The 118,383-nt window shown below is 35.8% G+C and overlaps 2 protein-coding genes, 1 long non-coding RNA gene and 1 pseudogene across 4 annotated transcripts; all 4 read right to left on the bottom strand.

Moving 5' to 3' along the window:
* Positions 1–13,422: 13,422 nt before the first annotated feature.
* LOC129924805 (uncharacterized) lies at positions 13,423–35,150 on the bottom strand. Of its 2 annotated transcripts, XM_056022002.1 has the most exons (7): positions 35,046–35,150; positions 32,911–33,013; positions 32,523–32,630; positions 26,140–26,269; positions 24,721–25,621; positions 18,116–18,427; positions 13,423–16,390 (listed from the first exon to the last, which is right to left on the bottom strand). In XM_056022002.1, the coding sequence occupies exons 5-7, from the start codon at positions 24,913–24,915 to the stop codon at positions 16,286–16,288; spliced, it is 612 nt and encodes a 203-aa protein (XP_055877977.1). In that variant the 5' UTR covers positions 24,916–25,621; positions 26,140–26,269; positions 32,523–32,630; positions 32,911–33,013; positions 35,046–35,150; the 3' UTR covers positions 13,423–16,285. The 2 variants fall into 2 exon arrangements, with proteins under 2 accessions (XP_055877977.1, XP_055877978.1); XM_056022003.1 differs by lacking the exons at positions 26,140–26,269; positions 32,523–32,630; positions 32,911–33,013; positions 35,046–35,150 and adding an exon at positions 25,926–26,130.
* Positions 35,151–37,021: 1,871 nt separating this feature from the next.
* LOC129924750 (peptidyl-glycine alpha-amidating monooxygenase B-like) lies at positions 37,022–57,669 on the bottom strand (annotated as a pseudogene).
* LOC129924749 (uncharacterized) lies at positions 56,498–63,827 on the bottom strand. The gene is made up of 8 exons (XM_056021262.1): positions 63,822–63,827; positions 63,551–63,697; positions 62,066–62,120; positions 61,264–61,315; positions 61,094–61,161; positions 58,252–58,527; positions 57,624–57,709; positions 56,498–56,752 (listed from the first exon to the last, which is right to left on the bottom strand). The coding sequence occupies exons 1-7, from the start codon at positions 63,825–63,827 to the stop codon at positions 57,696–57,698; spliced, it is 618 nt and encodes a 205-aa protein (XP_055877237.1). The 3' UTR covers positions 56,498–56,752; positions 57,624–57,695.
* Positions 63,828–79,997: 16,170 nt separating this feature from the next.
* Positions 79,998–87,325, bottom strand: LOC129924803 (uncharacterized). The gene is made up of 4 exons (XR_008776736.1): positions 86,064–87,325; positions 85,499–85,571; positions 85,273–85,384; positions 79,998–80,127 (listed from the first exon to the last, which is right to left on the bottom strand). It is a non-coding gene; the product is annotated as an uncharacterized LOC129924803 (long non-coding RNA).
* Between the last annotated feature and the right edge of the window lie 31,058 nt (positions 87,326–118,383).

Below are 118,383 nucleotides of genomic sequence, written 5' to 3'. Positions count from 1 at the left end.
CGACCATTAGGCAGTTTGTAGCACACAGCGCTACACTATATCAAACCTCTTAATGTTGATCCCAAGCTGTATAGGCCTACCAGTGGTTTGGACTTCTTTGGTGTGAGGAAATATTTCAATCAGGTTTTTCGTAATAGTGGCTAGCCCTAATCACACTGCACACGTGCGTCGGTTTGACTTCCCCCTCCCCTGCATTTTGATAAAATAATTGATGGTATTATCGCAATTGGGGGGAGGGGGGGGGTTCTTGTAGTCTCCTTTGTTCAAATGTTCAGTGTCTTCACGTGTTATTAGTGTGTTGGCAATCTTCTGTTAGTTTTTTTTCTCTTCTTGTTCATGTTAATAAAATGGAATTGTATCTTAAACATTTTTGGTTGTAATGGGGTTGTTCCGAATCTCGATCTACTTTTCAAAAAGTCACGCTGTGGCGTGTTTACAGAGGCTAGGCCTTGTTATTTCCATTACTTTTCAACTGCTAATATCATAATATATAACATGCTAAAGTCAACTGAATAAATGTATGAATAGTTCAATTATTTTAAGCGTATTAAAGAAGGAACAACTGCTGCTACAATTAGTTGTTTTTTTTGTGGTATATCTCAATGTCACTTTACCATTGAGATGTAGGCAGTATAAGCCAACTAGCCTCTGTCAAAAGTACTGATGCAACAAACGATAGCATATTTGGTCTAAACCCAGTTAATCTATTTGAATGGAAGTTCTTTTTTTTTTAATTTAATTTTATTTATTTAAATTTTTTGTGAAATCTATATCCAATAAATCCAGAAATACGATGTTTACAAACGATCTTGCAAGATAAAAAAAAAGGCTGGTTGTAAACTACACACACACAAAACACACAATATATATATATATATATATATATATATATATATATATATATATATATATATATATATATATATATATATTCGCGTGTGTGTGTGTGTTTTTCCGGTCCTATCCCCTTTTTTTTATAAACTTCAGCTATTAGTTCAACTTATGTATTTCATATACCGATAGTTCCTGATATATTATGCATATCAATGACATAATAAGAATTATTAAAATGTGTGTTGTATAGGCCTACATGTATTAGGCCCTATTATGTTTTTTTTAAGAAATTCAGTAAGTTACTTTATACGAAATGTTACAGCAAAGTTTAAAAAATGCGTAGACGAAATAGATCTCAAGACATTGTAGGCCTACTTGGCAAGTAACAATGAAAGGATGGGGTAAGACAAATTTGGCCTGTGTTGTAGTCGATCTATAATTATCCTTGACCTTCAGATGTGCTATTTATTCGCTAGACAATCAACCCTATTACGCACAAGGAGACGGCAGTCTTTTCATCATTACAGCAACTAGTCGACATATCGAGACACCGACTACACGATAGACTAGGCCTATCTGACCAATCCAACACAAACTAATGGTCAACTCTCCACCGTTTAGCGATCTAGCCTGTTTATTTTAAGGCAGAAAGGGATGGGTGTGGGTGAAAGTGTTACTGTTTTTTTTTCTAGGTTTGATCACCTGAATGCTCTGAGCATATAGCTTTAGTAATGTCAGTGTATGACCTATATGACCTATAGACCAACGCTTCCGAACCATCTGTCAATTGTTTAACTATCTTTTTAAGTGAAATTATAAAAAGATGTATATCTTAGATTTTCCTATTATTAAAATATTAACAAATTATAGTTTGGCGCTAATTAATTAATTAAAAATTAAAACCACTAAATATTGTCATAAAACGCTTCATATTCCCACTATAAACAAACAAAAACTAAGTACGGGGTGAGATGTAAACACACAACGACGTGACTAGGAAGAAACACCCCATTAGATCATAAGTGATACTATGGTCTATCATCATTATTATCTTTCCTTTGCGTTCCTCATGGAACCTAGGGCCTCAGTAAAAGCACACCACATCCACGGTCTCTTGCTAGTTTTTTAATGGCTTCCCAGCTCTTCCCTGTCCTCTCGGCTTCATCTAGTACACTGCGTCGCCACGTCTTTTTTGGTCTCCCTCTACGTCTTATGCCTTGGGGGTTCCACTCTTAAAGCCTGTCTAGCTCTGATGTTGGTATCTTTTGTAAGGGTGTGACCAATCCATCTCCACTTTATTTCTAAGATCTACATATCTTAATTTCTCTGTCAACCAATCTCACACAGGTGTTTTTTTTTTAATTTTGTCGTACAGGTATATTTTAAAGATATTTCTCAGACATCTGTTGATGAAGATCTGTAATTTTTTTTTTTGTTGATGCTTCAGTTGTTCCCCAAACATGGTCTATAGACTATACTACTTATATACCATATATACGCGTTTTGTGTTTTCCAAACACTGTCAAAGCCTGTTACCGTTTGTTCAGAAGAGTGGTCATTCCGACGTGACAACTAGCTATTGATCTGCACTGTCCACAGGTTGTGACGTTGCAGGTCAGTGTTGAGGCTTTTTATAACGAATGGTCTCGGTCATTCTCGAAGTTGAGAGAAGTAAAAAAGTATATAACAAGTTCTAGGACACAGAGCAGGTTGACTTCACTTGCTGTTCTATCCATGAGCGATGTTCTGTTGTCACAGATAAATAAATAAAATACTGTAGACATTAATTATAACAATAATACTAACAGAGACTTTGTGTTTATACAAGTAGACATAGAAGACTTTCCTTTTTTTTTTATTTCGTAATATCCTTTCCAGTACTTTCTCACAATAACATTCACAACAAACATTGACGTAATATAAACATATTAGCACAAGCGAAAAACAGCAAACGTTTAGAAATAGATTCACTGGTTTCTGAATTATTTCATTAGAAGACCAAAAGAAAAAAAAGTAAATAAATGTTAGATTGGTCTAATATTAATTGATAGACATTAAAATAAACATCGCTAATTATCAATGTAAACTAGTTTTAATTAACTAGATTGGTTAGATTTATTATTACACACAAGATAGATGGCTGCTCGGTCATGTTCTATGCGGTCCACACTGTCGTCTAGACTAGCGGTTCTCAACCTTTTAAGCTCGGTGACCCCTTTTTACAATTCCTCACTTTGCCGCGACCCCTCCCCCCTTACACACACACAGCTATAGAAGAGTAGACAATAACAATCCATATTTTCGATGGTCTTAGGCGACCCCTGGCAAGTCGTCAATCGACCCCCAAAGGGGTCGCGATCCACAGGTTGAGAACCCCTGGTCTAGACGATCTTGGTCTCGAATCCTGAGACCACCAATCCCCCAGCCGTCACGCGTGAGACCGTGACCTCCGTGACTCCATATCGAAGGTGCGGGGAGACAGAATTCCAGTAGTGAAGTTTCAACTTGATCAGAAAATAGGTGCTGGAGTAATAACGTGTTCAGATTTTTTTCCAGACGGACAGAGTCAATTTAAGTTTTGTAAAAAGCCTCTCCACTAGTACAGTATGTCAGGAGAGAGGGGTGTAAGATGTGAGACTGTGTGCAAGTTGTTTTTTATTGTGAGACATGAGAATTGTGTTGTTAACTATGTGTGTTGGGCCAGAAGTTCGAGTGCTAAGCTTGTCTTTGTTAGGAGCGGGATTCTGTTTGTTTATAAAGAAGTGGTTCTCAAACTGGTTTTTTTTTTGTTAGGAGCGGGATTCTGTTTGTTTATAAAGAAGTGGTTCTCAAACTGTGGTCCACATACAACCGTGGGGAGGTCCGAAAAAAAAAAAAAGAAAATAGTTTACAATTAAAATAATTTCTTCGCTGATAGCCAGTTAATTCGATCGGATAATTCGAATAATAATCGACTCGCCCATCTCTATTGTTTATTGTCTTTTACGAACTATTTTATGACGACCTAGGCAACAGATTTGAAGACACTCTTCACCTGATATACCCTATTGGACTCTACTGAACTCTTTAGCGCGTAGACAAACTCTAGATCCCAATAACAGATTGTAGTGTAACTGAGTTGATTTTCTGCGTGCGTCCAGCGTGTCTGAAGGTCATGGCCATTGTGTATGTGTGTATAGACTGCATCAGTGGTATGCTAGACGTGCTGGTGTCATTCACTGTTTACTGTAGTCTAATTTTGTCGAATAAAGCCATGTTATTGGTATTCTAGTCGTTATCATTTCATTACACAGATCAATCCATACTAATGCAGGAGCAGCTAATTGAGATATCAACACACGCACACAATAAAAACACACACACAAAAAGAGGAACTTACAACCAATGTTTGAAAAATGATATGAAAGATTCTGGTTTCAAAAATAATTCCAATTTTATACCCTGCATTATGGATCATTGTACAAAGTTGTTGGCTGATTTCCCGTCTTTTATTTGGATACATTGCCGCCAAGAATCTCATGACATTTAAAAAAAAAAGGACTTGAAATTTGCGGTTGCTATTTATAAAAACATTGACCCGGACACAAATACACTCCTAAAATCTCGTGACAGTTATCCAAGTATTTATTTTAAAACTTACTTTTAACAAAAGTTACAATTTCATAAATCAATCCTTCCCCTTTACTTTTTTTTCTACATTTTAAAAATTATCTACTATGTAGAATCTGGAGTGGCTGATCAAGCCAATTCTGGATCGGCAGAGTTTGCCACAGTTCGAGCATTTATATTCATCTGTCCTAGGGCTCACTGACAGGGCAGCTTTCTTTTTCTTTCTATTGACCGATGCAGCTTCATTTCTTGTGCATTCAGCAAAGTTCGTACCAGCACGTACACTCTGTTTCCATGCTGTCCGGTCTTGGGCTATCTCTTCCCACATACTTTGGTCGATGCCCATGGCTCTCATGTCTCGCTTGCAGACATCTCTGTAAGTTAGTCTTGGGCTATCTCTTCCCACATACTTTGGTCGATGCCCATGGCTCTCATGTCTCGCTTGCAGACATCTCTGTAAGTTAGTATTGGGCTATCTCTTCCACATACTTTGGTCGATGACCATGGCTCTCATGTCTCGCTTGCAGACATCTCTGTAAGTTAGTCTTGGGCTATCTCTTCCCACATACTTTGGTCGATGCCCATGGCTCTCATGTCTCGCTTGCAGACATCTCTGTGAGCTAGTCTTGGGCTATCTCTTCCCACATACTTTGGTCGATGCCCATGGCTCTCATGTCTCGCTTGCAGACATCTCTGTAAGTTAGTCTTGTGCTATCTCTTCCCACATACTTTGGTCGATGCCCATGGCTCTCATGTCTCGCTTGCAGACATCTCTGTAAGTTAGTCTTGGGCTATCTCTTCCACATACTTTGGTCGATGACCATGGCTCTCATGTCTCGCTTGCAGACATCTCTGTAAGTTAGTCTTGGGCTATCTCTTCCCACATACTTTGGTCGATGCCCATGGCTCTCATGTCTCGCTTGCAGACATCTCTGTGAGCTAGTCTTGGGCTATCTCTTCCCACATACTTTGGTCGATGCCCATGGCTCTCATGTCTCGCTTGCAGACATCTCTGTAAGTTAGTCTTGGGCTATCTCTTCCCACATACTTTGGTCGATGCCCATGGCTCTCATGTCTCGCTTGCAGACATCTCTGTAAGTTAGTCTTGGGCGGCCCTTGGGTCTGGCTCCCTCTGCTAGCTCAGCGTACAGGATGTCTTTAGGGATTTTTCCATCTGGCATGCGAGTGGATCTGGCATGGATTGATAACTATACAAAAATATTACGTTTTTTTTTCTTCACTTGAAAAAGAAAATGACTTGCTCCACCTCCCCCATTTAGTCAAGAGCTCGCACCCCCTATCGCGAGCTCCGAATTTACGGCTGTGCTACACAAACTCACAAATATGTATATATTTTTTTTAAAACTAAAATTACACATTGAATCAATATCTCTTCTGTAGAGGTCTAGTAGCAAGGTAATGTAGGTGTTATCCCCTGGAGTTACACATGAACAGGGCTAACGTAACACTAACGATTAACATGGCCAGGGGAAATGTCCCTTTAATGGGTGTGTGTGTGTGTGGACAATGAAAACTCTGGTTGGACCGTTATAATTTTTAAAAATATAATAATCTTACAATTAAACATTGCTTTTGAAGTTTTATTTTTAATACATGTTGTGGGAAATTACCGCAAGTATTCAAGAGTTGTATACATAAGAAACCATAAACATAATCTTTTGAGGAAATATAATTTACAGTGAAATCACAGATTTAATTACAAAATAATATTTGGACCGTTAAATTGAAGCATTTAACAAATAACCCTTATATTTTAATGTTTCCAGTGATATATAAATAAAATATAAATACAATTTTTAAGTAAATAATTTTATGTTAAGTCAAATTTTCGAGAAATTCTTGCTGTCATCCAATGGTCTGTAAAGAGAAAATAGCAATGTTAAATTAGTCTAGTTCTTGAAATATTGATAGTAAAATTACGTTTATTTTATAGTTAAGTTGTTTTCAGTTCGTTTACATCGGTTATAAACTGAACAGCTTGCCAGTAGAGATCACAATAAAATAAGAAGACGTGTATTTCTATTGTAGACTGTGTGACTTAGAAGTAGTCATACACACCGCTTAGTTAAGCAGCTCGAGGTCATTCTTAATATGCACCAGGAAATTGTTTTTTCGAAGGATTTAAAATTTGAGTCGAATAGAATGGACCTCACTTACCAATCGTAAACAAACAACATTTAGCCACGTGATAATATTGATAAAATATTGAAAAAACTGTCAGCCTGTGTGTATTACGTAATTTGTATAGAAGAGATAGAGAATCACGTGGCTAAATATTGTTTGTTTACGATTGGCGAATAAGGTCCATTCCTTTAACTGAGCGCCCTAAGTTAGTTTGGAAACATTCTTACACACATGTATTCCCTTTGCCCATTCCATTATTCTATAAATGAGATTGGACCCTAGTGCACTAAGCATGTTATAACATTAAAAACGCGCAATGCAAAATTTTTTGTGAAGGTCTTTATAGAATAGTAATAGACATACTAAACAGTAGTAAGGGACGAGTCGATTATTTTTGAAGTTATCCTATTGTATAAACTGGTTTTTAGAGAAGAATTTATTTTAATTGTATAGTTTTCATCTTTGTGTGGAACTTCTTTCGTCACGTGGAACCTTGAGATCCTGGGATACAGTATGAAAAACACTGAGTTAAGTGTTATGTGAAATAACAATGCTTGACTAGTCACCTTTTTTGAAGTTTAATGTACAGCAACACAGCTAGTTTCTAAATGCTAGCCACGCGAGCGAAACTCGTGCACTAAAATCCTAGCCTATAGCACATAATAATAAAAACACGACCCAAAATACACGTGTCGACATGGCGACTTGAAACATTTGACCGTATAGAATCATCACACACATGCGCATAAACACAAATACAAACACACACACAGATACGAACAAATGAAATTATTTCTTATGAACAAAATCATGTTTTGGTTCTATGATGAACTAAGAGAGACAGAACAAAAATTGATAATTGAAGAGACCAAGCAGTACACGTGCCCTAGACTGTTGAACCGCTGGGATACAACACATGATCTGTCGACCATCTTTCTCCATTCCTCTCTATCTTTTGCCTTGGCTAGAATCTTTTTCAATTACAGGCCCGTCCATTCATTTACGTTGTCTTCCCAGAGTCCCATTGCTTTCTCTATCTGCTTTTTTCTTTTTTCCTGGTACTGTTTAATAAAGGAAGGTCTTTGCAAGAAATGGGACCTTGTGATATGGCCATAAAGTTTAGTTTGAGTTGTTGTTTTTTTTACAGTTGTAAGCAGGTTGTCTTGGGGTCCAATCGCCGTTGTGATCCTAATTCTTATCGGTTCTTTTGTGATGCTGTCTTTGTATGAGATGCCTAGGATCCTTGTATATTAAATGTTTACCATCTCAATTTCATTGATAGGATCTTCCTCTCTAGTTCCGCAGTCAGCGTCCAAGATTCACACACATAAGAATGTGGCAGTGACCAGGGAGCGTGTCGGTCTGAATTTTTTTTGTTGAGGGCTATGCCTTTGTCTTTTTAAGTTGTTTCGCGTTTTTCAGATGCAGCTGCCATTTTTCTCCACATTTCTTCACATTCCCATATTAACATTCTTATCTTCACAATTTCATTTCCACATTCTTATATTCACATTCTCATATTAACATTCTTGTCTCCATTTTTTCATCTCTACATTCTTATCTTTGCTTTCTAGTCTTCACTCTACATTCGATGTTTTAGTTTTTAATACATGTAATAAAATGTGATTGAAAAGTTATTAACTTTTAATTTAATGTATTAACTGAACAAAATAAATAAGTATTTTAAAATCATTAATAATGCAATGCAATGCAACGCGCACTCTATTCAAACTCTTTCAGCATCCCTTGGGATTCGCGTAGGCTACCAGACTTTGGAAAAACTGTTAGAAGAGACAATTTGCTGGTCGAGTCTAAATGAAACATTGAGGAATGTGTATGACCATTTCAAAAAGTGTAACAATTACAAAGTTGTTTTTTTTTTTTTAGGGAGAGATCGTTGACCTTAATACCCTGTAGACTAGACACGTTAGTCACGTGATTTAACTTTTATTACACTGTGCTAAACGAGGGAAATAGGGAAGATGATGACATTGACCTAATTCGTGTTGGGGTGGGAAAGTATCACATAACAAGAAAAAAGAGAAAAAATCACTTTAAAAAAAATAAAGCTTATATTTAGAATAATTGTATCAATTGTTTTGTATTAGTCATGTAATCCAATTTGTAATAGATCTAGATTTTTTTCCAGACTAATAATAATTCTAAGCGATTAGAAATATATGTGAGAATTATCAGCATTTAAGAAGGCCTTTTGTGTGTGTATGACATTCGACAAATATAATATAATAATACAATAGATCTATAATTTTCATTTGGGGAAAGTTCTATTTTTAGAGTTCGAACCAAGTTTCTTAATTTTTTTTAAACAGAGTATGACGTGGATAAATCAAAAGAGACTCGATCGGATAGGGAATTATCTAATTGGGAACAAGAAAAGGCGCTAAAAATGGCATGTTAAATGAAAAGGCTTTTGTTTGACTTATCGTTACAAAACTTTTTTTGCTGTTGGTGTACTTGGTGATGGTCTTGGCTACCACACTGACAGCGTGCTTGGCCAACTCACCAGGAAGGAGGAGACGGGCCGCAGTCTGGATCTCATAGATGTGATGGTGATGTGTTTGTTGTGGTGCGCCAAAGAGGTCATTGAGTTCATGAGGAGATATCATTTTTTATTGCTTCACTCTTACGGTGTCTGTTTAGCTTTGACACGGCCTAGTCCATAACTATATGACAGTCACTGGTACAGTTATATTTGTAAGGTGGTCCTTTCGAAGTAAGCCTATTAAAGAACGGAGGCCCCTTTGATTGAAGAACTATTCAAAATAGTGGTGACAACCACTGCTTGATAGACGTCATTTATTTGTAGGCAGCATGAGTGAAAGAGGTACTTGCAAGACGATTATCAACTTCTTTAATGCATTGGTTCAGCAGTTACCTTCACATTTGTATTTAGCTTATTTATGGGCGACATGTAGCTTCTTTAATGCTAAAAAGGAATACAAGACCTAGCTACCCCACCTAAATGTCTTTGAATTACTTCCTAAAACATGGGGTCTATTTTATTTTTAGAATGCACATTTCTTAAATGAAACGAAAAAAAGACATCACAACTAAATTCAATCATTTCTAGTTTATTAGCTTACAGGCCTATTAGTTTATAACAAGTCAAGTTCAATGCCTAGAAACCCATCATTTATTAATGATTGTCTTTAGAATAATCATAAAAGATTTTAAAACCATATACACACAATATATAATAACCATTTGCAGCACTAATTGACAACAATAACAACTGAATCATAGTCCTACAAATAACAAGAAATAAAATGATTGTAGGAATCAGGAGAACACAAAAGAGTTCTACTGTCAATGTACAAGTGTTTGAATGGATTAGTAACAATTATGAATAATAATGTAATATAATATATACAAAACTGTTTTTTGTTTGTTTTAATGTACTAATCACACAGCAAATTTAAAACTTACTCAACAAGAAAGGCTTTAGCAAAAAAAAAAAAAAAGCCAAAGAGTGCTACCAAATATAATTTGTAAAAAATAAGTATTAAGCAGATGTTTACTCAGCTTGTTTGGTTTCTTCTGACTTATAAAATGAGAAGCAAGACAAACTAAATGTAAATAAAACAAACCAAAAAGCAAACATTAAAAAAAAATTAATTTGAGGTCCACAGAGGACATTTTTGCCCCCCCCCCTTTTTCCCCTAAAATTTTAACAACAGTAGTAGACATGGCAAAAAAAACAACAATTGTTTCATGATTTTCCTATGATTAATGTTTTGTATATTTGAGAATGCAAAAGTCAAACAAAAGCATAAATAACATGAACTCTTTTCAATAAGAGGTAAAATCAAGGTGATAGTCCTGCCAGCGAAACCAATGTTTTGATGAAGCGCAAGTTTTATCCAGCAAAACTTGAGTTTGTCTAATGAATGGAATAGTGACAAAACTATGTGGCCAAATTAAACAATTATAATCTGGACATGTAATACAAATGTCACTGGTAAACTTTAAGACAAACGAAGCAATGTGTGTGTTAAAATAAATAAAAGAATCTATACAAAGAAATAAACACTTACAAATGTATGGAAGAAGAGTAATAAGACACAGAAAAACTGAAATAAAAAATTCATTAGTAAAAATCAATAAGATATTGTAATATACAATATTTAACTTTTTTTTTTTTCAGGTTATGTAGTAATAAATGTTTCTATGACAACATTTTTTTTTTCAGATTGAGAATAGTTCAATTTAGAGATGATGACAATGAAAATTGATCTATTAAAAAAAACAAAACAAATTTAAGTCTCAACAAAAATTTTTTTTTTGTAGGACCGAATGCTGTATTTCTAATAACTAGAGGACCCCCCCCCCCCCCTGAAAAGAAAACTTAAATCTATTTTTTTCTTTCTGTTCTATCAACATTTTAAAAAGCCTACAAGTTTTTTTTTTTTTTGGCCTATGAAAAGTTGGACAGGAAATAAAATCATGCATTGCTTAAGAAAAATGTGGACAAAACTCTCAAGGAATGATTTAGATCAGCGCTGCCCAACCTTTTCCAGCCTGAAGGCTGAATTTCTAATACAGGTCATGGGCCACATTTAAAAACAAAATGATATTTGCCTCTGCAGTTTGATTATGCACTATGAGCAGAAGCTTCAAAAGCCAAACAGCACTGCACCATGGGCCAGATATGGCCTGCAGGCCCTATGCTGGGTATCACTATTTTGGATGCATACATGCTTTTAGGAATGCCAAAATAGACTTGAAAAAATGTGCATCTATTTTTATTCTTGTCTCGGAATGACAATAGTGGTTACCATGTTATAAGATACATAAAAAAACAACTTTTTAAAAAACGTGATATGTTAATTTTAAATTATTTTTGAAATTTTAAAGATTTGATAAAATATTGTCATTAAATAAATAAACTTGAGCTAAACAAATAAATGTATCATTAGCAAAGATGAAAATGAGGAGAAAAGAAGCAAAGAAAACTGCCAATGAAATCATTGTTTGTAGTTATTTAAGAAGACTTTTCCCCTCTTGAAAACATGCACTGGCTGAAAATCCTTTTCATATTGGCTGTTAGCAATAGTCATCAATAAATACTATTTTCCTGTGCTTTAGCTTATTACCAATATGCAATAGTTCCTTGTACATTGGCTAAGCCAATATAGCTACACTAAGTGCAGCAATCGGCCACGCAAACCTTGAATGCAATCAGGTTTTGAAAATGAGTCATCTTAAAGTTCAAAGGAAATTAAAGGAAATGCTCATTTTTTTTTAAAGAGACAAAAGTTCCTAGTGGCTGGCTAATCAAACAGAGCTCCCAATAAGCAAACAATGCCCAAGTGGACTTATTAGATATTTGAAATACAAACTACTGCACCTGGTTAAAATTCATACTGATGAATTCACTCAGTTTAATTTTTATTGTGTGTTTTGAGATCAAACACACACACATAAAAAGTTGACTATTTTCAATAAAAAGAAAACAACCATAAAAAACAAACAAACAAGCAGATCTATAATCACAATTGAAACTTGTAACCAACTTTTGAAGAAGCCTATCACTAACTTCATCTTTTAACATACAGTATTTATGATTAACAGGTTACCTTTGTAAAGAGTTTAAGAAAGTAGGCCTCAATTTTGATAGACATTTATGTTTTTAAAATACAATAATAACAAACTGTCTGTTTGTTATGTCAGCATTGAAATAAAGGTCATTCCAACTGCTACATATGCATGTGAGAAGTGGAAGTCATCTGTCAAAATTGAGAAAAGACTAAATGTGGCTCATCAGAGATGGCTGAGACGGATTTTGGGAGTCAGTTACACAGATCGGGTCTCAAACAAGGAAATCCTATGCCGAACTGGGAGTCAAACACTTATTGAGGTTGTGACTGAGCGTCACATGAGGTTTGCGGGACATGTTCTACGTCAAAATGAATTACGCACACCAAGAGTTGCGATAACATGGAAGCCAAAACGTGGAAAGCGCAAACAGGGACGTCCTCGTATTACTTGGCGACATACCTTCATGGAGAACCTCAGAACAGTGGACACCAGGTGGGAGGAGGCTTCAGACATTGCCAGTGACAGATCTTTATGGAGACAGCTTGCCGCCCAATGCGCCGAACGGCGCGGGAGGACCTAAGTCTAAGTAAGTAAGTAAAGAACTCTCTCAAGTCTAATCAATAAAGGTTAGGCTTCAGTGATACTTTGTTGACACTCTTTCAAGTCCAATGGCTACTTGACATCTGAAGGGACATAGCAGCTAGAAGCAGAAACTTTTGAATTCACTCAAGAACCTGAAGCTACAACAAATGGCTTTTATTTCTCCAAGGAAAATCTGATGCCCATTTGAACTAAGTTTAATACTGATAGATAAAAATATGTATAATTGTCTTTTTATTTATAATAGAAGAGGGAAAAAAAATCAAGATTTTACTAACATCCTACAAGATTGGCTAACATCTCATTCTACCAAGAAGCAATTATTTCATACAATTTGACTATTAGTTTTTGATAATCTTCTTAGCATTTCAAACTGTTCTCAGGCCTAGATGTACATGTGGATGGTAACTTCTTCGCTGTGTCTTGAGTATTCTAACAACTAATTTCAACTAACCAAATGAACACAGAGGCAATGCCAACAATATAATGAGACAATCAAGTGTGTAGGCGGTTCAAACATTTAATCTAATAATGAAGGGAATCTGTCTGTCATCGCTGTCACTAACCAAATAATTAAGTCCAAAACTTCTTGATAAACAAAACTTGACTGTCTCCAAAGACACTAGCATTATGAACTGTTTTCATTTCATATCGAACTCTTTTATTTTTACTATGACATTATTGTCATTATATAAAAACTTACTCAAAATACACAAAACAAAAACAAAACTTAACTTTTATCTGCCTAATTTGATATTGTAAACTAGTGAAGCCTAACAAATTCCTTTGACATATCACTACAGAAGTAGTGAATCCAGCACTAAATGTTAAGACACAACAAAGAGGTTAGCAATAAAATACTCATAAGGGGAGAATGTCCTAAAATTTGTGCTGATGTCAGAAATAGATGATTCTAAATCAAAGGAAAATATAACATTCCATAGCTTAAATGTAAACAAGAAAAGGAAGATAATCCAAAAGTAAAGAAAGAGAAAAAAAAGTGAACAAAGAGAGAAAATAAATATCTTTGTTTAGAAGTATCAGTCAATGCCTTTAGACAATAGAAGGAAGTTAGTGTATAAAAAAAGTTTGGTCTCATTGGAGAGTCTGGTACAAAAACTTTTAAAACAAAGTGCAATGAGAGACAAAAACACTCATGCAATTTCAGACAGCCAGGCACACCACTGTTGAATGTATAATTTGTGACATCTTGCCAATGTTATAAGACTTGATACAACTAACAATTTGTGTTATTTAAAACAAAATGACTAGTATTAAAATGTTGTTTATGGTATAATCTATTTCTGCTGTTGGAGCTGATCTCTGAAGATTTGGTATTAATAATTACCAGACATATCAAGAAATTATTTCAGAAGTGAAGCCATTTAATAAATGACATATTGAATAGGATTCCCTAAGATGAAAGAAGTAATAAAACTACATAGTGGTGAAAGTGACTACAGAGATGGCCTACTTATAGATAGGTCAATCACAATGAATTGAAGCTAGACTGGGTTTAGCATAAGGAAATAAGTCATTAGTGCAAAAGTTAGTTCACTTTAAAAATAATTTAAAATATACAGCAAGCATCATACACTTAGATGCCCTTCTTCACAGGCCCACTTAGTTTTATTTCCAAATGTTCCCACAAACATCTGATGATTCTATCATTGGCTCTATCCCCATATGAAGTGCCACCATTCAAAATGATCATATCCCCACAGATGTAGTGGATCCAGTACTAATTATAAAACTGATCTACAACGATTTTGGTAACTCATTGAAGTTTAAATATTATTGACTCCCCTGATAAAACTAAAAAAAAAGGGAGGGGGTTGAGAGAGGATTTTGGAAGGTAAATTTCATATGCACAAGATTCACATTGACTTGTTCAAATTGATTATTTATACTAGAAACAAAAAAATAGGTCTATGTCATAAGTGTACATTATCTAAGAAGCAAAAATCAGAGAAATGGAAAAATGTGTGAAAATCACTAATATTTGGAGCAGAATTTAACTAAATACATTTCAAAATTAGAATCTAAAGGTACTAATGTCCTTTGATCAAATCTCATTTAGATCAAAATAATTAACAATGCAATTTTAAAAAAAAATCTATTAACCAGTAAGCAGTTAGTTCAATTGAAACAGCTGGTAGTTTTAGAAAGGATGAGTTCACACAACTGTTAGAATGGACATAAAACAACAAAAATTAAAAAAATACTGCTCATCCTCCTCAAGACAATGCATCAATGGCCCAGGGTTAGCTTTGAAAAGTTATTCTAGACTTGTATAAACCATTGACAAATCTGATATAAAATGACAATTTTTCATTCATTGATTTAGTGCATGCTTTTATTTAGTTTAGATCAAGTTTCTATTGGCAGAAAATGCACAAATTTGCCATCATTTTAATATGATTTTCCCTAATAGCAATCATTTTACTTTTTCTATATGTGACAAGCATAATACAATCAGGATATGGTGAGGTGATGCTTACATAAACATTTAAAGTTTTACTATTAGTGTAAGATAATTAGAATCATGCCACAAAAAAAAAATTACATATTCACATCAATGCAAAGAAGATGAGCATAAGTAGGGAAAATCAAAACTCTTTAGTCTTGATGTATCAGTAGCAATGACAGACAGTTTGTGTATGGTAGCCAAACTAACTAAATAGCTTATTCTAAGTGTAAAAATATACAATTAAAGTTTATTCTAAGTGGGAAGCGTGGTCCAGAGGCTAAGTACGCTTGAACTTGGCTTGGCTACCTATGAAGGGGGGCTCGAGGTTCGACACTTGACTCAGGCATAGTTGTGTTTACTGAGCACCTAAAGGCAGCACGGAAAACCTCACAGATACCCCCTCACTGGTCCATGAATGAGATTGGACCATAGCATTATAAGCATGCTATAGGCATGAAAGTAGCACTATATTAAAGCAATAATTTATTTATTTATTTAAGTGTAAACATATAAAATTAAGACATTTTCACAGAAATTCTGTTTCTCCTGACTTGCTGTAGTGGCGACATGTCAATTGTTGAGTTTTTTTTAAATTGAGATTGTTACATGACTTCAATTCAGATTTAAACTGAATGCATTCCATGAAGGTCCTCATTTCTAAAGATGGTGCACAATGATAAATGAATCCTTTTATGTGCAATTGATGGTGGTCTCAGACCAAGAGCAGTGAAAACATTGGTTTGATGCACTGTTACATCCACCAAGTAATGCAATTCAAAGATGCTGTCTTTGTGTTATAAGATGTTTTTGTTATAGCGAAATTTTGAATCCATGACGTCACAGGACTAGTTTACTGCTTGATTTAAACAAATGGCAAAACAGTGTAAATGGTAGTCTATCCAACTTGATGGATGTCCAAACAAAACATTGTAAATGGTTGTCTAACCATCTGTATCGATGTCCGAATGATGTTTATCTAGCACAGTTCACTAACAACTGAACACACTAATTGTAAGTGATAGAACTGAAGACTTCTGTCTGGAGGAAATAGAACTAAGAGAAAAACTACTACCAGTGTGCACTAGTTTCTAGAGATCTTGTTTTGTGCATAGTTGATGAGACAGTCATGTCAGAGCATTCATCAGAACTTGAACTAGTTTCTGTATCACATTTCTAAAATGAAATAAAAATATAGTTAGTAAGTGAAGCAGAATTAGAGTTACTTAGAGCTAAAAGTGAATAATAAAAAATATTTGACATTATTCATACTTTTTATACACAGCTATTTGACTGCAGAATTACTTAAATTTTTCCAAGTTTACAGAGACAGCAGCTCCTACATTATAGACCTCCCCCACTCCGCTGCTGATGGGGCAGATAATGAAAAAAAAAAACTACACTTGAATTGACTGGCAGAAGAGACAGATGTGATTAAATATCCACTGTTGAATCTGCATAACATGTAGTTCACAATCTCAGAGTTTTCTTGAATCAACTGTATCTTTTGACCCACACATAATTCAGTTCTGTAAGCATCTCTGTCTGCAGCTGCACATATTGGGCAAGATTCTACCATATTTGACAAGTGTGTCAACAAAAAAACTTGCTTAGGCATTCATACTCTTCTGGCTCAACTAATAAAATGCAATGCAAGCATGTAAAACTGATAAGCTGCAGTGAATTCAGAAACAAAACAACATGAGATTCTGTAGACTCTAGCATACACTTGATTGGCTTTCTGTGAGTACAAGATCAACTACAGGGTGGCCTTACTTTGTCATTTTTGCATTTAGAACAAAGATATGCTCTTGAACCTTAGTGAACTGATCACTCCATGTGACCCTCTAAGAGCCTTGCTTTGGGCTAAACACTTCTAGTTTTGCCAAGTTTCTTCCTCAAAAGTTGAGGGGTTTTTTTTCAGTACATGCAAGCATTGACCTTAGACAAGCAACATGCTTCATTACACTCAAAAAGAAAATTTTGACTTGTCTGCTCAAACCTTTTAAAAAATTGGTTTGTCATTTTAACTTTTTTCTTTAAGCCATGTTATCACAGCACCTTGAGCCTACATTATGTGTGTTAACAGCGCTATAGAAATTGAAGATTTTTTTTTCAAATGATTTTGTTCTACTAGATGCGCGTCTTTCATGCAATAGATAAACCTTGGAGGTGTGAGGCCCCTAAAACCACAAGGCCCTTGGCAGTCACCCACACTTTGAACCATGCTGGGGCAGATGATATAAAGGTCGCCTTGTTTCTATGACAGATGGTTAACAAGTGTGTTAAGTGGCCAGCACAATGACCAACTGTCTTCTGTTTAGAAGCCAACCACTCACTCTGCCACCATGCCCCCCCCCCCAATCTATACTCTAGCCCTCTTAATTTTCTTTTCTATAACCTGAGGCAGTGTTTGCTTTTAAACTCTCTAATTAGCTGCATGAATGTCTTCCTTCTTTTCCCCCACATTTCTTCTATTTTCTTTTGAGCAGTACGCTACAACAGACATAGCTGTACATCTCTTTAAGGAAAGTTTTCATGAAAGAGAAGTAGAGATGGCACAAGTTAGTATACCCCAACCTTTCACATTTTAACATGTGCTTTTACTTGAGGAAAAATATGCAGTATATGTTCCAGGCCATTTCAGTGTAGCCTCTTGATGTTCAGAGTTAATGCCTCTTTCTATTTTATTTAGTTTTTCAAATTTATTTATCAACAACTGGTTGGAGTGGAAAGCAGGGCTGCCTGGTCATGTGGTATGTGCCCTGGACAGTTATTCCAATAATCCCTGGTTCAAACTTTGCCCGGTGCCATACCCCATCATCCTGCAGGAGGTTTGGAAAATAATCTTCAAATCTGAAGGTACATCCGAAACAAACAAAACTAATAGTTTCTACTTACTTCAAATATTCTGTCAGGGGAGTTGACTTTATTCTTCATCTTCCTGACAGTCTTCTCCCTGTCAGACAACCCATCAGGTATATTTGTAAACTTTGTCAACTCTGCTTGTAAATTTTCTGCACTACCCGTAGACAACAAGCCATTATCACCACTGCCATCTTGATGACCAGAGCGATCGCTAGTCATGTCCTCCTCAGACAACACACCTTCAGAACTGAGAGTTGAGAGAGACTGACGACAGGGAGGGTGGCTACTTGATTCATCATCCTCACTAACGTCTCCTACTTCTTCAGAGCATGAATCTTCAGAGTGCTGTGGGGACAGTTCAAAATGGTGTGATTAAAACATATAGTTGTCATTTAGTTTGAAGTTATAATCACTGTGGATGAACTTATTTTTTTAACATTTGTCTTTAAACCTAATCTAAATTTGTCTTTAAACCTAATCTAAATTTGTCTTTAAACCTAAAATCTCATCAGTTTTCTTCACAGATTTTATCTAAAGAGAAGAACTGACTCTCGTGTGGAGATTTTGATCTCCCATCGAGCGCCTCCCCAGGTGGCGGATAGGGGAATGCCCTCCAGATATGGTGGGTACCGGGGAAATAAAATACCCGGGGTGGACCAAAATCAAACCTGCTGCCTTGCAGGAAGTGGAGGGATCCACAAAGGCTAGGGCACCTTACCCGAAAATAAAGTCAGCTATCCAGAGAGCTGAAAGGGGCAGCCCCCCAGATGGTTATGCACAGGGCTAACAACTCTGTCATATAAAAAATACTGTTACGAAAGCTAATACACACAAGAAAACCCGGACAGATCTCAACGGAAAACGACCTAGGCCTGGAAAAGGACATGATTTTTGTTTTGCGACATGGAACATGCTAAGCCTTTATAGAGCAGGTGCGCTAGCCCAACTTACTGAAGTGTTAAAGAAATATAGGATACCCCTTGTAGCCCTACAGGAAATCAGGTGGAAAGACTCGGACATTCTCAGAACCAAGGAGTATACTATATTTTATAGTGGTGGAAGCATTAACTTAGGTACAGGTTTTACTGTAAAAAGAAAATGGCAGGTAATGTCATTGGATTTAAACCTGTAAGTGATAGACTCTGCTCAGTACGTTTGAAAGGAAAATTCTTCAACATATCATTTATCAATGTTCATGCCCCTACTGAAGATGCAGATGATAACACAAAGAAGCCTTCTATGATGGACTGGAAAGAATTTATGATGAAGCACCAAAGCATGACATCAAAATAGTCCTAGGAGATTTGAATGCAAAAATTGGAAAGGAACCAGCATTCATAACAATAATTGGCAAAGAAAGCTTACATGAAGAGACCAACAATAATGGCATAAGATTAGTGGATTTTGCATCAGGAAAAGGAATGTCTATCAGCAACACAAAATTCCAACATAAGAATATTCACAAGGTAACCTGGATCTCACCTGATGGCAACACCCAGAATCAAATAGATCATATACTCATAGATAAGAGACATGGATCAGACATACTAGATGTTAGAAGTTTCAGAGGAGCTAATGCTGACTCAGACCACCTACTAGTAAAAGCTAAACTTAGACAAAGAATAAGTACAGTACACAATTACCAAAGAAAGAGAGCACAGCAATATGATAGTCAAAAACTCACAAAGGATCCACTTGTTGCAGAGACTTATAGAATGGCACTCCAAACGCAACTGACAACATTAGAAAAGGACAGCGAAAATAACATAAATGAGCATTGGGAAATAATAAAGCATGCTATCAAAAGAACAGCAGAAGAGGTAGTTGAATTTAAACAAAAGAACGAGAGAATAGGGTGGTATGATGATGAATGCAGACAAACTATAGAAGAGAAGAACAATGCCCGAATGATAATGCTACAGAGAGAAACCAGAAACACTAGACAGCAATACAATGAAGCAAGAAGAAGGGCCACAAAAGTTGTAAGAAAGAAAAAACGGGAATGGGAAAAGTCCAAGATTACTCAAATAGAGGAACTAGCAAAGGAGGGAGACATGAGAGGAATGTATATGAAAATTAAAGATGAAAAGAACGGATTTCAAGCTAGATCATACATGTGTGAGAACAAAGATGGTCAGCTTATTACAGAAAACAGCAGGGTCATTGAGAGATGGGCTGAATACTTTGAGGAGATCCTAAATACCACTGAAGATGGAGACAATGGAGAATATGAACTGCCACATGGGGGACCAGATCCCTTAGTGAACCCTCCAACACTCATTGAAACATCAGAAATAATTAGGACCATGAAGAATCACAAAGCACCAGGAGAGGACCAAATCACAGCAGAACTAATTAAATATGGAGGGAAAGACTTAGATTCCCAAATACACAGACTAATATCAAGAATTTGGGAAGAAGAAGTAATACCAACAGAATGGGAAACGGCTCTTATAACCCCAATACACAAAAAAGGATCCAAGTTAAAGTGCTGTAATTACAGAGGAATCTCTCTACTAAATGTGACTTATAAGATGCTGTCTAGGCTTATAACTAAGAGACTTGGAAAATATTCAGAAGAAATCTTAAGTGACTACCAATGTGGTTTCAGACCCAACAAATCCACAACCGACCACATCTTCACACTAAGATGTATACTAGAAAAATGCCATGAATACAACATACCAATCCACCAACTCTTTATAGACTATAAAATGGCTTATGACAGTATCAGAAGGAAATACCTATATGACACTCTACAGGATTTTGGAATACCCAACAAGCTGACAAGACTTATACATATGACATTAAACAACTCAAAAAGCAAAGTCATAATACAAGGAGAACACTCACTGGAATTTAGGATTAAACGAGGATTAAGACAATGAGACGCACTTTCCTGCATGCTTTTCAATTTAACACTGGAGAGAGTTATAAGAAATATACACATAAACACAAGGGGAACTATTACTAACTACTTCAGGAGAGAAAACATGGGTCCACAACCAACAGGGACGATATACAGCCAACCTCTACAATACCTTGCTTATGCCGATGACATTGCCTTATTGGGTAAAGAAACCTCTGACATTGCTAGTTTTTTCACACAACTAGAAGAAGCATCTCAACCAGCAGGACTTGAGGTCAATGACAGTAAACCCAAGTACATCACAATGACAAGAGACAATCAAACAGAGGGACAAAATATCAAAATCAAAGACCACGAATTTGAAAACGTCCAAACTTTCAAATATCTAGGAAGTACTATTAATTTCAAAAATGACCTACTAACAGAAATAAAGGAAAGAATAGCAGCAGGCAACAGGGCATTTTATAGCACCCACCATTTACTTAAGAGCAAAACGATTTCAAGGAAAACCAAGAAAATAATATACAAAACCATAATAAGACCAGCAGCAATGTCTGGAAGTGAGACCTGGACATTGACAAAGACATCTGAAAATTTACTTAACACTTGGGAAAGAAAAATTCTTAGGAAAATCTATGGTGCCATACAGGATGAAACAGGGTGGAGGACAGCACTAACCATGAGTTATATCAATTATATGAAGACCCATCAATAGTGAACGAAATAAAAAAGAACAGACTACGTTGGGCAGGTCACCTTGAAAGAATGTCAGATAACAGAGGGGGGAAAATCGTATACAGGCAGAAACCAAAAGGCAGGCGACCCAAAGGCATACCCTGAATGCGATGGATAGATGACGTGGAAGCAGATCTGAAGCAGCTTGGGGTTAGGGCGTGGAGACGAAAGGCCCAGGAGAGATCTGAATGGAAGGATGTGTTAAAGCAGGCCAGAGCCCTCCATGGGCTATAGCGCCACTGGGATAGATGGATGGAAGAACTGACTACTAAGTAAGTATGGCTTCTTAGCAGTGTGGTCTGTGCTTTGGTTGTCATTACAATGGCCCTGGGTTCAAACCTGTCATCCTGCAGGATGTTTGAACTAGGAGGTAATATGCTAAATTTCTGAAGAAAATATATATAAAACAAAACTAACCCAAGACTTATAATTTATCTAAAATATGTTAAAGATTTTAAAAATATTTCATCAAATAATTTCCTGGCTCAGAAAGTGGTCAAAACATTTTCTAAGTTGGCCCAGATTGTTAACAATTTGTCTATTGCAATCCCAAGCTAGAGCTTATAAAAATAATGAATGATGATAACTAGAACAAAGTATTATGTGAATGAAATCTTACTTCACAGAAACTATCTGATATAAACTTTTCACAGGTAAATTATAAGTGAGTCTGGTGTGAATGTACATTTTGGTTTTCTATAGTTATAATGTTTTTTTTTAAGTAATGCACAAATTGTAAGACAAGTGTCTTTACAGATAACAAAGATTATTATTATTATTTCATATCCACTGTACATTGAACACTAAAACATTTGGCAAGAAAATATAGAATGTTTCATTTCTGACAATTTTTCTCACATAGCCAAATAATTGTGAAGTGGAAGGAAGCATCATCTTTAGGGTTTAATCCACAAAAGTGAAGGGGGGCAAGAGATCCTTTTTGATACCACCAGTTTGGAACCAACACATATGAGAAAGGCTCGACCCTTCAAAAGTCTTCAGAACAGGCAGCAGATCAACTCCAGCAGTAGCTCTAAATTCTGACAATCACAGCCCTTAAACCAGACAAGCATGCAAGAACCATGTAAGCCACAGCTCATTGCTATCCCCAAACACTAGCATATCACCAGTTAGCCTGCAGAGGCCAGCGACTGTCAGATGTTTCACAATGTTAGCTCTTTTCAAAACATTCAAGAGGGTAAACTCCCTCAAGTTACCAGAAGGCACCAACTGGAGTTTGGCAGGCAATGTCCCCCATAGAGGAAGAAAGTAAATTTGCATACATTGCAAATACAATAATTATTCAAAGGAAGTATGTAATCGTTTAGATTTGTCATGTTCAAATGAAAGTTTCTAGATACATGTCTTATAAAGACTGCTTCTCCTCTTGTTTGTTGGGTGGTGAGGGGCAAAGCCTACATACATTTGCACTAATTTGCCTTGATATCCCTGCTACAATTGAAAAGACATGGCAATGGATTTAATATTTAACAAATTAATCTTGATTTCATATTTTCATAACTCATGAGGAGCATTTTCACCTTCAGTTTTTTTTTTATTTCAAGTATTGTTTTTTACAAACCAGATGAAATAAGAAAAATGATACAAACATACAAATCTATCATCTGTGATTTTATAAGTATCCCACTAACAAACCATATAGGCTGAAGATAAAAATTCATACAAGGCTGTATAACCTTACAGACTTGTGTTTAATCTGACCGCACCAGGAAATGATCATTTTGGTGCTAATAACTGGCTGGTCCAATTACACTGTGACTGGTTATTTCATCCCTCTTACTTTTGGTCAGAACATTCCCAATTAAAAATGTTTTTAGTCATTGTATAATTGTTTTGTTAAGGGTTTGCCTTTAAGCACTCATTGCATATAATATATAAATATTCTTATTTAGAATATTTTTTTTTAATGTTTTGAACATGTTATTATAGTGTTTATAGTGTTCCCCCAATATATTGTAATGCAGGGTTTGTATTTAGTTATATAGTTTCTGTTTGTTGTAGGGATGTCAATATTATCCTGTGCATATTGCGTGATGTAATGACAAAAGGCCAAGGCGTGGTGGAAGTGGGGAAAATCTTTTTAGAAATAGAAGTACAATTTGAATAATTATGATCATGCCACTCTGCTCTCATAATTTTATCATCAAAGGCCAAGGTGTGGTGGAAGTAGTGTAAATCTTTTGAGAGATGAGAATAGTTAGAATACTTATGACCATATCGCAGATAAAGTATCACCTGACTGCCATCTTTCACTTTATCTTTCTTTGTCAAACTTTTTTTCTTAAATATGTGCGTGTCATTTCAAACCCTAATATATAACATTTTATTTATTCTAATAAACGCTGACTTTAAGACATATGCAACACTGGCCGAGAAATTAGGAACAATGTACAGCAATAGAAATCAAAAGATTTTCTTCTGTACCTACTATCAATAGCCTATCTTATTGATTTCAATTAACAAGCAAAAGCAATTTTTATATTGACATTATACTTTATTCTTATTTATTAATGTGTAATTATTATATTTATTATTATTATACTTATTATAATTATTATATTATAATGTGTAATAATAAAAATAAATATATGAAATATTGTTAATTTTATACTTTTTACAATTATAATTTGATGGATTAGAGAATGAAATGACCATGGGATGAAGTGACCATTGGATGAAGTGACCTGGAACCAATTAAATGATTATTCTATGTGATACAAGAACACTTTGGCACTTCAGTCCTGATTAGTGGACTGGTGTTTAACCTTCGGTTCAATGAAATTTATATGGTTATGTCTTTTATTATCAAGATGGGGATTATCACCGCTGACACTGTGTGGAATAAATAATTGAGTCATGATCAAACTACAACTTTGGAAGACTCCCACTGACACAGTGTGGATCAAAGTAACAGGGAAGTCAGGATTTTACTAAGATCAGTATAGATAAGACCTACATAACTACACAACAAAAATGGTCATTTAACATTGATACAATATTTTACTATACTAACCTTTGTATTTCTAAACTTCTTCGGAGCATTGGTCTTCTCTGGTGACTCATTTCTTTTTTCTATTCCACTTCGGAAACAGTTGGTCTCTAAATTTCCTAGAGTATTGTATCCTCTAATGTTTTCATTAACTCCTTTCTTCATCAAATCAGATTCAAGAATCCTTCTGGAGGGGCTTCTATTCTTCTGTCCCCTCATATCCTGACTGCTATGTACAAGTTTAAAGCCAGAGTTGACCCAGTTTCAGGTCGGGATGAGAGGTCAATATCCGGAGAGGATTTTTCACTCATAGTTTCAAAGTTCTGTTTTGGGCTGGGCAGAGGGGATAGGTCACATGTGCACTACACATCTGCACTGACTGGGATGAGCATTTCTGCTACAAGTAGCATCACTGCAGCCACCATCACAGCCAAAGCAGACATCATTAATGTTATTGTCTTGATAGGATGAAGAGTTCTGTTTTGATGCTGGTGTTTACTTACAGGTGAGTGTTTTGAGATTGGCAAGTGCCTGGTGGCAGAAGTGGATGAGTTTCTGCTACAACACTCCTGACGTTTCTTCATGTTGTTTTCCATATGAGTTAACCTTGTCTCTTGGCCATCAGCTTCATCTTCACTTCGATACTCCCCGATTGCAGTGGCAGGTCCCAAAAATTTAAATGTCCCAGGATAGGGTGCATGGTCAGTAGGATGAAGCCCTGCAGGGTTAAGTTTGTCTGATGTTTGGGTGTCCAGTGATGCTTCATAAGTAGATTGAGATTTGAGCAGAGGTAATGTCTTTCATAGACCCTCTGCTGTTATTCCGACGATGACGAGACTTCCTGGTGCGCAATTTCGTAGGAGACGGTGGTACCAGCTCAGAGTTAGTTGTCATGCTCCCTTCTGTGTTTTTCATAGAGTCTGGCCTAAAGTCAGAAGAGAAATAAAAAGTCTTTATTTTTATTATCTCATCTCCATCTCTTGTTATTCATCTTTTAAAAACCACATATATATTCTAAAATTAATTTCTTTTTTTCTTTTTCTAAATACCATTTTCATATAGGTCTAATGGCAGGTCATTTATCTGTACATAACTCAGCCTGTGCATCTTAATACCATTTGGTGAAGATATTCTTTATGATTGCTAGTTAATATTTACTTAACAGTGTTATAGATTACAAGTCTTTCCAGTTCCTCAATTAATGACCCTGACTTTGACATTATGTCTACCTTGTCATTTCCCTCTGTAAGACTGTGCCTTGTCATTTCCCTTTTTGTCCATAAATCTGTCTCTTTATTTCATTCTATACCTAAATTCTATCTTTTCATTTCTCTTTATGCTTTATGTCTACATGGCCAAGGATCCCTTGCAGTATGATAGTGGAGTGTGAGCTATAGATTGTGGATATAAAGATACACTCACACAACAAGAAAATTTACTTACGTCCGTGACTTCAGACCCTGACCTACGTGTACATTTTTTACCAAGTCGATCTAACTTTTCTTGAGCTTTTATGATTGGTCGAACGGTACTCTTTCTATGTTTATTGTACAAAGTCAGTTGTTGTTCTCGTCTGATAAAAAAAATATTTCATGATTAAAATTGAATGTTTGCCATGCCCATGATACAAAATAATCATACAGAAAATATCAACATCATGCATAAGTAATAAGAGATAGTCTCAAAAAAAAAAAAAAAATGAATGAAGAGCTGAAAATGATCCAAAATTATTTTATATAACTTTAAATCAATCTTGGGTTCAAAATTCATTTTTAGCATTGAACTTACCGATACTGGGCCTGATTTAAATAAGATATGCACTTCAAGAACCCAAAATCATGTAGTCATTTTTTTTTCTCATATTTTAACCCAATAGCTTCTATTTCCAGTTAGAAAAAAAAACCTTTCAAGGCCCTAAGCAAAGAGGGATAACCCTGAATCCTAAAAAATAAATATTTTGAAAAAGTAATCAAACTTAAGATCTAATACTAAATAAACAAACAACTTTAAAAAATAGAACAATATGTCTAGTTAAAAAAAATATATACTTTTAATACCTTTAGAATATAAAAAAGCTTCAAAAATACTCATTTTCTCTAGGGGGAGCTACCACCTTCTACCAAGCGCATCCCCAGGTGGCGGATAGGGGAAAGACCCTTAGATATAAGGGTTAGCTGTGAATAGCAAATAAACAGCTGAGGACCAACTGGTTTGCAGTCATGGAGGATGAGGTGAAGTATTCCAGTGGTTAGAATATTTACTAAAAACATCTGAGAAATCCAGGGAAATGATTGCAATAAGTGAGTATAGGGCGCTCTAACTCTAAACCCGGGTAGATGAAACCCGTTAGCTAGGGATAGCAGTTCATTTAGGAGAGAAAACTCAGAAAATAAACACCTGCTACCTTGCAGATGATCTTGGATGATCAAAGGCTATGGGAGCACACCCAGAAAGAAAAGCAGGCTGAAGTCGGAGTCAATGGGCCTCCTGGCGCATAACACATTGACACGCAACTTCATCTATGTTGGAGTTCAGTAACGATTCTAATAGATGTGGCGTCCTGCCTGTGGAATCCCGCCGCGCAGGTAGGGGGCCGGGCTCTCCCCCTCGAAGGAGCCCACACAAGCGAGCTGGTGGTTCTTCTATCTCTGCCTGTGGAGCCAGGAGCAGGGACAAGAAAGTAAATACTACTGGCCAACACTCCAAGACCAAAAGTCTAAAAATCTTACAATGGAACGCAGAGGGCATCCAAAAGAAAAAACAAGCTCTAAAAATATTTCTGCATGAGAAAGAAATTGATGTAGCTTGCATCCAAGAAACTCATTTGAACAGTAATCTTCGTTTCTCCATTAGAGGCTACACCTGCATCAGACAAGATAGAGAAATCAGACCCAAAGGAGGAATCCCCACCCTCATTAAAAATGATATTCCTACCACAGACATAACTATGCCCAACTCCTCAGAATCAGAAATAATGGGAACTAAGCTAATTCTCCCAGATGGAAATATTTATCTATTTAACTGCTACTTCCCACCAGACAAGGAAATCGAGATTGACCACATACAAATACCTGACCAAGAAGACTGTCTAATCTTAGGAGATATGAATAGTCACTCTCAGAGCTGGGGATACCCAGACCTAAATGCCAGGGGAGAAGAAATTGAAGAATGGCAAGCAGAGAACAGACTTATCTTGCTTAATAAACCTGAGGATAAACCAACCTTTTTCTCAAGAGCCTGGCTAACATCAACCACTCCAGATCTAGCCTTTGCAACTGACAACTTATCCAAAAAGTGCACCAGAGAAGTTGCAGACCAGCTAGCCACCAGTGACCACAGACCCATATTGATCAGTATCGATACCTTCTTCAAAATATCAGAAAACTCCACCATCCCCAGATGGAACTACAAAAAAGCCAACTGGCACCTATTCTCAAAGCTCACAGACCTATACACAACTTCAATAAACTGCAAATCAAATCAGGTTAATAAGTCATTCTCAGCTTTCTCCAAAGCAATCCTCCTAGCAGCTAAGGAATCAATTCCTAGAGGAGCAAGAAAAGATTATATCCCCAACTGGTCTGATCACCTTCAACAACTCCACAATGACACTATTGAAGCCAGAAACAGTAGAAAATAACCCTAGTATAGAAAATAACATAAATCTAAAAGCAGCTAACACAGTTTTCAGGAAAAATTACCTTTCTGCCTTGAGGAAAAGTTGGCATGAAAAAAAGAGAACAACTAAACGTATATAGAGATGGCCACAAACTCTGACGTATAGCCAAATGTCTCAACCAGGAAGAAAACAGAACAACTCCTATAGTAATAGAAAAGGACAACAAACCCCTGAAAGGCCAAGAAGCAGCAAATGAATTCATTAAGTTTTTCCAAAGCGTAGGACAAATACAAATTAATGAAAGTAGAAATAAAGATGTAAACTCAGAAATCCCAGATAAAATTAAAGAAAACAATCCAGCTTACTCCTTGGGAATGACCACTAATCTTAAAATGAAGGAACTAGATGAATCCCTAAAAGTCCTCAAACCAAAACAAGCCTCGGGCTCGGACAAAATATCAAAAGACATGCTTCTTCACTTGGGTCCTCAAGCCAAAAGAAAACTGCTACAAATATTCAATGCTAGCTGGAAATCTGGCAGAATTCCAAACATCTGAAAAAAGCCATTATGATCCCTATACTAAAGCAAAGCAAACCAAGAAATAAACTGGATAGCTACCATCCCATCAGCCTCACTAGCTGTAATTGCAAACTGATGGAAAGAGTGATAAATAGAAGGCTGACATGGATCCTTGAGTCAAATAACCTACTCACTGAAGCCCAGGCTGGCTTTAGAAAAGGCAGATCAACAGAAGATCAAATTGCCTTCATCACACAAGAAATAGAAGACGGCTTTCAAGAAAAGAAACCAACAACAATTGTGTGGGTTGACTTAGAAAAAGCATTTGACAAAGTCTGAGAACAAGGTCTCTTGCTCAAGCTAATCCAGCATCACATATCCCACAGAATGTACAACTGGATAAAGGAATATCTAAATAATAGAAAAGCCTTAGTTTGCATGCAAGGACAAAGAAGCCACACAGTGGGTATAAAAAATGGCGTCCCCCAAGGAGGAGTCCTATCCCCAACACTTTTCCTAGTATTCATAAACGATCTAAATCAAAACCTACCAAGAAAAGTTAAAAGCAGCATGTATGCAGAAGACCTTGCCATAATTAGCACAGAAGAATATGTAGGAACATCGAAATTTCGATTACAAGATGCTCTTGATAAACTCAATAATTGGTCCAAAGACTGGAGCATGTCCATCAACACAAAAAAGACCACATATACCATATTCTCACTGTCAACAAAACAATAAACAATAAAATTAACATTAGATAAGGAAGCTTTAGAAAAAAATGACAGCCCTACTTATCTTGGAGTCATCTATGACCCAAGACTAACCTGGAAAAACCAAATAGATAAAACACAGAGTAAAGGCATCCAGAGACTATCCCTCTTGAAAAAATTAGCTGGCACAGATTGAGGAGCTAATCACAACATCCTGAAAAAGACCTATACCAGTTATGTAAGACCTGTACTAGAATATGGTGCCACAGCATGGGGCTCAGCAGCCCAAACCAGCCTAAGAAAAATAGACAAGGTTCAAAATATTGGTCAAAGGAAAATGACAGGAGCAATCAAAACAACACCCATAAGAGCTATGGAGGAAACCGCTGCCCTGATCTCTCTAAATGAAAGAAGAGAAATAAAAATCCTTTCCCAATTCACTAAATTGGAAACCTTGAAGAAGCACCCACTCAGAACAAAAATCCACAAAACTGGCACAAAAAACCGTCTCAAAAGAACCAATTTCATACAGGAATCTCTAAGCCTAAAAAAGAAACACCAACTTGAAAAAATTACTCTGGAATCCTCGATACACTATAATGAATCTCCACCCTGGGACGAAGGCCCTCTTCCCTATAAGGGACCATATTGAAAACAAAAAGAAAATCTGATTACAGACCAACAGAGCTCAAGGAAATAGTGAACTGTTTTCTACATACCAATTACCCTAGCAATCAGTGGATCAGAGTTTACACGGATGGCTCATCCCATAAAGCCACCACAAATGGAGGAGCTGGAATACTTATCGAATGGCCAGATGGAGGAAAACTAGAAAAATCCATTGCAACTGGAAAGCTCTCTGACAGTCACAGAGCAGAAAGGGAAGCACTAGCACTAGCTGCTACCATGCTAGCAAATCATCCAAGTTCTCCTCACAGTCAGATTGTCTTTCTAACAGACGCGAAAACAACCCTCCAAAGCTTGCAAAACTCTGATTCCCCTTATATTAAAAACCTCAGAACAGCACTTACAAAGCTCAACAACAACAGCAAAAAAAAACTGTTATTCAATGGATACCAGCTCACATACAACTAGCAGGAAATGAGAAGGCTGACACACTCGCCAAGAGTGGGAGAACAAACTCACAAGTAAACTCTGCACTCTATCCAGAAGAAATGAAGAAATTAATTGTAGATAAAATAGATGAGAAATGGACGAGCTCCCATCCAAATCACAAGAAAGATGACGCTTACTATAAGCTATCCTGACAAGACCAATGTCTAATCTTTCGACTCAGGACCGGACACAACAGAATACAACAACAAATGTACCGGAAGCTCAAAATTGGAACCAGTGAAATCTGCCCATGTGGAGTATCACCAGAAAATTATTATTATAGCTTTTATACAGCGCTACTTTCATGCTTATAGCATGCTCAGAGCGCTCTGGTCCAATCTCATTTGTGGACTGGTGGGGGGGAGGGGGTATCTAGGAGTTGGTTTTCCGTGCTGCCTTTAGGCGCTCAGTAAACGCAACTCTGCCCGAGTCGGGTGTCGAACCTCGAGCCCCCTTCTAGGTAGCCGAGACAAGCCAAGTTCAAGCGCACTTAGCCCCTCGACCACGCTTCCCACAAAATGCCGACCATGTCCTCCAAAACTGCTCTCTCTACCAAGAGGCCAGTATAAGACATTGACCCCAAATCACCCCAATAGAAAGAAAATTATATGGAAACCACTGCGCAGTTCATCTCTAGTCATATGAACACTACAACATAACAATGAGAACGAAGAAGAAGAACTCATTTTCTCAGGTGGGGGCTTATACACTGGGGTTTATGGGCCATTTCATTTGAAAAATTATTTAAACAATAAAACGCTTCCAGATTTTACTAAAAATAGAATCGATAATCTTCACAATGATTTATAGTCATGCTTGCATCGAGACTAGGAGAAATCTTCTATTTAAAAAAGTTTTAAGCAAGTAGGCCTATGTTGAAAAGGGGATTTTAGAAACGTTCTACAACAGTTTATGACAACAATGACAGGAGAAAACGTTTCAGATTGCAGAAGGAGCTAATGGGTTAATTATAATAACAGTTTATCTTAGCTTAAATTCTAATACAAAACAGAAAGTGTTTTACAAATTATATATTTTACATGTAAGGAATATTCTACCTTAAAAATAAGATAAATATTCAGCTAAATTTTTTTTCCAATGTGCAATATTTATATTCCAATATTTGGGAAACACTTATTTAGATACATCTATAATAGAATATACTGTGCTTATGCTGTGGTTCATACAAAACATCTATATCAATAGTAAAATAGTAAGGCTTTCCAAAGTGGTAGTATACGCAACATTAAAGTTACTTTACTTGTATCTAAATGTGTATCCATTGAAAAAGAACATTTACAACAAAAATTAACATAAATATAATATAAATAAATATAACTGATATATAATCTTAGTAAAATTTAATTGTACAATATAAAGTAATTATATTAATACAGCTATAAGAAAGTTTTTTAAAAAAAAAAAGGGCCAGATATGTGACTGCTCCTTGTCAGCAATTTGTGGGAGAGAATTAGACTAAAGCCCATAGCCCAAGTCATTACAAAGCCAAAGTGGAGCTGGATAGGACACACCCTGCAAAAACCAGCTACCGATGTTGTAAGGTACTCACTTGATTGGAATCCGCAAGGAAAGAGGAAAGTGGGCAGACCCACGCAAACCTGGAAGAGGTCAGTCATCAGTGAAGCTGAGGGTACTTGAATGACAAGTGAAGAAAGCTGCTCAGAACCGAGTTTGGTGGAGAGGTGTGATTGTGTCCCTATGCTCCCCTGGGAATGCACAGGAATAAGTCAAGTCCTTGTCAGCGGGTCCTTTTGTGATATGGCCCACAGGTTGAGAAAAGCACCCCTAAAACATTGTAAAGCATGACTAACATTAACACCAAAGAACATGTCCTTACTTGATGAGCTACCGTTCCCTCTTTTCCAGTTGCAGCATACAAGCTGTTAATTCTATATACAAATTGTTCAACTTGCTTTCATAATGCTCTCTGACATCCTGTGCATGTCTAAACAAAATAATTAACATATTGAAACATAACAGTTAACACTTCATAGCAACAAATAATGGAAATATCCAAATTTACTATATGTTTAGTCAAAGTCTATATAGATACAAGTCAGGACATGAGATAATTAAAAATATAATTGTCAATCTATTATGTTTTACTTAAAAATAAAACAAAGTACTTAAAAGTCAAATGAAAAAAAAAAAATTCAGTTGCATAAATAAATGATCTTAATTTCATGAGAAAGAAAAAAAACCCAAATCTTCTCCATACAAAATACCTTAATTCTTCTTTTTATAAGCTCTTCTTCCAGCTGGAGTAAGTTGGAACCTTCAGCTTTCATTTTTTTGGAAATTTTCACGAATCTCTTTCCTCCAAATTTCCTAAGCAAAAAAAGGTTTAAATATTTTCTTAACATTTTTTAATATATATAGTAGAAAAAAAAATGTATCATGAAAAAATATTTAGATAGGAATTGGTTCACTTTAAGAACTAATGACATTAGAAGATAAGCCAGAGCTGGAACAGAAAGGAGTTAAATTTGCTTTATTTCTGCATCAGGTCAAATTATTTCAACGTCATTCTTGGTCAGAATAAGAAGTTTGAATAGAGTCTGAAAGATGGTCACCATTACTACCATATAGCAGCAGGGATACTAGCAGTGTAAAAGCTTTTCTCTCTCAGAGTGTAAAAGAAGGCTAGAAAATAAGAGGCTGTCTCTTTTTTTTTGTATGAAGAAAGCTTAGAAGTTTTTTTTAATCATTCAAAGCACAAGTTCACTTCTGGCTCTAGCACTGCTATCACACAGCTACATTAAGTACAAAGCCAACTTCTGATGACAAACCAAGATGCTGATACTAGAGTAATATCAATTCTTTGTACCCACCTAGGAGAAGGAAACTTCTGAATTGAAACCTCTGCTGCCTTGCAGCTATACCCAATCATGGGAAAGGTTTCGAGAGTTGACCCTGAGAAAAAAATCAGGAGACTGCAGCTGTGTGCGAATTATCTTCATTGAATATACTGTAGATCTAGAGTCTAGATCTAAGTCACTAAAATTTGCTGACTTTTCGCGGCAGTATGCGAATTATCTTCACTGGATATACCGTAGATCTAGAGTCTAGATCTAAGTCACTAAATTTGCGGGCTTTTCACTTCTTTGTGCTAATTATCTTCACTAGACTCTAAGTGATTTAGCGTAAATCTAGAATCTAGCATATTTCTAGAGTAATCTAGAACATTAGATGTATCCATCCATCCCAGTGGCGCTACAGCCCATGGAGGGCTCTGGCCAGCTTTAACACATCCTTCCATTCAGATCTCTCCTGGGCCTTTCGTCTCCATGCCCTAACCCCAAGCTGCTTCAGATCTGCTTCCATGTCATCTATCCATCGCATTCGGGGTCTGCCTTTGGGTCGCCTGCCTTTTGGTTTTTGCCTGTATACGATTTTCGCCCCTCTGTTGTCTGACATTCTTTCAAGGTGACCTGCCCAATGTAGTCTGTTCTTTTTTATTTCGTTCACTATTGGTGGGTCTTCATATAATTGATATAACTCATGGTTAGTGCCATTAGATGTATCAAGATCAATAAATTGACTAAAATTCACTGATTTTTCATGTTAGGTGCAAATTATCTTCACTAGATCTAACTTAGATCTGAATCTAAATACTATTACTAGATACTAGCTAGATCTAGAAGATTAACCGACTTTCCATGCGAAGTCACTCTTACACTTACAAGAAGATTTTAGGTGAGGGAGGGCCCGGAGGGGTGTAGCCTACAAATTAGTCTGGTAATTGCTCTAATTATAGACAATAGTCACTACAGACTAGATCTAACGCGTCTTTAGTGGTAACAATAAATTGGGTAAAAATTTTAGGAGAGTGGACAAAATTTTAGGAGACTTTCAGCAATTTTTAGGAGAATTTTAGGATTTTTTGAGACTTCATTTTTTAGGAGTTTTTAGGAGTGCTATGAACCCTGATTTCTACAACTAGACTAGACTTGAGACTAGTTACAGACTAGTAATATTTAATATGATTATGAGGCTAGTAGTAGTACTACTAGTACTACTCACTCACAGTACTAGATCTAGTCAAGTTAACGTCTTGAGTCTCTTGAGCTCTAGAGTGACTAGAGCCTACTAGAGGGCTAGTCCTAGTACTCCGAGTAGTACTCAGTGTGTAGTAGTACTATTAGTAGCACTCTTAGACTCTAGTCCTAGTAGTAGTAACTAGATTCTAGATCTAATCTAAATAAACTAAATACTAAGTAGTAAACTGTAAGTAGATCTAGATCTAGTAGTACTTACTACTACTACGGTCAAGACTCAAGAGTTAGTCTAGAACTTAGAAATAATAATAAAGAATACTAGAGACTAGAGATGTCTAGAACTTAGAAGATGATAGATCTACCTGGAATCTACCAGATTCATTTAAAATTTAGATCTAAATATTAGAATCTGTTTACTAATTTCAATTGCAAGAGAATCAACAGAATCATCTAGACTTGATATATAGATCTAGATCTATATAGATCTATGGGAATTTGAAATCTATCAATTTTCCCTCAATTTCTACGTCAAACATTGAGTGTTGCCATTTCCGTGATTTCAAAACAAATGAGTTGACTGTACGTAAGCTTAAAAAAGTTTTTTTTGAAAAGCCACGAAATCAAATAAAATAAATTATCAGTTACCAAGGATATTTTTCAGTTTTCTGTAGCTCTATTCTTCTTACATAGATTCTAGATTTATGGCGCAACTAAATCTAAATCCTCCCCACCCCCATTTTTTCCCCCGCGGAAACGCTTCAAAGACCAGCTTAGGCGTCAACTTTCCTTGGCTGACAGATGAGAGCACCTGGTTGCATGCGGCCTCAGAACGAGACAGCTGGAGGTCACTTACGAAGGCCGCGGGATACACATTTTAAAACCAAAAGAAAATCTGCTGTCGAGAACAGATGGCGAAAAGAAAATCTAAATCGACCACCTGCGGACAATGGTTATGCTTGCCCTGGATGTGGCAAAATATGTAGGTCACAGCTGGGACTGCGCAGCCACGTGAAATACTGCATTCCTCACTGATCTTCGGACTCGAAGACTAGCCTTATTATTATTAGCAGGATCTCTAAAGAGTGGCCTTTTTTCGTTGTGCAGCCAGCTTTGCTTTGGACGACAATTTCTTTGTGCTCCTTTCAGTGCCTCTCGACTTTCGACCCATAAAAAATGTTTTGGATCTGCCTTTGAGCTGCTTACAAAATTAGTGCTGAATGTAAAGTAAGGATCCTGTTTTGAAAATTTCGATTTCAGCAATGCCCATTGTCCTTTTCTTTTTAAAGCTATATTATAGGCAGCATTACTTAGGGAATTTAGGTGCCCTTACTACCAAGGCATCAGCATGCCTACTTTTCAATGTTTACCTGCAAGTGTTTTATATGCTTGTGAGTCTTGGACGCTGACTGCAGAGCTAGAGAGGAGGATCCTAGCAATGGAATTGAGCTGCTACAGAAGGATCCTAGGTATCACATTTTAAACCACATCACAAAGATATTAGAGGCAGGGCTACTGCAGCGATTAGACCCCATGATGACCTACTATCATAAAAAAACTTGAGCTAAAAATCTATGGCCATATTACAAAGTCTTCGAGGCTCGCTAAGACCTTCCTTCAGGGAACAGTACCAGGAAAAAGAAGAGGCAGACAGAAAGCGATGGAAAGATAAAGTACATAAAAGAATGGATGGCCCTGCAATTGAAAGAGGTTCTAACTAAGGTAAAAGACTAGTGGAATGGAGAAAGATGATGAATAAATCTTGCGTGGTGCCCCAATGGTCCAACAGACTAAGGGATAGGTAAAGAGTTTTTTCAGCAGCAGGTATCAAAACTCTCATGTTTCAAATTAAATCTCTTTTTACATGTTTTACAACTAAGAAATGAAAATGAAGATTTATCATTCCTTTTTGTAAAATAAATCTAAAAAATTACTTGATATTTGTCTGCATTTAAAGATTCCTTGCTTTGTGGTTCAAATATTTAATTGGTAAAATGAGAATATTACTTTCTCATTATGATGTAGGTATGAAATTTCAAAACATAAGTCCACTCAGGTCTAAGAGCTATTTGATCTTGATTATTCACACTGCACTGTCAACATAACCTACCCTGACATTCATTAACTATTAACCAGGTATTAATTTCTTAACCTCAAGAGAAGCATGGTATTATTTTTTTTTTAAAGCTAAATTATCAAGTTTTGTTTTATCTCAAGATTAGCTTTAATAAAGTCAGTCTGAGGGAACTTAAATTGTGTCTAAGCAGGTATGATTGACAGTTTCATAATGGTGGATCTATTCAAGTCTGGTCATCTATTTTAGAAAAATGAAACAACATAATGAGTTTAATATTTTGTATTTTATTCTCTATACCCATAACTGTTACATATGATCCCTTACAATACATCAAACATGTCCACGTTTTCTATGCTACTAACATTTGAGAAACAAATGACATCACTATTTTGAAAGTCATTGTTAGTCCCATTTTATTTCAGAGATTAAATATACATTGACTCTGCACCAGGTGTTTTTAGCAATGAACTTGTAAACATGTTTCTTGAATCTTAGCCACATTAAAATCAAATTAAGCATTATGCTCAGTCATTAAATAAAACATTATGTAGCACTGTCAGATGTTGATTACAATTAAGAACATACACAATAAAAAAAGAGCAAAGTAAAAATGAAATGCTCTAAATGTGGTTAGTTTAAAAAATCTATAAATTTCTATTATGACTGGGATACTTTTTAGATTTCTAGCACTCCATAAAACACTCTAAGTGCAAGGTGGAGTACAATGGAAGTCAATGAAGGATGAGAAATGTTTACCAACAGCATAGAACCAATGTCTTGCATACCCCACCAACAAGAGACAATGTTGATATAGATATCACAAAACAACATCAACATGTTAAGACAAACACTAACACACAAAAATGTTTTACATGTTTCGGATGTTCCTTCAGAGTTGAAGATAGTTTACTTCCTAGTCCAAACCTCCCGCAGGACGACGGGGGATGGGAGCGGGCAGGATTTGAACCCTCGACCATCGATAAATCCGAACGACAGTCCAGCGAGCAAACCGCACGACCAGGCAGCCATCCACAAATATTATGTGAGTACATGACATAAATAAAGTAGTACAAATATTTTGAACTTTCAAAGACTAGGTGATCATTCACTTTTGATTTCATTTTTCACAACAGACAAGTTGAATTTTTTTTTGTGTCAAAAACAAAATTGTTAAATGTCTCCACCAGATAAAAAAAAAAAAATTGATAAACCTTCAACAGCCTAAAAAATATAAGTAAAAAATAAAGGCTAGGGCTTAATGAAACTGTACATAAGTAAGTTTTGAAGTACTAATACAATACTTTAGGGGGACCATCACCAGTTGAAACAAATATCAAACCCATTTAATCTTACATTCTGATTAGTATAAGCAAATAGTATTTGAAAGAGATTAATAGAACTGCTTTAAAAAGTTAAGTTATTGACACAGTGCAGCATAGAAATCAAGAACAAAAGACTAAAGCAAAGGCAGACAATGGATTGATGCACTGAACTAGCAGTAAACAGCTTGTTTATCAATGTTTTTGATTTATTTAAAATTTTAGTTTGAATTCCAAAACTCTGCCTTTAAAGTCTAGCTGTGTCTACCATGCTATCATTTCCTCTGAGTGTCTATAAATCTTTGCAGAAGTAACATCAAATGGGTTTGAGTATAAATATAACTATTACAAGGAAAAAAATTCTGATCAACAGATTTAACTTGTGCTAATTTAAAACAAAAATTGGTTCAAATATATAAAGATCACACAAAAAATGATTAAGTTGTAATTTCACACAAACAGTGTATAATCCAAAAAAAAAAAATTTTTTAAACTTTTATCACAGCCCTTGAGCTGAAACTAAAATATTCAAACAGCAGATCATTTCCAGAAAGAAATCAAACAATTACATAAATTAAATGCAGTTGCCAAAGATCAGGTGGAATATTTCATGATACAAATGATTTTAATAAAAAAAAGACATTAGTTCTTAGTACATGTATGTAAATACATAAATACATAAGTAAGAACTAAAAAAATGTGGGTTGAAATCTACATATGTATGCACTAGAACTTAATACCCTAAACATGTAGAAAATAAAAACAAAAACAACTCATAACATAACAAAAAGATTGTATGTCATAAATATAAATATCTGATAACCTCTTAAAATGTAATCAATTCATCTGAGGTGAAACAACAGTCAACAATCTTTAATTGAAATGATTTTCAGTTTCTGTGTTAAATTAAAATTATGTGATGCATTCAAAAGTTGCTAACATAAATAATTCTATTCAATATAACTGTAACTAAATTTAAAAAAAATACAATTTTTTTCATTCATAACATTTTTACTTTGTAAAAGTTGAAAAAGAATAAATAAATAAAACATAACTTTGATAAATTATGATACAATGAAAGAGAGAGAGATTAGCTATTTGTAGTTAAACCAAGCTGAGTTTTGTTGTCACATGAAATAGAACCTTACATCTGGTACATTCCACATTTCCAACAAATCTCAAAAGCAGGACCATTCACAGCATACAGTAAACCTCCTATAGAACAAAAAATGAGCTGTTTGACAATGCAGCAAACTACTGACCAAAATCTACAATAAAATATTGATGGTGATATTGTAACATTTTTCTTTGTTTACAAAATAATGAAGAAACAGTAGAAACATAGTTTGAACTTTATAAAACGCTGATAAGGGGAAAAACCTACCAAGCTAAGCACATTTATATAACCTAATTTATTTTAGCTTAAAATCTTTATTTTGCTTTTTTTTTTAAGTTCTGGATGTTCCTTCAGAACTAAACATAACTATGTTCTAACCCAAACCTCCTGCAGGATAACAGGGGATGGCAGTGTTCAAACTCAAAACAATCCTGATGAGTTCGAAGTGCATACCACAAAATGTGGCTATTGAATACAATTCATATGGTATCTGGTTTTATAGTTTTATATCTAGTGGTATAGTTAGTGGAAAGAGTATTTGAGCTTTATATAAATGTCACAGTCTTAGCTGACATTGCATGATCTAAAGTTCACGTCATGTTAAGAGTTTAAAAGACACGTGGAATTCCTGATGTAGAAAACAGGAAGTAGAATGAATAAAGTTGACTTTGAAGTCAGTCAGTGAAGTCAAGCAGACAATTGAAGTCAAGTTAGAAGTCAAGTGTTATTCTTTGGACTGGGTGGTCAAGTAATATTTTAGTCCGGGATGGACAGTAGCGACTTAGAAAAGTCTGTAGTAATTTCAGTTAGAAAGTAACTTGTGGGCAGTTGTTGCCAGTGGTCTTTTGAGACATGTGTATTAGTTAATCTATATTTCTACACAGTGTTGCCCGCTGAGATGCGGACGTGATTTGTTGTTAACGTATTGGATACTTTTGATACCGCTGCTATGCGGATAGGATTGTTATTATTTCTTGACTTGTAGCACTAACAAGGAGTGCAGTATATTATTATTATTTTTGTAAAATAAACTTCATGTTGTCTGCTGAACGGACTTGAGTCAGTCGTATAGTGTTTGTCTTGTCACGTGTCTAGAGTACTTCAGGAAGTAAGAACTCAGTATTACATCATTCAACGTTCATTGACAATAAAATAAACAAAGCTAATCTAGCTGTTCATATACAAAGCACAGATAATGAACAGAAGGTAACCAAACCTATTTCTACAGACACATAGCCCATACATACCATGTGCAGGACAATATTCTAAAGCGAACAGTCGTGGACCAAATTCTGGGCGTTTGATGACCTGCTTGAAATTTCCATCCAGATCAAAACATTGTATGCGATTATTCTCTCTGTCAGCCACACAAACCAAATGATGCTCCTCTGACACAGTGATGCTATGAGGGATGTCAAATGTCACAACAGGAGGAGCTAAAGACAAAAGAGTTTTTAAAATTGTTATAACAAAACATGACTTGAGAATTAGGCACATCAAACTAAGAACTCATATATTATTTTAAATTGTTATCATGAAACATGACTTGAAAATCATGCCCATCAAACTAAGAATCAGATATATATTTAGGAAGTTACCTGCCACCAAACTGAACATTTCTTTTCCCAAAGGACATCAAAAAAGTTCCATCTTTCAGAACTCTGCTATTACAGTACCTGTTGTACAAAAAGTAGGTTTGTAATAAAACAATCAAGATTTTTTTTTATTTTTGCATAATTCAAAATACAAATGTAAAATATATTTTTCTAATGCCTAATTAGTATCAATGGACTCATTTATTTAAAGCAATATTTGCTGACACAATATATAATAACAATTAATTGCAAAGCCTAGTATTACCCATCAGATACAAAAAAACTCTCCAGACATAAGAACAGCTACATCAGTAGGTTTACAAAAAAGATTTGTATCTTCACCATGCTGGAACTTCTGTCCTAGTGTCATTTTTGGTTCAGTCTGACCTGGTGATGTTTTAAAAACCTAAAGAGAAACAAAATTATATTAATCACAATTTGAAAAGGTCACCAAGTAATTTTTTTTAGTTTCCCATGACAATGGTTTCAATTAAAACTAACTGCAAGAAATAGTTAATTTTTACAAACTATTACAAATTTACAGGGACACATTGAATGAAGTATTTAGATAAGTGAATGGACTAGTACTGACCTGTGGCCACTGAGGGTGTCTTTTGTCAATCTCATGGTAGGATCCATTATATTGGTAGCCTGCGATGTCTCGGCCTAACAAAATATGACAGTTAAACAAGAACAAGTATATTTAGAATTGTCATTTTAAAGATAACAAAATTTGACATGACTAAAAAAACTTAACACCATTGTGTCATTAGTACACACTGAAAACCTAAACCATGGGAATGTATTGTACACTAAAAACCAAGATATTCTCCTCTAAAACCATGGGCACATATTTTACACTAAAATCATAACTATATTTTTGCCTAAACTATTTATATTAGACTAAAAAACAAAGATATTCTCACCTAAACCATGTCATGTGGCTTGTAGGCAAATGGAAAAATACTTTTTTCTTTTGAAAATCTACAGCCCGACATCCACAGGGAAGGCTGTTAATAAATTTAATACAAATGTTACAGCCTTTTTTTCTATAAAAAATCTTAAATATTATTAAATTATTATTAAATATTAAATATTTAAAAAAAAGAATAAAAGTTAACTGCAGGTCTCTGAGGGTTAAATGTTAACTGTAGGTCTCTTGTCATTTACTGTGGAGAACTGTGGGTAATTGTAATTGACTGAGTAAAGTAATTGTTGGGTCAAGGTTGTTTGAACTTCAACCATGTGGATAGCCTTGTAGAAATGTCAAAAATGACTAACAGAGCCTAAGAAATGGTATAAAACAGTGATCCTTCACTTTTATTTTTCAGCCGGGGGGGGGGGGGGGGAGGGAGGGAGGATTTACATTTCTTACAGAGGCTGATTAGCCTAAAAAATGGCATAAAACAATGATGAAGTACATTTCTGAGTCTTGTTTAATGCTGATATTCTACATTATGGGAGAAGTTTAAAGTGACCAGATAAAACCATGCCACTAGCGAGATATATTGATAGAGACACAACAAACTAGGCTTGTACTTACAGGAATGTCCTTGAGGTATCGTAAACGATGCAGATGCCAAGAAAAAAACTCCTGCAACATATGGCTGCCTGTGAAAACACAAAATGAAGTTTACAGCCAAGTTAGCTCTAAAAAAAAGTTCTAATTACAACAGCCTATAATTAATTATTTTTATCAGATTGACTTACTTTTTGTGTGTGACATAAATCTTCAAACCTGAGTGGTCTTCATCTTCAGCATCTGTTCAATTAATAAGAAAGACATTTTGGTTTTTGTTTTCAGTTATTTAACTAAGAAACAGAGAGTTGATAAAATCTCTTTACACCAAACAAAACAGTATAACTATACAAAATAAAAAGTATAGACAATACATGTTACAAAGTTTTCTATAGTGAAGTATATGGTTACATTCTCTTTCCTCACCAGTAAATATCCTAGCATAGTGAACTTGCAGTACTAATGTTTAGTAATGTTTTTAATGAATGTTCTGTTGCCAAATCTCAAACCAACATCTAAGATAATACAAAGAACATTAAGTAACCAAAAAAAGTTTCAATTGAATGTATTTCTCTCAATACCAATAACTAATAATTAAAATAACAATGAGTTTATTAATGTACCTTTAGGCAAGATAGTTGGAGGAGCATTTTTAGCCCGAGCAAATAAAATCACAGGATGACTATTCTTGCACATTGAAGGACAGTTCCTAAAAGAAACATTTAAAAAAATCTTAATGAATAATGAACAGATATAACAGAACACCATTTCACCACCGTATCACAACCAATACACCACTACACCAACACACTACAATGACTATCCTTGCATTACCTATCATGCACAAATGAAAATATTTACCAAACTGGCTACTGATAATAGGCTTCACTTTCACATCCATACAACAGCATGTGATGAGCTCTGTTGGCATCAGCTACAGCTTCAAACTTATCTGAAATAAAAAGCACCAAACTCATAACAGTAACTACAGAGTTCCCAGAGTTAAAATAGGTCTTCAAAACTAACTTGAGGTATCAGCAAAAAAAAGGCCTATGACATAATGTACATAAGATCCTATATTAAGTATATACTTGTTTCAATTTTCGCTAAGAAAGATGTTTCCATTATACTTAAAAAAATAAGCCAGCAGTAGGTTTTGTCTGGACAAACAGCAACTTCAGGGCAAGCGATGATTTAAGCTCTTTACTATACAGAATACCAATAAATGTTTGTAAGAGAAGTTTTATCTTCTTGTTGAAGAAATGGGAATGATGGGGAGAAGGCTGGCTTCAGAGCAAAGATAAAAACTTAGGCACCCAAAAGTTAATGCAAAACAAGGAAAAAAGAAACATATACTTTGAACTCTATTTCAACAACAAATCAGACTTTATGCCTTCATCAATAATAAAAGTCAATTGCTTTCATCATGATTTTTTTTTAAATAACATTTTCTGTACTTAATAACCTTTCAGTCACTTGTTTGCTGTATTGCTTAACATACAATTTAGCCTATACTGTATTATATTAAATTAGTGAAATCTTCTAAAGAATAGAAAGAGGCTATGTTTATCATAAAAAAAAATGTGGATTATACACTCACAAATATATGATTCCAAATCCTGTGCATGGTAAGCTGTGCATAAATAAGAATCCGGCTGAAAACACAATAAAGATTGTTAATTATGATCTAGGTTCACAGTCAGCAATAAACAAACAACAACCATTAGTGTCATGGCGGAGAATGATACTTTATTATATTGAACGCGTGCACCTTTGCGCACCATATCAACATCCCCTTTTCTTTAAAAAAAAATAAAAAAATTTAAAACATTTCGGGGAGTATCATAGAAAAAAAATAAAACAACAACAACATAAACAACTAAACGTAACATACATGTATATGCTTCAATCAATATGAAACATATCACATTTAAAAATCAACATTCAATAGTCCATTAAGATACATAGTCATTGAATCTTGTCGGTTTCTTCAACTGATCCCTTGGTCGCAGGGAATGATGAGTTGATGAGTGGCGAATGTGTTGATCCTGAGTTCTATTGTCCTGTATGTTGTTATCAGTATCGGGAAATATATCTTCTTCTGTTTCTCTGTTCGGGTTAATATGCACTCTGTTTCTTTGGTACACTGCACCATTGTCACCTCGAATAATGTAAGCTCTCTGATTGACTTGAGACTGGATTCTTCCACGTCTCCATGTAGGGTCATTAGGAGATTGGAAATAGACCATCTGTCCAGTTTTCAGCTGACTTAAATTTCTTGACCTCTTATCATAAAATGTTTTTACACTCATCTGACGTTTTTCTTTCCTTCTCATAATGTTCTCTTGACATGTAGAAATCTTAATGTTACTCCTTTTGTTTGGTATCAGTGTTCGAGTCATCCGACCAAAAAACATCTGAACTGGGCTTAGATTTGTGTCTTGCCTTGGAGTATTTCTAAATTCCAGAAGAGCTTCATAAGCATCTGACTTTGATTCTCTAGATTTCTTCATTATGTTCTTCAAAATTTTAACTGCTGACTCAGCTTTTCCATTGGATTGATGGTGTCCTGGAGAAGATTTCAAATGAGTCACTCCCCATTCCATCATAAATTTGGAAAAATATTCCGATGTGAACTGAGGTCCGCTATCAGATATACAAACTTTGGGCACCCCATATCTTGCAAATAAAACTTTCAGTTTCTTTATAATTGCGTGTGTTGTTGTCAACTGCATATTTTCTACCTCTATGAAATTTGAATAATAGTCCACTATGGCTAGATATTGTTGGTCACACATTTGAAATAAATCAATTCCAATCTTGTCCCACGGATTAGAACCTATTTCGTGATGTATTAATTCTTCTCTCTGGTTTGCTGGTTTATTTTTCTGACAAATGTAGCATGAGTTGGCTATTTCCTGTATTCGAGCTGATAATCCAGGCCAGAAAACTGTTTCTTTTGCTCTTCTTTTCATTGAGTCTACTCCCAGATGTGCTGCATGGAGTTTTTCTTCTATTTCCTTGCGAAGTGATATCGGTATGATTATTTGTTCTCCTTTCAACAGGAGTCCGTCTTCGTATGTTAACATGTCTCTTAGTGAAAAATATTGTTTGAGTTCAGGTAAACTATTATGTTTGTCTGGCCATCCATTTAGGATATACTGAATAAGTGTTTGCATTGTTCTATCTTTCTCTGTCTCGATTCTGACTTTCTCCAGCACTGCATCTGGTATTGCCAGTCCGACTGTATTGACACAAACATCAGGGATATCACTCTTTTCCTCTGATGGGTCTCTACTCAAAGTATCAGCTATGAACAAATTTTTGCCTTTGACATATTGAAACTGGATATCGTAACGATAAAGACGCATCATTAGACTTTGTAGCCTTCTCGGAGCAGAACTGAGTGGTTTTTGAAGGATGTTTTCCAGTGGTTTATGGTCATTCTGAACTATAACTGTCCTGCCATACGTATACTGGTCAAAACGTTCCAAACCAACAACCACTGCTAACAATTCTTTTTCAATCTGTGCCCATCTTTTCTGAGTATCAGTTAATGATCTAGAAGCATATGCTATTGGACTGCCATCTTGTAATAACGCTGCTCCTAACCCATTTTGGCTACTATCTGCTTGTAATGTAAGCTCTTTGTTAGGGTCAAAATATATCAATGTGCCATGAGTCGATATTTTCTGTTTTATCTTGTTGAAAGCTCGTGTGCATTGATCAGACCAAACAAATGGTGTGTTCTTTCTGATCAACTCTGTTATGGGCTGTAAATCTGTCGACAAATCTGGAACAAATCTTGCAAGATATTGAACCATGCCACAGAATCTTCGGACTGATGAAATATCTTTTGGAGCATTCAAACTCAAAATCGCAGATACTTTGTTCGGGTCTGGTTTTATTCCTGCTTCTGTAATAATATGACCCAAAAAATTAATCTCAGCTGTTCTAAAAACAGACTTTTCATGGTTCAGTTTAATCTTCTTTTCTTGACATCTCTTCATCAGCTCTCTTAGGTTAATATCATGATTTCTGAGTGCTTCTTCTTTCGTTCTTCCTCTTCCTACCACTATAATATCATCAACGTAATTGAAACATCCTTTCAGTCCTTCTAGTGATAGATTTAATCGTCTCTGAAAAATTTCTGAACTCACTTTCAGTCCAAATGGTAATCGTTTCCATTTGTATCTACCAAAAGGGGTTATCATTGCTGTCAAATTAGATGACGCTGTGTCTAGTCTGACATGCCAGAAAGCTTCTTGCACATCCAATTTGCTGAATATTTTGGCATCGTTCAAATCTGCCAATATGTCATCTAAAGTAGCAAGATTATAGAATTCCCTTAGTAAAACTTTATTCAGGGCTTGTGGATCTATGCAGATCCTAATTTTTCCATTAGCTTTTTCCACAATTGCCATCTGACTCACCCACTCTGTAGGCTCTATCACTGGTTCTATGATTCCTCTCTGCACTAGGGTCTTTAACTCCTCCTTAACTCTTTCTTGTAAAGCAATAGGGATCTTTCTACACGGCAGAACCTTGGGCTTAATGCTGCTATCAATCTTTAAAGACACTTCTCCTAAGTCACCCAAATCACCAGTAAACTTTGGACTATAGTCTTCTTCTTGGTTATTCACTACTGATGCTATGAACCTATCTTTATTGACTTTGATTAACTTCATTCTTGTTAAAGTTTCATGACCTAGAAGGCATGCTAGATTATTTGGTACAACTATATATTCCACCTCAAATGTTTCGTTAGTTTTCTCATTTCTCGTCGTTAGAGTGGCTTTCCCTATGGGTCTCATTTCAGTCTTATTCCACATTAGTAATCTTTGCGTTGCCTTTTCTATCTGATTCTTATTTACGTATTTTTCCTGGATGGTATTTACATCAGCTCCACTATCCATTTGAAACCTTACACGGTGACCATTTACTGTCATAACTGCTGTCATCCTTTTCGTTTTGTGGTTCTCCAAAGACATCACCCATTCATTTTTTACCATCATGACATCATCTCTTGTGTCCGACTGTAGCTGTCTTTCATCGTTAGACATATCATCTGACACCTGCTGAATTTTCTTTTTGCACATCACAGCAAAATGATGTCTCCCCTTGCATGCTAGGCACATTTTACCCCATGCAGGGCACTTTTCTTTAATGTATTCGTGAATCCTTCCACAATACCTGCATTTACCTTTCTGAATGTTTGTTCTTGAAGGTGTTGATACTTTCTCAATGATTGGAGGGTCGGTTTGTATTTGTCTCAAATGTTTGTTGGCGGTCTCGTATGATCTGCAAATATCTCTGCACCTTTCCAATGTGAGACTACTATCTTGTAGCAATTTCATTTTGAGGCATTCATGTCTAATACCAAGAACTACTCTGTCTCTAATCAAGCTATCTTCCAGGCGTTCAAAACTACACGTTTTTGCTAGTCTTCTCAGATTTGTTATGTACTTTTCAATGTCCTCGCCTTCTTGCTGTTCACGCGTATTGAACACATACCGCTCATAAGTTTCATTCGTTTTTCCAATGCAAAAACTTTCAAATTTGTTCACTATTTCTTCCATCTTTCTTTCTTTTCCCTTCTCAATTTCAAGACCATCATATATGTCCATCGCTTTTGTTCCTATAATTGTTAGAAAGGTGGCCACTCTGACCTCCTCTGATTCTTCCGACAATTTAATGGCTAACTCATAGTTTCGCCAGCTCCGGTGAAACTTTTGCCAATTAGCGGCCATGTTTCCTTCTACCTCGAGCGGCTCGGGTACAGGAAGGAAATTTCTAGCTGCCATTGCACGGCGTAGCCTTGAATTGTTGTCTATTTATTATTGCAAACAATTAACCTTTATATACTGATTAATGATTACCTCTGATCATTAATATACCGCTGCCACCATGTTAATTATGATCTAGGTTCACAGTCAGCAATAAACAAACAACAACCATTAGTGTCATGGCGGAGAATGATACTTTATTATATTGAACGCGTGCACCTTTGCGCACCATATCAACAAAGATTTTGTAGAAATATTTGTTTATTTATAAAGGCAGAAACTAAAAGTATGAAAATAGAAACTAAATTTGTTAAGATATTCAACTATTTCTCTTTTGTTGACAACTCCTAACTCAGTTGTGAAATTACACATTTTGATTTCCTTATTCAATTTCTTAGTACTTTAGAGAAATATGACTAAATTGATCCAAAAGGTTATTAAAATAGAATCCTTGTAAGCATCTTCACTCTCTTCTTATGTCCATGAACAATTACAAAGAGTTTACCTTTCTAGGGCTTGCTCCCAGCATCAATATCTTTAATATCTGTGTGTCTTCAAAGTCAGCTACAGATAAAAAAGAATCAGAAATAGTGAACAACATTTTAAAATTTGCTCTGTTCATGTACAACACAAGCCAACAAACAATAGACTGAAAACATTACAAGACTATGCAATCTTATTGGAAATATTGTGTCTAAAGCTTTTGAGAAAAAATTTACCATTGGCTTCACCTGGATGATTCATGCCAGCATGATTATGGGATCCTATAGCTGCTTCTTCAAGGGCTGGATTGGGTGGAAGAGTAACACTGACATCTATGGGAAAGTTTTTTCCAGTCAGCTGTGTAAGTTCATTGAAAGCACATTCTCCTGATGGGTCAGCCACAGAACTGCGTAGAGCATGATGTAATAATTGCACATCTCATCATTGCCTGTTGACCTGCATCAGAAACTATCATCAGTAAGTGAACAATTATTTATTAGGTGTCCATATTACAGATGAATGTTTTATTAAAAAAAATAAATTATGTAGCTGATGACAGAATTTGTAAACAGAAATCACATTTCAGCAATTTTGACTACTTTTAGTTAGTTTGTTTAAATTTTAGAGTTAAAAGCTAAACCTTCAAGAAACTCACCCAACACCAACAGGATGATCCATCAAGCTTGAGTTATAAGTGCATCTAACAGCCTGGAACATAAGTTACATTTCAAATTTAGACAAAAAATACCATAAGAGCTTTAATAATAATTCAGAAAAAGAAAAGCTGACATTACAGTTGGTATATATTTATATCAGACTTACTAAAGCATCTCCTGGTTTGACTTCAATTACTTCCTTCACTGGATAGAAGGCCTTTAGATTTGTTTAAAAAAAAATAAATTGAAAGAACATTTCATATCATAAACATGTGGCACTTTAAGTGTAAGTTTGTATGAGATCATATAATGTTAGAATAATTTAATATCAAATATGGTAACTTTAAGACTTACTTGTGGCCATTGTGGATTTCCTTTACCGATTTCATGATACGTTCCATTGTATTGATAACCAGTTATGACTGTACCTGAAGAACATTACAATTAATAAAAATTAGAAGAGATATGATGTTTGTAAAATGTTTTACATGTTTCGGATGTTCCTTCAGAGTTGAAGATAGTTTACTTTTTTTTTTCAGATTATTTTTGTTATGGTTAGAAATGAATTTGGCAATGTTCATAGTAATCTATTGGCCATCATCATACATAAAGGTTTAACATAATTTACACACACACACACTATCTTCTAATACAATTCAAAGTAGTAAACTAGTTGTTAAGCAGACAATGTAATATTTTTAAAAAATTATGAAAACTTACAATAACCCCCAAGTCCCCAGAATCTAATAAAAATATACCAGCAACATACTGAGGCCTAGTGAAGATGACAAATACAAGGTGTCAAAACATGCAGTTTTTTTTTTGTTTTTCCAGGGGGGGGGGGTGAGGAGGGGCAAATCTATCAATAATAATCTAATACAAGAGAATTATTTCAAGATGAACTACTTACTTTTGGTGGGTTGTGTAAAGTTTAAGTCCAGAGTGATCTGCAGGTTCTGAGTCTGAAATATATTGGTAGTTACTAAAGAAAATAGATTGAAGTGTTACATAAAACATTATGGAATAACATCACTGAATGAAATATTGTTTAAGATAAACATAATGAAATAAAATGTTAGCAGAAGGAGAAATAATAAAAATTTAGTTGACAAAATGACATCTAATCAATTTCTATGACTAAGTTCATATAAGGAAAAAAATCTGAATTTGAGTTTTCAAATCATTTCAATGATGCATTCTAATAAAGAAAAGTTTCCCTTTCAGACCTTGTGGTCTATAGAGCAGATGACATAAAGGTCATCTGTTTCTTTGGCCAATGGTTAATGGGCAGCACAACGACCAACTGCCTTTACTTTCCCCAACTAAAGTCAGATACCCATTAGAGTTGGGTGGACTCAGGGGCGCCCTAAAAATCCTGAAATTAAAAATCACAGTCTTCACTGAGATTCGAACCCAGGACGCCAGGTTTGGAAGCCAAGCACTTAACAACTCAGCCACCTCACCCCCATAATGCATTCTAATACATTGTCTAAATTTTTTTCCAATAATTATATAGAATACAATTTTATAGGTTCATCTACATTTATATATTAGTAAATAAAACTAACCTTAAAAATCTTTGCGTAGTGTACCTGGAGTACAATAGTCTTAATTGATGTTTTCCTGCCGACCCTGAGACCTACACCTTTAAAGAAAGAACATGACATTCTTGATAACATTTTAATTCCTACATGTTGTGTGTGTGAGTATTGACAAGTAATGGTAGAGACAGGAGAAATCTGATCTTCAATGACTTTTTTTACTGACTTTAAAGTCTAGATTTTTTTTTTTTAGCAATAGTAAGGAATAGGTGAAAAGGAACCTTTTGTAAAGGTGATTCAAGCAACATGATGGATTATTAATAGAAAGAATTGCAGAATAAGTTCTCCCTACTTAAACGTTCCCAATGAAACACTCAGTGTATCTTGTTGAGGTGTTCTATTTCTTTTGTCAATGTTAACCCAGATGTTCTTAATGCATTACTGCCAAACTATTTTGTTCACTGCACTGCATATGTTAATGAACCTCCTTTCAATGTTTTACCACTAAGTTGGTCAGGTGTTCCTAAGAACACAACTCAGAACTTTATCACAGATCATGCAGCTTATATCTTGGAAATTACATTTGCTACCTTGAGCCCTTACTTGTGTTAAAATACTTTCAATGGAGAGCAGGTGGGCATAGTCTGATCTGTAAAGTTTCAGTAATCTTCTCATTTCAACAATAGTATGCCTAACTCAATTTCTTCACAGATAAATCCCTCTGACCTGTCATCATGTGATGATGATAATATAAAAGGACTACTGAGAGCTTATATCTGAGTTTCAGCATGCTTGTAATGTTCTTAGCCTAACATAGTTCTTGACAGGTCATTAACCTATTGTTAAACCTTTCCAGCTGGTTTTCACCAATTGCATTTATGCTTAGTACATGCCTCAGTGGCAGTGAGAGAGATATACAAAAGAATACATGTCTTAAATGCCACATTAAAAGTGTCTGTCTCAGGTATTTGTGCAAGACTCTCGAAATAAAATGGCAAGGCGCAGTCACCAACACATAAGTGCCAAGAAGAAAAAATACTAAAATGGTTTATCAAAGATCTTAGAATATTATGTAATCATTTTAAATTGTCAGCTTGCTGAAGAGAAATATAGCGTTTTTACAAAAATTATTTTGAAATATATTTTATGCAGGTTTTTAAAAATGGACCATTACCAGGCTCTTTAAAGTCCATTTACTGTCAAAAACATAAGCAAATATCCTATCTGAAAATCAATTTCAGGTACATAGAAAAAGATTTCTAGGTTATAGTATTAAATTTTAAAAAAGTGTTACATATTGATGGGGTGAGAGGATATTAACATTTAATAACAAGTTCAGAAATGCAATTCCACCATCAATTAACAAGTGAATTGCTCAAACAGAAGTCTTCACTCATCACTGAATTTTGAAAAACAAACTTGTTTCTTTCTAGTCAGTTTGTTAAGCTTAAAACATGTCAACTGTTTATTTGTTACCTTTAGGCATAACTGTTGGCGGAGCATTCTTAGACCAGGCAAACATTATTGTAGGCTGACCATTTTAACACATTGGTGGACAGTTCCTGAAAGAGAAAAAGTATAATTCTAATACAGCAAAAGCTGGAGGCCATTCTTATTTATTTTTAGCTACAAACTAGAAGGTCAAGCACTTTGTCACAAATAAAATATATTAATTATCTAGAATCATTTCATTACTATTTGGATTTTATTTTTAAAAAAAAACAACTTTACCATTAAAAACTGAAAGCTTCTTACTTACCAGATGCTGTCTGTAGAAAAAGGTTCACCATCACATCCATACAGCAACATGTGGTGTGCAGTGGCAGCATTGGCCAGAGCTTCAAATTTATCTGATTAGCAAGATAATTGAATACCATTAAATATATTACATGATTTTTTTTTTAAAATTAACTATTCAGTGTATGTCATATACACCACTGTAACTATAGTTTAGTCAACAAGACTTGGAGATGACTTACAAATATAAAGCTCCTCTTCTAGAACTAGATAGGTTTACATTGATAGGTGTCAGGCTACAGGACAAGAGAAACAACATCATCTCACAAACACATTAATTGACTAGATTACTGACACACTTGTATTAATAATTTTTCATGGCTAGGTAGGACTTCATTGTTTATTTATTAAATACATTTATGTTTAAGCAAGTTTAATAAAAATATTAATTAATATAACCCAATGTTTTTATGATGAGAAATGTTCAGATGCTACTGTAATAAGTCCTTTAATTTAAACTTCAATATCTTGATTAAGAAAAAAATGTTTTCCAAAGTTAGCCCATGTTTTAAAAATTTGGTTTTGGATAAAGAATTGTTTAGAAATAACACAGGACTGAATATAAAAAATACCAGCAACCATCACAATATTTTCTTAGTACATCTAAAACTTGAATGTCAGCTTGTGGGATAACCTTTTTTCTTTATATTTCATAAACACTTACTGTATTAGGCTTAGCACCAGGCATCAATATGTCTTGAGTTTTTGTGTCTTGGTACAAGTTCTCTGGAAAGTGACAGTGTATTCAATATATCACTTGTAATACAAATAAATGCTGATTCCAATTGCTCAAGAAAAAAATCTATTTACAACAAAACAAAATTAAGGTTTAACAATGCAAAACAATTAATTGAATTGCTTCTATATGCTACAAAACTAACCATTGGCTTCATCTGGATGATTCATGCCAGAATGGTGGTGAGATCCTATGGCTGCTTCTTCAAGTGCTGGATTTGGTGGAAGTGGAACGCTGACATCTTTGGGAAAGTTATCTCCTGTCAGTTGTGGAAGTTCATTAGTGCCACATTGCCATGAAGGATTAGCCACAGAGCTGTTTGTGTAGAACATAATATAAAAATTGCACATCTCATCATTTCCTTTGGACCTGCAAAAGGATATATTTATTGTCAATAAGAATTTTAAATAGTTGGGTTTATTTAGTTTGCTTCTAATTATGGTATACAAACTACAATTTCAATAGCACATTATTAATTTACAAGAGGATCAGAAAAAATAAGGTCATGTGGCACATTTTTTTAATGAGTGAAGGAACTTAACGGACTGTCAATCATTAGATTCATACAAATGCTACAGTCAAGTCCCTTACTAAGTTGTATATTTTCTGAGGGCTAATTCTTTAAAGTTTTTCCTACATAAAAATGTAGTTCCTTTCAGACCTTGTGGTCTATAGGACAGATGATGTAAAGGTCATCTGTTTCTGTGGCCTTTGGTTAACGATGGTGTTATGTGGCAAGTATAATGAAAACCGCCTTTATTTTTCCCCAACTAACAACAGGTATCCATTAAAGCTGGTTGGACTCAGAGGTGCCCAAAGATCATAACATTAAATATTCCAAATCTTCACCAGGAGTCAAACCTGGGATTCCCTGGTGCGGAAGTCAAGCACTTTATCACTCAGCCACCCTGCTGCCCCCTCTTTACTTGTAAACCTTAAATTAATGATGATGACTGGAAAGAATCCTTTCATGACTTGTTAAACACAGTATAATACATTTAAAAAGAATGAATAATAAAATAATTATTGAACTAATGGTTAAATTATTATCAGCACACATATTTAGAAAATAAATACAAATGAGGTGAAAATACAATACAAGTCAATACACTAACCCAACACCAACAGCATGATCCATTGAACTTGAGTTATAAGTACATCTAGCAGCCTACATAGGAAGTGAAAACAAAAAAGAAATTAGCAAATAAATATCACACATTTGTTTACCTATGAAAGAATGTGATGTCTTGGGAATAGCAATCATATTTTTTTAATGATCATTCAATGTAAAAAAAACCCCATTAAAATGTGCAGTGCCTTAAAGTGTATACTCTCTAAAGAGATGGAATAGGTTGCCTAAAACAGACATGAAAACCAATCACTTAGTATACAAGAAATAAACAACTAGTTAAACATATGAATATAACAATATAGTTTGTTTTTTAAAACATAAAATATCAGTACATTCTAGACATTGCTTTAAAAGTGAACTTTTCTTATAAAAGGATATAATAGACAGTGCTCGATATTGTCTTGAAAATATTGCTTAGTCTTTACATATAATTTCTTAATGTTAATATAATATGGTCAAGCTAACTCACTTGTGACCATTGTGGATTTCCTTTGCCAATCTTATGATAAGAACCATTGTGTTGGTAACCAGTGATGTCTCGACCTGGAACAATAGTTATGGTGGAAGAGAACTGAAAGGCACAAGGCTGTTACCTAGATCTAGTTTGAAGACCCTAATTCATTTTCTAGTTAGTGTGTGAGACATGAGGAAGTGAAGGAAGTGAAATAGTTTATCTTGAAGAGGAGAAAAGAGAGAAATTCTAACTCTTACCTAATCCATGAGCATGTGTTCTGTAGGCAAAGGGAAAGATACTCTTGTCCATTCTGAATGTACAGCTTATATCTACAGGGTACACTGAAATTTAAAAAAAAAATGTATGTCCTTTGGTGTTTATAATGTTTTAAATAAAAGATTCAACTATTATTAAATTTCATTAAACAAAAAAAAGCTTTTTCTTTGGAATAATATCTACTGAAAATAGTCTATAGAATTTAAGAATTCTTACAATTTACATGTGTGGGATGGTGAAGCCATTAGCCAACAAAAATATACCAGCAACATACTGGGGCCTAGAAGTGAAGGTTGTAAGTAAGCATTGAAGAGTATATAATAAGAAAAATAGAAAAAAATCCTTGATTAAATTAACTAGATTTAGAACAATTTGAAGATAGAACTTTAAAAAGCAAAATGTTAATTATGCTAAGAGCCTTCAAATGCTAAAAGCGTTTAAAAATACAAAACAAGCTGTTGAAAGACTTCTGAAGATTCCAGCTCCCATGGTATCAACGAGGCGGCTCGGAAACATTTATTTTGTGGAAAGTGGATTTGCAAGCAACAGGTGAATATGGTCCCCATTGAGTTCAAACAAGCCACCACACTATTCCACAAAGAGGCTGCCATAAGTACCTTGAGAAAGCTAAGGGCAGGAAATTGCGCTAAACAAAAACAATAGGTAGAAATATTTCTAATCGCACAGACTTATTGTTAGTCTAGATCTATTACAAATTTAATTACATGACTGATCCAAACTAATTGATACAATTACACTTAATATAAGCTTGTTTTTTTTTTTAAAGTATTTTTACGTATTTTTCTTGTGTAATATTGTTTGTTACTTTACTTCTGAATTGTCTCCTAGTAACTTTACTCTTGGTATTACTCCAGTAATTGTAAACATTCATTTGTTAGAAACTAAACAGCTCTATTTTAGACCTGATCAACTTATAATGCTAAGATTAAATAGAATTTTAGTTGTATGTTCCTATTGGATTTCTAAAAAATTCTTTTAATAATTTTTAAGCTCTAATGATTTGTTTGATTTCTAAATTAATTCCATAATATGAATATAATATTATAATTCCAAGGTATTTTGAGCTTTGAGATATTGGTTTTGAATAATAAGGATAAGCAGTTTTCATTTGTTTTGGTTATCTCTATTAATAATAATAATAATAAACGGTAGATTTCAATCGCCCGGATCTGCTGTTCATCGATAAAAAAGAAAAAAACGCTACCATTATCGATATCGCCGTACCACTGTCTCATAATTTAAGAAAAATGAGATAGAAAAACAAAGAAAATATGGGAACCTAGGCTTGGAGATTAAGCGTCTATGGAAATTGTCCAAAATAACAATATACCCCATTGTTATATCAACCGAGGGGATAATAACAACTGACCTTACAGACACCTTCAAGGCCCTTAACATTCCTAGGAACATCTTCATTGCCTGTCAGAGGGCGGTACTGCTGCAGACCTGCCACATCACCAGAAAATTCCTCAGTGGAAACTGTTAAAGGGACTACGATGAATTTTGTTTCTCTTTAGCGAAACTCGACCCTGGCAGCGCCAGAGAATGACTACTCGTTCATTTCTAACATAATAATAATAATAATCTTTATTGTCCGTATGGAAATTGGTCTTACAATTTGTGCATTACACCAAACAAAAACATTATAACTATAAGAAACCAAAGTGTACATTCACACCAGACTCACTCATAATTTACATGTGACAAAGTTTATACCAGATTGTTCTTATTTAATGATTTGATTGCCAGGGGAACAAAAGAGAGTTTGTGTCTGTTAGTCTTTGCTATCGGTGTCTTGTATCTCTTTTGTGATGGTAAAATCACAAAATCCTGACACAAAGGGTGATTCTTTATTTCGAGGATCTTTTATAGATGGCTTTTTTTATAGATGTTTGTCTCAAACAACTGCCCAAATGGGTTTTGTTTTTTGCCAATGATTTTACCAGCAGCATTTAGGATTCTATAAAGTTTATTTTTATTTTTAATGCTCAGATTGCCATATCAGGCAGTGATATTGAAACTTAAAATATTGCAGATATGAGCGTGATAAAACATAGCCAAGGCCTTTTCGCTAACATTAAACGAGGACAGTTTTCTTAGTAATCATAATCTTTGCTGCCCTTTTTTGCTGATATAATCAGTATTTGCAGTAAAATTTAGTTTATTGTCTAGGATAGTACCAAGGTATTTAAAGGTTTGCACAATTTCAATAGTCTCTCCAGCTACAGAAACTATGCGGTCTTTTGAAATAACATAAAAAGAATTAGCTTATTGTTAAAGGGTTTAACATGTATAAATAAATGGATGGATTATAAGACCTCAGTCAGTCTTCCCTTGTTCAATTCTTACAAAATGTGGTTTGATAGAGCACAATGGCATTAATAATTAATTAAATAATTCATCAATGCAAATATTTATTTTAAATTTTCTTTACCTTTGGGCATAACAGTTGGAGGAGCATTCTTAGCCCAGGCAAACATTATTGAGGACTGACCATTTTTACACATTAGTGGACAGTTCCTGTTGAGTAGAGTAGAATAGAAACTTAACATCCACCAAACATTTTTTTCTAAAGATTATTTCTTTTATATTTAAAACTTTCACATTATTCAAATAAGTCAGACTAAAAAATAATAGATGACTTTGACATAAGCATTGCAATGGTTTGAAGTGAACACAAAAGGTTTGCAAGACCATCAAATAGCCCTTTAAATTGACTTTTTGATGTTTAGTTTTTATGAATAGTTTATGGAAGTCTCAAGGAAAAAAAAAAGTGCCATTTAATAATGTCCACCACTTAGAAAGCCAACTATGTTCATCAAGTTCATCTTTTCTTAAAGGAGAAAGTTTCATTCTTTTATAAATTGCCTTTCTATAGTGCTTGCAAAGCATGCTTAGTGCACTACTGTCAAATTTCTTGTATGGACAAAGGGGGGGGGGGGGGAGGAGGAGAAGGTATTATGGAAGTTTTCATGCTGCCTTTAGGCAGTCAGCAAACACAAAGCTCAGTTGGGATTCAAGCAGACACTGCTAAGATATTAATCAATAAAAATCCAACTGACCATTGTTTTGTTCTGGGGAATTTACTCCTGGATGGTTGTGAGATCCTATGGCTGCTTCTTCAAGAGCTGGATTGGGTGGAAGTGGAACACTAACATCTTTGGGAAAGTTATCTCCTGTCAGTGGTGTAAGTTCATTGAATTTACAATCTCCTGATGAGTCAGCTACAGAACTATTTGTGTAGAACATGATGTAATAATTGCATATCTCATCATTGCCTGTTGACCTGCATAAGAAATTATCATCAGTAAGTGAACAACTCATCATTTCCTGTTGACCTGTACAAGATTAAAAGAAAAAAATGTTTTGAAAATCAACAATAATACAATTGAGAAAAAAAAAGTGTTTACTTAAGGTTTAAAACTGAAAGAGTTTTATAATCATTATTTCTTTTCTTTAACAGATGTTTTGAGACTATCAGATATGGAATCAATTTAGACTGGTTGAAAAATGGAATAGTAAAATAGAGAAATTTGTGGAGTTCCCACTAAGACTAAAACTGTTCAAAGGGTTTGGATTTATATTTGTAAACATGTGATAACTTTATTTTTAAAGAAGTATCATTGTGGGCCAATAGAATGTAGACAAATGAAACTCCTCTTTAAATACATGAGGCTTAGATGTAAAAATTGATCTAAAAAGGAAAACTTTTTAAACAATAATTTTTTGTTAAATAACCTAAAAAACTGCTATTGCAAAAAAAAAAAAAAGCAGCAAATTAATATGTGGATTCATTTTTTTTGTTTTTAGTATCCAATTTTGTTTAGTGGTTTTTGTTGAATATTTAAAAAAAAAAAGCAACTTTGTATTTTAAGATTTATGACTAGAAAGTAATTCAACTTCATGTACTAGATAAAGAAGTAAGAGTAGCTTCTTCAGCCATAATGATCTTTCTTAGAACCAAAGCTATTCAATAATGATAATAATAATAATTTTATTTATAAAGTGCTGTTAACAAACAAAATGTAGGCTCAAGGCGCTGTAATAAGATTACAAACACAAACACGACAGCTAAAATGACAGATAATCTAAAAAAGTTTTAAACAGATAGGTCTTAATGTTCTTAAAAGTGGTGTAGCATGTTGTCTGTCTGAGATCAATGGGGAGTGAGTTCCAAACCTTTGGTCCGTGAACTGAAAAAGCCCGCAGACCGTAGCTTTTGAGGGAGAAACTTGGCACCACTAAAAGCGTTGAGTCCATTAAGTGCAGGGCTCTCTGGGGGACATATGGAGTAATCAGTTCGCTAAGGTACAAGGGCATCTTGTTGTTATATATACACTGATGACAAAGTGTGGCAACCTTGTAATCGATTCTCGCTTTCACTGGAAGCCAATCGAGCGTGCGCAAGAGCGTAGTAGCAGAATCTTGTCTAGTTTTTTTAAGGACTATTCTAGTGGCGTTGTTCTGTATACATTGCAGCTTGGCTATTTTGTCATCAGGTATACCTGCTAGCACGGCGTTGCAGTAGTCAAGGCGGGAGAGTATGAATGCCACAGCTAGCGTTTTTGTTGAATCCGTTGTTAAATATGGTCGGATCTGGTCTAATCTGCGCAGCTGCAGATAAAGACCTTTACAGAGCTGACTTATGTGTGGGTCGAAAGATAGTGTTGAGTCAAAGAAAACTCCAAGATTCCGCACTACATGGACAAAAGGAACATGGCAGTTCATGATAAAGAGAGAATCTGTGCTTTCAACTTTTGAGACATTGTTCCTAGTGCCAATCTTAATTATTTCTGTCTTGTCTTCGTTCATCTTGAGTTTATTTTCAACCATCCAATCGCTCACCCTTGCAACGGTACCACTGATTTTCTCTGCCAGATGCGACACCTCTGAGGGTATCATATAACTGTGAGTCATCGGCAAAGAAATGGTATAAGATGCCGGTTGGCCGTATGACACCGCTGTAAGTTTACACTTTCAGACTTTTGTAAGTTTACACTTGCAGAAAATAAATCAAACTAATGCTGGTGTCACTAGTAGTGCCAATATTAGAACTAACTCACATGTGGCCATTGGGGATTCCCTTTGCCTATTCATGATAAGTCCCATTGTATTGATAACCTGTGATAACTTTGCCTAAGTTTAAAAATAAAAATATTTAAGTTTAAAGAAATATTTTTTATTTTGGAGTTTAATTGTTTTAGGTTAAAAAAAAAAAAGATAATTTAAAAATTATGTTTTACCTAGTCCATGAGCGTGTGCTCTATATGCAAAGGGGAATATACTTTTCTCTTTTTAGAAAGCACAGCTGATATCTACAGGATATGCTACAATATGCTATAATATACAAAGAATAGCAAACAGTTTACATTTCTCAACAATTCCAAAAGACCAGATATTAGGGCTCTTACATTTTATGGTCAATAAATAATTTTGAAAATTATGATTACTTCCCTTACATTTAATCATAGACATATCTCTCTTACAGTGCTATCACATACTTCTCTAACACTTAATCATATATCTCTCTTACAGTGCTATCACATACTTTTCTTACACTTAATCATATATCTCTCTTACAGTTTCATCATAGATCTGTTACACTTAATCATATATCTCTCTTACAGTTTCATCACATAGATCTGTTACACTTAATCATATATCTCTCTTACAGTGCTATCACATACTTCTCTTACACTTAATCATATATCTCTCTTACAGTGCTATTACATACTTCTCTAACACTTAATCATATATCTCTCTTACAGTGCTATCACATACTTCTCTTACACTTAATCATATATCTCTCTTACAAAGCTATTACATACTTCTCTTACATGGTTCTCTTATAATGTGCATGTCTGTTGAACTGTTACATTGTTACCATGAAATGTCAATACTTACATGACACTTGGGGTGGAATTTGAAACCAGTAACTAGCCAAAAGAAATATTCCAGCCACAAACTGAGGCCTAGAAGTTGGAGCAGAAAGAATGGTTGTAATAAGAGTGTTGACATTTCAATAGAAATGATTACACAAATTAAAATACAAGAGTAAGGGTTTAAAAACTTACTTCTGAAATGTGGTGTATATCTTAAGACTTGAATAATCAGTAGGCTCAGAATCTACATAAAATATTAAGAGTCAAAGTCACAACACTACAGGCTATATTAAGTAGATAGAAGGTAATTATAATAATAAGTCCAAAGATTAAGGAAGAATGCAGTATTTCATGAGACAGAAAGAAAGTGACATTCAAACACAATACAAAGTAGTTGAGTAGTAACATCAATCAACAATCTTTTAGTTAGGTGAACTTTTAGCTTTTGTAGCCATTGTGTAGTTATATAATATGAATATTTATCTAGTACTCCCAATTCCAAACAAGCTGCAGCAGTTTCAAGCCACAAGAGATTGAGGGAAAATCCTGAGAGGACTCTATAAAACTTAAGAACTAACTATGGTATTCTTTACAACAGTTTAAGTTATATTAGCATGACAGGTGCTGGACTTGGTTGATACAAGCTATTTAGGATGTAGTAACTAATTTGTACAAGTGCTTCTTCTTCCTAGTGCCATTAGAGAATGGAATGGGCTGCTTGAATCAGCCAGGAAAACCAATGACTTGGCAGAGTTTAAGCCATTGATTAACATTCATGACTAAATTTACACATAAAATGCATTGGATTCTTCAACTTCAACTTGTTTCTTCAACTGAATTGAGATAAGCATTTCTCAGAATAACACTTGCAAATTCAAAAGAGACAGTGAGCTATAAGATCTGTTTAGATCTCCTGTCTTAGAATGAGTCAGGCATGCATATTACAGTAATATATTAACATTGTCAACACAAAGTAAAAGTGTGACTGACTTACAAATATAATATTCCTCATCTTCAACAGGATAACCTGTACATAAGTAGGCATCAGGCTATAGGGAAAATTTTTTTTAACAAATTTAAACTATGCAAACAATATTGGAATGTGAAGGTCACATGACTTTTATTATTATTATTATTCTAAAAAATTATTTTGTCTTTGCAAGAAAATAAATCAGTATAGAATAACAATCATCATGTTTTATTTATTATTATCTATATATAGTTATAACCCTGCCATGCACACCACCATTCAAGTAGTGCAGTAGGTGTGCACTGTTAGAGACTAGACTGAGAAGGAATGTTGACATTGAAAAGAAGAGAACAAAGTCCCCCCCCCCGCCCCCCTCCCTTCCCAAGTCTAGGGCTGATGAACAACCTATGCTCAAGACATATTGTTATTATGTGTTTGTGATGTCCTGTGAATTAACATGTGAGCAGGTCAGGAGGCGCAAGAGAGACCTTTTCTCTCTGCTCAACATTAAATTTTATAACAGTAGGCAGATGTTAGCGCTACTGGGTGGGCTCAATCTGTGTACCTCGGTCTGCGACCAAGGGGCTAGAGTCGCCTAAGTAACCAGACAACTAGACTACACTAAACTAACTAAATTTAAAATGAAAGCAAGAACAAAAACTTTACTTGAAATACTAAAAATAAAACGATACTTTATTTACATGAAAAATAAATCAATAATAAAATATAATATATATACACTAACCACTACAACTGAACCCAGAAATTAACTAAAACCCTCTAAATCTACGCCACTACCAAACACCAACAAACTAACCAAACCAACTATCTACAAACTGATAAAACCAACTATCTAACTAAATCACTACAACTACTGTGTACTATACTAGACCTAGATACTAGATCTACTAGACACAAACACACTACAATAAACTAGTCTAGATCTACAATATTCTACTACTACAACCAATTTAACCCATAACACTAAAACAAGAACACCTTAGTTAGGCTTAGTACCTTAGCCTTACTATTAATAATAGTATTACTTCACTAAGACTAAGAACAAACTAAAGTTACAGTATAAGCCACTAAGCCGACTAAATCCTTTTTTTTTCCTGACAATCCATTCAGATCAGATCTAGTCAATTCTAGTCTAGCTAGATCAGATAATTAGATCGATCTTATATTATAAGAATATTAGACTGTCTAGTCTATATAGATCTAGAATCTAGGTCTACCATCTCTAGATCTAACAGTGAGTAGGCCTAGTGCTAGTCTAACCTGTTTCTAAGAAAAAGAAAAGGATTTTAAAAAATACGTTTAAATCATAGCATGATAGTAAAGGCTACTATAGAATGAGATCTAGATCTATATAATCTAGATCTACGTATAGATTATAGTCTATATTAAGTATATAGATCTAGATAATCCCGCCCTCCCCTAGGCATTCGAGGACACATCAGTTTACCTGGTTGACCTAAAAACAAAACATGCGCTGATCTAACTTACTCTAAGTATCTTTAATCTATGTAGTCTATTATCTCTATAGTCTATATATAACACAGTCTGACAAAAGAAAAAGGCCCCAAAGTCAGTACTGAATATTTTTTCCGGGGAAGGGGCTAAAAAGCTATGATAGCTTGTGAACTGTGTTACCTATACATCTAGATTCTAGATAAATTCCGCCTTCTCCAAGCCACCTAGTTGACCAAAAAAAAAAAACGTATCTTAGAGCACGCTCAGTGTCTGTTGCACACACATACAAAAAGCATCAACGTACTAGCATGCTTAGTGTGTGACCTAATTAACGGCTTGACCGATCAATAATTGGCTCCTCCCCCTTTTCTCTCATCATTGTTGTCAATAAAACTAGAGCAATGTTTTGGGGCTGTGTAGATGGCCTGGTATACACCTGTGTGTTGTGCTATTAATGAACTTTTTCTAATGTGTGTTGGTCTGATGGCTGTGATTGGATTGAGTCTTGAGATTTGTTACTTGATAGTATCTTCCCCTCACCCAAAGAAATTTTAAAATACCATATCTACATTCTATATCTCCCCCTTTCTTTTTATTTTAAACTAATTTAAAAAGAGAGAACTATAGTATTTGGATATAATTACTATTATATTGATTATAAAATAAATACTAGATTCATTATTAATTTATTAACATATAAAAAACGAGACCTATTGTTATAGCGATAAAAACGATTAGTCTTTTTTAAACATCTATGCGTCATGCATTTATTCTGCAACCCATTCCATGCTCTAATATCACTAGGGAAGCTGGAGCATTTGTAGAAATTTGGCCTAGGAATGTGCCTCTATTGTATCTAGATATAATCTACTGTAAGGTGTAGTGATTTGAAGTAATGAGCAATGATGATTTGAATATGATCACCTAAAATTTTGGCCGCAAATAATAGACATTAACAACTACACGTGCTTCTAGAGTCTGCCTAACTTGAAAGCCTAGGAAGATTTGATTGGTTAGTCTGTGAAACACGCCTTCCGATTTAGCAAAAACATCACAAGGTGTTCTGTGCATTTTAACCGTGACCTCCGTGTATGTCGAAGGCGCCGTTTTAACGCGGAATACGGCAACTTTTTACTCCGCCCCACTGTGTAGTCAACTGTGCTGGTAGGAGGTGCTAACAAAGGGGAAATGCGTGGTCTTTTTTTCAGGACGCAAAGTTTTTTTTTTAATGCGTATTTTATTTTTTAAATCAGTTATAATTATACAGTTTAATAATAAATAATTATCTTATAGTCAATATTAGAGCGGTATTATTAATAGCTTATATTAGAATAGTCACAATTAGATCTGAAATTTACAAAAATCCTACATACACGTAACTGGTGCACGCTAGATCCATTTTTCAAAAATAGGGCGGGGTAAGACACATTTGACCTGTGTAAAAGTGTTGGCCTCATTCAGTCGTACAACGACTAAGGTTAATCTCGCAGAACACTTTTTCGTGTATATAACTGTAGAGCCCTATTGTGGACACTCTAGTCCACATTTTACGCATTAACAGGTGGCCTATTTCGCTTTATTGGTCTATCTAGATGAGCTGGACATTTTTCGTATGGCACGCTTTTCTTCCAGAGCTGAGGCCCGTGATTTTTCACTGTCCATACATTTCTTGGTCACCATCTCTCTCCACGTAGTGTTCTAGGGCTATGTCTTCCCAGTATCAATGTTCACTGTTTTGAGGTCCCGTTTTATCTTATCATATATAATAATACAGACGTTACTTCAAAAAAGATGATCACGTCATGCATTTAGTCATGCATATTAACCAATGACCTAAATTCTGCTAAGTCACTGGTTTTCCTGACTAGGTCAGGCAACCGTTTTATTACACCCAGATCTAGATTTTTCATTGACAGATGTGTTATTTGATCGCTAGACAACTCAACGATTTATTATTACGCACAAGGAAAAATACAAGGCAGTCTTTTCATCATATATAGCAACTAGTCGACGTATCGAGACATCGACTATACAAGCTAGGTCTATCTGACCAATCCAACACATTAATGGTTTACTGTCCAACTTTTAGTGTTCAGTCTAGGGCAGAGAGAGGGGGGGATGTGAATGAAAGTGTTACATTTTTTTCCCTAGGGTTGATTACCCGAATGCTCTGATAAAACAAAAAATTACAACACACTAGCTAATGCAAACACGAAACATTCAAATTGCTGCAGTTAAAGTACACATAGCATCGAAGCAGTAAAAGGGATGACTATTGATATAAAGTAGCTAATTGGACTACTGTCAGTTTATCAATCAGGGCTGCATGTTATATTTGAGAAATATCACTATTTTTATGTTTCTGGCTTAGCTTAAGCCTTCGCTCACTGATTGTCAATGTACATTGAAAATACACTTCCACTGGCAGTAAGCCTATTTATGACAGGAAGGGTTAGGTTTCAGCAATCAACTCAAGAAAACATTAAGATAGGCTGAATTGATATAAGCTATGTAAGAACACTTACAGTTACAAATGATGATACATAAAGTAAGCTTAAAATAGTTTCTCAATTTTTTGAGATGACAAAATAGTTTTAATCGACTTTGATTTGTTTTGCCTTAAAAAAAAAGTGGTTTATTGTGCTGTTATTCATAGTATGCGAATAGTAGAATATATGCATCTGTTTGGAACCCCTCAACTCAAAGAAAGTGAACAAACTGTAACAGACACAAAATAGAGCAGCGAGATTCATAGCAAACGAATATTCTTATTTGATTAGACACCTTTTGTAAAATCACTAAATTTAGAAACCTTTAGGATAGAAGACTTAAAAGTAAGTGCTTTCCTTGTGCTATTAGAGCATTGAATGGGTTATTTGAGTCAGTCAGGAAAACCAATGACTTGGCAGAATTTAAGTCATAGGATAACATGCATGACTAGATTGACACGCGTAAGATGTAATCATCTTTTTTTTTTTTGAAGTGACGTCAGTAATTTATAAGATGAGAATCAATGCCATCGTCAGAATCTTTTGCTCTCTTTGTAATGCAAATAATTGTCGAATTCATGTCTCGTGTCAATAATGTACTATAATAGAACAATAAGCATTTCACAATGAAGGAATCACGGCTTTTTTTTTTTTTTATTAAAAAAAAAATAGGTGCCGGTACTCAGTGATTGATTGCCTAACTTTTAACTACTAATAAATTAATAATATAGATCTACGTTAAAATACAAGAAAAGTAATAATTTTTCCCCCACATTCCAAAAAGGTGCCGGTACTCCGTAGCGATGCCTTCCGTCACAAAAAAAGCCCTGCGTATATAGATCTATATTGTTATGTCTCTACTACTGTTCAGGCTCTCTTCTAATTGCACCTTACGACACAACGAACTTAAAGAACCTCACAACTCAGTGCTCCAAAGTATCAGATCAGTCAGTTTAATGACAAATACATCGCAATTGGCAACAACATTAACACTGTCTTTACAAAAACCTAGTCTTGTTACGCCTGACTTCACACACCGTGCTGGTTCTCGCCTCACATTGCGAGGTAACGTGAAGTCAAGTCTTTCTAACACACTCGCTCTTATATAGTGTCTCTACTGGCCTACTCGAACCCTCTTGACCACTCCAGTTGATCACTTTCGCCGTGACTTGCGTGCGTAATATTTACACACAGGTCGTTGCCGAACTGGCGAGTACTGTCACTGGTCACAGTTGACCGCTCTTCCTGCGCTGGACAGTGGCGATTTGGGTAGGCTAAAAATACACAGCACTACCTCCATCTGTGTCACCACCAGGTTTACAACAATATATTTATTGCTTTATATAGGCCTATACATAGAAAGAGAGACAGAGACATTTATACAGTATTATTATTTTTTCATTATTTGTAAGTTGTCTTTTTTATATTGACTTAGGCCTACATTTTTTAATAGATCTTTTCATGAAGTTGGATGTTCATGTCATTTCTTTTTTCTTCTAAGAAAAAGAATATAACCTTTGCGTAATAAATAATCCAAACTTTGCCTGTAATACCCGTATGATTATAATAATCCAATCTGTTGAAGAATCTAATTATTCCAATATCTGAACTTCACTGAAGCACATTTCTATACAAAAAGTAAATGATCGAAAAGAAATATGTGCGCGCATGAACTGCAATAACACGTCTGCTTTTCACTAAAAATAGGTCAAACTTTTTTTCCGTGTCTGAAACAATTCATGTAAAAATCAAACTAACACGTTAACCCTTAAAACGCGTGTGGTAGCTTTAGCCTCTAGACATAAATATTTGAATTCCATTTTGTATGCATTCAGTGTAAAACAGCTCAGCACTTTAAGGGTTAAGAAACCCGGCCAATACAATGTTTGGTATCTCTTGCATGAATGACCTTTATTGTAAATTTACTATAAATATAGAATCTACTACCAAAACATCTGGCACAGTGAGTACGCGATGCCTTCCAAGTTCCAAATCAGATACAATGGTGACATATCAGCTTATTTCTCTGTAAAGAATGGGGTGAAGCATGGCTGTATAATAGCTCCAAAGACTCCAACCATCTTTCGTCTTACCAAAAGATTGCCTTTGGCATACGGTCGTCCCCCGTACGATATACGTGCCCTGCCCAGCGTCGCTGTCAAACTATTATAAGCAATACCTCTATCATGTCCATACCGCATTCACAAGAACAATACTGCTCTTGCCAGCGTATGTTCTTGGAGGAGCGCAGAAGTCATTGGGAAAAGCGTTCAAGAAGTATCTGCTTTCTGTATAGTACCCATTTCTCCGATCTTTATAGAAGAGTTGGGAGAACCACTTCTTCGAAGTTCTTGATAGACACTGATCTTTGTAGGCAGCCAGGGCGATTTATTCCATTTCCGCCACACTCTCGCTTGGAGGCGTCCAAAAACATACAAAACATTGAAAAGGATCATTTTTTAAAAGACATAATAAATGAAAATGTATAATGATTCAAATACATTTAGCACCAAAATGTCCGGTGTCACAACGTTCTGCTTCGCACGAGCCGAGGAATAACACTAACAATGAAACTGCAGTAAAACACACACACACACACAGATGACAGGGGCAGGGCATTTTCTTGAAAAAGCAGCAAGCTGAAAATTATCGTTACAGCAATACCTAACAGACTTGAATCCGCAAATTGGGTATTGGCCAGGGATTCCCCGGCATTTTGCGAAGTTGCCGGCCAAAGTAGAATAAACACTTTTAGTTACAAGTGCATCGAGTAATGACCACACACCTGAACTGGCCAGTTTTAATTTTGTCCGAGTTGTGAGGTCCTTTACAGCTGGTACGCTAAGTTTTTTTTTTTTTTTTTTACTGTTTTTGTTCAGTCCCTCCTAAATTTCGTGACATTTTGTTTTCCTATTCGCTGCTTCGCTTTTTTTGTTTAGTATCATACATTTTTACTTGCTATATCTAGATTCTATATCTCTATTTATTAATTATAAATCTAGACTTTTCTAATTTGATTATTATTATAATAAATGATTCTTAAAATGCAATCTATAGACTTGTAAACAAATTTCAACTATCTTCACGCATAACAATTGTTTTTAAAGAACTACACTTAGTCTAATGGACCATTGGGGCACCATGAAAGATTCGTCGAACGTCTTTCTCCATTCCTCTCTGTCTTTTGCCTAGATTAGGTATTTAGTCGAATCTAGGCTCAGATCTATTTTCTAGAGTATGACTCATGTTGTACTGACTAAAAACTGACTTGAACTTTTTTTGTTTAGTATCCTACATTTCACTTGCTGGTCTTGCTAGATCTAGATTCTATATCTCTATTTATTAATTCTAAATCTAGACTTTTCTAATCTGATTATTATTACATGATTCTTAAAATGCAATCTATAGACTTGTAAAAATTTCAACACTCTTCACACATAAACAATAGATTTGTAAAGAACATTATATTTAGATGTTTACTTTAAGACAAATGAATTATTTCTTTTATTAACATTTTATATTTCTTTTTCTTGATTGCAGCCCTGTTTTGAATACAACTAGATCAACAACTTCTGAAACTCCAATAATACTACCTGCAAGTGCTGCTGAAAGAAAAATAACCCTAACAGCCTTTAAATTTACTACATAGATTCTAATGCTGACAACATCAATTAGATCTAGATGCTGCCTGAAGATTTCATGTCTGTGGCATTTTACGTCTCGAGAAAAGATATTTTCCCTTTGCAACTTCTTGTGTGGCTAAAGAGGCCAATTGATACACAGCTGTGGTCACATGTAATCACCAGCCACCATTGCATTTGTTAAACATGGAACGCTACACTTAATAAACAACGCCAACACTATAACGCCAGATTCATGAGTGAATTTATTTACACACACTGGTAACACACATGACACATAACATTCCGACATTCAGTCCCTTAGTCAAGGGGAATCATTCAAGCTACTCATATAAACAATGTCAACATTCATTACAATTTCTCTTTTCTTTTTCTCGCTCATTCTTACTTTCAACTTTAAAGGCAAAAAATCCAGAATCAGAAAAGAATGGAAAATCAACCGAGAAATAGGATAGTACATATTATTTTAACAAGTATTTTATACATGACAATAATACAATGTAAAAGAGTTGTGTAAAGCAAAATAACTTGAAAATCAAACAAATTACAAAAATCTGTTTTATTCATGTTTTTTTTTTTTTTTTTTATTTATTTATTTTTTTTTTTTTTTCATACTTTTTTTTTTTTTTTTTTTTTTTTTTTTTTTTTTTTTCAAAAACAACATATGATGAATAACAAAATGAAATAGTAGACATATTCACATGACTAGGAATAATGATATATTACAACAAAAAATATGGCAGGGCTTTTTATACAAAGGTATATTTACATTACTAGAAATAAGAATATGGTGATTAAGGAAAAAAAGCAATGTCAATACGCTGCCTTTTGTCTTCCACTAGCTTGGTGATCTGAAGCGCTTCAATGAAAACTGTGATAGGCAACGACTGTTTCTCAAGACCACAGAGTTCTTCTATTACAGTTCTGTAAAAGATGGCAGACTCTAGGCCTTCTTGCAAGCCTAATGCCTCAGCAGCTATGGTAGATCTCACTACCCTTTTGATCTTCAAGGCTAGCCAAAAAATGGGACAATAATGCCCGTCTTTGTCTTTAATCCATACAATATGGGCACTTGTACTTCCTGTACCACCAAATGGGACAATAATGCCCGTCTTTGTCTTTAATCCATACAATATGGGCACTTGTACTTCCTGTACCACCACTAAGATTACCCAAAGCGGCATCGCAGAACAGAAGCAGCTCCCAGTCTTCTTCAGGTTTTCCATTTAGACCTCTATACAATTGTATGGGTCTTAAGTCTTTGAGCTTTCCGATGGCTTTTATTGCTCGAATTAGGTCTGTAACCTCGGCTTTGTTTAACTTTGTGCTGAGTTCAACTAACTTAAAAGTCATATCAGGTCTGGGGCCTTGAACGACCCAATTTAACTGGCCAATGAGTTTTCGATACAAAGACTGTTCTGTATCATTCAAATGCAACTCCTTTAGCAAACATCTTGCTGGGTCTAACTTTGGGCGATCAAGTTTTTCGATGTACACTGTGTGGTCCAGCATGATCCCATCTGTGTCGGATGTCGAATCCGATGTAATAAAAAATTATCTCTTCTGTCTTTCCTGCCACAAATCGGTGACACACATAGTCTTCTCAAAAACGCCATTGCCAGCACAAAAAAAATCGTCGACGTGGCAACAAATTATGTCATATACAACTCCATCAGTCATTAATGTGAACAGTGCTGGATCAAAGCTTGACTGCAACCAAGTTCAATAAGCTCTTTTTTGACACTTAAATAAAACTGTCTTGCACCATCCTTGAGTCCATACTTAAGTTTCCAAATAACATTACTTGGAGTATTACTTTCTTTTTGAAGTATAATATGTATCTCTCTATCTAGGGGCTTTCCATGTAAAAATTCAGATTTGATGTCTTTTGTTTTAATCAGCCACTGTTTACTAGACACAATTGACAAAAAAATTCTCATGGAACCCTTAGCAACAGTTGGACTATCTTTTGGTATTAAGTCTTGCTCTTCAAATCCTCTTACAACTAGACATGCTTTTGGTGAACCATTTTTCTTTGTTATAACCCAACGTGTAGAACTAGCATTTTGTCCACAGTCTTCAACCTCTTCATATGTTTCAAACTGTTTTAATTTCAATAACTCCAATTGTTTGGCTTCATCTATCTCTCTGCTTGATTCAACCATTGATAAACATACATTGTCGCTGTTGCCTCCCCTTGAATATTTCCACTCAATTCGTTCAAGGTCAACACTTTTTCTTTCTTTGTCCACATGATTGTCTATGTTATACCAATACTTATACTTTCCCGTGGCTTTGCCTGCTCTTTCGAGAATGGTCCGTTGTTCTGATTTGGCCATTCTGTATTCTATTTGTTCATTTGGTTTCAAACAAGTTACAGAATTAATGTCTGTCCTTGTGTCACTTTCATCTCTAATAAGTTCACGATCTCCATCAAATATTTCGCTTACACCACTCTTGATTACGTCATGAATCATTTTTGTGTTCTCCTCATTATCTTCTGTACTCTCTTTCTCCTCCACGCTCGCTTTATAAATTCTGTTTGGTGCCACTCTGACAAACACACCGCCATGTCTCACAAAAACAACTTTTCCATCTTGGAATACCACCTTTCCGGGTCCTAACCATCTCTCTTTGCCTTCACGCTTGTAAAAAACTTTGTCACCATTTTGAAACACCTGCTTTGATGCTCGAAATTTAGAACGCAGGGCTCGTATTCTTTCACTTGACTCTAATTGAATGTAAGCTTTACGTGCCTCGCGGAGAGCAGGCAGTTGCTTATAAAAGGCTTCACTTGTTGTGCTACTCTCTAAAGCTGGTAGTTTTGCGTGAAGAATGCTTGGTAAATTAGGGTTTCTACCAAACACAAGCTGATGGCTACTATAACCATTTCTCATTTGCAAAGAGTTTTTAGCAATATTTGCCCAGAATAGAGTTTCCAGGTCTACGTCTGAAATTTCAGTCTCAAGTTTCATTAGCAAGTGCAGTATCCATTGACCTTTGTATTGTTTGAGATCCATTGCAACTTTTTTATTAAAGTCTCTGGCCATAGGGAAAGCCACTACAGATTGAGATGGTGTCTTAGCAATTACTTTGCATAGTTCACAGCTTCTTTCTATATCTGATAATTCCTCTTCAAAACCCTCACCCCGAATGTTAGCATTTTGAAGTGAAGTCATAAATCTATCCCTTGTATGGTAAGCTAACTGCCTATGTAGTTTTCTAATAGTTACCTTGCGTTTTTCTGGGGATTCGTCGAATGCTTTTACTGTGTTGACCTTTTCAATATGAATTGTTTCTGTCTTGTCAATGGGAATACAATAATGGCCAGATGATGTTAAGTTTAAGGCAACCTCTCTCCCAAATATAACAGCTGTATCATTTTCTAAATTCATTTTTACTCCTGCTGACTTCATAGCAGATCTGGAGAGTAATAATGGTATGTCTGTTTCTACAGCATCAGTCACAAGCTTAACCTTCTTTCCAGCCACTGTGACAGGTAACTCATATTCACCTTTTGATTTTATTATTGTCCCACCACCAAACTTAAACATTCTGTGACCTTCTCTTAACTTCACTTTGTTGCGGTCCTCTTCATCTAAAGAGCTCAAAAATGCCTCCAACCATGTCATTCCACACACTGTACTACTGCATGCGCTGTCCAATACGGCACAGTTAAAAGCTTCGACACCTAATTGGGAAGTTTCATCTTTGTGATTTCCTGTGAACAAACAGGCTTCTTCTTCCTGGTCAACGATATTGACCCTCTTAGACATGTTTTCCCAACTGTCAGGGCACTTGGACAAAAGATGTCTGTATGATCCACATGATTTACATGTTAAGACATTTCCGTCGGGACCAACTGGGTTAATATTTTTCAAACTTCGTTGAGCTTTTGGGAATCCGAAACCTCGGGTGCCGCCCCTTCCTTGTCCTCCACCTCTCACTTGAGGTCCGACTTTAGGCTTATAGTTACATTTTGTCTGATTTTCTCGTCTTCCAAAGCTACTGAAGTTCTCACGTCTTTGGTATCCCGCTGCCCATAAAGCTTCTTCATTATCAGCCAAAAACTTTGGCTCAAGTTTGATACATGCCTCTTGGTCCTTCAGCTTACTTTCTTCTCCCTTAAACTTTTTCAAAGACGACTTAGCTTCCTCATACAAGGTCTCTCGTTCGGCGAAATTCATTCCAGTCAAAACAAGCATCTTTTCGTTTCGAGTTATTCTTGCCTTCCTTAGTAACTTGAAGGCCAGAATCTCAGCTTCATCTTTTTCTTCTCTATTCTTCTATATTTTGTATCAAATTCTGCTATGAAATCCTGTATGGACTGGTTTTCCCCCCGTTTCAAATCTTCAAACTCGTCAAATTTGTGAATACTATCTGCGAGGTCATCTTTGGCCAAGTTCTTGTCAAGAAACTGCAAAAGTCTCTCAAAGCCTTCCCGACACTTGAGCTCTGATAGGTCTAATTGTTCGAACACCTTGTCTCTTATCCCAGATGCACTGCTTTGTGGTAGTGAAAGGGCTATGGCTATAGCTCTTTTCTCTTCTTTCAGGTCAGTTATTTCATTCCATGCGAGTAACTCTTGTTTATACAATTCGTATGGCTTTTCTTTAATAAATGATGGAATCTCTATCCTAGTAGCCATTATTACTCCAAATTGGATCATAAAGTAAATAATTTTACTTACAGCTCTGCTACCATTTGTTAAACATGGAACGCTACACTTAATAAACAACGCCAACACTATAACGCCAGATTCATGAGTGAATTTATTTACACACACTGGTAACACACATGACACATAACATTCCGACATTCAGTCCCTTAGTCAAGGGGAATCATTCAAGCTACTCATATAAACAATGTCAACAGCATTGTCACCTTTCTTCCTGCTGCTGTTGTGTATGGCATCTGCAATCGGAAACCCTTCCTTTATGCTCGTCTCTCCATGTGGATCTATCCAGTGCCACCCTTTTCCCAGCCGCTAGTGTCGATTTTGAAGATGCACACTATGATAAACTCAATGCAGTTGACTACAATAATCTCCATGACCACATTGTTTCAACAAGAACCTGTGTGCATCACACATTGTAAGGGTCGAAATTGAAAAAAAAATATTTGTAAGCTATGTGCCAAAAATGCTCCTAATATTCAATGAGCTCTGACCAGGATAACAATCACAGATTGTGTCCGGATGGCACTACATCTGGGTATCACTTCAAAATATCATAGCACGAGAGCAGCCATAACAAAAAGTACAACCAGACCATTACTATTATTATGGATACAGTGATGGTCAATACTGTTGTTGTGTTTTCAATAATAGTTTAATTGCTTTTTAGTTAGTTACAATGCTATTAATATTAAAAGGTATTTTTTATCATTTTTGTTTTTTATATTAGAGATAATGGTAGGCCATTATTTGCTACTAGTAGATTATGTAATTTGTTGAATGCTATTAAAGAGCTTCCATATAAAATATGTCTTAACATAATTCTTTAGTTTTTATTTCATAACACTATTACTACTATTAATAATAACACCTAAAAAACAAACTATCTACATTGGATTCTAAAAAAAAAAATTATACTCACTATAGCTTTAAAAATATTTTACTTAGTTTTTTTTTTTTTACAGTGACCAATTAAGGTGTAAAATAATATACAATACAGTACTAAAAAAGACATTGTCATCTTGGCGTAAGTAGGACTGGTTCATTGAAGTATGTCATTACTGCTAACTGTTGATCATTGTGCAGCCCATATGACACCCTGCTTATTAACTAAAGTGTGCTTCAAGATTCTGCAGGCTTTTCAGGACTTTGCTTATTTATCGTGCAATAGTAGATCATTAGCGGAACTAAGAACACTGATCTGGAAGCAGTCAGAAACTTGTTCTATATCAGCAGCATGTACATTCCTTTGATCTAAAAAAAAATAATGATAAAATAAAAATAAAAATTACATTTTAAAATGCAAAATATAAAAAGTATAATGCAGAAGTTAAATAAATATAAATGATGGTATCCATATCTTGAGTCCCCACTTCCCCATTAATGTCTTGTCAGCTACCCTTATGAAACTTTAAACTGCATCCTCTTTGAATGCCATCTACAAGACAAAGATGATAGTGCCTAACATTTGGTTTGGCAGTTTTTTGGATAGCAGTCAATCTTGGTACTGATGCCAAGGTGGCTGGCTGATGACATTTCTCATCATAAACTATTAGCTGGTTCAACATTGTTTTTTTTTAAATACATTGACAAAGTTTAGTTTGTCTTTCCATTTTTCTCTTTTCTAGAAGTCAGCATATTTTTATATTTCTATAAGTATGAGGGAAGAGGCTTCTGCCAATGACAGATCTTTTTGGAGACAGCTTGCTACCCAATGTGCCAGAGGGGGAGGATCTAAGTCTAAAAATATGTCCCTTGTGTCGGTGGGCTGAAATCAATCACAACTGAAATTTAATGTCTAGCTTTGTTTAAAAAACAAATTATTTCAGATAAAACTTTTGAGGAGTACACATAACACTTTCTGTCAACATTGTCTAGCAAGAGTGTCATGTGCAAAGCACAATGACCTGCCACCTTTACTTTCAACAACAAATGTCAGGTACGTATTAGGGCTAGGGGTCATTCTAGAAATTCCATCCCAGTCTTCGAACCCAAGACCCTTAGATTCAGAAACCAAGCCCTTTAACAATCAGCCAACCTTTTGAGAAGAATACTGAAATTATTACAGTATAAACCTTATTCATTGAGCCAAAATATTAAACTACAGCCTATGGGAAACAAAAAAGTAAACAGAGATAGAACAAGAAATCAAATGATGCACATGGGGATGCATTGGGCACACACTGGGAAGAACAGTAGACAACATTGCAAGACTGGACTGGAACCCAGAGAGGAAGAGAAAGTCTGGTAGACCCATGCAAATGCAAACTGTCACGGATGAATGTGTGTATGTATGTATAATCTAGTTTATGTGTTTGATCTAGTGGTTTCATTGTTTTATTTCGTTAACTAGAATTGAACCAGGGACAGCTAGACGTATTGAGAACTAAGGTAGATTCTATAGAGTTATTATTATAAATATAATAAGGAATCTGTGACATATTTGGAGGCTCGTTTATCTAGTTACTTGACTTAGTCTTGGAAGACATTAGGCAGAACTGCGGTTCGCCATTGTTAAAAGGTCAAGGACAAAGAAGGCTGTGAAGTCGTGAAGAGTGTGCGCTCATGTGCAATGGCGGGAAAAAAAACTAAGTCAATCAGCCGAGACAAAACCAGGTCAAACACAGTGATAAAACTATTTGTGTTGTGTATATTGTATGCTAGAGATATAAACAAAATGTCAGAGAGATTAACACAGTTAATAGCTGCTGGAAAAGAGATGGGATTGTCAGGGACAGCTCTACAGGAGTGGGTGAAAGAAAGAGAAGTCAAGCTGGAAAAGAAAGAAAAAGAAAGAGAAGACAGAGAGCGTGAAGAACGTGTTAAAGAGAGAGAAGAAAGAGCTAAAGAAAGAGAGGTGGTGGAGAGAGCTTAAGAGAAAGAAGCTGAGGTAGAAATACACAGATTGAGAGTCAGAGAGTTGGAGCTTAGGGAGACGATAGGAGAAATCAAAGAGCATATAAAACCTGTATGGAAGCCAAAGTTGCCACCTTTTAATGAGAACGAGAATCAAATTGATGCATATTTGGCGAGATTTGAAGTGCATTCTCAAGCTACAGAAATACCTAAAACTCAGTGGGGAAGTCATCACATTATTACAGGGAAAGGCACTGCAAGCTTGTAACAACTTTTCTAAGAAAGATTTAGAGGAATATGACAAAGTGAAAGAAGTATTAATGAAAAGATACAACTTGACAGATGATGGGTATAGAGAGAATTTCCATAAAGCTAAACCAGAGAGAAACCAGCCATTTCATGAATTTTGTTGAGGACATTAGAAGATACTTAATGCGTTGGGTAGAATTGTCTAATACTAAAAAGACATTCGAAGGTCTCATTGATCTTTTCATCAGAGACAAGATCCTCACATTTTGCAATCCTCAGTTAGTGGCTTTTCTACATGAAAGGAAACCGAAAGATGTGCCAACAGCAGTCAAGTTGTGTCAGCACTATATTACTGCACATCCAGAGAAGACAATTTGCTGCAAAGACTAATGATAACAGAAGTCGATTTAAACAAGAATGGAGACACGACCGTCTGCAGAAAAGAAGTGTTGGTGAAAAAAGAAAATGTTTTAAGTGTTTCAAAATGGGTCATTTAGCATTCCAATGTAGAAACAAAAGCCCTTTAAGACGAAATGAAACTATGGGTTCAAGCAGAAGTCAGGAGTTTAAAACCAGCAACAGGGGAAGACCAACTGGACATCCACACAATGCGTCAGTTTGCATAGACTATCAACATGGTGAACAACTCCATGAATCTGATCAGATCCAGATGGCTGGAGCTGTAACTTGTGACGCCGGGAAATTAAAAATGTATCCTGGATTCGTTGGGAAGAAATCTATTTGGGTCTTGAGAGACACAGGAGCGACCACAATTGGAGTGAAGAGACTACATGTGCACCCTCACCAGTTGACGGGTAAGAAAGTCCAATGTATGACATTTGGAGGAACAATTGAAGAATATCCCACAGCTGTCATTGACATTGATATGTCATTTTTATCTGGGAAAGTTGAAGCATGTGTGTTGGAGAGGCCTGCAGCTGACTTGATTCTAGGAAACGTGACTGGCATAACTTAGCCTACCATCACAGATATCTACAAGTGGCAAAGGTCAGCAATGTCAGAAGTTACTATTGCGGTAACTAGATCTCAATCTGGTGTAATAGAAAACATGGGACAACCGATCCTACATAGATTGAACAGCCAGAATCAGAATTAACATCCAGTTATGCATTGAAACAAAAGGAGGACCAAACATTGGTTAAACTTTTTGAATTGGCGAAGCGTCCCACCAGTAAATTTAAAGTGAAAAATGGACTTCTGATGAGACAAGATAACAAAGAGAAACTACAGCTAGTCATCCCTGCCGCCGAAAGAAAAAGAATTTTGGAGTTAGGTCATGACTCACCTTTTGTGGGTCATATGGGGACAGCACGAACAAAGATACAGCACAGTAGAAAGAGAGTGCTTGGCAGTTGTTTGGGCAGTAACCAAGTTGGCCAGATATCTATTGGGCAGAACATTCATACTCCACACAGATCACGCACCCTTACGCTGTTTAAACACAAGTCGGTGAATTCCAGGGTAACTCGCTGGGCCCTGATGCTTCAGGACTTTCAGTTCGAAGTGCAGCATATTCCAGGTAAAGGAAACATCATAGCAGACATTCTGCCACGCTTATCATAGATATAAGCCTACGTGGCTTCTCACAAGCATGTGTTGCTTCATCAAAGACTTTGTGTCTTCAACAGTTTAGACTTTGTTGCTTGATGGTAGACTTTCTGTCTACAACTAAGACTGTGTGTCTTCATCTTTTAAGACTGTGTGTCTTCAGCTTTTAAAACTGTGTGTCTTCATCTTTTAAGACTGTGTGTCTTCATCTTCTAAGACTGTGTGTCTTAACTATAGACTGTGTGCCTATTGCATTGCTCTGTGTGACTACATCAAAGTCTGTGTGACTATGTTCAAGTTTGTTTGGATACATAAACGCCTGTGTGGCATATTCAGAGACTTTGTGGCCTATCGAACGAACGTTTTTGTTGTATTCTGGTGTAATGTTTGATATTTGTTTTATAATCGTTTTATTTAGTAATCTTTGTAAAAATCGATTATAATTTTAGGAGGGGCGAGATGTCACGGATGAATGTGTGTATGTATGTATAATCTATTTTTACAATCTGCGCGAATAACCGTAAGTGTGTTGGTTGTTAGACAGAGACCAGCATGTGTGATATGCAGTAAAGCTGATTAAAGTTTATGTGTTTGATCTAGTGGTTTCATTGTTTTATTTCGTTAACTAGAACTGAACCAGGGACACCTAGACGTATCGAGAACTAAGGTAGATTCTATAGAGTTATTATTATAAATATAATAAGGAATCTGTGACACAAACATAGATCAAACCTGCAGACCAAGAAGGAAAGTTGGCAGGATGGAAATGGATGGGGAATAGCCCAGAACAGAGTCAGAATGTAAAGCACTGATGCGGCTCTATCAATTTATGTTGCCTATTTTTTTTTATTATGCATTCATTCAAAGATAGAAAGTTCTATTTAAAATAGCTATACCATAACGTAGGCCACAGAAACAGAGATGACTTTACATCATTTGCCCTTTGGACCACAAGGTCTGAAAGGGAAACTATATCATAATGCTTTAAAAAATCTACTTGCCATGAGGAAGAATAAAAACAGGCCATCTTTGCTGCAGTTCTTTGTTTTCTATCTGTTCCTAAAATATGGTTTCATTAAACTGTGTGCAGCTCCTAATTCTTGATCACCAGGAAATTCTCTGCATCATTATCTGAAAAACATTTACAATTAATGACCTAGACAAAGAAGATTAGTGTAGACACTGGAACTGAAAGCTATTTTTTAGTACAAAAAAAAAAATAATTAGAAAGTTAACTTAATTTCCTGAATTAACCTGTAAGTTTTAGCTAACCTATTATGTATTATCATATTAACCTATCCCTAAGTTGTTGGACCATTGGGGCACCACACAAGATCTGTTGGCCATATTTTCCATTCCTGTTTGTAATATTATCCAAAAGAAAAAAAAATTTGATGTAGACTTAAAGTTTTGCCTGTAACTCATAGGAGATTATTTTATTAGTCTGTATGCTGATCTAATTTAGAGAACTTGGTCTGCATCTTGATCAGAAAAACTGTTAATGAGATAATGAAGGGATTCAGCTGACAAATAAAAGATAATGTGTTTAAAGTCTTAGTGATAGGGGAATTCTTGTGTGTATTAGCTTTCGTAACAGTATTTTTTATATGACAGAGTTGTTAGCCCTGTGCATAACCATCTGGGGGGCTGCCCCTTTCAGCTCTCTAGATAGCTAACTTTATTTTCGGGTAAGGTGCCCTAGCCTTTGTGGATCCCTCCACTTCCTGCAAGGCAGCAGGTTTGATTTTGGTCCACCATGGGTATTTTATTTCCCCGGTACCCACCATATCTGGAGGGCATTCCCCTATCCGCCACCTGGGGAGGCGCTCGATGGGAGATCAAAAACTCCACAACAGAAAACGACCTAGGCCTGGAAAAGGACATGATTTTTGTTTTGCAACATGGAACGTGCTAAGCCTTTTAGAGCAGGTGCGCTAGCCCAACTTACTGAAGTGTTAAAGAAATATAAGATACCCCTTGTAGCCCTACAGGAAATCAGGTGGAAAGACTCGGACATTCTCAGAACCAAGGAGTATACTATATTTTATAGTGGTGGAAGCACTAACAACTTAGGTACAGGTTTTGCTGTTAAAAAGGAAATGGTAGGCAATGTCATTGGATTTAAACCTGTAAGTGATAGACTCTGCCTCACTAAGTTTGAAAGGAAAATTCTTCAACATATCATTTATCAATGTTCATGCCCCTACTGAAGATGCAGATGATAACACAAAAGAAGCCTTCTATGATGAACTGGAAAGAATTTATGATGAAGCACCAAAGCATGACATCAAAATAGTCCTAGGAGATTTCAATGCAAAAATTGGAAAGGAACCAGCATTCAGACCAACAATTGGCAAAGAAAGCTTATACGAAGAGACCAACAATAATGGCATAAGATTAGTGGATTTTGCATCAGGAAAAGGAATGTCTATCAGCAGCACAAAATTCCAACATAAGAATATTCACAAAGTTACCTGGATCTCACCTGATAGCAACACCCAGAATCAAATAGATCATATACTCATAGATAAGAATCATGGATCAGACATACTAGATGTTAGAAGTTTCAGAGGAGCTAATGCTGACTCAGACCAGCTACTAGTAAAAGCTAAACGACAAAGAATAAGTACCATACACAATTACCAAAGAAAGAGAGCACAGCAATATGATAGTCAAAAACTCACAAAGGATCCACTTGTTGCAGAAACTTATAGAATGGCACTCCAAACGCAACTGACAACATTAGAAAAGGACAGCGAAAATAACATAAATGAGCATTGGGAAATAATAAAGCATGCTATATTACAGAAAACAGCAGGATCATTAAGAGATGGGCTGAATACTTTGAGGAGATCCTAAATATCACTGAAGATGGAGATAATGGAGAATATGAACTGCCACATGGGGGACCAGATCCCTTAGTGAACCCTCCAACACTCATTGAAACATCATAAATAATTAGGACCATGAAGAATCACAAAGCACCAGGAGAGGACCAAATCACAGCAGAACTAAAATATGGAGGGAAAGACTTACATTCCCAAATACACTGACTAATATCAAGAATTTGGGAAGAAGAAGTAATAACAACAGAATGGGAAACAGCTCTTATAACCCCAATACACAAAAAAGGATCCAAGTTAAAGTGCTGTAATTACAGAGGAATCTCTCTACTAAATGTGACTTATAAGATACTGTCTAGGCTTATAACTAAGAGACTTGGAAAATATTCAGAAGAAATCTTAGGTGACTACCAATGTGGTTTCAGACCCAACAAATCCACAACCGACCACATCTTCACACTAAGATGTATACTAGAAAAATGCCATGAATACAACATACCAATCCACCAACTCTTTATAGACTATAAAATGACTTATGACAGTATCAGAAGGAAATACCTATAAGACACTCTACAGGATTTTGGAATACCCAACAAGCTGACAAGACTTATACATATGACATTAAACAACTCAAAAAGCAAAGTCATAATACAAAGAGAAGACTCACGGGAATTTAGGATTAAACAAGGATTAAGACAAGGAGACGCACTTTCCTGCATGCTTTTCAATTTAACACTGGAGAGAGTTATAAGAAATATACACATAAACACAAGGGGAACTATTACTAACTACTTCAGGAGAGAAAACACGGGTCCACAACCAACAGGGATGATATACAGCCAATTTCTACAATACCTTTCTTATGCCGATGACATTGCCTTATTGGGTAAAGAAACCTCTGACATGGCTAGAGCCTTCATACAACTAGAAGAAGCATCTCGACCAGCAGGACTTGAGGTCAATGACAGTAAAACCAAGTACATTACAATGACAAGAGACAATCAAACAGAGGGACAAAATATCAAAATCAAAGACCACGAATTTGAAAACGTCCAAACTTTCAAATATCTAGGAAGTACTATTAATTTAAAAAATGACCTACTAACAGAAATAAAGGAAAGAATAGCAGGAGGCAACAGGGCATTTTATAGCACCCACCATTTACTTAAGAGCAAAACGATTTCAAGGAAAACCAAGAAAATAATATACAAAACTATAATAAGACAAGCAGCAATGTATGGAAGTGAGTCCTGGACACTGACAAAGACATCTGAAAATTTACTTAACACTTGGGAAAGAAAAATTCTTAGGAAAATCTATGGTGCCATACAGGATGAAACAGGGTGGAGGACACGCACTAACCATGAGATATATCAATTGTATGAAGACCCACCAAAGGTGAACGAAATAAAAAAGAACAGACTACGTTGGGCAGGTCACCTTGAAAGAATGTCAGACAACAGAGGGGTGAAAATCGTGGTGACCGGTCACTTCATCCCCTGGTCAATTCATTTCCTGGTCACTTCATCCCCGGTCATTTCATCCCCAATTAAATATTTTATATATAAATATGATTGTGTAGAATGCTTTTTGACATTTTATGACTTGTTACTAATGCGTTTATAGTGTTTCCTCTTCCACTTTGTTTTTTTAATGAGAAATCTTATATTATATTGTAAATCTGGGTGTGTACTTAGCTATAGCGCTTCTATTGGATGTGTAGGTTGTGATATCATAATATTTTCCGGATCGAAGTCCAAGGTTTGGTGGAAGTAGTAAAAATCATTTGAGAGATAGAAGTGCGATTAGAATAATTATGATCATGCCGCAGATAACTTATCATCAAAGGCCAAGGTGTAGTGCAAGTAGTGGAAATCTTTTGAGAGATAGAAGTGCGATTAGAATAATTATGATCATACCGCAGATAACTTATCAAAGGCCAAGGTGTAGTGCAAGTAGTGGAAATCTTTTGAGAGATAGAAGTGCGATTAAAATAATTATGACCGTGCCGCTGATAACTAACCATCAAAGGCCAAGCTGTGGTGAAAGTACGACCATGTTTCACTAGATTTTATTTTTCAATCGATCTTTTATTTTTGAAAATGGGCGGTCATTTTTAGCCTTGAAATAAGGTTTTATTTTTTTCTAATAAAGTCGGAGTTCACCCATCCTCGGGATATCATGTCGCCTGTATAAGTTTTGCTTTAATTCCTTTTAAACATTAACGTGTTACAATTTTGTCATTTAAATAAAAAATGAATATATTAAATATTGCTCATTTCATGATTTTTTAAATTACAATTTGTTAGATAAAAATGATCAGATGATGAAAATATCAGGGGATGAAATGACCGGGGATGAAGTGACCAGGGGATGAAATGACCGGGGATGAAGTGACCAGGGGATGAAGTGACCAGAGGATGAAATGACCAGGGATGAAGTGACCGGGGATGAAGTGACCGGGGATGAAATGACCGGGGATGAAGTGACCGGGAACCGAAAATCGTATACAGGCAAAAACCAAAAGGCAGGCGACCCAAAGGCAGACCCCGAATGCGATGGATAGATGATGTGGAAGCAGATCTGAAGCAGCTTGGGGCTAGGGCGTGGAGACGAAAGGCCCAGGAGATCTGAATGGAAGGATATGTTAAAGCAGGCCAGAGCCCTCCATGGGCTGTAGCACCACTGGGATGGATGGATGGATAGGGGAATTCACACTAAACTAGTTTGGACACAACTGAATATATCAAGCTCTAGAAATCTTATAAGAAGAGAAATATACCATATATATATAGAAATATATATATAATTACAAAAATATATGGACAATGTTTGACATGCCAGTTCTACAGACTAACTGGATTTCACTAAAGCTGCACCATGTAACAATATAAATAGAATCTTAAATTCTACCAAGTCTTGGTTTTACTGACAACCAGTCGACAAATGCAGTTAACAATATTTATTAAACCTGTAGCTTGTCTTTATTAAATTCAAAAGAGCATTTTGGCCTACTTCAAATACCTAGAAGCTATTGTCTCAGATGAGGGAACGAAACCTGAACTACTGACAGTCCACAGCAGCCCTTTCAAAACTTAAAATAATATGGAAAGACAAAGGCTTAGCCCTAGGCACCAAAATCAGACTGATGCGCTCTCTGGTCATGGCCACATTTTTATATGCTTGTGAGTCTTGGACGCTGACTGCAGAGCTAGAGAGGAGGATCCTAGCAATGGAATTGAGATGCTACAGAAGAATCCTAGGTATTACAACTGAAGAATCCTAGGCATTACATAATAATAACAATAATAATAATAATTTTATTTATAAAGCGCTGTTAACAACCAAAATGTAAGCTCAAGGCACTGTAACAACATTACAAACAAAAACAATTATTTTTTAGATAGACATAATGAAAGACAGACAAACATACCCATACATGTTTAGCCAGCAGAAAAACATCTTACTCTATAATTCTAGTCTGGCTGCAAGTCGTCCATACATTGAGTATAGTTGATAGATAACTTCTTTAGTGTCTTGTAAATCTGTGCATAGCAAACAAACAAAACATATTTGTAGAATCATAGTAGTTACACATAAACTCATTTTTTAACTGAATAAAGCTTAGCAGGATTTAATTTGTAGAATTCAAAGTATACCATCTTGATCCTTTCTCTTTCTTCTCAAACTTCATTTTTTGTACATATCTGAGGGCATGTGATGCATGATTACCTGATTAGGGAATAAATTCAAAAGATAACATTGCAATGTCTGTGAAGATTTACCATTTCTAAATACAACAGCAAACATTCATCTTAAAAAATATTATGGTGTTAATTTCTTTAAACAATATTTAGACAAAATACAAAAAATATTCAAATAAAGTTAAGTTTCTATGTAGTGAGTATATGGCGAAATTCTTGTGCTCAAGAAAAAAATATTTTCTGTGTGGTATTGGATAAAGCTGAAATAAAGCCTACTGCATTTTGTCTGTTTTTAACCTAATATTATAGAATTTTAACACTGAAAGTCCTATTTCATTCAGCCACTGGGCCTTTGTATAATTCTTAGGCACTAAAATCACTTAATTAAGAAAGCCTTCAGGATAGAAGACTTAAAAGTAGCAATTATACATAAAACACTGAACCATAATCTTCAAATACAAAAACAAAACCCAATAAAATACTCAGACACAAAGATAAAGGCACATTTCTTGTCCCATACGCTAGGGGCAAATTTGTATAAATGCTCCTTCTTCCCTAGAGCATGGAATGGGCTGCCTAAGTGAGTCACAAAACCTAAGACTTGGCAGAATTTCAGTCAATGATCAACATGCATGACTAGATTGACCTAGAAACATGCATAGGCCTTAATCATCTTCTTTTTTAAAGTGACATCTGTAATTCATAAAATTAGATTAATTTTTACCATTTCAATTAGACCGATTTCTTAAAATTAAAGGAAATAATGGCGATACTTTTTCTAGTATAAATAAAAAAAACCATTGCAAATAAATCCCTTCCTACATTTAAAAGAGATAATATATACCTTAATATGAAATATACTTCAAAGAACTATAGAAGGTCTATGGAGAGACTGATACACAGGGAATGCGAGATTAGTGAAGCAATCTTATGCAATGGCTATTTAAGGAACAAAACCATTTCTATTTCTTATGACATTCTCTTTCAATGCAATGCAAAAACAATAATAATAATAACCAGTAAGCTTCGAGCAGGAGGGGCTCATTAGCCATGGCTGGCTACCCACCTAGGAGAAGGAAAACTCTGAATTCAAACCTCTGTTGCCTTGCAGCTATACCCAATCATGGGAAAGGCTTTGGGAGTCAACCCTGAGGAAAAATCAGGAGCTGGCAACCTTAAGGCAGTTTGCAGCACCCAGTGCTACACTCTGGCAGAACCTGTAAGGCCACTGACCCCAAACTATCTCGGCACTGCCGTTCCTTTGGATACATCAGCTGCGTGGAGTGGGGGGAACTGATGTGTGGGCGACATCGTTCCAACCATAACTAATGCCCAGGCATTCATCTCATTTCCATGAGATGATCCATAGTCGCTTCGCCACTAAAAAAGGCCATATATACATACTATTTCTAATGTGACAATACATACCAGGTTTGATGTGACAACATATATGTAGTGTATATTTATTATTAATTTTCTGCATGAGTCCAATGTGCCAGAAGGTCATGTTCAGTGTGTGTGTCTATAGTATTTCAACAACTAGAGATGTACTTATATTTGTTCATTGTTGGCTGTAGCTTAATCTTGTTGAATAAAGCCAATATAGTGGTTTTCTAGTATTGGTTATTTTATTACAATATACTAGACTATTCTGCATAATTCTGGGGCTATGATGAAGATGCTGTCATTCATACAGATGGTGGTGACTGATAGTACCATTCAAACAGATGGTGGTGACTGATATTACCATTCATTCAGAATGTGGTGACCAATAGTGACATGCAGATGGTGGTGACTTATAGCACCATTCATGCATATGGTGGTGACTGATAGTACCATTCGTACAGATGGTAGTGGCTGACAGTACATTTCATACAGATGGTGGTGACTGATAGTATCATTCATGCAGATGGTGGTGACTGATATTACCATTCATTCAGAATGTGGTGACCGATAGTGACATGCAGATGGTGGTGACTGATAGTACCATTAATGCAGATGGTGGTGACTGACAACTCCATTCAAACAGATAGTGGTGACTTATAGCACCATTCATGCATATGGTGGTGACTGATAGTACCATTCATATAGATGGTGGTGACTGACAGTACCATTCTTAGCAATTATACATTAAACACTGAACCATACAGATGGTGGTGACTGATAGTATCATTCATACAGATGGTGGTGACTAATAGTACCATTCATAAAGATGGTGGTGACTGATAGCACCATTCATACAGATGTTGTTGACTTAAAGAACCATTCATACAGAAGTTGGTGACTGATAGTATCCAGGGTTCCCCCACCATTCTGAGATCAGGATTTCTGGAGATTTCCAGGAGTTTTTCAGGAGAAAATATTCAATTTCAGGAGCAGAAATAAATATTGAATTACCATATACATGTATAAAAATGTATTTTTTTTCCTTTTCAATTTAGCAAATTCAAAAGTAACTGATTAAAGAGTAAAAAAGTACTTGTAAACCAATAAGCCTATTTGCACTACTCTCTCTATATATATATTAGGAATTAATTAAAATCTCTAAAAACAAATTGCAATGTATAACACATTATCAATATCAGTTACCTATTTCAGCGGATATCACTTTCATTGATTGTTTTTATTAACAATAGCTGTCTTTAAATCTATAAAATCTAGCTCTGAATCATAAAGCTAAAAGTGAATTTGAAAGTAAAACCATGAATAGTTTAATTTTATATAGCAGCTTATACTATATAGACCATATTACACTATACTCTAAGCCCCATCTACTTCACAATCTAGCTAGATTTATAAAACTAAAACTAAGAGAGAGATTCCAAAATCTAAGTAGATCTTCTATTAGATCTAGAATTCTAGAAATATAATCTATACCATATATCATATATAACATACTCTAAGGCCTCCACCCTAAACTAAAGACAGTAAAGTAGAATAGTAGGCCTTAGAGTATATTCAATAATATTCAGTATATTGGCTATATCACTATCTATATATCTGTCTCTAGAGTCTATCTAGATTCTATCTCTATCATTAATAATCATATCTAGATCTGACTAGAGATCTACTAGTAGTAGTACTACTACTAGAAGTCGATAATTAGATCTAGATCTAAGATTGACTAGTCCACTAGATAGATCTAGATCATAGATAGTTCATACTGATCATAGTAGATCTAGTAGACTAGATACTAAGATATAGAGACAAGATCTACATCATATTATTATAATATACATAGAGTAAAGTGCGAAGTTCGAAATTATTAAGCCAGCAGGCAGGAATTTTCATGTTTGGATTTTTATAGCACCCTAACGGTCTGACCTATGAAAAAACTGATGGTATCTCTGAATTTCTCATCCTTTTTTCTATAAAAATAGATCTAATTTAATGTATCATTAGGCTTAGTTAAAATTAAATAAATGAGTTCAAAGAGGCGTTGGGTAGGTATCGCCAAGCGTACTTTACCTCGAGCGGATTTTTCCCCAGTTAGTAAGCTCGAATGGGTTGATGGAAGGTTCGAACAAATCAAAGAAAAAATATCTAAAAACATGTTTTAATATTTAATTTTCACTATATAGTCATTTTCTTTTTACGCCAGCGCAAGAACACCATCCATTGCACCATTTCCCACCCTCCACAACTTCAAATAGTCTCTTTAAGCTGATGAGCAATCAGACTTCAAAATAGCCTTAAGCCCATTACCCGTTTCCTTCACTACCGGGTAGTAAAAAAGAATAATTCCACACCTCCTGAGTTTGACCTCACCATGAACTTAGCCTTTACAAGGAAAAGGAAATAGTATGTGTCGGAAGTAAGGAAAAAAGGTGCATGCGCAGTAGCAATATAGTAGTAATTTGGTAAACATTCAAATAAAAAAGTTTTAGCAATAAAAAGTGAACTGTTCAAACCTCTTGACAAATCGGGGCTGCTCGAACTTCGCACTTTACTCTATATATCTAGTAAATGATTTAGTAAATCTAGTCCAGACAATCTAGTAGATCTAGATCTAGTCATTTCTAGTAGATCTCATCTATGATCTACTGATCTAGTCTAGGCCAGGCTAGATCTACTTACTTAAGTTACTACTAGATTTACTTACTACTATCATAACTATGATTCAGTATGATTAGTTATTTAGTATGATGATCATGATGCAGATGATCTATGTTAGTATCTACTCTAGACTCTAGTCACGACTAGTGACACTCTCATCTGATCTGACTCTAGTCTAGAATCTAGCTGCTAGATCTAGCTACTAGCTAGATGAACTCTAGACGATAAGAAAAAAATTTGATGCCACATTGTGTTCTAACAGGTTAATTTTGGAGACGTTATATTTATGAGACATGTATACAATAACAAAAAAATATATCAATACTAATACAGCTTTAACATTTCAAGAAATATAAGAAGATGAAAAAAGACTTTAACACAAGTCTTTATTAACTGAGGTGGAAGGGATAATGGGAGTTAATATAAAAAAGTTAACCAGGATAAATATAATGGGTAATGCTGATGAGCAAAATTGAGCATTGGTAGCTTCTACCATCTGATATAGAAACTTGACTATTAGCCAAATAGAACACTAAGATACTATCAAAGAAGAAAATTAAAAGGTACACCACACTTAGCTCCATAAATAAAAGGTACACCACATTCAGATCCAGAAATAAATGGAACTCTACTCTCAGATCCAGAAATAAAAGGAACTCTACTCTCAGATCCAGAAATAAAAGGTATTTTACTCTCAGATCCAGAAATAAAAGGAACTCTACTCTCAGATCCAGAAATAAAAGGCACTCTACTCTCAGATCCAGAAATAAAAGGCACTCTACTCTCAGATCCAGAAATAAAAGGAACTCTACTTTCAGATCCAGAAATAAAAGGAACTCTACTCTCAGATCCAGAAATAAAAGTAACTCTACTCTCAGATTCAGAAATAAAAGGAACTCTACTTTCAGATCCAGAAATAAAAGGAACTCTACTTTAAGATCCAGAAATAGAAGGTATCCTACTCTCAAACCCACTTACTGTTTATTGTGAAATGCCATGGAAAGAGACTGAGCTAGTTTCAGAGTCATTTTGTTGAAGTCCACTACTTGTGGAGGACATGGCACAAGATAAAACAGTTTTTTACATGAAAAAAAGGTAGTGAAAGAACAGGACTAAATTTAAAGACTTTAAATAAAAGCATTAATAAATGTTAATTTATGGGTATGATGCTAAATAATTCTGGACATATTTTTGTTTTTGTTATTAAATAATTTGGTCTTCATTATTTTTTTGTTCTAAAAAAATTCATGCCTTCCACTAGATCAGCCAAACCTACTCAAATACTTAGATCCACAATGATAGAGGCCCATATCTTACTCCATAGGCTAGGTCCTACAAGTGCTTCTTCTTCCCTAGTGCCAGTAGAGAATGGAATGGCTTGAATCAGCCAGTACAGGAAACCCAACCACTTAGCAGAGTTTAAGTCACAGATTAACATAAATGACTAGAAATGTGATGAATGTAATTATCTTCTTTTTTGAGATAACATCTGTAATCTATACAATATGATGTAAATCACTACAGTCTGTAAATGTCAAGCAGAGATTAAGAGTATTAATAAATAAGAAGGTTAATTAACTTAGGACATTTTATGAGCCCAAGAGACAGTCTCTGGATTTATCCTAAGTTAATCAACTTGACATACTTTTAGATCAATTATTTCAGACCTTTGAAAGCTTTGAAATTGATCCGATTCTTTTTATTTTCTTGTCTATGTGTTGATTCTTTTAGCAATCTTTAATTCTGATGACAATAATTTATAATTATTAATTTGATATTTACCTGTGTTTAACCTGTGTTTAACTGTTGTGGTCAGCTTTATGTCCAGAAGAACTTGAATCATATACCTCTAGGTTGTCCACTGACTGGGTTCGGTAGATAGCAAATGGTACTTGCCTACCTGTCGACATAAGTCTTCGTACAGGTGACCATACATCTGGTACTTCCTGACAGTAGCTTTCTTCACTAGAATCTGGGGATAAAAAGTTCAGGGATTTTATAAAATATATTCAGGCATGACAGATAACAGCCATGGACCTAGAGTTGTTGTTTTTTAAATTTGAATCAGAAAATTTCCTAATCTCAGGATTCCCTTTGAGTATTTTTTTGTTGAAGAAATTAAAGACGGATCATTATGTGGATCAAATGTCACCTACATCAGTAACAGGTTAAATAGCTAGCTAGGGAAACTGTAGGCATAGTCAAATTAATGAAACATCGATATAAATGATTTGCATAACCACAAGGACGGAAGAATTGATGACGCGCGGTGGTTGAGTGCATAAGCACTAGGGTCCTGGGTTTGAATCCCAGTGAAGACTGGGAGTTAGAATTTCGGGCACTCATGAGTCCACACAACTCTGATGGGTACCTGACTTCAGTTAGGAAAAGTAGAGGCGGTTGGTGCTGGTCACATGACATCCTGCTCTTTAACCATCATCTGCCCTATAGATCACAAGGTCTAAAAGGGGGGAACAATAAATAAGTCATCCCATCTCCAGTAGAACAACCTTGATGCCACCTCCAGAGAGAGTTAAGTATATTAAAACTACAAAAATAAGGAATTTAGAAGGAAAAATAAGTGCCCCTTGCAATTAATAAATGACTAATGCTATATATAGTAACTTTGACTTTGAATAGTCATAAAGAATATTGGTTAAGTTAATTTTTATATAATGTAGGTTTGAAAATATTTCATTGGTTGAATTCAAACTTGAATTTTATTTCAAAATGTATGCAGCCTTTGAGTTTGTTTATAGTTCAATTACTCATTACCGCGGAAGCGCATAACATATATCACAGTACTGTAGTCTGGACTACTGTCTTTTAATGTTGCCATGTCTGGATCTGCATCATCAAGCTAGAATTTTATACACTCTAGATTAATACTTGGGCTTAACCAGGATTTGTTTAGGTCAGAGTGAATAGAATAAACAAGAAATAGACTCATCTGAGTCACAAGAAAGACAATGCCTATTCCAAAAATATCAACGTCTAGTCTTTCACCTCAGAATCAGACACAACAGAATGAGACAACATATGTTTCAGAAGCTAAAAATTGGAACTATCAAAATCTGCCCATGTGGAGTATCACCAGAGAATGCTGATCATGTCCTTCAAAACTGCATACTTTATCAAGAGGCCCAATCAAGACACTAGCCCCAAAACACCCCTATAGAAAGAAAACTATACAGAGAACTCCCTGATTTTGAAACCATTGCGCAGTTCATCTCACATATTGGTCTAGTCATCAGAACGCTCCAACATAATAATGAGAACAAGGAAGAAGTTTTGGTGATGTGCATTGAAGGGGGGGGGGTGTAAATTGTACTTTTTAAAAATCTATAACTCATTAGTTATTAACTTGGGGGAGTTACCACCTTCTACCAAGCGCGTCCCCAGGTGGCGGATAGAGGAAAGACCCTTAGATATAAGGGTTAGCTGTGAATAGCAAATAAACAGCCGCGGACCAACTGGTTTGCAGTCATGGAGGATGAGATGAAGTATTCCAGTGGTTAGAATATTTACTAAAAACATCTCAGAAATCCATGGAAATGATTGCAAAAAGCGAGTATAGGGCGCTCTAACTCTAAACCCGGGTAGATGAAACTCGTTAGCTAGGGATAGCAGTTCATCTAGGAGAGAAAACTCCGAAAATAAACACCTGCTGCCTTGAAGATGATCTTGGATGATCAAAGGCTATGGGAGCACACCCAGAAAGAAAAGCAGGCTGAAGTCGGAGTCAATGGGCCTCCTGGCGCATAACACATTGACACGCAACCTCATCTATGTTGGAGTTCAGTAACCATTCTAATAGATGTGGCGTCCTGCCTGTGGAATCCCGCTGCGCAGGTAGGGGGCCGGGCTCTCCGCCTCGAAGAAGCAGGGACAAGAAAGTAAATACTACTGGCCAACACTCCAAGACCAAAAGTCTAAAAATCTTAAATGGAACGCAGAGGGCATCCAAAAGAAAAAAGAAGCTCTAAAAATATTTCTGCATGAGAAAGAAATTGGTGTAGCTTGCATCCAAGAAACTCATTTGAACAGTAATCTTCTTTTCTCCATTAGAGGCTACACCTGCATCAGACAAGATAGAGAAATCAGACCCAAAGGAGGAATCCAAACCCTCATTAAAAATGACATCCCTACCACAGACATAACTATGCCCAACTCCTCAGAATCAGAAATAATGGGAACTAAGCTAATTCTCCCAGATAGAAATATTAATCTATTTAACTGCTACTTCCCACCAGACAAGGAAATAGAGATTGACCACATACAAATACCTGACCAAGAAGACTGTCTAATCTTAGGAGATATGAATAGTCACTCTCAGAGCTGGGGATACCCAGACCTAAATGCCAGGGGAGAAGAAATTGAAGAATGGCAAGCAGAGAACAGACTTATCTTGCTTAATAAACCTGAGGATAAACCAACCTTTTTCTCAAGAGCCTGGCTAACATCAACCACTCCAGATCTAGCCTTTGCAACTGACAACTTATCCAAAAAGTGCACCAGAGAAGTTGCAGACCAGCTAGCCACCAACGACCACAGACCCATATTGATCAGTATCGATACCTCCTTCAAAATATCAGAAAACTCCACCATCCCCAGATGCAACTACAAAAAAGCCAACTGGCACCTATTCTCAAAGCTCACAGACCTATACACAACTTCAATAAACTGCAAATCAAATCAGGTTAATAAGTCATTCTCAGCTTTCTCCAAAGCAATCCTCCTAGCAGCTAAGGAATCAATTCCCAGAGGAGCAAGAAAAGATTATATCCCCAACTGGTCTGATCACCTTCAACAACTCCACACTGCCACTATTGAAGCCAGAAACTCAGTAGAAAATAACCCTTGTATAGAAAATAACATAAATCTAAAAGCAGCTAACGCAGTTTTCAGGAAAAATTACCTTTCCGCCATGAGGAAAAGTTGGCATGAAAAAACAGAACAACTAAACGTAGATAGAGACGGCCACAAACTCTGGCGTATAGCCATATGTCTCAACCAGGAAGAAAACAGAACAACTCCTATAGTAAAAGAAAAGGACAACAAACCCCTGAAAGGCCAAGAAGCAGCAAATGAATTCATTAAGTTTTTCCAAAGCGTAGGACAAATACAAATTAATGAAAGTAGAAATAAAGATGTAAGCTCAGAAATACAAGATAAAATTAAAGAAAACAATCCAGCTTACTCCTTGGGAATGACCACTAATCTTAAAATGAAGGAACTAGATGAATCCCTAAAAGTCCTCAAACCAAAACAAGCCCCGGGCCCAGACAAAATATCTAATGACATGCTTCTTAACTTGGGTCCTCAAGCCAAAAGAAAACTGCTACAAATATTCAATGCTAGCTGGAAATCTGGCAGAATTCCAAACATCTGGAAAAAAGCCATTATGATACCTATACTAAGAAATAAACTGGATAGCTACTGTCCCATCAGCCTCACTAGCTGTACTTGCAAACTGATGGAAAGAGTGATAAATAGAAGGCTGACATGGATCCTTGAGTCAAATAACCTACTCACTGAAGCCCAGGCTTTCTTTAGAAAAGGCAGATCAACAGAAGATTAAATCGCCTTCAACACACAAGAAATAGAAGACGGCTTTCAAGAAAAGAAACCAACAACAATTGTGTGGGTTGACTTAGAAAAAGCATTTGACAAAGTCTGGGAACAAGGTCTCTTGCTCAAGCTAATCCAGCATCACATATCCCACAGAATGTACAACTGGATAAAGGAATATCTAAATAATAGAAAAGTCTTAGTTTGCATGCAAGGACAAAGAAGCCACACAGTGGGTATAAAAAATGGCGTCCCCCAGAGAGGAGTTCTATCCCCAACACTGTTCCTAATATTCAAAAACGATCTAAATCAAAACCTACCAAGAAAAGTTAAAAGCAGCATGTATGCAGATGACCTTGCCTTAATTAGCACAGAAGAATATGTAGGAACATCGAAATTTCGATTACAGGATGCTCTCGATAAACTCAATAATTGGTCCAAAGACTGGGGCATGTCCATTAACACAAAAAGACAACATATACCATATTCTCACTGTCAACAAAACAACAAACAATAAAATTAACATTAGATAAGGAAGCTTTAGAAAAAAATGACAGCCCTACATATCTTGCAGTCATCTATGACTCGAGACTAACCAGGAAAAACCAAATAGATAAAACACAGAGTAAAGGCATCCGGAGACTATCCCTCTTGAAAAAATTAGCTGGCACAGATTGGGGAGCTAATCACAACATCCTGAAAAAGACTTATACCAGTTATGTAAGACCTGTACTAGAATATGGTGCCACAGCATGGGGCTCAGCAGCCCAAACCAACCTAAGAAAAATAGACAAGGTTCAAAATATTGGTTTAAGGATAATGACAGGAGCAATCAAAACAACACCCATTAGAGCTATGGAGGAAACCGCTGCCCTGATCTCTCTGGATGAAAGAAGAGAAATAAAAATCCTTTCCCAATTCACTAAATTGGAAACCTTGGAAAGGCACCCACTCAGAACAAAAATCCACAAAACTGGCACAAAAAACCGTCTCAAAAGGACCAATTTCATACAGGAATCTCTAAACCTAAAAAAGAAACACCAACTTGAAAAAATTACTCTGGAATCCTCGATACACTATAATGAATCTCCACCCTGGGACGAAAGCCCTCTTCCTACTATAAGGGACCATATTGAAAACATAAAAAGAAAATGTGATTACAGACCAACAGAGCTCAAGGAAATAGTGAACTGTTTTCTACATACCAATTACCCTAGCAATCAGTGGATCAGAGTTTACACGGATGGCTCATCCCATAAAGCCACCACAAATGGAGGAGCTGGAATACTTATCGAATGGCCAGATGGAGGAAAACTAGAAAAATCCATTGCAACTGGAGAGCTCTCTGACAGTCACAGAGCAGAAAGGGAAGCACTAGCACTAGCTGCTACCATGCTAGCAAATCATCCAAGTTCCCCTCACAGTCAGATTGTCTTGCTAACCGATGCAAAAACAACCCTCCAAAGCTTGCAAAACTCTGATTCCTCCTATATTAAAAACCTCAGAACAGCACTTACAAAGCTCAACAACAACAGCAAAAAAACTGTTATTCAATGGATACCAGCCCATATACAACTAGAAGGAAATGAGAAGGCTGACACACTCGCCAAGAGTGGGAGAACTAACTCTCAAATAAACTCTGCACTTTATCCAGAAGAAATGAAGAAATTAATTGTAAACAAAATAAATGAGAAATGGACGAGCTCTCATCCAAATCATAAGAAAGATGAAGCTTACTATAAGCTATCCCGACAAGACCAACGTCTAATCTTTCTCAGGACCGGACACAACAGAATGCGACAACACATGCACCGGAAGCTCAAAATTGGAGCCAGTGAAATCTGCCCATGTGGAGTATCACCAGAGAATGCCGACCACATCCTCCAAAACTGCTCTCTTTACCAAGAGGCCCATATAAGACATTGGCCCCAAATCACCCCAATAGAAAGAAAACTATATGGAGAGCTCCCTGATTTGGAAACCACTGCGCAGTTCATCTCATGTATTGGTCTAGTCATATGAACACTCCAACAAAACAATGAGAACGATGAAGAAGAAGAAGAAGAATTAGTTATTAAGAGTTACGAGCAAAGTAATCATTCTTACAAAAAGTTGTCAGCTTCATAAAGGAGGAATTGTCTTTTTTTTTTTAAACTTTTTTTTATGTTACTTGCATACTTAGAATGAGAACAATAAACTGACCTAGACAAGAATAGTGAAAGAAAGAGGGACAGAAGGAAAAAACAAGAGAGACATAGAGAGAGGACAATGGAAAATTCAAGCTAAACTAAGCAACAAGACCTAAAAGACAGTGGTCTATGTCTAGCAGAATAGAACAAACTAAATGTTGATGAGTAGCGTGTGCCTGTGATAAGTCAGCTACTGGAAATAAAAAACAGACTAGCAGCAAACACCTAAACCTTTTGCAACTAAACATCTTAGGCCTACAAAACAAGACAACAGAACTCCAACACATACTCAAGAAGCATGATATACACATAGCGCTATTGCAAGAAACACTACTGCCCAAGAAAAAAATAAACATCACAGGCTACACACAGTACAGAGGCCTTTGCACCAAATGCCAGGGAATTATGACCCTCATAAGAAACGACACACAAGCCACAGTAAAACAAATACAGAACAATACAGACATCGACACGCAGGAAATACTTCTTTGGAGAGGAGGAACAAAGTACACCATCAAAAACTACTATTGCCCACCATCATCAACAGCAGAAATAGACATACAACTACCACACTACACAAGGACAATAATAGCTGGCGACTTCAATGCACACACACCTTCCCTAGGCTACCCACACTACAACAAGCGTGGCAAAGAAATATAGGATGTAACAAATGCCTCTAACCTCAAACTTCTGCAAAACAAAACTTCACCTCCAACTTTCCTCCACAGAGCACACAACACAACTAGCAGACCTGACCTAACTTTTATCTCTACAGACATTACCGACTCTTCTAAAATAACAGTACTTGAAGACATAGGTAGTGACCACAGGCCTATACTCCTCAATATTGGAACGCCAGGTAGATACCAATCCAACTAAACAACTAGATGGAACTATAAAAAAGCTAACTGGGCAGCTTTTTCACAAGAAACAGACACAAGACTATCAAGCATAATTGAGACAGACATCAAATCAACCTACACAACTACAGTCTCCAACATCTTACAAGCAGCAAAAAAACACATCCCTCGAGGCCAAGTTAAGAAATACAAACCTTTTTGGACACCTGAATTAGATAAATTAGTAAAAGAAAGAAACATGGCCAGGAAGACTATAGAAAAATTACCTACTAGAGAGAACAAGACAACGTACAACAAATTGACAGGGCTTATAAGATACAAAATTAAAACAGAAAAAAAGAAAAAGTGGAAAAACATGTGAACAACTAGATCTAAACAAGGATGGTCGAAAGGCCTGGACCATTCTGCACCGGCTAGCAGGAAAGAAATAAATAACAAACCCCCAACCTATAAAAGGCACTGACGACATAATAACAGAAAACCTTAAAAAGGCTGAAACCTTCAATAAATATTTTGCCAGCATTAACAAGTCAAAGCCAAGAAAACAACTGGACCAGGCTTTCAGTAATATCTTAAAGAAAGAAGAAAAAGCTCCAACAGTCAACTGTCAGATCTTTGACCCTTCACTCTACATGAGCTCAATACTGCCCTAAAAAGCCACAAGTCAAGAAAATCCCCTGGACCAGATAAAATAACAAATGAAACGATTCGGGGACTAGGACCACAGGCCCAAAACTGTATACTTAATTTTATCAACCATACATGGAAAACTGGAGACATACTACAGGAATGGAGAACCGCAAACATAATACCCATTTTAAAGAAAAATAAACCACCTGGAGACTCAAAAAGTTATAGACCAATATCTCTAACATCCAACATTGGCAAAATGGCAGAAAAAATGATCAATAACCGACTTTATAGGTGGCTAGAAAGTACTTGCTCACTCCACAATGCACAAGCTGGCTTCAGGAAAGCAAGTAGAACAGAAGACCACCTCTTTCGTTTTATCCAGGACACAGTAGAAGGGTTTCATGAAAACAAGCACACTACAGCAGTATTTATAGATTTGCAGCAAGCCTATGATAGAGTGTGGAGAGAAGGTCTATTTTTGAAGATGAAAAAAATGGGCATCCATGGAAAAATGTACAGCTGGATCAGGGCATTCTTAAAAAACAGAACCATCCAAACCCGATTCGAAGGTGCCATCTCTAGTAAAAAGGTTTGGAAGAAGGACTACCACAATGTTCAGCCCTTAGCTGCACTCTCTTTCTAATCTTCATGAATGACCTCCCGGACCTCATTTCGGTCAATAAGGCACTTTACGCAGACGACCTTTTAATTTGGACTACAGAGAAATATACAGTGCTGACTAGATCCAAATTAAATAGAGCCCTCACAACTATCTCCACATATTCAAAATTATGGAAAATGGAAAAAAACAAAGAAAAGTCAGTTTATTCAATCTTTAGCCACAGCAACAAAACAGCAAAAAGAAACGACATCCAAAAAATAGACTCTTAGCCAATAAATAAAGAAGAAAATCCAACATATCTTGGTGTAAAACTAGACCAAAGACTGTCTCTAAAACACTTTATGGCAGATTTAAAAGAAAAGGCATCACAAAGATTAAACATAATAAAACACCTAGCAGGAACATCCTGGGGAGCTGAAAAGAAAACCTTAAGACAGTTATACACTGGATATGTCAGATCTGTAATGGATAACTGTCTCTCCATACAAGTAGCTGCCAACAAAACCTATCAATCATCATTAGATACAATCCAAAACCAAGCCTTGCGGCTAATTAGTGGAGGTATGAGAACTACTCCCACAGTAGCCTGTGACATAGACTCCAATATTGAACCTCTTAAGTTAAGGCACAACAGAGCAGCATTAGAAGCTATTGAGAGATACAGAAGGTTGGAGGAAATATAGGAAAAACAACCAAAAAAAAGCAAAAGACTTTGATCCAACTTACTGACGAACTAGCCCTAAAACACCACCTACACAATAACAGAGAAAAAATTACCAGGTTTTCAAACATTACACCCGGACTAAACTACAAACAACCAACCATCAAAACACATTTACTAAATAACACCTTAACAAAAGAATCAAATCCACTGGAGCTCAAAGTAGGCACGCTTGAAACAATCGAAAGCTATCAAAAAACTGCTATCCATATTTATACAGACGGATCGGCTTTCAAAGCTACCATCAATGCTGGTCTTGGTGCCTTCCTGGTCTTCCCTAAAAATAAACACTTTGAGATAAGCGCACCCTGTGGCGATTACTGCTCAAACTTCCAAGCTGAAATTGAGGCAATTACCATAGCACTTCAGACAGTGGAAAACAAATTATATGAAGGAGTGCAACCACCATCAGATATTGTTGTCTTTACAGACTCCCAATCTACTCTGCAAGCACTTAACAGCAGCACCTCAAACAGCCCAAGAGAGTTGACAACACTCATTGTGATAATCCACCAGATGATATCAAAATTAAATATCAATATCACACTACAGTGGATCCCTGGACACATTGGCATCATGGGAAATGAAAAGGCAGATAAACTATCAAAGGCAGGTTCATCTATGGAACAACCAGATAGACCTGTTAACTACCTCACCCTTAAGGTCAATGTTAGTCAACAATCACAAAGAGGAGTGGCACAACCAATGGGCATCAGGAAACACAGGCAGAGCCATGTACAGAGAAATGACTACGCCTAACAAACTGGACAGTATTAACTTCCTCCCCCGCAAAGAACAATCTTCCAACTAAGAACAGGACACACACCACTATTAAATTACCACCTGAACAAAATAAACTCCATACAACTACCCCTTTGCAGACACTGCGCCCACCCCTTTGATACCGTAAACCATATCCTCTATGAATGCCCCTCCCTAATCCACCTTAGGCAGACCCTACTACCACTACAGCCCAACATAACCAACACCCTGTACGGCAGTGCTGAACAACTGAAGAAAATGGCACACTTTTGTTTTCTTGGCACAGTCTACAAAAGAGCTCACAGCAATAAAGCTGGCTAGAAGAAGAAGAAGAATGTGAAAAGTGAAATAGAACTAACAGTATTGAGATATGTGCCTGTAAATGTGCAGCTATTTTATAAGCTTTGTTTATTTTTTATTTTGCTTGTTATATTTCTTTCTTATTAGAGGCTCAATGTATTTAGAAACTATATTGTGATCTTATATTTCTGTATTACAACATTGTTTCATTATAAAATCAACTTGTCAAGATGTAACCTTATAAATTGAGAGCTTTAATTCATTCTTCTTCAAGCCACATTTTTCTTGCTGACTTTTAGGCTCTTTAGCTGCCCACTTTTCCTCATTTAGACCTTGTGATCTAGAAGACAGATGATGTATAGGTCATCTGTTTCTGTGGCCCACAGTTAATGAGGGTATCATGTGGCCAGCACAATGACCAATGGCCTTTACATTTCTCCAACTATTTCCAGGTACCCATTACAGTTTTGTGGACTCAGGAGCGCCCTTAAAATCCTGAAATTAAAAACCCAGTCATCACTCGGATTCAAACTCGAGACCCCTCAGTTTGAAAACCAAGTGCTTTACCACTTAGTCACCACAACCTGTCCCATAGAAAAAAATTTGCTGTTTACTTTTTAGCTGTTCTACACTGCCATACAGTCTTGGTTATTTTGTGGTAATTGGTTCTGTCTGCGATGAATTAACTTCTGTGGTTCAAGTGTAGTTACATAAATAATTTAGTGTTCTTGCTACAAGTCTGGAGCATAAAATTGAAAAAATTTCAGAAACTCAATGAAGTCTCATACAAACTAGAAAATCTTGATGAATTTTATTTTTATTTAATGTACATAATCCAGCTCAGGCTTTAGAACAGTCACAAAAACAGTGTTTCTTGTTTTAAGCACCAAAGAGTTGTTTTTTTAATATTTGGCTTTTTCAATAGAAGTGGAAGAAAGAGAGAAAGAAAAATATTATGGGGTAATAGCTTGAACAAATTTGCTTCTTTAATTTTTTGTTTGTTATTTTTTTGTTGTCAGTTTCAACGTGATGCTAAATGCTGAAACAATGAACAATGCATACATATAGCATATGTGAAGCACTAGGGTCCACATTTTTATAAGAAAAATTAGTGAATTATATAAACACAATAAGGGACTGTAACAAGCAGGGCAATAACCAGTAACCCCAGAAACAGTCTTTATATATGTAATATGTATGCATCATTCAGTTTCGAAGTGAGACTGCAATTTGTGTTTTCAGTTAACCAGGAGATTATTGCAAGCTTCATTAAAAGACCAATGTCTGAGTACCACTCATGGAATCAAATTTTTAGACAGTCTTACTTACATGAGGTTAAGTGAAGAAACATGAAGTTAATCTTAAAAAGAAATTTAAAACAAAAATCTAACATAAAATGGAAAAAAATCTTACAGTCTGTACTTTGTCTTGTGTTAAACGAACAGCCAAAAGAAGCAAGCAAAAGCAAAAGCTTCATCAGCTTGAAACCACATCAGGTCCACATCTTTTAGTGCTGATCCCTTGATGTACATGACTCTATCAGACCTCTATTAGAAGACTTGCTTACTGGTTTCCAACTCACGGGGACACAGCAGAATTACATCTCTATTCTTGAAAAAAAAAAGATATATAAGGTTAAGCATTCTGATAGCTGAATTAAACATTTTTAAGTTTCTTGGGTTAAATTTTTTCTTTACAACTAATCAAGTTTTCAGTCCAATTTCTTTTGAAATATAGACAAATGGTCAACATCTTAACAAACTATATTTATTACAACTGTTTCTTATTGCTTTAAACTCAGATCTCAAAAGGGCACAGTCGTCAGCAAATAGCAAGTCTCTGATTACTGCTGCATTTGTTTTTGATTTTGCTTTAAGCCGCCTCGGGTTGAATAGGCCACCATCAAATCTGTATGATATATTTATCCCGTTGTTTTCTCTATTTGTGAATGCATCTGTCAGCATAGCGGAGAACATGATACTGAACAAAATAGGTGATAGGACACAGCCTTGTTTTACCCTGTTTGATACTTCGAAGGGCTTATATATATATATATATGTTCCATCAAAAGACAAGATAATTACTTTGCATTTCTTATGTCAATCTAGTCGTGCAAGTCAATCAGTGAATTACTCTGCTAAGTCATTGGTTTCCTTTGCTGATTCAGGCAACCCATATGAGGTAGGCATTAGAGTTTAGTGGACTCTAAGGCATCCTTGATTCCAGAAGTTCAAAACACAGTCTTCACCTGTATTTGAACTCAAGATCCCTCAGTTTGGAAGCCAAGCATTTTACGACTCAGCACCCATGCTCCCAGGTATGTTTGTAACTAATTTTTATTACATGGTTCCCTGGTCATATGTTATGCACTCTGGGATCCCCACCACCCTAGAGGAGGTTTGGATTACTACATAAACATACATTAAGATTATTTATTTGATAATGCCCAACTATATAACATTACATTGAGACATGGTGACTGAGTGGCTTCCGAACCAGGGGAAGTTCTGGGTTCAAATCCTGGTGAAGACTGGGAGATTTTTATTTTGGGATCATATGGCACTTATGATTCCATCCAGTTCTAATGGGTACCTGACATTAGTTGTGGAAAAGTAAAATTGGTAGGTCATTATGCTGGCCACATATCACCCTTATTAACTATGGGCTACAGAAACAGATGACATTTACATGATCTTACCAATAGATCACAAGGTCTGAAAGGGGAACTATAAAATAACATAGCAAAATTATGAAATAACTGTAAAAATACTTAGCTAGATTATGAACTAATCCTAAAAATACTTAGACTAGATTATGAGACTTGAGTATGATTACCTGGCTAGGTATAAAAACAAATGCCAGGGAAATGGTTAGAATCATTAAGAGTCAGCCCAGCCAAATGTCAGAGGAAACATCTCCATAGCCAACAGTGGAGAACGTGACAACAGCAAAATTGAAAGACTCAAAAATGTTGAAGTTTGAGCTGCTGCTTCCTCTCTGAATGTGTTGAATAGTGCAGATACTTGAAGGAAGGAAATCAAAAAGAAAACTTAAGTTAACTCATGTAAACCTATGTATATTTATGTTTATTACTGACAAAAAAATAAGGCAAGCTATTAACTCAAGAAACTGGGTCAGAGAATACATGGTCACTTAATTATAACTAATTATTTATTCAATTTAACTCACACTCTGTCAAAAACTAACACTACAGCACAATTTCTAGAGGCTATATTTTAGATTCTGATAAAACAAAATTTAGGCTATATTACATTTTACACAGCACTATATCTAGTCTAGGCTACATAGCACATAGACACACACAGATTTATTTATTATTGTTCTTTGGAATATACATATTATAATTAATAATTAATAGCTTTTATAAAGCGCTACTTTCATGCTTATAGCATGCAGACCAACAATTGGCAAAGAACCAGCATACAGACCAACAATTGACAAAGAACCAGCATACAGACCAACAATTGGCAAAGAACCAGCATACAGACCAACAATTGGCAAAGAAAGCTTACATGAATAGTCCAACAATAATGGCATAAGATTAGTGAATTTTGCATCAGGAAAAGGAATGTCTATCTGCAACACTAAATTTTAACATGAGAGTATTCACAAGGTAACCTGGATCTCACTCTATTTAACACCCAGAATCAAATAGATCATATACTCATAAATAAGAGACATGGATCGGATATACTAGATCAGAGGTGTGCAAATTACGGCCCACAGGCCACATGAGGCCCACCTAACTGTTTTATGCGACCCGCGCATACCTACAGAAATTAGGTGAGCTCATAGATTATACATATAAAGAATGCAAATATATAAAAAATAACTAATTTTAAATATCTATATAAATTATTGAAATTTCTGATTCTTATCAGTTATGATGAAGAGGTGAAAGAAATAGTCTCTACACATCATTCTAAAAAGCCTAAACTAAACCTAGCATAAATTCTTATTTGCAATATTTTAAAGATCCAGTTAAAGATTCAAACTCAGAGAAGTACTTGAAGATTTGGAAATAAAACATTCCAATGTTCGGTACCACAGTAGTGTCCGCTGGCTTAGCATGGACAAGATATTGAGAAGAATATAGGATTTCAAGGAAGAAATTGTTATGTTCCTTGAAGGACATTGACTATGACTTGCTACTAATATTTCTAATGAAGAGTGGAAGACTCAAACTTTTTTTTTCTTCGGAGGTAATGCACATGAAATGTATGTGAATGCTAAATCTTTTCAAACAAAACTTTCCCATTTTTCCAGGCAAGCAAGTGAAAACAGATTTTGACATTTTCCTTTGCTGAAAGGTAAAACTATTTCTAGTAAAATGGTTGAATTATTTAAATTCTTTGATTGTGGAATGGGCTGAATACTTTGAGGGGACAATGAAGTATATGAACTGTCACATTGGAGGACCAGATCCCTTAGAGAACCAACACTCATTGAAACATCAGAAATAATTAGGACCACGAAGAATCACAAAGCACCAGGAGAGGACCAAATTACAGCAGAACTAATTAAATATGGAGGAAAAGACTTAGATTACCAAATACACAGACTAATATCCAGAATTTGGGAAGAAGAAGTAATACCAACAGAATGGGAAACAGCTCTTAATAATCCCAATACACAAAAAAGGATCCAAGCTAAAGTGCTGCAATTACAGAGGAATCTCTCAACTAAATGTGACTTATAAGATCCTGTCTAGGCTTATAACTAAGAGGCTTGGAAAATACTCAGAAGAAATCTTAGGTGACTACTAATCTGATTTCAGATCAGATAGATCCACAACTGATCACATCTTCACACTAAGATGTATACTAGAAAAATGCCTTGAATACAGCATACCTATCCACCAACTCTATTTAGATTATAAAATGGCCTATGACAGTATCAAATGGAAATATCTATATGACACTCTACAAAATTTTTGAATACCTAACAAACTGACAAGACTTATACATATGACTTTAAATAACTCAAAAAGTAAAGTCATGATAGAAGGAGAACACTCACTGGAATTTAAAATTAAAAGAGGATTAAGACAAGGTGACTCACTTACTTGCATGCTTTTCAATTTGACACTGGAGAGTTATAAGAAATAAACACATAAACTTGAGGGGAAATATTACTAACTTTTTAAATACTTCAGGAGAGAAAATATGGTTCCACAACCAACAGGGACGATATACAGCTAACCTCTACAATACCTTGCTTATGCAGATGAATTGCCTTATTGGGTAAAGAAACCTCTGACATTGCTAGTTTTTTCACACAACTAGAAGCATCTCGACCAGCAGGACTTGAGGTCAATGACAGTAAACCAAAGTACATCGCAATGACAAGAGACAATCAAAAAGATAGGACCATATATTAAAATCATAAATCACAAATTTGAAAATGTCAAAGCATTCAAATATCTAGGAAGTACAATTGATTTAAAAAATGACCTACTAAACAGAAATAAAGGAAAGAATAGCAGGAGGCAACAGAGCATTTTATAACACCCATCATTTACTTAAGAACAAAACAATATCAAGAAAAACCAAGAAAATAATATACAAAACCATAAGACCAGCTGCAGTGTATGCAAGTGAGACCTGAATGCTGACAAATACAACCGAAAATATACTAAATACTTGGGAACGAAAAATTCTTAGGAAAATCTATGGTGCTATACAAGATGAAACAGGGTGGAGGACATGTACTAACCATGAGATATATATATCAATTGTATGAAGACCCACAGATAGTGACGGAGATAAAAGGCTAAGGAGAGATCTGAATGGAGGGATGTGTTGAAGCCAGCTAAAGCCCTCCATGGGCTGTAGTGCCATTGGGATGGATGGATGGAAAGTGTTTCCTGCAAAATGACTGAAAAATAATGACAACATTAAAACAAAAAAAAATATTTGCTCTATTCATATTTTACGATGTCTTAAATATTTCTTTCAAAATAACTATTTTGTATTAAATAGGCTAAATAAGATCTAGATGTAGTGATAAATCTCATCATCTTGACATCATATGTGATAAATATACATGACTTGATCATCATATACATAAATCATACAGGAATGGACTGGATTTCTAGATGCACTAAGATTCTACATCATGCAACAATACAGGATTACAGGCAGCACTTTGGCTTTCTTACTGTCACTAATACCGTAGTCTAACTGTAATACTTGATCTAGATTCAGATCTAGACTCTAGTAGACTGTCACTTAGTTTACTCATAGTCATAGTCACCATATAGATCTAGATATCATAGTTTCGGTCAGACGTGAAGACCTCCATCAGGAGGACGGGGGATGGTAGTGGGCATGGTTTGAACCCATGACCATCGATAAATTCAAACGACAGTCCAGTGCACAAACCGCACGACCAGGCAGCCATCCACAAATACTACATCTAGAGATATAAATATATATAGAGAGAGATAGATCTAGAAACTAGAATCTATATATAATACTAATAATGTAATATAGATCTAATATAATTATATAGAGAGTAGTTTATTTATTTACATGAATTCGGACACTAGCTGTTTTTGTGGTCATTAAATCTTTATTTTGATATTTAATATGAAACTAGCATGTCCATTTCCAATGATTCTGACCCAATTTCCTTCCATTTAGCTGTCTTTTTATGTAAGAAAAAAGAATTTCAAATGTCTACATCAGGTTTTTGTTTTTCCCTATGTTACCCGGAGGACTTTACCTCTTCCTAGGATTAAGAGAATATTTTTTGGGTTGGCTAAGTCTAGTCTATGCTAATGAGCCCGGCAATACTTATTCTGTTTTTTGGAGCTGTTTTATTTGATTCATAAGCCAAGTTGTTTGATTTTATACAACAAAAATAATAGGGTGTTTGAATTAAATTATGATTTTCTTTACCAAAATTTATTTCAGACAGCCAGCTTTGGACATCATGTTTGTAAAATGTTTTATATGTTTCGGATGTTCCTTCAGAGTTGAAGATAATTACTTCCTAGTCCAAACCTCCCGCAGGACGACGGGGGATGGGAGCGGGCAGGGTTTGAACCCTGGACCATCGATAAATCTGAACGACAGTCCAGCGCGCAAACCGCACGACCAGGCAGCCATCCAATGTTAATGATCTTATATTATATTTGTTTGTTTGTTTTTTTCATAGAGAATAAATGGGCAAATGTTTGTAGTGAGCTTGGTACATTGAATGTAGTTAAATGCCTAGATCTAGACCTACTAGATAGATTTATAGAGAGAGAATATAGAGGATTCAGCTATTTAGGCAAGAATGGCTATCCTAACCTGTACTATACTACAAAAGATCATCTGTATTAGAAATTTATTAAATTAATTTAATAAACAAAAAACAAAAATTTAGTTAATGTTAATATAGAATTAAAATTAGAGTTTATTGATGCCTAAATATAGAGACTGTCTGAAATAAATTAAATGGTCTCTATTTAAAATAATGTGGGTCAAATGTGTCTGCATTAAATGAAAACACACGGCCTCTTTGCCCTTAAATATAATAACAAATATAGGTTAGGGGTACAAATATAAGTAGTCATCCTTATTCTCCTTAAACTTAAACTAAAGTAGATTTTGATACTTATTTCTTTTCTATGTCGAACCATTGTCAAATAATGCGCTGTCAAAGTCAAACTTTGAAATTTTGGCCTATAGGTGTCCAAATAGCATAAACTACTCTAGATCTAGTTTATAAAAGATCTATTATAATTTATTATTATTTTATAAAATATATTACTATAGATCTAGACAATCACAATAGTCATTATTATCATAATAATAATAATAATGCCTGGATAAGTGTGGCATCATAAGCATTAAAAAGGGCAAGGCAACGAACACCAACATTGAATTTGAAGGCATCGAGGAATTGAACTCCGCCTCTATTTATAAATATCTTGGAATAAACCAGAATGCCAAGATAAACCATAAGAAATTAAAAGAGGACTTTCTTGGCAAATATAGGCAAAGAGTTAATAAAATCCTCAACACCAAACTGTCTGGCAGTAATCTCATCACTGCAATAAACAGCTGGGCCATCCCTGTGCTCCTTTACACGTTCGGTGTGATCAAATGGACTGACACTGACCTACATGACATTGACAGACTCACTAGAAAATTACTAACCAAGTTTCGATGCCTACACCCCAAGTTCTCCACCATAAGGTTATACCTGCCCAGGAAGGATGGGGGTCGTGGATTGCAGAACATCTTCAAATTGTGTAAGATGCAAGTTTTAAAAATACGATCAAAACTGCTCGCCTCCAGCAACAAATTAGTTTCCTTCCTACGGAAATATGACTCCGATGCAACCCCTCTGAACCTACACAATGCTGATGTCAATATCGGTTTGGACGACGTAGGGCATGAGATTCGCCAACGGGAAGAAAAAACACTCCACGGAAAATTTCCGGCTTCATTACATGGGGACAACATCGACAAGACTGCTTCCTTAACATGGCTCAAAGCAGGTCATCTCTACCCTGACACAGAAGGCTTTGTTACAGCAATACAGGACAGAGTAATCAGGACAAAAAATTACGAGAAGCATATCCTGAAACTCAATGTTGTCGACAAATGCCGAAAATGTGGAAATGTGGGCAAGTCGATTGAACACATTATGGCAGGATGTCCAGCCCTATCAGAATCAGCCTACCTAGGTCGCCATAACCAAGTTGCAAAGTTAATACACCAACACTTGGCTTTGACGTACAAATTGATCGGTAAGGACACTCCCCCTTATTATAAATACTCTCCGCAAGAGGTTCTCGAGTCTACTGATCATCTGCTGTACTGGGATAGGCCTATTCTGACCGACAAAACGGTAGATTTCAATCGCCCGGATCTGCTGTTCATCGATAAAAAAGAAAAAACCGCTACCATTATCGATATCGCCGTACCACTGTCTCATAATTTAAGAAAAACTGAGATAGAAAAACAAAGAAAATATGGGAACCTAGGCTTGGAGATTAAGCGTCTATGGAAATTGTCCAAAATAACAATATACCCCATTGTTATATCAACCGAGGGGATAATAACAACTGACCTGATTTTGCCAGCAGCATTTAGGATTCTATAAAGTTTATTCCTATTTTTAATGCTCAGATTGCCATACCAGGCAGTGATATTGAAACTTAAAATATTGCAGATGTGAGCGTGATAAAACATAGCCAAGGCCTTTTCGCTAACATTAAATGAGGACACCTGACGCACCAGTAGTTATACTGGGTGATTTTAATAAATGCACCTTGAAGGGTGACCTACCCACCTTCTATCAACACATTTCATGTCCGACAATAGAGAACAGAACTCTGGACTTATGTTATTGTAACATCAAAGGAGCATTCATATCTCGTGAAAAGCCACCACTAGGATCATCGGACCACAAAACAATACAACTGCTGCCTACTTACCTCTACAAAACTTAAAGAAGGAAAAATCATTCAAAAAAACGTACAAGAATGGACTCAAGACAATATTCTCAAACTACAGGGATGTCTAGACTGCACTGACTGGAATTTGTTTAAAGAGACCACTTCCAATCTGGAAGAATGGGTCGACGCAGTGACAAATTACATCAAATTCTGCGAAAACATGTGTGTCAGCACTAAGAGCATCAAGATATACCCCAACAATAAACCATGGGTCACTGCAAAAATAAAATGGGAAATAATAAAAAAGAAAAGAGCATTTATGAGTGGCGATGGACAGACAAGGAAAATTGCTCAACGAAATCTCAACGTCGTTCTTGAGGAAGGGAGGAGAAACTACCGCACCAAGCTGGAAGACTCAATTAATACAAGTGGCATGAGACAGGCGTGAGGCATCATGAACAAAATGGCAGGAGCACAAGTAAAAATTAAAAATAATCTTGCTAAAAGAGACGAAAAAACATTGGCCAACGAGTTAAATGATTTCTATTGTCGCTTCGACACGAAAGATTTTAATTATCTAAGACTAAAAGCCCTTGAGGATGTCAATGTTAACAACTATTTTGAATTATACTATGACTATCTCACACTATCTGTCTATACTATTAGTCTGAGTATAGTCACTATAGACTAGTCACTAGACTACTTAATTATAATACTAAAATAGTATGACTATCTCACACTATCTGAGTATCTGTCTATACTATTTGTCTGACTATACCATCACTATAGTCACTAGACTATACTTAATTAAAATACTACTATTTTATACTATATTTTTTCATACTAAATAAAATTATAATATAGTTAATGGACCTTATTCACTAATTGTAAACAAACAACATTTAGCCACGTGATTATCTATATCCTCTATTACTATACAAAGTATGCCATCCATAGTGGCTGTCACGTGATACATATTTTTTATTGGTTTATCAATATTACAATATAATGCCGTGGCTAAATGTGTTTATTTACGATTGGTGAATGAGGTCCATTAATATTATTTATACTATATTTGTATATTATATATAGTACTTATAGAGTCTATACTTTATTAAATTATTATAGTATTAAATTATAGTTACACTACTAACTAGTTATAGATCTAGACAATGTAGTCATCTAGTCAGTAGATCTACTTATAAACATTATAATAGTATTATACCATTTAGTCAGTTTAGTATAGATTTCTATAGATCTAGATCTAATCAATCTAATCTATCTCTAGAGATCTATAATCTGTATTATATATATTATTATATTTTAGATCTAGTCTATATTAACCCTTTCACCACTAAACTGTCTAAACAGTTGTCAGAAACTATCTATCACCGAAGACAGGCTTAGAGAAGGGATATATAACTATAACTCTGATGTATCATTTTAAAAAATCAATTTTATGCCTAATTTCACAGGAAAAAAACTAATTAGATCTAATAAAACCTAACAAAAATGTCAAAAACATTCTTTTTAATTTTATAATAGAAAAAAATACAATAGACCTAGGGTTCACATTCAGCATCATTGAATGATATTATTATTAGATCTAATTATTATGATGATCATTCACTGATTTTTTTCATCATGTTTTAAGTCATAAATAGGCCTGCGAGCTCAAAAACATTAAAATATCATATGTCATATTTAAATCTAGATCTAGATCTAGTTGCCTTCCAATCTCCCGTTTCACTTTCACTAGATCTAACATATTCAATACTGGATCTAGATCTAGTATCTAATCTACTCATCTCTAAATTATAGTCTAAATCTAATCTAGCTGCCTAGCATCAATTTTTTTTATTATTCATTTTCACTACTAAAAAAAATCGTTCTGAACTCAAATTTGTCAAATGAGACAAATTCAACAAATTTATACAAATGGCTCTAGAAACTCTAGATTAGACTAGATCTAGTCTAGACCCTGAGTAGACCTAGCCTAGTCCTAAGTCAATACTAAAGTTAAAGTAGTCGAGACCTAAAACTAAAACAGTAAAACTTCTTAGTAAAACTCTAAAAAATTCAATTGAAAATTCTAAATTAAGTAAATTACTTACCCCAATCATTATTTATGTCCATATAAACATTAATATTCCCATTAGAATCTTATTCTATTAAAGCCTACACATAAGCCTAAATATGTTCCATTTTAAAGGCTAGCAAAAAAAATTAATTTTCAAAAAATCTTAAAACTCCATGCTGTAGAGATATAGATAAACATCTAAAAATAGCTTCACTATCGCTCTTCTAGGTCAGAGTTAGTAAAGGTATAAATTTTTATTTAAAAACTAGCAGTGCATGCGTAAACGAAACAACCCAAAATCGGCGACTTTAGTCGGCGCCTTCGACATTGAGGTCACGCTCTAGTTGTCCAGAAGGGCGTCGGCGCCGTAGGCGCCATTATCCCATTGGTGGTTAAAAAGGCTTTTTTCTAACTACCAGGCCTGGACGTGGGGCTCTTTACCTCTGTCCTGTCTGAGGGCTCCCAACGGTAGACGGCCATATCGATTGACTGGGCCAGACCGGACCGTGACGTGTAGGCTACACAGCGCACCGTTCCTGGGCCCCACTCGCTACAAGTGGCTGAGAGCAATGCTAACTGAGGGGAGCTTGTCTCATATTCCTATACTAATACTGTAACCGCCACTGTTCCGTACAAGGACCGCCACTCCAGCTAACGGGACACTGATGACGGCCCCCTTGTGGAACGGCTTGACGGACTTTTTGGACTGGGTTCCGGGCCTTTTTCCATCCCAACCCCCGAGTGAGAGAAAAAAAAAAAACAAAAGCTCACCCAGGGAAGCCCGGCCGGGCCTGGTTCGCTACACGTAAGCTACTTAGACTATCTAGTTTCCACCACTAGACGTTTCCTCCGGAGGGCCACGCTGAGGCGACGTGTAGCTGGAATTTCCTCCGGCTAGTTGACTACCAGTAGCGGCGTATCCCGGCCACTCTAGTTGTCAAATGGTTAAATATTGACTCTATAGCTTGCCATGTTTGTGTTTCAGACGTCAATAAGATAAACTTCTTGCAGAAGTAATCTTTTTTTGTAATTCGTATTTATAATTTTAAGTTCTCACTTTCTGGTCTTCGCTTTAAATGCTCTAAATTTTAAATTATCTCGAATTATGTAATTTGAGATCGATCTAAGTAAGAAGGAATACTAATAAAACAAATATTGATCAATAGTCTAGGCCAGGCCCTAGACTATGCTGACATAGTTTGAACGTAGAATTTGTCTACGCTATTAACTTTTAACATGTTCAGATGATTCGTTTAAAAATGTTTTTTCATTGAAAAAGTCATTGTGATAGATAAATTTAGATACAGGAATTTAAGTTTGTAATGAACATATTGGTTTTCAGAATACGCACATAGATTACTTTGAGTGATCTTGCTCCTCGTCAGCAATGCAAATTACCTGGAACAAAAAGGTCTTTCAGAAGTACTGGATACACTATCTGGACAAGAATAGGAACATAAAAAAGGCAGAATATGAAAATACTTTTTAAAAAGCTTTTCTATGGTATGGGGAAAAACTCCACATTCGCAAATATAAATTTCAATATTGTAAAAGGAAAGTTTCCCTTTCAGACCTTGCGATCTATGGGGCTGATGATGTTAAGGTCATCTGTTTCTATGGCCAACACTTAACGAGCTGGGTGTCATGCGGCCAGCACAATGACCAACCGCCTTTACTTTCCCAAATTAAGTCAGGTCACCATTAGATTTGGGTGGACCGAAATTCAAAATCCCAGTCTTCACCAAGATTCGGACCCAGGACCCAAGGTTTGGAAGCCAAGCGCTTAGCCAATCAGCCACCACGCCCCAGTACAAATTTGTTAATTTTGTTGTTATTGATTCATGTATTTTCTTCGCCAAGGAATAATTGTGCAAAAGTTTCACTCAACTTGATCCAAGAATGAGAATGGGTGAAATGACATGTTCAAACTTTTTACAGACAAGATTTGGTATACGCTTTGTAAAAAACAGGTCTATTGTGTAAGTGATGTGGGTTTTTTTTAAAGTTTCTGACACTTCTTTTGAAATGAAGATCATTCATTCCAGGCCAAACCTCATGCGTGACGTCGGGGGGATGACGTCATTGACGACGAGCATTGAAGTGCATATCACTCGAACAGGCGGCCACCAGGGGCGTAGCTAGGAATTTTCCATCGTTGGGGGGCCCAGGGCTTGACCTCTTTTGAGGCCTCTGTATTTTGCGTAATATTTTTTTTATGTAAAAAACACACTAATTTGGGTGCTTTCTCAAATGGGGGGGGGGGGGGCCGTGGGGGTTTTCAAATACTCCTCCCCCCCCCCCCACATTTTTTTTGTACAAAGCTTATATCAACTCTGTCTGTTTGGTCAAAAAGTTTTGTAGTTTTTTTGTTCAAAAAGTATTTTTTATGTGTTCTTGTTCATATATTAATTTTTAAGATGGGAATTTCAAGTCACTGTCCACTGAAGGAAAACCTAGATCAAAGTCAGCGCTATTGTGTCTCTAGTGCAGTGTTTCCCAAACACTTCGCACGTTCTGAGTATTTAGCGAAACTTTTCGCTTATTTGTTTTTCACTTGGTGGCCTTAATATGGATTGTGTATGTGTGTGTTTATATTGTTACGATCTTCTCTATCAGGCCTTCTGCAAACACTGCCAACAACACAACACATCTAAAACAACTTGACTACAAGAGCTTCAATAAACAAAGTGGCGGTTTAATGACAAATTACATCAACAACAGCCAATGAACACAATTGGCTACACTAACTGAAATGCTTTTCTTCACAACAGAACTGCCTAACTAATCCCTACAAGTCTCTCTAGCTCGTACAGCTACATCTTCGAGGACTCTCAAGGTACTGCACAGTTTTTCTCTTGCTGTCCTGGACTCAACTGTCCTTTCTTTACACTAATGTTTCTCAAACTGTGTGCCGCGGCACATTAGTGTGCCGCCGAAGATTTGCAGGTGTGCCGCGGGAGTTTTTAGAACGCCACACGTGCAGCGTTACACAGGTCTGCCTACTATTAAATTTTGATTTTACGTTGCGATGACATCTCCACTTGCAATGACCAGTAGTAGTAGTGGATCTTTCCATTATGACGGAAAGGGGTGTGTGATGTTGCTAGTTCAGGCTGTCTTGAAGTCAACCAATTACTCTGCAATCGTTTGGGTGTAATTGTTCGGGTGTATTACGTGTAGTTGAACAACAATACAAACAAGAACTGACACATCGATTGTAACTAGTGAAGAGATGTAGTCAACGATGATGAACAAGTTCACATAGATTTATTCTGATAAAAGGCCACAGTAGAAGTCTCTGTCACTAAACACGTCGTTACCCTGGAGTGTTCTATCGCTAACTGATTTTCCGGTCTCTAACCCAACATATCCCAAACGTCACTAGTCCCGTTCAATATGCGTCTTCTATGGTGCGTCGCTAAATAACTAACCTATATAAATAAGGTGTCTAACAGGTGTTAGCTATTCAGGCTATGGAATTGTCCACTATACATATATTATTATAATGAATAAAATGTTGGCCGCCTTAGCAGACGCACAGCAGTTCTCGAATTGGTAACGATAATAATAAGCAATGTGTTTCAAGTAAATTGGTTAGGTGTATGCTAATAATAAAAAAATAATAATAAGCCTTATTCATTGTTATCCATGGAGAAATACGTTAGCAAGAATGAAACTGCGAAAGCGTTAAATGAAAAGCAAGGAACCAAACGAAGGTACAAAGAAGATTACACCAGATATGGTTTCATATCATCTGAACCATTGCCATTCTGTCTGATCTGCAATGCAACTCTGTCGAATGAGACGCTTGTTTCAAGCAAATTGAAGAGACACTTGGAAACTAAATATCCAGCTGTAAAAGCGCAACCGAAGAAATACTTTTGAAAACATCAGGGCTCAACAAAATAAACAAGCTAAGACACTTACGAACTACCTAAAGCTGCCAGAAAAGGGATTGATTTCAAGTTGGATTTTCTATTCATGACGAGATCTGGTGGTTAATGTGACGTTTCTCTCAGATTTATTTGACAAATTAAATTCAAGGACCATCGGAAACCATCATCAATGCATCCTCAAACTGAATCATTTGGTGAAAAATTGTCTTTGTGGCAAAGTAAGATCTCGAAAGGAGTCTTCGACTGCTTTCCTACTTACAATGAATGTGCTTCAACTAAAGAAATCACCCCCGAAATTCTGGACACTTTGACACACTTGCAGTCAGCATTGTGGCATTAATTTTCAACACTTGGAAGTAATGAATATGGATTGGATGGGTCAGTTATCCATTTGGAAACAATGAAGCTACAAATTTGACAACTGAAGAAGCAGAGAAGCTCATTGATTTAAAGCAACGATTGTCACAGTCTTAGTTGACATTGCATGATCTAAAGTTCACGTCATGTTAAGAGTTTAAAAGACACGTGGAATTCCTGATGTAGAAAACAGGAAGTAGAATGAATAAAGTTGACTTTGAGTTCAGTCAAGTCATGTCAGTAAGGTCTTGCTCCCGGTCCAGGAAGGTTGGACGTTTCTTCCTGGACTGGTGTATATATATGTATATAGCATGAAAGTCGATGGACTAATGATTGTTGATTAATCATATTTGAGAGTTGATTTCATTATGTGCTTATTGAATATTAAGGTATTATTCGTATTTCAATGGATATCTATAGTTGAAGCTCCAGTGTCACTAGTAGTAATTGTTCTTATTGTTACCCGCTGAGATGCGGACGTGATTTGTGACTGACAGACATGATTGATACTTTTGATACCGCTGTTTGTAAAATGTTTTACATGTTTCGGATGTTCCTTCAGAGTTGAAGATAATTACTTCCTAGTCCAAACCTCCCGCAGGACGACGGGGGATGGGAGCGGGCAGGGTTTGAACCGGGGACCATCGATAAATCTGTACGACAGTCCAGCGTGCAAACCGCACGACCAGGCTGCCATCCAGGCTGTTATGCGGATAGGATTGTTATTATTTCTTGACTTAATGTAGCACTAACAAGGAGTGCAGTATATTATTATTATAGTAAAATAAACTTCATGTTGTCTGCTGAATGGACTTGAGTCAGTCGTATACTGTTTGTCTTGTCACGTGTCTAGAGTAGCCTACTTCAGGAAGTAAGAACCCAGTATTACACCATTCAACGTTCATTGACAACGATGCCGTTCTTAAATCAAGTTTTGCCGAGAAAAGCCTGGATGTGTTTTAGATTTCAATCAACAAGTTATATCCTGCAATCAGTTTAAAAGCAATCAAAATAATTCTTCCATTTGCATCTTCATGGTTTTGTGAGTTTGGATTTTGAGCACTGACTGAAATCAAGTCTAAGAAAAGAGAGAGACTTCTTACAATAGACGATGAAATGTGAGTTTGTTTGTCGACTCTGAAGCCTCGATTAGATCACATTTGCTCTAAAAATCAGGCACACCCTTAACATTAAACATATTACTTAAAAACAGGTAAAATCTTTTTTTCTTTTTATTATAAAACAACTGTTGCTCTTCGTGGTGTGCCGCGAAACTTTTGTAGTTTTTTTTTACTGTGCCGCCAAACAAAAAAGTTTGAGAAACACTGTAAAGTTTAATAACACACTCTTACATAACACGCACAACAATAGG

This window comes from Biomphalaria glabrata, chromosome 2, assembly GCF_947242115.1.
Source record: "Biomphalaria glabrata chromosome 2, xgBioGlab47.1, whole genome shotgun sequence".
NCBI lineage: Eukaryota > Metazoa > Mollusca > Gastropoda > Planorbidae > Biomphalaria > Biomphalaria glabrata.
This window is presented reverse-complemented; position numbering and strand designations above follow the sequence as displayed.

Coding starts and splice junctions, on each gene's coding strand:
- LOC129924805 (XM_056022002.1), bottom strand. CDS start 24,915: ATGAGGGGACAGAAGAATAGAAGCCCCTCCAGAAGGATTCTTGAATCT. Junction 18,428..24,720: donor AGAAGTTTAGAAATACAAAG/GTTAGTATAGTA, acceptor CTGTCCCCACAG/CACTCTGAAGATTCATGCTC. Junction 16,391..18,115: donor CCCCTGACAGAATATTTGAA/GTAAGTAGAAAC, acceptor ATTTCATTTTAG/AAATGTGATACAGAAACTAG.
- LOC129924749 (XM_056021262.1), bottom strand. Junction 62,121..63,550: donor ATAGATTAAAGATACTTAGA/GTAAGTTAGATC, acceptor TTTTCCCTATAG/CCTGATGCCTACTTATGTAC. Junction 58,528..61,093: donor AATTCCACCCCAAGTGTCAT/GTAAGTATTGAC, acceptor AATCTTGTACAG/GTCAACAGGAAATGATGAGT.